General features: G+C 50.2%; 2 protein-coding genes and 1 long non-coding RNA gene across 22 annotated transcripts in view; 1 reads left to right on the top strand and 2 right to left on the bottom strand.

Annotated features, from left to right (window-relative positions):
- The first annotated feature begins 306 nt into the window (after positions 1-306).
- On the top strand, positions 307-77,155 carry KANSL3 (KAT8 regulatory NSL complex subunit 3). Of its 13 annotated transcripts, XR_013635058.1 has the most exons (24): positions 307-409; positions 1,425-1,707; positions 7,185-7,355; positions 9,847-9,937; positions 10,254-10,439; positions 13,823-13,954; positions 14,700-14,816; positions 15,420-15,521; positions 15,639-15,710; positions 17,521-17,595; positions 18,657-18,814; positions 20,702-20,765; positions 21,949-22,149; positions 25,540-25,696; positions 28,698-28,775; positions 36,083-36,274; positions 38,218-38,302; positions 39,322-39,476; positions 40,450-40,562; positions 41,337-41,559; positions 42,569-42,702; positions 53,138-53,300; positions 72,467-72,544; positions 75,852-77,155. XR_013635058.1 is itself a non-coding variant. In XM_073325077.2 (23 exons), exons 2-23 carry the CDS (start codon positions 1,493-1,495, stop codon positions 72,481-72,483), a joined length of 2,901 nt encoding a protein of 966 aa, XP_073181178.1. In that variant the 5' UTR covers positions 307-409; positions 1,425-1,492; the 3' UTR covers positions 72,484-72,939. The 13 variants fall into 13 exon arrangements, 12 of the variants coding, with proteins under 12 accessions (XP_073181178.1, XP_073181171.1, XP_073181172.1 ...); XM_073325077.2 differs by lacking the exon at positions 75,852-77,155 and having other exon boundaries at positions 72,467-72,939; XM_073325070.2 differs by lacking the exons at positions 72,467-72,544; positions 75,852-77,155 and adding an exon at positions 57,551-58,253.
- Positions 71,167-89,771, bottom strand: LOC140903575 (uncharacterized). 6 transcript variants are annotated; one of them, XR_013635061.1, is made up of 4 exons: positions 87,658-89,771; positions 84,901-86,695; positions 75,612-76,332; positions 71,167-75,202 (listed from the first exon to the last, which is right to left on the bottom strand). It is a non-coding gene; the product is annotated as an uncharacterized LOC140903575 (long non-coding RNA). The 6 variants fall into 6 exon arrangements; XR_013635060.1 differs by having other exon boundaries at positions 71,167-76,332; positions 84,901-85,217; positions 85,319-86,695; XR_013635063.1 differs by having other exon boundaries at positions 71,167-76,332; positions 84,901-85,745; positions 86,374-86,695.
- An 18,924-nt stretch (positions 89,772-108,695) lies between these two features.
- Positions 108,696-121,896, bottom strand: part of ARID5A (AT-rich interaction domain 5A) — a 15,899-nt gene continuing 2,698 nt past the window's right edge. The window contains exons 2-7 of one of the 3 annotated variants that reach the window (XM_073325382.2): positions 119,661-119,797; positions 115,703-115,892; positions 114,650-114,702; positions 112,674-112,771; positions 111,634-111,799; positions 108,696-111,097 (exon numbers count right to left, since the gene is read on the bottom strand). In XM_073325382.2, coding sequence (XP_073181483.1) covers positions 109,529-111,097; positions 111,634-111,799; positions 112,674-112,771; positions 114,650-114,702; positions 115,703-115,892; positions 119,661-119,797 — 2,213 coding nt within the window. In that variant the 3' untranslated portion in view covers positions 108,696-109,528. The other 2 variants (XM_078850676.1, XM_073325383.2) reach the window with 2 other exon arrangements.

The following is a 121,896-nucleotide window of genomic DNA, read 5'->3' as shown; positions in this document are numbered from 1 at the left end:
CATGGGGGGGCCCTGTATCTGGGCAATGGGCGCCATGGCTCGGGGGGGCACCATGGCTCGTTGGGGGGCAGTATGGCTCGGGGGGGGCAGTATCTGGGCAATGGGCGCCATGGCTCGGGGGGGCCACCCCGGCGCGGGTGTCTCCGGCCTGCTGCCCCCGCCCGCGGCTCCCCAAGCGCTGCCCCCGGGCCCCCCCCGCCGTGCCTGGCGGCGAGCCGGCCAGCTCCGCTCCGGGCGGGTCAGGGGCCACCCGCCGGGTTGTCTCAGCGCCGCCGGCTCCGCTCCGGAATCCCGGCAGCCGGGTCTTGTGGGAGCGGAGCGGAGCATGCGCAGTGCGCCGGGGCGGCCGGGGCTGCGGCGAGGCCTAGTGCAAACGCCGAGCGCCAGAGGCGCGGATCCGCCCCGCGCGGTGAGTCTCGCCCCGCCCCCCCACTGCCCCCAGCCCCCCCCGCCCCGCCCCCCATTGCCCCACCTAGTCCCCCCCGCTACCCGCCATTGCCCCCCAGCGCCCCGCCCTGCCCCCCCGACCTCCCACTGCCCCCCCCGCACCCCCCCGTGCCCCCCCGCGCCCCCCATTGCCCCCAGCGTCCCACCTAGTCCCCCCCAGCTCCCCGCCCTGCTCCCAGACCTCCCACTGCCCCCCCGCCCCCCAGCGCCCCGCCCCCCCGCGCCTCCCATTGCCCCCCACTGCCCCCAGCCCCCACCTAGTCCCCCCCCGCTACCCGCCATTGCCCCCCAGCTCCCTGCCCTGCCCCCCGCACCCCCACCGTGCCCCCCAGCGCCGCGCCCCCCATTGCCCCCCACTGCCCCCAGCGTCCCACCTAGTCACCCCCAGCTCCCCGCCATTGCCCCCCAGGCCTCCCACTGCCTCCTGGACCCCCGACACTGCCCCCCAGCCCCCACCTAGTTCCCCCCAGCTCCGCGCCCTGCACCCCCCGCCCTTCCCCCAGCGCCCTGCCCCACCTAATTCCCCCCACTGACCCCGCTACACCCCCTCACTGCTCCCCCTCCCCGCCCTGCCCCCAGCGCCCCACCTAGTTCCCCCCGCTACCTGCCATTGCCCCCCCCCCGTGACCCCCAGTTCCCCGCCCAGCCCCCAGGGAAGCTGGCTGGCTGGGTGGGTGTTGCAGCAGGAGGTCAGGCTGTGGGGGGCATTAAGGGGGATTTGGGAGGGGGCGGTGCCAGATGCTCTGCCAGCGGGAATCTGAAGGGCAGAGGGCACTGGGTTGTTTGGCTGGGGGTGTTATGGGGCTGGAGCTGGGTGCCGTAAGGTGCCACAGAGGTGTCTGTCTCCCGGGGTCTGGTGGGGGGAGGCTGCTCTGCTTGGGCTCTGCTTTGTCATCTGTGTTGGGGACGGGGCAATACAGCAAGGGCCATTTCCCCACAGTGTGTTTACCTCCTTCTCCCATGTTGCCCCAGCGCAGGGTGGACAGGATGAGGAGCCGTAAGAAGCATTTACATAGGCGCTAGGAGCGGGGGCGCCCCAGAAGACATGTCGTACCGAGGCAGCGAGCGGGACTTCCAGACTTCAGCCAGGAGGATGGGAACCTCGTTGCTCTTCCAGCTCTCTGTCCATGAGAGAGAGCTGGACCTGGTCTTCCTGGACCACAGCTATGCCAAGCCATGGAGTGCCCACCCCGATGCTAGCAGTGCCCGGCCTACTCGGATGCTCTTTGTCACCCCCAGGAGGCACCAAGACAGCACCATGTGAGCATAGCCTTTTCTGGTGCTACTGAGTTGATGGGCTTTGGGTTCTCGCGTACCTTGTGTATTCCTTTCCTGTGCTTTGATGGTTCACTCGTTGCTTTCTGTGTCTGTTTACAAGGTGCTTTTTATCACATTAGGTAACACATGTTGAAACCCCAGTCTAAGAACATAAGAATGGCCAGACTGGGTCAAACCAAAGGTCCATTTAGCACAGTATCCTGTCTTCCAGCAAAAAGAAAAGGAGGACTTGTGGCACCTTAGAGACTAACCAATTTATTAGAGCATAAGCTTTCGTGAGCTACAGCTCACTTCCTCAGATGCATATCGTGGAAACTGCAGCAGGCTTTATATATACACAGAGAATATGAAACAATACCTATTCCCACCCCACTGTCCTGCTGGTAATAGCTATTACCAGCAGGAGAGTGAGTTTGTGTGTGTATGGGGGTGGGGGGGATGTGAGAAAACCTGGATTTGTGCAGGAAATAGCCCAGCTTGATTGTCATGCACATTGTGTAAAGAGTTGTCACTTTGGATGGGCTATCACCAGCAGGAGAGTGAATTTGTGTGGGGGGGTGGAGGGTGAGAAAACCTGGATTTGTGCTGGAAATGGCCCACCTGATGATCACTTTAGATAAGCTATTACCAGCAGGACAGTGGGGTGGGAATAGGTATTGTTTCATATTCTCTGTGTATATATAAAGCCTGCTGCAGTTTCCACGATATGCATCTGAGGAAGTGAGCTGTAGCTCACGAAAGCTTATGCTCTAATAAATTGGTTAGTCTCTAAGGTGCCACAAGTCCTCCTTTTCTTTTTGCGAATACAGACTAACACGGCTGTTACTCTGAAACCTGTCTTCCAGCAGTGGCCAGTGCCATGTGCCCCAGAGGGAATGAACAGAACAGGGAATCATCAAGTGATCCATCCCCTGTCGCCCATTCCCAGCTTCTGGCAAACAGAGGCTAGGGACACCATCCCTGGCTGACCAGATCTACGTGCAGTATTCCAGATGTGGGTGTAGCATGGATTTATATAGAGGCAATATGACATTTTCTGTTTTATTATCTATCCCTTTCTTAAAGATTCCCAACAGTCTGTTCGCTTTTTTGACTGCCACTTCACATTATTCCAAGATCTCTTTCTTAAGTCGTAAGAGCTAATTTAGACCCCATCATTTGATATGTAGAGTTGGGATTATGCTTTCCAATGCGCATTACTTTGCATTTATCAACATTGAATTTCATCTGACAATTGTCTAGACAGGACAATTTGTATTTGAACATGTTAGCTGTAGAAGGTCTCCCCTAGAGGGCAACCTGTGCTGTATAGTGTAGATTTTTTAAAACATTAACGCATGCTAACTGAGCTGGGTGGGAGGTTTTCAATTAAATGTTTGTCAGAAAATGCTGATTTTTCTAAACTGAAGCTGTTGCAGTTGAATTTCCCCTTTTGAAAAATGTTTGAAAAAAATGTTTTGGAATGATCAGCCTGTTCCCTTTTGACTTTTTTAAAAAATGAAATATTCAGTTTTTCAGTTCAAAACAAAAAGTCACTTTGGAATTTAATTCAGTAAAAAAAAACAAACTAAAAAAACTAAAAAGGTTGAAATAGAAATGAAACAGTTCAAAATTATGCATATATTCTGAGGCCAGACAGATCATTACGGTCATCTGGTTTAACCTTCTGTATAACAGAGGACAGAGAACTTTCTCAAAGTAATTCCTGGAGTTGATATTTTAAAAAAACATCCAATCTTGATTTTAATATAGCTGGTGGTGGAGAATCCACCACGATCTTTGGCAAATTGTTCTATGGTCAATTACTCTTGTTTTTGTGTGTGTGTTTGTGAATAATGTCTTATTTTCAGTCCAAAATTATCTAGTTTCAGCTTCTAGCCATCGGATTGTGTTGGACCTTTCTCTGCTAGATCAGTGATTTTCAATCTTTTTTCATTTGTGGGCCCCTAAAAAATTTTGAATGAAGATGTGGACCCATTTGGAAATCTTAGACATAGTCTGCGGGCCCCCAGGTGTCTGTGGACACAGGTTTAAAACAGTTCAGTGGTAACAACCTTTTGCAGACCTCTTAAACATATTCTGCGACCCCTCAGGGGTCCGCGGAACACAGGTTGAAAACAACTGTGCTACACTGATGAACCCATTATCAAATATTTATTCCCCATGTAGGTACTTTTAGACCAGTGGTTCTCAAGTTTTTGTACTGGTGACCCCTTTCACACAGCAAGTCTCTGAGTGCGACCCCCCCACCCCCTATAAATTAAAAACACATTTTTTATATTTAATACTGTTATAAATGCTGGAGGTAAAGCGGGGTTTGGGGGTGGAGGCTGACAGCTCACAACCCCCACATAATAACCTTGTGACCCCCTGAGAGGTCATGACCCCCAGTTTGAGAACCCGGTTATAGACTGTAATTAAGTCACCCTTTAATCTTCTCTTTGTTATACTAAACAGGTTGAGCTCCTTGATGTCTCACTGTAAGGCAGGTTTTTTAACCCTTTAATCATTCTCATGACGCTTCTCTGAACCCTCTCCAATTTATCAACACCCTTCTTGAATTGTGGGTGGCAGAACTTGTCAAAGTATTCCGGCAGTGGTCGCACCAGTGCCAAATTGAAGTGAAATTACCTCTCTACTTTTTCTCCAGATACTGAAATTAAATGTTTCAATTGACTTGAGCTGAAACTTTTTTGCATTTTCAAGTCGTGTAAATTTTCAAGATTTTGACTTTTCACCTTTTCAGGGAGTGGGGAGGTTGGATGGGGGTGGGGTCCCGGGGGGGGGGCGGTTAGGAGCAGGGGGTGCTGGGAGGGGGCGGTCAGGGGACAAGGAGGAGGGGGGGTTGGATGGGTTGGAGGCAGTCAGGGGCGGATAGGGGGTGGGGGCCAGGCTGTTTGGGGAGGCACAGCCTTCCCTACCCGGCCCTCTGTACAGTTTCGCAACCCCAGTGTGGCCCTCGGGCCAAAAAGTTTGCCCACCCCTGTGCTAAAGGAGCACTCAAGAAAGACAAGGTCATTGCAAACACATTAAATGAATTCTTTGCATCGGTCTTCACTGCAGAGGATGTGAGGGAGATTCCCACACTGGAGCAATTCTTTTTAGGTGACAAATTTGAGGAACTGTCCCAGATTGAGCTGTCAGTAGAACAAACTGATGAATTAAATAGTAAGAAGTCACCAGGACCAGATGCTATTCACCCAAGAATTCTGAAGGCACTCAGATATGAAATTGCCGAACTATTTTTTGAATGTAACCTCACGCTTAAATCAGCCCCTGTACCAGATGACTGGAGGATAGCTACTGTAATCCCGATTATTAAAAGAGGCCCCAGACACAATCCTGGCAGTTACAGGCCGGAAAGCCTAACTTCAACAGCAGGCAAACTGGTTGAAACTTTAGTAAAGAACGGAATTATCAGACATGTTCATTTAAACAGTATGTTGGGGAAAAGTCAACACGGCTTTTGAAAAGGGAGATCATGCATCACTGATCTTTGAATACTTTGTGGGGGTCAGCAGGCATACGGACAAGCGTGATTCACCTGATATGGTATACTTCGATTTTCAGAAAGCTGTTAGCAAGGTCCCACACCAAAGGCTCTTAAGCAATGTAAGCAGTCAAGGAGTAAAAGGGAAGGTCCTTTTCTGGATCAGTAACTGGCTAAAAGATAGGGAAACAAAGAGTAGGAATAAATGGTCACTTTTCATAATGGAGAGTGGTAAATAGCAGTGTCCCCCAAGGATCTGTACTGGGACAAGTGCTGTGCAGCATATTCATAAATGATCTGAAAAAAGGGTTAAACAGTGATGTGGCAAAGATTGCAGACAATACAAAATTATCCAATATCGTTAAGTCCAAAACTGACTGTGAAGAGTTACAAAGGGATCTCACAAAACTTGGTGACTGAGCTACAAAATGGCAGATGAAATGCAGTGTTGATAAGGGCAAAGTAATGCACACTGGAAAAATAATCCCAACTGTATCTAAAAAATGATGGGGTCTAAATTAGCTGTTACCACTCAAAAGAGAGATCTTGGGGTCATTGTGGATAGTTCTCTGAAACCATCCAGTCAATGTGCATCGGCAGTCAAAAAAGCTAACAATGTTTGGAACCATTAGGAAAGGTAGAGATAATAAGACAGAAAATATCATGCCACTAGAGAAATCCATTGTACGTCCACACCTTGAAAACTGGGTGGAGTTCTGGTTGCCCCATCTCAAAGAAGATAGATTAGTATTGGCAAAAGTACAGAAAAGGGGAACAAAAATGATTAGGGGTATGGAACGGCTTCCATATGAGGAGAGATTCAAAAGACTGGGATGGTTCATCTTAGAAAAGAGATGATAAAGGGGAGAGGGGATACAATAGAGGTCTATAAAATCAAGAATGGTGTGGAGAAAGTGAATAGAGAAGTGTTTATACTTTCTCGTAACACAAAAACTAGAGGTCATCTAATGAAATCAATAGGCAAGAGGTTTAAAACAAACAAAAGGAAGTACTTCTTCCCCCAACGCACAGTTCACCTGCGGAACTCATTGTCAGGGGATTCTGTGAAAGCCAAAAATGTATCTGAATCCGAAAAAGAATTAGATTAGTTTGTGAAGGTTAGGTCCATTAATGACTATTAGCCAAGATAGTCAGGAATGCAATCCTATGCTCTGGGTGTCCCTAAACTCCTGACTGCCAGAAGCTGGGAATGGACGACAGGGGATGGATCCTTCGATAAATTGCCCTTTCTGTTCATTCTCTTTGAACCATTTGGCACTGGATGCCATTGGAAGACAGGATATTGGGTTAAGGGGACCTTTGGTCTGATCCAGTATACCTGTACTTATGTTCTTAAACTATATTTGACCCATGTTACCAAACTGCTACCACCTTGAACCATTGAAGGCCCCATGGGGCTAGGAAATCTCCAAGCATGGACCACTGCGTGTATGGCGTCCTGCTGAGTTCACTGGAACGTCATGCAGACGCACAGGCGTGTGCTACAGGATCTGTGCCTATGACTGGAGTGGGTTGGGAGACATGGTTAAAACCTGATTCAGGGCTCATCGGCACTACAGGCTGCAAGTAACCTTGTCAGGAGACAACCATGTTGTTAGATGACATTTCATTTTGTAGCGTAGCCTGGCCCCAAGACAGTGTGGTGCAGAACACTGTTACAAATACAATGAAAAACAGCGCGATTCCACCTTCTGCTCCAGTGACAGCAGCTTCAAAGGCTGTCTCTTAGTCATGGTCCGATATCTGAGGATGAAATAAGCTTGAAGGAGCCTTGTGCTTTCAGACAGGTGGGCACAGGTGTGCTGTCTCGGTTCCATCTTGCCAGGCAGGTACCTGTAACCCGCTGCAGTGTGTTTCCAGTTCCTGTTTTGTGTTGAGAAACCAGCTGCTCTGAGTCTGCTGTGATACGGCAGGATCCTGTTCTCTGAAATCCCAGCTCTCCTTTCAGTGAGGTGGATGTCCCCATCGACGTGGAGACTGTCACACCCACGCCTGTCCCCCTCTACGACAACCAGAAAGCGCGCAGTGTGATGAACGAGTGTGAGCGCCACGTCATCTTTGCCCGTACGGATGCCGATGCTCCTCCTCCGCCCGATGACTGGGAGGAACACATGAACAGGTAGCGTGGCTGGGATGCTGTGGGGGGTTTCTGTGCGGCAGTGCTTACTGAGAGGCTGTTAGCTGGGAAGAGGAACAAAATAAGCAACTTGGAAATGGTAGTATGTAGAGGCAGGGATCTAGTGGTCCCAGCGGAAGTTTGGGATTCAGGAATCCTCTTGTTGGTTGTATTATGCTAGCGTAGAGAGCCTGAGCCGAGATTGGGACTCCATAGTGCCAGGCACTGTGCATACAGATAAGAAAGGGTCCCTACCCAGAGGAGTCTGCAGTCAATACAAAGGGTGGGAGGGGAAACTGAGGCAGAGGTGAAATGACTTTGCCCAGGTTCCCATAGCAGGTCAGTGGCAGAGCTAGGAAGAGTCTCCTGACTCTGTCCATGCCCTAGCTACTGGTCCATGCTGTCTCTGGGTTCTGTGTTTGCCTGGGAGAATTAATGTTTGTAGAGTGTTTTGAAGTCCTGATGCAAAAAAAAGCTATAAAAGGACAAAGCGTTATTAATTTGTCGACATTAAGCTGACTTGCATTCTCATGTAAAACCAATCACTGATCTGTAATGTTGTCTTGTGCGATACAAAATGGGTAGATCATAAACCTAGGGTTAGTTTATTCTGTAATGTGCATTGGACAGCAGACCTTTTCTCGTTTTTGCATTGGGATTGTATGTATGCAGTGTTTGGCAGTGAGTGTTTTGCAGGATGAGGGCCTTGGTTTGGTTTTGTTATTTGTTTTAATGTGTCTAGACATGCACTGTTCCACTTTAGGTGACTTTTCACATCCTTCTGGGCTTTATTTTTTCTTTAGTATTCTTATGTTCAGATTTCTAGAAATATATTTGCCAGAATTCCCAGTAATTTGAGACTTAAGTGAAAGTTCCACAGTTTATAAAGGAACTAATTTCATTGCACAGGTATTCAAAGGAATGTGTTATCCAGCTGTTAATTTTACAATGACATATGAGCCTCTGAAGTCAACATCTGAAGATAGGCTGCAGTTGCTCATAGTCTAGCCACTTCCTGAGACTCTAGTTACCAGTCTAAATAAATGGATTTTCTGTCCTTTTCCCCCACTATGAGCCCTGTTAATTCTTGTGGCTTTCTAAATGTAATGTATCATGTTTGCCCTGAATTTTGCACACAAGTACAACTGGATCAGATGCTGCTTGTTTTTCACTTGCATGAGAGTTCACATTGGTCCCTTCCCTTTTTTCCTCAGTCAGTCTTCAATCAAGCAAAATATTCCTAGGAAGAGCTTTCAGTTGCCTCTCTATATGTGCTAGCCATCAGTCTCCTTTACAGAGGCCTTTCTCTTCAGAACTTATGAAGACTGTCTGTAGTCTGAAGCAGACACTCTTCTGTTCTGTGTAAGATACTGTACATCAGTTTTGCATCTGCATGTGTAATTTGAATTGCAGCCTGGAGCTAGTAACTGTGTTTCTTCTTAAAACATTGTTTGAAAATGCTTTTTCTGCCTGAGTGCTTTGTTTATTAGGAAGGAAAGGTGATTTTTTTGTCTAAGGAATGGGGTTAGAAATCGTCTAGAATGCAGGTCACCCATCTATCTGTGGGCTTTTGTCCCCTGTTGTGTAATGTCTGAGTGCCTCTTGTGAGACAGAGGAGCAACAAGGAGCTGAGGCACCGCATGTGTGTTGGCCAAGATCACACAGGAAATCTGTGACAGAGCTGAGAATTGAATTCAGGTCTTCTGAGTCCCAGGTCTGTGTTGGTTAGTGGTGTGAAAAAACAAACTCACTAGTGACACAGCTGTGCCAACAAAACCCCAGTGGAAATGCAGCTATGCCAATGACAGAGGGCTTCCGTTACCATCGCTAATGTCATTTGGGGAGGTGGTGTTCCTGGGCCAGCAGAAAACCTCTTTCTGTTGGTGTGTGCTGTGTATGCCCTTGGGGCGATGCTGATGTAGGCTGTGTAGTGTAGACATAGCCCTAGCCTGTTCCTGGCTTACCACTGACTCGCTGGGTGAACTTTATATTCATTATAATCTTAAATTTTAGAAACAAAATTCTGGTAAATGTAAACTAACCTCCCAGAGTCACAGAAAAATCCCCACAGCACTGAGTGAGATCCTCATTGCAAACCCAGGGAAATCTGCCTGTAAAGACAAAGATGACACTTGCAGCTCCTGATCATCCACGAGACTTGAGCGTGACTATCTGGACATCCTCTGATGATAGATGCGTGGGTGGCTTTCATGTAAGGTGGTTGGTATTTTCTCAGTCTGCATTGCCCAGATCATATATGTAGCCAAAGCCATAAGACAGTGTAGAGACGATAATTATTGATCGTGAGGCATGGGATCTGAGCGCAGGAGTGGGAGCCATTAACTCCTGGGTGCTACACGCTGATAGATCAGCTGCACGGTCTTACCTACCTGCACCCTCACTGCTTCGTTTTAAGAGTTAGGAGTGAAAAAACGTAATGTTGAACTAAACTCTTTATATCCTATCTAAACTACCCTCTTGGATTTCCTTTCAGGTCGGGTTGGACGATGGCCCAGAACAAGCTATTTAATAAAATCCTTAAAGCCCTGCAGTCTGACAGGCTGGCCCGCTTGGCCAATGAAGGGGTAAGATCTTTCTTCCCCCATTCCCTCTCCTTCAAGCTGCAGCAGCTTTGTTGCCTCCTTATGCACCCAATCCTTCCTGGCAGCGGCCATGAAACGTAGCACATTCTGGATCCTCAGCTCTTGTAACCTCCACTGTGAGCACGTTTATGGCTTTGGTATGGATTAGAATGTGGTCTTCAGTGAGAGAAGGATTGGCCCATGCTCACTTGCCAGAGGAACAGAGGCTGTAGCAGCGAATTTTGCCCTGGTGGATTCTGTATGGTCCTGGCACACTCACTTTCCTTACGCCCATGTGGTCTGCCCCCCTTGTTTTTAGGCTTGCAATGAGCCAGTGCTGAGGAGGATAGCAGTGGACAAGTGCGCCCGGCGGGTCCGCCAAGCTCTGGCCAGTGTGAACTGGGACACCAAGCTGATCCAGTGGCTTCACACCACGCTGGTGGAGACTCTCAGTTTACCTATGTTGGCTGCTTACCTGGATGCTCTGCAGACACTTAAGGGAAAGGTGATAAACACAATGAGTTCTGGAATGTACTTTGCTTTCACTTAATACCACTTTCTCTTCAAACGGTTTGTTTGGGGGAAGCTGAGGGGACATTGATCTCCTTTCTGGGTGACTGGGGGAAAAGTAGCTTCTTTGCTCCGTTCTCCGTCCCTTTTCCCCACTGTGCTATCCTGGGGAGCTTTTGCCTTGAGGATTAGGAGGGAGGACTCCTAGTTTTTCTGTGGCAGTACTAGGTGATCTTCAGCATGTCACTTTGCCTCTCTCTGCCTTGGTTGTCCTATCAAGAGAGTGAGGAAAGGAGAGGCCACTAGCCTGGGACTTGGGAGAGGCTGGGTCAGCTCTTTGCTCTGCCACAGGCTTCCTGTGTGACCCAGGCAAATCCCTTATTTTCTGTGTGCCTCAGTTCCCGTCTGTACAATGGGGATAGCAGCTCTGCCCTGCCACAGAAGGGGCTGGGAGAATAAATACAGCATAGCATGAGGGGTGCTCGGTTATCGTAGATAGATAGATTTTGTAAAAGAGGAATAATACTTTACAGGCAGGTTGTAAACAATTAAGTTTGTAAAGCCCCTGGAGCTCCTGGGATGAGAGTTATTGTAACATGAGTTTCTAAACTTTTATGGAAGTGATTCAGAGAAATACAGGGGACTTAGGAGGTGCTGTGCTAGGAACCAGGGGACCTGGGCTGTTTCCCTTGCTCTGCCACTGGTCTGTTGGATATCTTTGGCCAAGTCTCCTCACACCTCTGTGCCCCAGTTTCCCCATACATAAAATGGGAGTAATGATACTAAGCTAGTTTGGAAAGTGCTTGAGATCTATGGATTGAAAATCATGAGAGCAGAGCAAGGTGGGGGTGATCGTGTTTGTAGCAGTAATATTCAGTACCTTCTTTTATGCTTTGTATGCAAGAGGCATGTGCCGCGTTAAGTGTTCTCGGCAAACAGAGAAGACTTTGAGGAAAGGTGCTACAGGAATGTTGTGTTTTACTAAAACTTCATTAATTGATCTTTTTCTCTCAATTCAAGTAGAATTGTGTGTTTTATTTGTTTGGATAAGCACTTTCAGTACAACGTTCCCATCCTATGAAGGCAGGGTGAATTGGTACAATACAGCTGTACTTTTGCATAGCATCCGTCGTACAAACTAACTCCCCAAATGGTTAAATACGATAAATATTAGAGGTGCAAAAGGATGAGCAGGTTTGAAAAAGCCATTTACAGCAGAGAGATCAGCTAAGATTAGGGCCGTCAAACAATTTAAAAGCACAGTTGCGATTAATCGCAGTTTTAATCGCATTGTTAAGCAGTAATAGAATATCACTTATTGAAATATTTTTGGTGTTGTGAGGGAAGTGTGTGTTGGGGGAGCAATGGAGCAGGGTGGCAGTAGGGGGGCACCCCTGCCCCGAGGCACGCACTGACGCCCCCCCGAGGATGGCCCAGGTGTGCAGTTAACATTTGTTTAAAAAAAAAAAAGCGTTAATTTGTTTTGAGTTAATCGTATGCGTTAACTGCAATTGATTGACAGCCCTAATTATTATTTTTTATTACAAATATTTGCACTGTAAAAAAGAGGGTGCAATCTACAAGTCGAAGCATGAAGGGGCATACAAATGCTTAGCACAGCGGTTCTCAAACTGGGTCGGGACCCTAAAGTGGGTTGCGACCCCTTTTTAATGGGGTCACCAGGGCTGGCTTAGACTTACTGAGTCCTGGAGCCAAAGCCCAAGGGCTTCAGCTCTGGCAACAGGGCTCAGGTTATAGGCCCCCTGCCAGGGGCTGAAGCCCTTGGGCTTTGGCCCCCCGGTATTCAGGCTTTGGCCCCCCACCCGAGGCCTCCCTCCTGGAGTCGTGTAGTAATTTTTGTTGTCAGAAGGGGGTCGCAGTGCAATGAAGTTTGAGAACCCTGGGTTAGCATATCTGGCACGTAAATACCTTGCAACCCCAGCTACAACAGTGCCATACAAACGCCTGTTCTCACCTTCAGGTGATGTAAATAAGAAGCAGGAAGCATTATCTCCTGCAAATGTAAACAAAGTCGTTTGTCTTAGCGATTGGCTGAATAAGAAGTAGGACTGAGTGGACTTGTAGGCTCTAAAGTTTTACATTGTTTTATTTTTGAGAGCAGTTATGTTAAAAAAAAATTCTACATGTGCAAGTTGCATTTTCACGATAGAGATTGCACTACAGTACTTGTATGGGGTGAACCGAACACTACTATTTTTCTTACCGTTTTTACAGTGCAAATATTTTTAATCAAACAAAATATAAAGTGAGCACTTTGCATTGTGTGTTGTAACTGAAATCAATATACTTGAAAATTCAGAAAAACACCCAAGATAGTTGTAATAAATTTCAGTTGGTATTTTATTAGTGTTTCAGTGCGAATAAAACTGTGATTAATGATGACTGATTTTTTTAAGCTAATTAATTTGTTTTACATTAATTGCTTGGGTTAACTGCGATTAATCGACAGCCCTTGCTAAAACGGAGAGTCTGTGAAGTAGAGGGAGATTGTTCCACCGGATGGCAGGAGGCGCAAAGGAGAAGGCTTTCGTGGCAGCGGCGATGCGGTGCTGTGAAGGGACTAAAGGAGAGCTCAGTGCTAGTTGAGTGGAGGGAGCAGAGAGGGCAGAAATCGGCCAAGGTCTGGTCAGGAGGCTGGAGAAATGCATGCAGTGTTTTAACTACAAAGAGGTCATTTATTTAACTGGATCCTGCAATGAAGGAGAGCCAGTGGAGCTGTTTGGGGGTGAAGGTTGCACGCTGAGACAAAAGCGTGCAGATATATCAAATACAGACTCTCCCTTCTGGTGGGTTGACACTTCTTCGTGCTCATGCAGTATCTGCGGAATGAGTCTCTGCTAACAAAAGGTGTTGGAATCAGTAGTGACACCTCTGTTCACTGATGTGTTGTCCTTACCTAGTGCCCTGAGGAGGGAACATTTACTGGTCAATTTCTGTGCTCTAAAGGTCTCATTTTCTCCAACTAAATTCCAGTGTCCTGAGTCAGCAAGTTCCTTGATGTGCAAAAATGCAAAGTCTGTAGTCCATCAGTAATGGTCTGCGAGCAAATATTCCCCAAAGGGTAACTTGGCTGGACCTGTGTCTGAAGACAGCTCCTGCTGAGCTGTGGCCTGTGCACTCCCAGCTGTGCTGCTCTGGGCCTCCACAGCAGTGAAAAACCCAAGTACTAGCCCCTGGACTCGTACCCCATAGTGTGTGTGGCAGGGGAGTGCCAGGTGTGCATTCTCCCGTTGCTGGGGAAAAGCTAACTGAATTTCCCATGCTCTGGTATAGACATTGACCTGCCCAGTGAAATCATAGGATATCAGGTGTGTGGTTAATTAGTTTCTTCAGCCATGGTCTGGCCTTTGGTTTCAGATCCCCACCCTGATTGACAGGATGCTGCTCTCGTCCACCACAAAGACAGGGGCAGCAGGGGCTGAGGCTCTCTCCCTCCTCCTGAAGAGACCATGGGACCCAGCTGTGGGTGTCTTGTCACATAATAAACCTGTGAGTACATCCCTGGGCTTGCAAGGAGGGAGGGGCTCAGCTCAGTGTCTGATTGGTGCCCGAATCTGTTCGCTCTCCCCAGTCCTCTCTCTGTGCTTCTCCGTCCAGGTCTCTCTTGTATGCTCAGCATCATGGTCTCTGTCATGGTGTCTCTACCCCGACACCATCTCTACGTCCTGTCTTCAAAGTGCACTCTTTCTTCTCCTTCAGACCCAGTCCTTGGAGAAATCCATACTGCCTTTTCTCTCTGAGATGAGCAAGGCAGGGGGTCTAGTTTTCCCTTCAGTCTGTGCCTTGGGGATGCTGTTTGGCCCCTGTTCTAGGAGGCCTGGGCTGGGCTTGTCCTTTGTCTATCATCCCTAGCTGTGTTTGGTTGTTTAGCAAGGGTTGCTCCGAGATCATCACTGGTACTCCTAAGTACTGCTGGCCATGTCCTGTTCTCGGCACCTGTGACTCGAGTGCATGGTTGGGCTCTGTAGCAGCTCTGGTTCAAATGATCTGCCATCTTAACTTGCACACGGCTTTTCAGTAGCTCAGCCTGACAAACCCCTCTGTGTGTCCTGTGCTGGTGCAGATGTCCGAGTCCTTTGCTCAGAGCAGCGTGGGGGGAGGTGTGGCTTGACTGGTACGCTTCGCAGGCTTGTCCTGGGACCATGCCTGGGCCTGTCAAGGATGCGGGGGAGCGGGCAGGTCTCGGGGAAAGGAAGCGGTTTGTCTTATCTTTCTATTGCGTTGAATTTTGTAGAGCAAGTTGCCTGGTTCTCCTCTCATCCTGATTGCGTCTTCCGGACCCTCCAGTTCTATGTTCCCCACCTCTCGCCGGCACCGGTTCTGGCAGTCGCAGCTCTCCTGCCTGGGAAAGGTTTGTAACTCGGCATGTTTTTGAAGGGAGGAGGGGCTGAGGTTCGTACTAGCAGCTCTTCAGGGGCATTTAGGGGCAGTGTAACTGCTGTTCAGCTGGCTTCTGTGATCCTGCAACTGCTGTCAAACACCCAACAGCTAGGTCCTCCCCTGGAGCAGCTCCCCTCAGACGCGCACTGCTTGGTCTTCCAGGCAGGGCTCTCCACACCTCTGCGGCCATGGGCCATAGCAGGAGACCTACTGTCCTAGCACATGATTCTGCTTCAGGGATTGCCCAATTGAGTGGATTGAAGACCGTGTGGTTGGGATTCTCCAGTATAAACAGGTCAGGGGAAAGGGGTTATTTGGTGTCTGGTAGCCTGTCTTCTGCCTGGGTGAAGTGCTGCTCGAAGCCTTCCTTGTGCATTGACTGCATGAGCACTCTAGGAGAAAAGCCAGAAGCAAGTGGGGTGGGTTGGTAGGGGAATGACCGTAAACCCCTGAGTCCTGACTCTGTGTGTTCACCCCCTGTCAGTGCATCCATATGAATGGTCATCAGGACATATTGCTTCACAGTGGAACTGCTGTGATTTATACGGTGCTCTCTTTGCGGCTTGTGTTCCAGGTGATCCCTGTTGCCACCCACCTGCTGAATAATGGTAGCGGGGTGGGAGTGTTGCAGTGTCTTGAACACATGATTGGTGCAGTCAGAGGCAAAGTGCTGGAGGTAAGTGTATGGGCAGCCTAGGTGGGCCTGTAACGTATGCCTCTAACACCCATGACCGTCACCATGCCTGCACTGTACTGTTGCCTTTCCTCTCACTTCCTCTTCTGTCTCGGCCAGATTCACAACCATTTCACCCACAAGCCGATCATCCTGATTGGATGGAACACAGGAGCCTTGGTGGCCTGTCACGTAAGTAACTTCTTGTCTTGCATCCTATCAGAGGCCACTTTACACTGTACCTCTTGAATAAAGGTCACCTGGATTGGCTCTGATTCGCAAGTGCCCTCCCAGCGCTCGGCCCCATGCTGGATTGGGCACAGGTGGTAACTGAACAGTGTGGCCCTAAGGTGTGTCCAAGCTACTTATAAAACAGCGAGGAACCCTGATATTCCCTGGCTCTTGTATTACCAGACCAAAGGCACTTGTGTGGCCGATCACCTGCCTCACCACTCCTTGTTACTGAATGTTCAAGTGGTGATGAGCAAGTTAAGTTGATTAGTGGCAGTTGAGGTGGATGTGGCCGGTGGGGAACTGGATAAGGCAAACTAGGGCAATGGGTAGGAGTGGAGTTGGAGATGCCAGTGTAGGGGTTTGATACATGGTTGCAGCCCAGTGAGTATATCGGACTGGTCCAGATATGTCACTCTGTCAGGGTATTGGAGTTAAAGGACCCACTTTTCTTCGAGAACATGAAGCACTCAATGAGACAGATGGCCTGATTCTGCCCTGTTGTACCGCCCCTTGGAGTTCAGTTTGCACTTACATCCAGGCAAAAGTGAGCTATGGGAATCAGGCGCGGTATCTTCAAGGGAGGTTCTGTATTCCAGGAGCACAGGCAAAGGAGAAGAGGGTCCTCCCAGAGTGAATAACTGTGCTTTCCGTTCCTCTTGTGATCTCCGCATGAGCACTAGAATACCAAGAAGGGGGTGGGGTAAAGTACAGGAGAACCTCAGAGTCATGAACTGACCGGTCAACCACGCACTTCGTTTGGAACCGGAGGTACACAATCAGGCAGCAGCACAGACACAAAAACGCCGGAACAGTGCTGTGTTAGAAATGTAAACTGAAAAAATAAAGGGAACATTTTTTTAAAAACAAAAGATTTGATAAAGAAAGTATTAATATAGTTCCAGGGCGTGGAACCTGAGGGTGGCATGATGGGTTCCAAGCTGCTTGGAGATCCAGGTCGTAGGGAGGGAGAGGCAGCTCAGGAAGAATCTAACTTCAGGGTGATAGAAAGAAGCTTGCTATTTGGCAATCACACCAAGTAAAGCCTTGTATTAGTTGGTTCCCCAGCTTCGTGTGAGCTGATGTTTGGCGTTATCTAGGATTATGTGTGACTCAATGATTAAAAGTCTGTCCTTTACTGGTGGTCTGCCTGTTGTCAATACACAGCCCCAGTATTCCCTTATTTTTTACGTCCATGTGCGGAATGAATTTTATGTGCACCAATATGGAGGTGATGTGCGACACCACATCAGGGTTGGGGATGAGAGGTTTGGGGTGTGGGCTCTGGGGTGGGGCCAGGGATGAGGGGTTTAGGGGTGCAGGCTGCCCCGTGGCTGCTGTGGGGAGAGAGGACTCCCCCCAGCCTTCTTGCCGCAGCAGCTCGGGGCAGGGGGAGAGGTGCCTCTCCCAGGCTGTGGCAGCTCCGGCGGGCCTGGGCCGGGCCAAGGGAGGGGCCCCTCTCCCCCGGCCATGGCAAGTCTGGGGCAGGTCTGTGCTGGGTCCGGTGGGGAGGGGTCGCCTCTCTCCGCCACAGCCCTGAGCGGGCTTCTCTCCTTTCCCTCCAATTCTGAGGTCCTGTGTTGCAGTCTCCATCTTTTTGGGCACAGGCAAATGAGGAGTTTGAGATCTTTGTTAGAGGGAGGTATTGTCAAAGCCAGGTGTGTGCAATGGCGGGAGCCCAGCAGCCAGGGCTCTGCGAACTATGTTGACGCTGAGCGGGATTGTTCTGGGAGGGCTCTGGGTAATGATGCTGTCTTGCTGGTCTCTCTAGGTCTCAGTGGTGGAGTACGTCACCGCAGTTGTGTGCCTTGGATTCCCTCTGCTCACAGTGGATGGGCCCAGAGGGGTAAGCCCAAAGCAGTGGTCAGAGTTCAAAAGACGGGATTGGTTAGTTAACCAGGCCACTGGATCTGTGAACTTGTTTTAAAGTCCAACCAGAAGAGCAAGGGTCTGAAGTTTGATTTTCACCTGCAAGTATTTTCAAGTGTGTCTGAGCCCATCTAGCGTTTGGGGTGATGGAGAGCCATGTCCCAACAATCCGGGCTCTGGGCAGTGAATTATGGTGGGGCAGTCTGGTAGGGAAGGAGCTTAAGGGTTTGACTGCATCCTTGGTGTGACAGCAGAGTTGTGTGCCTGTGACAGGCCCCACTCCAGAAACAGTTGCAGATCTCACCTTGCTTTGCACCCAGCAACAAGAATGCCAATTTAGGCAGACTTATCTGGTGACCTGATGTGCTCCTTTGTTAGCTGGCCTGTCTGAGACTGATTCAGGAGTGACCTTGGGACCCTGGTGCCACTCAGCTGACTAGCTTTGGGGGCTGTGTGATAAGAGTAGGCCCTGGCACTGTATTGCCTCCATATAGAAGGCAGTGAGTTCCATACAGGGGACAGTTCTGTACCAAAGCCTTGTTCAGGGCCACATTTTCCCACTGGGAATATCCCCTTTGGGGCATAACCTGGAAAGTCATGAGACTGAATGGTACAGGCCTGCAACTTACTCTTGCAGGTTAGGTGTCAGAGTAGCAGCCGTGTTCGTCTGTATTCCCAAAAAGAACAGGAGGACTTGTGGCACCTTAGAGACTAACCAATTTATTTGAGCCTGAGCTTTCGTGACTTACAGCTCACTTCATCATGTTAGTCGATCTAGCATGGCATTTGGGTAGCTACTGCAGTGATGGGGGGAAATGCAGCGAGAGTGGCTGTCCTGATAGTGGCTCAGTGTCAGCTGGTGTAAGTCAGTGGAATGACACCGATTTAGATCAGTTGAGTTTCTGGCTCAGTGCCTCTAGTATAAATGTATTAACTTGCCCCATAAAGGTTGTTAGGTCCCGGGCCTTCATATTCTATCGCCCAATGGCCCCTCTGTCCTTCAATTTTAGCTTGTCTCGTTGTCCCATGCTTCTGCAGGATGTGGATGACCCCCTGCTGGACATGAAGACGCCAGTTCTCTTTGTGGTTGGTCAGAATTCTTTGCAGTGCAATGCTGAAGCTATGGAAGATTTCAGAGAGAAAATCCGAGCTGATAACAGCCTGGTGGTGGTGGGAGGAGCTGATGACAATCTGAGGTATGGCTCTGCGACATAGTTCCATGCTGTTGGGATGCCGTCTCCCAGAAGCGTTGAGCGATGTCTGGTCAGGCCCATGGGCCACGCATGAGGATTCTAGGACTTCATTCTGAAATTAGATGGGGACTGGATGGCTAACCGGATAAAGAGCCTTTTATTTCTGGGTAGTCACGTTAAATCAGGCCCAGGCTGGGGGGAGGAGAAACTTATTGCCATCAAACCAGCTGTGTGGAATGAGTTGGTAAGACGTGGCCCAGCTCTTAGTGGTCACGTGTCCATGTCACAGGTGGCACACACTGTAGCAGTCACAGCTTGAGTTGGCCATAGAGAATGGACTGTCCCCTTTGGAGCCAAAAGTCGTCCTTTTCCAGATCAAGGTGGAGGCAGGCGGGCAGGGCAGGGTGTGCGGGAAACTTGTGCTGTTCCTGCCATCCAGGCTCTGTCTGTTCCATGGGCAAATGGCAAACTCAGTTCTCCAGGGCTGACAGGCTTTGCCTTTTGCTAACACGAGCATTTGTCATGCGAGGCTGATGGGTGCGTGTGGGGTGATGGACTGCAGCCGACTGACAGCATTCCTTTCCGCTGACAAGTTGAAAGTCCTGGGTGCAGCGATTATCCCCTTTGTGTAAGGCCAGAGAGCCTGAGTTTTATAGACTTTCCTTTTCCAAATCATTCTCGGCTCTGCTCTTGGAGGTAGATTTTGGCTGTTTGCAATATCCTAAAGGGCACTCCTTTGGGAGGTGGTCAGCAGGAGAAAGGGTGCTATGGGACTGGCAGGAAGCCATGGGCCACCTGCTCCAATCACACTGGTGTAAATCTTGAGTAACCCCATTGAAATCAATGGAGCTGTACTGCTATAAAATGAACGTGAGCGGAGAATCAGGCCTGGTGGCCAAATTATGCAGGTGCTGTCATGCCAGTTACATGTAACTACGAGCATATAATAGGAGTGATCAGAAACCTGGGGAGGGGAGTGAAATGCAAAATTAGTGACTAGCAGCGTTGAAAATGCAGCTCAAAGGGAGAAGGCGCATGTAGCCCTTCTGACGAAGCTTTGGGCCTGAGTTTCAGAGCTGCCAAGACATTTCCCTTCGAAGCCAATGGGATTACCAGGTGCTCAGCATTAGAGCTGGGTGAATAATGGAGTTTTTAGTTCACTGGCAAATCCAAAACATTGGAAAAAGAAATTCATTTTGGGTGGAAGCAAAACCAGTTTTTTGTTTGGAAATTTTCATTGAATTAAAAAGTTGAAAAATTTTCATGTCAAAGCTACATGTTTTGCTTCAATCCAACTTTTTTGATTTCAGGCATTTTGATAAAAGCCAAGGAGGACTAGATTCACAGACTGGGGGAGGAAGGGCAGCTGATCCCTTATAACCTTGAACCCAGTGGTTACGGTCCTCCTGGGGTGTGTGTGTCCCATGGGGAGAAGGGGTTTGAACTTGGGTCTCCCACATTGCAGAAGAGCACCTTAGCCACTGGGCTATTGGATAGGCTGGTGTAGGGTTTTCTCAATCTCTCCTGGTTGAAGCTGTTCCACTTGTTATAAATAGTTAAATAGTCATTGGAGCAGGGATATGAACTTGAGTCTCGCACCTCCCAGGTGTGTGCCCTTCCCACCAGGCGATAGTCTCATTCCTTTTCTAGTCACTGTCATCTGAATTTCACCCAGCGCTACTTGGCATATCATGTCCAGCAGATGGAGCCCTTGAATTAAGCACACTTTGAGCTGATTAGTTCCTGCTTCCTATTGGTGGAATCTCAGTAACACAGCAAACCTCATTTGATTATCGGCTTTCAAGCTAAGAATGTTGTCCACAGCTCGGTGGGGGCAGGGGAAAGGGGGGAGGAATGAACATCTATTGACTCGCCCACCTTTTTAAATAGGATAAGCAAAGCCAAAAAGAAGGCGGAAGGCCTGACCCAGAGCATGGTGGACAGATGCATCCAGGTAACGAGCAAAAAGATCTTTCAGCGCCGTTTCCCCTCCATAGCGTGACTTCCTGGTCATCTCCATGAGCACACGCTCCAGGGCTGCTGCCTAGATTGACTGGGCAGGGGTGGGTGGGCAAGGGAAGTCTTTGACAGCATAGCTGTCCAGTGCCCTCGAGGTGAACTTAGTAGTCCTGACATGTTAGCCCTTTTGGGTGCTATCAGGGCCATAGTCCTTCATTGCTTCCATAGTCCTTCATATTTCCCTCTTGGTTCATGTGTGTTCCAAGTCACAGGTTCCAACTTCCAGCAGAGGGGCTCAGATATCCTGGTGATGTCAGCGGCTGAATGGGTAGAAGGCAGAACAGCTCCATTTAGAGTCCTAGATTCACCAAGACTCATGCTCTTGTTGCGTTAAGTGCCTTGACTCCGCAGTGAGCAGCTCTCTGGGTTACCTGGTGCTAGAATTTCTCTTGTGGCAATTTAGCACAAGCCCAGCCTCCTGTGCTAGCCTATTTGCCCCCATCAGTGCCTAGTTCTGAGGTTGGCATCACACTAGCTCTTCCAGTCATGGGCTTCTCTGAAACACAACACCCTGCTGAAGCATGGACTGGTCTTATGCTTGTGGAGGAGGAAGCTGGGGGGAGGATAGAAACCTCTAGAACTAGTTCATGGCGTCCACATTCATTTCACTTGTGGCCCAGACAGCTTTGATGCTACTTTAGTGTCTCTGCTGACGGTACTATGCACACGAATCCCCCAGCAGCAGTTTTCAAGAGGCCCTGTCTGCTGGGGTGGCTGTTCCTAGATTATGGGCCATAAAGGAGATGTCCTGATGCAGATGTCTGGCCTGGGGAAGCAGGTGTTTCTGGTTCTTCCTTTTGTGCTACGGAGAGCAGCATACTCCCCTCCTGTTCCCAGAGAGCCACCGAGATCAAGCGTTAACACGATACCTACTAACATTAAAAATAGCTAAATTCTTCTTGTCTTGGGCAGTGTAGCTGGGTTACGACTCCTCGCTGGGAAGATCTGAGTGGAGTAGAATCCAGTGCAACCCTGGCTATTCTCTGTTTCTGGAATCGTAGTATTTATTTCTTTAGACTGTTAAGCTAAATTCCCTGCACCCTAGCAGGGCAGTAACTGGAAGCTGCTTCTAGGCAAACTGGAGGCTAGTTGTTAAGAGGAGTCTGACCCCTGTGTAGGATGAAATAGCTGACTTCCTGACCGGAGTCCTCACCCGCGCGGACAGCCATTCAGGCTCCGACCCCAGGGACCTCGATGCCGAGAAAAAGAAGAAACCACGTGACTTGACCAGGAGGGACCTGTCGTTCGACTTGCCAGAAAGAACCAGCAGTCCAACCTCCCCGGCAGCCAAAGTGCCGGCCTCACCTTCTGGCTCAGAGGTAGGGACTGGCCCTCTGGCATGTGGAGCTGGGGAAGGCCTGTGTTTGAATGACCATCCTGTGGGCTGTTTTTGCACTGATGAGCCAGGCTGTGAGAGCACAGGGATGATGTTTATATGGGGGGAGAGGTGTGCATATGAAGGTGTCAGCTGCTCACATGGTGGCAAATGGGTCTTCCAAAATAGATGAGTTGCATTTTAAGGTTTCCTGCAAAGCTTAAGAACATACGAACGGCCATAGTAGGTCAGACCAAAGGTCCATCTAGCCCATGTCCTGTCTTCCGACAGTGGCCAATGCCAGGTGCCCAAGAGGGAATGAACAGAACAGGTAATCATCAAGTGATCCATCCCCTGTCACCCGTTCCCAGCTTCTGGCAAACAGAGGCTAGGGACACCATCCCTGTCCATCCACGAGCTTATCCAGTTCCTTTTTTAACTCTGTTATAGTCTTGGCCTTCACAATATTCTCTGTCAAGGAGTTCCACAGGTTGACTGTGGGTTGTGTGAAGAAATACTTCTTTTTCTGTGTTTTAAACCTGCTGCCTATTAATTTCCTTTGGTGACCCTAGTTCTTGTGTTATGAGAAGGAGTAAATAACACTTCCCTATCTACTTTCTCCACACCCGTCATGATTTTATAGACCTCCATCATATCCCCCCTTAGTCGCCTCTTTTCCAAGATGAATAATCCCAGTCTTTTGAATCTCTCCTCATAACGGAAGCTGTTCCGTCCCCCTAATCATTTTTGTTGCCCTTTTCTTTATCTTTTCCAATTCCAGTATATCTTTTTTGAAAAGGGGGGATCAGATCTGCATGCAATATTCCAGATGCGGGCATACCATGGATTGAAAGAGAGGCAATATGATATTTTCTGTCTTGTTATCTATCCCTTTCTTAATGAATCCCAACATTCTGTTCGCTTTTTTAACGGCTGCTGCACATTGAGTGGATGTTTTCAGATAACTGTCCACAATGACTCCAAGATCTCTTTCTTGAGTGGTAACATCTAATTTAGACCCCATCATTTTATATGTATAATTGGGATTATGTTTTCTTTGTATTATCAACATTGAATTTCATCTGCCATTTTGTTGCCCAGTCACCCAGTTTTGTGAGATCCTTTTGCAGCTCTTCGCAGTCTGCCTGGGATTTAACTGTCTTGAGTAGTTTTGTATCATCTGCAAATTTTGCCACCTCACTGTTTACTCCTTTTTCCAGATAATTTATGAGTGTGTTGAATAGGACTGGTCCCAGTACAGATGCCTGGGGGAACCACTATTTACCTCTCTCCGTTCTGAAAACCGACCATTTATTCCTACCCTTTGTTTCCTATCTTTTAACCAATTACGAATCCATGAGAGGACCTTCCCTCTTATACCATGACAGCTCACTTTGCTTGAGAGCCTTTGGTGAGGGACCTTGTGAAAGGCTTTCTGAAAATCTAAGTACACTGTATTCACTGGATCCCCTTGGTCCACATGCTTGCTGATCCCCTTAAAGAACTCTAGTAGATTGGTGAGGCATGATTTCCCTTTACAAAAACCATATTGACTCTTCCCCAACAAATTGTGTTCATCTGTGTGTCCGATAATTCTTTTCTTTATTATAGTTTCAACCAATTTGCCCAATGCTGAAGTCAGACTTACCGGCCTGTAATTGCTGGGATCGTCTCTGGAGCCTTTTTTAAAAATGGTGTTACATTAACTACCCTCCGGTCATTTAGTACAGAAGTTGATTTAAATGATAGGTCGCATACCACAGTTAGTAGTTTTGCAATTTCACATTTGAGTTCCTTCCGAACTTTTGGGTGATACCATCTGGTCCTGGTGACTTATTACTGTTTAGTTTATCAGTTTATTCCAAAACCTCCTCTATTGACACCTCAGTCTGGGACAGTTCCTCAGATTTGTCACCTAAAAAGAATGGCTCAGGTTTGGGAATCTCCCTCACGTCCTCAGCCATGAAGACTGATGCAAAGAATTCATTTAGTTTTTCTGCAGTGGCCTTATTGTCCTTGAGTGCTCCTTTAGCATCTCGATCGTCCAGTGGCCCCACTGGTTGTTTAGCAGGCTTCCTGCTTCCGATGTACTTAAGAAATTTTTTTCTGTTGCTTTGAGTCTTTGATTAGCTGTTCTTCATATTCCTTTTTGGCCTTCCTCATTGTATTTTTACACTTCACTTGCCAGAGTTTATGCTCCTTTCTATTTTCTTCACTAGGATTTAACTTCCACATTTAAAGGATGCCTTTTTCCCTCTCACTGCTTCTTTTACTTTGTTGTTTAGCCACGGTGGCACTTTGTTGGTTCTCTTACCGTGTTTTTTAATTTGGGGTGTACATTTAAGTTGAGCCTCTATTATGGTGTCTTTAAAAAGTTTCCATGCAGCTTGCAGGGATTTCACTTTTTGCACTTTACCTTTTAATTTCTGTTTAACTAACTTCTTCATTTGAGTGTAGTTCCTCTTTTTTAAATTAAATGCTAACCGTGGTGGGCTGCTGTGGTGGGTTCCTTCCCCTCCTCCCCCCAACAGGGATGTTAAATTTTATTATGTTATGGTCACTATTACTAAGCAGTTCAGGTAGATCACCTTTTGGACCAGATCCTGTGCTCCACTTAGAACTAAATCAAGAATTGCCTCTCCTCTGGTGGGTTCCAGGACCAGCTGCTCCAAGAAGCAGCCATTTATCGTGTCTAGAAACTTCATCTGTGCATCCCGTCCTGAGGTGACGTGTACCTGGTCAGTATGGGGCTAGTTGAAATTCCTTGTTATTACTGAATTTTTGCTTTCTGTCACATACAGTGCCCCTCCCTCACCAGCACGACCTGTTCTGTTCTTCTGATAGATTTTGTACCTTGGTATTACTGTGTCCCACTGATTATCCTCATTCCACCAAGTTTCTGTGTTGCCTGTTACATCAATATCCTCGTTTAATAGGAGGCATTCTAGTTCACCTATCTTGTTATTTAGACTTCTAGCAGTGGTATATAAGCGTCGGAGTGCCTGGGCTAGGGGTCGGAGTGCGGGGGGGCGGGGGGGATTTGCCTGGGCTTGGGTGGGGAGGGTTGCCTGGGCTGTGGATCGGAGTGTGGGGGGAGAGGGGCCTGGGCTGGGGGTTGGAGTGCAGGGCGGGGAGGCTGCAATTCCTGAATGCTAATCCTGGCTCGGATACTGACTCCTGGTGTGACTGGGGGCAGGTTACCTGTCCTCCATGCCCATCTGTAAAACAGGGATGGTGATATCAAGCTTGGTCATTGGGGGTTGTGAGGGTCAAGTGGGAACTACCGATCTGCGGAGATGTAAATTAATTGCTATACCAAGCATTATGATTAACCCATTGCTGCATCCTGCCATGGAAATCTGACTGCATGGGGCTTCTCTTCTTGTTTGGGCAGGATCTGTCCAGTGTCTCCAGTAGCCCCACCTCGAGTCCCAAAACCAAAATGGCTGCTGTATCATCTGTCCAGAAGTCCAGCCAGATGGGTGCCACCCAGCTGCTGAAGAGACATGTGCAGAGAACAGACGGGGTCCTGACACACAAGCAGGCACAAGGTAACGCCCCAGCAGCTCGCTCCACTCGCTTCCTCCTCATTACCCCGGTACAGCCCCTTGCGGGTGTCACTGTCCAGCTATACTCTTACTTTGCCCTGCAGGATTATTCTAAGTCTGCAACCTTCCTTTGGTCATGTGACATTCAGATGGGGCGGTGTCCCCACAGCTCAGACCCCATGCACTGTCACTCCTAAGTAGTGGCATATGGGAGCTGACTCTGGGCAGGAAATGGTAGCCTCTCTGGCATAGGAGGGTGAGTCACTTACAGGCCTTTGCTTTGCTATTGCCCAGACTGGGAAGGGTCTTTGCCTGTCTTGGTGGCCAAATCATCGTGCAGTTGTAGAATGTCGGCCCAGTGGGTGTGGGCACATCCGTTTTGGGGCACCTGATGGGCTGGTGGTTTGTATCAGTGAAGATTTTCTAGGGAGTAAAGGGTGGTCGGGGTGGGTAAGGCCACTGAGCCGGGATGAAGATGAGGGTCTAGCGCAGGGGTAGTCAATAGGTGGATTGTGGCCAAATCCAGACCGCCAGATGCTTTTGAATGGACCCCCAAATCTCTTTATTTACTTCTTATCATTGTTGTTTTTCTGGCATCTGGACCGTTCCTGTACCTTGACAAAAAATAATTTGACTACCCCTGGTCTAGAATGCAGGGGAGGGCCAGCCACCAAGAAGGAAAGGCTAACCGGAGCTGTGTTTTTTGTCCTGTGGGATGCTGATTAGATCTTGGGATGAACCTTCAGTCGTGCGGGGAAAGGTCTGACAGGCAGGGCTCTGTCTGGTGCAGGCAGGGTTGTGGTAGCCATGTTGATCCCAGGATATTAGAAGGACCAGGTGAGTGAGATAATATCTGTTATTGAATGGCTTCTGTTGGTGCGAGAGACGAGCTTTCGAGCTACACAGAACAAGAGCGCCGTATAAGTTTGAAAGCTCGTCTCTGTCACCAACAGACGTCAGTCCAGTAAAAGACATTACCTCCCCCGCATTGTCTCTCCGTGGAGCAGGAGGTATGTTTTCCTCTGGAACCTGTGGATAATACTTTGTCATGGATGGGCCATAGAAAACCCCTCCTGGCAAACACTATTGATTTAGTTGGGGTTGGTCCTGCTTTGAGCAGGGGATTGGACTAGGTGACCTCCTGAGGTCTCTTCCAATCCGAATCTGCTATGATTCTATGATAATTAGGAAGTAGTTCTCCCGTCTCCAATCTTTCTTGCTTCCTTTGCTCAGGACAGATCTGAACAGGCCTGCCAGTTCCCCGTGAGCATTGCCCTGTGCTCCAGCTAGTTCTTTCTCTGATTCACAGTAGGTTGCAGACTGGAACTTGAGCCCAGGTCTTGCGCATAGTAGAGCAATGCAAGAACCGTTGAAGTCTGCTCTGGCCTATGTTTTATCTATAGGAGCAAGTTCCTGGCGAGTATATGAAGGGAACTGAGCAGGAGAAGGCTCTGTGGTTAGTATCATTGCAGACACTTCTGCAGTGTAAAGACAGTCCAGAGGGAGGGTTCACGGAAGCGTTGTGGCAATGAATGTTTGTATGTACTAGTTACTGCTTTCCAGTCATTGCCAGCATTTCAGCACAGAGATGGCCAGTGTGACTAGGTCTAGGGTGTCTGTGTGGACAGCTCCAATATCAGACATGGGGCGGAGCCCAGCATCACAAGCCTGCTCGTGCTCCCTGGAGGCGGTCATCAGGGGACAGTTAGGGGGCTGTGGGAAGGATGCTGTGTAGTTTGGTAGTGCTCTGGGAGGGGGAGGGAGAGGGATGTCTCCAGACCTGTTGCCCCTTCTCAGGCGGGTGTGATGCATTGCAGTTTGGGGGATGAGTCAGGGGTGTCTCCAAATGCCATGAGGTTGCATCACGGAGCTGTACTTCCATCTGTCAGAGTGAGTGGTGTCTGCAGAGCTCCCCGCTGCCCAGCTGGTCCCAGGGGAGTGAGTGGTGTCTGCAGAGCTCCCCGCTGGCTGGCTGTGGGTCCCAGGGAGTGAGTGGTGTCTGCAGAGCTCCCCGCTGCCCAGCTGTGGGTCCAGAGGAGTGAGTGGTGTCGGCAGAGCTCCCCGCTGCCCAGCTGTGGGTCCAGAGGAGTGAGTGGTGTCGGCAGAGCTCCCTGCTGGCCAGCTGTGGGTCCCAGGGGAGTGAGTGGTGTCGGCAGAGCTCCCTGCTGCCCAGCTGTGGGTCCCAGGGGAGTGAGTGGTGTCGGCAGAGCTCCCTGCTGCCCAGCTGTGGGTCCCAGGGGAGTGAGTGGTGTCTGCAGAGCTCCCCGCTGCCCAGCTGGTCCCAGGGGAGTGAGTGGTGTCTGCAGAGCTCCCCGCTGGCCTGTTGTGGGTCCCGGGGAGTAAGTTGTGTGTGCAGAGCTCCCCGCTGGCCGGCTGTGGGTCCTAGGGAGTGAGTGGTGTCTGCACAGCTCCCTGCTGGCTAGCTGTGGGTCCTAGGGGGTGAATGGTGTCGGCAGAGCTCCCTGCTGTCCAGCTGTGGGTCCAGGGGAGTGAGTGGTGTCTGCAGAGCTCCCCGCTGGCCGGCTGTGGGTCCTAGGGGGTGAGTGTCTGCAGAGCTCCCCGCTGGCCGGCTGTGGGTCCTAGGGGGTGAGTGGTGTTTGCAGAGCTCCCCGCTGGCCGGCTGTGGGTCCTAGGGGGTGAGTGGTGTCTGCAGAGCTCCCCGCTGGCCGGCTGTGGGTCCTAGGGGGTGAGTGGTGTTTGCAGAGCTCCCCGCTGGCCGGCTGTGGGTCCTAGGGGGTGAGTGGTGTCTGCAGAGCTCCCCGCTGGCCGGCTGTGGGTCCTAGGGGGTGAGTGGTGTCTGCAGAGCTCCCCGCTGGCCAGCTGTGGGTCCTAGGGGATGAGTGGTGTCTTCAGAGCTGCCTGCCCCCACCGGTGAAAGTCAGCTGTGGGTCCAGGGAGTGAGTGGTGGCTGCAGAGCTGCCTGCCCCCTGCCTGTTGTCTGTCTCTCCCCCCACCCCCCGTGAAAGCCAGCTGTGATACTGTAATTCTCTCTGATTCATTTCAGCTCAGTTTGCTGCTTTTCTGAAACAAAACATGCTGGTGAGGAAAGCTCTTCCTCCTGGCACCTCTTCATGTCTCTTTGGTGAGTATCTCCTCACTTCCTCTCTCTCTCCGCTTCCTTCCTCCTCCTCTGGCTTTCCTCCATCACCTTCCTCTCCTCCTCGCACTGGTTTGGGGGGCATTCTAGCGTGTGGTCCCCCTCTCTCTGCTCTTTGCTTTCTCATTGCTGTCGTGGGAGCTGAAGCAAAACAGCCACACCCCTCCCCTGGCTTTCCCTCTTTCTGGCCGGTAAATGTTCCCTGGGAGTGACATGATTTTGCAGTGGTTTGCTCTGATGGACTGTGGCATCATGTGAGTGTCCTGGCAGCTTCCTGTGGTCAGGAGCGTAACTCTTTTGTGTGCTGGGTCTGGTTGGCTGAGATGCAGACCACAGCATGGGGAGTTGTGCTTTTGACATGGAAGGCGCTTCGTTGATGCATGGTACAGGAAAGTGCTTTGGACAGCCTGTCGTGGGTGCAGAGACGGGGCTGCTTAGTGGCTCAAGGAGGCCGGCTGGAGCATCTTTCCAAACCCATGGAGAGTTGGAGGAGGAACAGCAGAGGAGTGGGTAGGGAGGGCGAGGGATTCCTTGGGAAAGCAGGAAGGCAGTGCTGAATTGGATCCTGAAATGGATAGGAAGCCACTGTTGATGGTGGGAGAATGGGACTGGAGGAAGAAACTCTGGCTACTGTATGTCAGAGCCTCTGAGACCTAGAGATGGGGGGCCAGATTCATAGCTGAGCTAAATGGATTCAACTTCTTTGCCTCCAATTGCATTGGCTGCCACTGTGGAGTCAAGCTGAAGGATTTGAGGTTAGAAGAGGTTGGTGATAAAGGTCTGGAGGAGGATTTTAGCAGGGTTAGGCTGGTAAGAGGGTTGGGAGGCATTTCAGTTGCTGTAATAGCTGGATCTATCTCTAATGCGAGTTGCTTTGTCATGACATGACCTGTCAGTGCCAGAGCGGGTGGCCCTCGGCTGTGGGGAGTGTGATGGAGGAACACCTCTCTGTAAAGCATGGTGTTTCATGGCATAGTGCTGGTGGCTTCTTGTCTGGACGAATGAAGCTCTGGATAATTAGTTGGAGACCAGCGGGACTGTGAGGTGCTGTAGCTGGGTACTGTGAGATACCAGGAGGTCCCCATCCCTCTCTCTGCCTAACACACAACTGGGTTATTGTCCAAACACTCCCTTCTTGGGGTTTGGCTGTGTCCAGAAGTGACATAACAAAGCCCGAGGCAGGACTGTATAGACAAGCAGGTCCTAGCCTAGGCTGGCTACTTATTGAGTTCTCCTTCCCTCAAGCTCTGCCTCTGAGAACTTTGGTTTTTCTACTACGGCGTTGGAGGTAATGAGATCCACCTGGTCAGGCTGCCTGGGTGACTCAGCGGAGTAGCTCTGCACTTCTCCGTGGGGTCTGAACACCCAGCAGCAGCTCACAGGCACAAAAAGGATTAATTGCCTAACTGGGGTGATTCCTGCTCGCATGCTGTCCGGATGGGAAGAGATTTTTCCCTGGGACACATTGGCAGCAGCCCCACCCTGTTTCTGGAGCATTGAGCAGGCGGCATCAGTAGGATCCAGGTGTGCAGTGTTCCACACCATCAAAGGAGCACTTCAGTCCCTGCCATCCAGCACTTTAAGGGAAAATGCCTTCATGCGGTTACATTGGATTTGCCCGCTGGCAGCTCTGACAGTAGCTAGTGCGAAGCCAGGGCTGGTCACACTGTCCTCCAGCCCTGCTGTTTCTGCGTCGGTGGGGCTGAGGAGAGGGATGCTGCCTCCCTGCAGGAGAACAGCGTGGTGGGAAGCCATGGTGAAGTGGGAGCAATAGGTTTGTCTAACTAGAGCTCAGAGCGCTGGTGCCTGGGGCTTCAGCCTGAGCGCACAGGGAGCTCTTCCCATCTGTTGTGAGAACAAGAGGCTGTGTGTGCCACAGTGATTGTGTAATGAAGGAGGCTTTGATCATGTGGAATGCAAGAGGGTGTGTTTGATCACTGGCTGTCATGGGTGCTCTGAGGAGTACTAGCATCGCTCCCCCTGCAGCTGCCGTTTCATGGTGCTGCCCAGCTGATGGCGCCGGGTGGTGTGCTTGATGCTCGGGCGGTCTCAAGGGCTTTTGCAGCGGAACTGATGCCTGTAATCTCTTCGCATAGGTGATCAAAACTCTCTGGGTAGTTCCATTCACTCTGCATGTTCACAGTTCTGGGGAAGGTGTGTAAGCTTTGCGCATCTGTTATCAGCCAGCACCCCACCTTGCTGCCCTCAAAGCAGGACCCTGGGTGCAGGTGCTAAGATAATACGCATTGATGCTCGCGTTGGGGTAGAGCAATGCCAACAAATAAATGCCTAGCAGTAATGTGGTTCAGCTGCACTCTCCCCCAGCAGTAGGTCGGGGACCTGCTCCTGCAAAGTGGGGTCATTGATCTCCAGGAGGATGAAGGCTGTTCAGTAAAGAACTTGGACCCCAAGGACTATTTCTTCTACACACACGCGCCTCCTCCCCGACCCCCATAGGAGAAGGAATTAACTACCTCAGTGACTTTTTTCAGGCTTTATATATTCTTGTTTCCCCTACGGCCCTCCCCAGCTTGAGGGTAAGTATTTAGGGCAGGTCTTCACTACCCGCCGGATCGGCCGGTAGTGATCGATCTATCACATCTCGTCTAGAAGGGATAAATCGCTCCCCGAACGCGCTCCCCATCGACTCCGGAACTCCAGCTCGCGAGAGGCGGAAGCGGAGTTGACGGGGAAGTGGCAGCGGTCGACTCACGGCCAGGTAAGTCGACCTAAGATACGCCGACTTAGCTGCATATCTTAGGTCGGCACCTCCCCCCAGCGTAGACCAGGGCTTAGAATTGAGAAATGGAGGCTGGAAGGGACCTTGACAGGTCATCTCGTCCAGACCCCTGTGCTGAGGCAGGGCCAAGTAAACCTAGACCAAACCTGACAGGTGTTTGCCCACCTGTTCTTCAAAACCTCCAGTGATGGGGATTCCACAACCTCCTTTGGAAGCCTGTTCCAGAGCTTAACTCCCCTCAGATTTAGAAAGTTTTTCCTAATCTTTAACCTAAATCTTGCTTGCTGCAGATTAAGCCTGTTACTACTTGTTCTGCCTTCAGTGAACATGGAGAACAATTGATCAGTGTCATCTTTATAACAGCCCTTAATCTATTTGAGACTGTTCTCAGGTCCCTCCTCAGTCTTTCTTTCTCAAGGCTAACTCAATGTCTCCAGTTTTTTAACATTTCCTCACAGGTCAGGTTTCTTACATCTTTTATCGTTTCTGTTGCTCTCCTGTGGACTCTCTCCAGTTTATGCACATCGTTCTTCAAGTGTGGCGCCCAGAACTGGTCACAGTACTCCAGCTGAGGCCACCCCAGTGCTGAGCGAAGTGGGACACAATTACCTCCCATGTCTTACTTACCACATTCCTGCTAATACACCCCAGAATGATAGTAGCCTTTTTTGCCACTGCATCACATGGTTGGCTCATATTCAGTTTGTGATCCACAATGACTCCCAGATTCTTTTGAGCGGTACTATGATCTAGCCAGTTATTCTCCATTTTCTACTTGTGCGTTTGATTTTTCCTTCCTAAGTGCAGTACTTTGCTCTTGTCTTTATTGAGTTTCATCTTGTTGATTTCAGACCATTTTTCTAATTTGTCCAGGTCGTTTTGAGTTCTAATGCTGTCCTCCAAAGTGCTTGCAAAGGGTTGGTGTCATGTGCCTTACTTCTATTGCCCCTTAGTCCAGAGTGGACTGAGACCAGGTGTGGTGGGAACTCCCTTTCTGAGCACTGTAGCTTTACACCTTTGACATTGGAAGGCCGGCCTTCATTTCAGCACCTCCGCTGCAGAATGTGCCGGGGCTGGGTGGTGTGCTAAAGCTTACTTCTCCAGTGAAGAGATGGACAGCAGGGTGCAAGCCATGAACTCCCGGGTTCTAAATTGAGATCATGCCGTTACATATCAGCAGTGGAATACAAATGGGCAAGATGCGGTACTGAGGAAGGATGGTCTTGTGGTTAATAATCACTTCTGTTCCCCTAGTGCCCAGAGTCCCAGTCATGTAGAGGGTTCCATTTTGCTGGGAGCTGTGGTGTGTGTGCCAGAACATTGACACAGTAGGCCTCAGGACAGAACAGATGTGCTCGGGCAGGGTGGGTTGGGAGGCTGAGGTACAAAGGAACTGTTGAGCAGAAAAATGGAAGTCTCGGCTTGCCTATGTGAGGCCAGACAGGTTAGGATATCGGACAGAGATCCTCAATCCTGAAATCAATGGGATTTAGGCACCTATATACCTTGAATGATCTGGGCCTTAGTCTTTGTGGATCTCAGTTCCTCATCTGTACCTTGGGGATAACAGTGCCTTGCAGGGGTGTTGCGAGGGAACATACAGGGATGATTGAGCTGTGCAGGTGTGGTGGTGGTGAGCGCCAAGGAAACACGATAAAGAACTGACTCTTGCAGAGTAATGAATGGTGGAGTCCAGCAATATGCGCTGCAGTGCAGGGATGGCTGGAGCAGAGCACGGGGTCAGCAGCTGAGGTCTAATCCCAGCTTTGATGGGGTCATATGTGCATTTGGGCAAGTCACTTTACCTCTCTCTGGGCCTCAAGTTTCCCCATTGGTAAAGTGGGGATACGTGATGATGGGCTGGCATTTGTACTGTGTTTTGGAAATGAAAAACACTTCTGTAAGGGGCATTATTACTGCAGCGGTTCATAAAGTGATAAGCCTGCACTGTTTTTCAGTGCAGAAAAAGACAGGATCCTTAGACTGTGCTGCCTTAGAATATGAAGAGCTCATTCTAAATACAGCAATTTGTGATGCACAAGGAAATCAATTTAGAGACGTGAGTGGTAAGGAGAGAGAGGACTCTCCAGCAGTTGGTGATGGGACACTAGATGGGGAGGGCTCTGAGTTACTACAGAGAATTCTTCCCCAGGTGTCTGGCTGCTGGGTCTTGCCCAACTGCGCAGGATCTAATTGATCACCATATTTGGGGTCAAGAAGGAATTTTCCACCATGTACTGACAAGCTGAGGTTGTTTCCTCAGCAAACGTCATTCCTGCCTGAAGAAGAGGAGTTGTTGTGGCACCTTAGAGACTAACCAATTTATTTGAGCATAAGCTTTCGTGAGCTACAGCTCACTTCATCGGATGCATAGTGTGGAAAATACAGAAGATGTTTTTATACACACAAACCATGAAAAAATGGGTGTTTATCACTACAAAAGGTTTTCTCTCCCCCACCCTTCTCTCCTGCTGGTAATAGCTTATCTAAAGTGATCACTCTCCTTACAATGTGTATGATAATCAAGGTGGGCCATTTCCAGGACAAATCCAGGTTTTCTCCCTCCCCCCCCACCCCGCAAACCCACTCTCCTGTGGGTAATAGCTGATTCCTGCCGGAGTCTGCAGGCTGCGTCCTGGCGGATGTGTCCTAGGTGCCAGGCCTCCCTGGTATGGTTGAAAACGGGGGGCAGAAAGCACTGGTGAAGGGAGCTGGGGGAAATTCAACACAGGGCATTTTGGAAACATGCTAATAGAGTCCGTCCCCTTCTGCCATGTCACTTTCCCGGGGGACTCTGCAGAAAAGTCTGCGTGTTTAGGATCCAGGGTTGTTCCATGGGCTGGCTCAGGAAATGCTGCACTGGGACAGATGCAGCGCTGCAGCCGGGCTGCTGCCGCCGTGTTCACACTTCCTAGAGTGACAGAAGCGGGTCTTCCAGTGCCGTACTAAACCCACCTCTTCTGCCGACCTAGTGGTGTCCACACCGGGGCTTGGGGCGGCTTCATTACACTGCACAGGATGCAAAATTCTGTAATTTTGTAGTTCAGGCAACGTAACGCTGTAGTGTAGACCAGCCCTTAGTAACCAACTTTGATTTCCCTGGGCCTTGCTGGGCCCTCCCCCAAAATCTCCCCAGGAAGCAGCCTGAGTTTGAAACATTGAGATTTGATACTGCAAATACTGCGTCCACCTCAATGTCTGTGCAGCACCTGGCACAACAGGGCCTTCCACCGTAATTTAAGGGTTAGAATAAGGAAAATAATATAAAACAGAGGCAACAAATCAACCCAATACAGAAGCCTTGGCATGCTGCTAATCCCCTTGCTCAGCCCAGACAGTGACAGCCTCTGTAATACTGCAGTAAATATGTCCCTTTCCAGTGCAGGTAAATAATGTGCACTATTTTCAAACAGCTCTTTGGCAGACCTTTAATCAAATACCAGTTTGTTATGAAGGATCTTTGCAGGAGCCCACGCCAGTGACCTGTAATTCAGAGGGGTGTCTTCCCACATGTTCCTGTGTTCAATGGTAGTTTTCAGGAGCTACCTCAACAGCTGAAGTTAAACTCAGCCCTGACTCTTCCACAGATGCCTTGTAAAAATGTTAACAACGTCACTTGTGTCTCTCTTGGCTTTCAGAGAGATCTGAAATCTCGCCCAAGATTTCTCTCCAGTCTTTTGCTGCTTTTTCCCAAATTCTTGAGGTGGTTCCCAACAGGCTTGAGGGCTCTTGGTGTCCCTTTTTGACCTCTAGAAGCAACACATTCACACACACGGGAACTTGGACTGTCTTGCTCTTTTATATGGCAGGTGCCCAGTAGATAATTGGTTTCGAAGAGTCTGAGTAATACCCAAACCTCAGCTAGACAGGCCTCGGAAGTCTCACGGGGATCACGGTGCAGGCCCCCTCTTTGCCAGTCACACCTTCTTCACCCTGCAGTTTCCCTATGTCAAAAGACAAAACGGAGAGGCAGACCCAGGTTGCTCTAGCCCTGACACAGGCCTTCAGCACCAGCACCCTGCGATGCAGCATCTGACGGGGGCAGCTGAGCCAGTCAGGAGGGGCTCACACGGAGCACAGCACAATCCGTTAAGATTCTCACTTGGCTCCTGCACTTCCTCAGTTTGCAGAGCAGGGCCTAAAGGACAGGCGTGGCTGTCACCGAGTCAGCCCTGGGGCTCAAGTGGGAGCAACTTGTGCTGTGGTGCTGAAGGCCTTAGGGTTCCGGTGCAGCGTGGGGCTCGGGTCACTTGCAGGTTTAAACTAGCATAAATGGTGGTTCTCTGTAACTTGACCTCTTTAAACCATGGTTTGAGGCCGTCAGTGACTCAGCCGGAGTCTGTATAGATGATCATGATGGTCCTCTCTGACATTAGAGTCTGAGTCCTGGTGCATGGAAGGCAGGAGGGGGCCGCATGAAGGAAGCTGTAGAGAATATGCATGGGCTTGTGTTCCCTCTCTGGGTATATATCGCATTATCATCCGTGCTGGAGTTATGCTATCCTCAGGGCAGCAGGTATTGGTTTCAAATATACACTTCTGTGTCTTCTAGTTCCAGTCTCCTCAGAGCAGCCAGAAGCGACTGAGAAAGAAGATGTGCGAATGCAGCTGAAGAGACATCAAACCCCCAGCCCGACCCATTGCAGCAAATCCTCCAAGCGAGCCAAAATCAAGGTGACCATTGTCTCCCACGGGGAAGCTGCTGGCACGGGGAATGGAGCACCCCTCGTTGCACAGCCAGAAAGTGAGTCCCAGTTCCAGAACTGCTCTTTAAACCGGAGATATTTACATTCAGTGATATTTACATGGAGATCGGGTAGTTGGTGTGTCTCAGGCCAGCTCTGGGTATGAGGATATGTCTGCTGACAAAGATGGAGCCAAAGGGGAGGAACCTTCTTCTTTAACAACATAGACATGGCGGGCAGCCTAAGCGGTTCCAGATGCCAGCGACTGGGTGCTCAGTGATGCTTGGGGAAGGGTGGGGATTGAAGTCCCATAATAGATAGTGTACAGCAGAGCATATGGCAGAAGCTTCGATTCAAGGGAGTCGTTCAAATTGTATGTGCCAGGGTGAAAGGCTGATTGTGTGTGCGGGGGGAAGGGTTTTCCCTTTGTATATGACTTAGCACAATCTACTGAGTTGTGAGGGACATGGTCTTTTCACTTTCCTCTGAAGCTTCAGGCCACTGCTGGACGCAGGATACTGGTCTTGAGGGACACTCAGTCTCGTTCAGTTTTGTAAGTCTGTGGCTTGCTTAAGTGTCTGTCCCTCGAACCCTGATGCTGTAGAAGTGACAACAAAGGACTCCCAAACAGGTTGGAATCTCTCTGCAAAGATCTCATCTGGGACCCGCTCCTGCCATACAAGGAGGACCATGTTGGGATTTGATGTGGTCTCCCATGGAAGAATCTCTGTGTATTCTCGGTATAGAATAGTTTCCTGCTCTGCTGATCCCCTTTGGGCATTGCAACGGTCTGAAGTCTGTCAAATACACCTTTTATATATACATTTGCAAAACCCAACTCTTCTCCCGTCTTCTCCTGGGTTAAGAAAACCCTGCTGTGATGTGAGTTGCACCTTGGTGAGCTGCAGTCCAGAGAGAGCTGTAGTGTGTTCAGCTTTGTTTCCCTCCAGCACTGGAGAGGAGGCCAGGAATTTTGTTTGCTTATTGTAACCACTGTACATTAAGGAAACTGTCCGTTGTGGTAGGCCAGATTGATGCATAGTAGGACTTCTGCTTGGAGCACCAAAAAAGAATTCTTAAACGTAATTGCAAGTGAGTGGAATTAGTGTGCAGCGTAGGACTGAAAGGGTCAGCACGCCATTCCAAAGCCCTGGGAAATCAGAGATTTTTCAAAGCTGTAAAGTAAATTGATCCATTTTGCACCATTTCTTGGTTAATTTAACAGTTGGTTTTACTGTGAAAATTAACTAATGAATATATTGTGGCTTACCTTCAGCAGCTTTGGAAGTCTCTGATTTCCTGGATTTTTTTTTTTAATTTTCAAAACTTTATTTCTTTTCACAGAAAAAAAATGAAATGCAGAAGTAAACATGAACCAAACAAGAATTCCCTCTTACCGTGCGTGAGCAGGAGGAATACACAGGACAAACGCATTTGTATCCCAAACACCGCAATAAACAAATATTGTAACTCACCGGCCTTTCTGTGTATTTTGTAAAGTGTCTCAATAGAATGCTTACAAAATCAACCACTAGAAAACCGGCATGTGCTCAATGATCCATCGAGGCAGTAGAATTGTATAATAATAATAATCTGGCAAGGAGGAAGTGGGGGTGTGAGTGAAGTAGAAGCAGATTAGTGGAATTCACCAGAGATGCTTACATCCCTGTGCTGAGCACCTGGTATCCAGTGCTTTCAAATGTCGAAGCTGATTCCCTCAGTCCTATTGTGCATCATAAGATTGTCGCAATGGCAACTTCCTGGTTTTATTAGTGATTCTATTTGGTTTGATGTTTCTGGAAGGACTCGCTTTCCTAGAACGTGCTAGAAAATATTTGGGATTGTGCTGGAGCTTTCCTTTAAAAAGTGCTTTGGGCAGCAGGATGAGCTCTGTTCCCCCAGCATTGCTCTGTGTCACTGGGCCGTGCGTGATGGCAGGGGCTCCCCAAAGGCTGGAGTAGGGCAGAGCTTTACGTCTCGTGTTTTTCTTTGTTTCCCACAGGTGTGCCAGGAAAGCCCCCCACCATGACCGTAGGCCAGTCTGGGTCAGGCGTAAAGGAGTTCTCGGGACTACTTACCACCACCAAGTGAGTGTATCATTTTATTTTTAATCTGTGGATCTCTGAGAGAGCTGAGCCGACGCCAGGCTCCAGAGAGCAGTGATTCCAGTGTCTGCCACTTCCTCGGACCTTGAGTGTGAAAGGATATGTCAGAGGTCCAGCTCTATGTCTGAATCCTGAGATATAGGAGATATCCAGTCCCCTGGAGCCTACCCCTCGTTGGTGTTGACTTGTTGCAGGGCAGTCCTGAGATGTGTTGGCAGAGCGAGGGGAGTAGTGGGGAGGGCATCCTGGTGATAGGAATATCTCTCTCTTTCTATGGGGGAGACAAAGATTGAAATGATAGATTCAAACCTCCTGATCTTTGTGATTCTGGCACTGCTTTCTCTCTCCCTGCATCTTCTGCCTTAACCTGGGCTCCAGTTCCTGTCCTTAAAGCATCTTCCCTGCCCAACCCTTGTCTCTGCCACTGCGGCCTCCCTGCCTGCTGCCAGACTCGCCCCCCAGCGCTGGAGGAGTATTTAAAGTAATTCTCCTTTGAAATGCCCCCCCCCCCCCCCCCCCGGGAGTTTCTTGCTGTACATTTAATGCTGTCTCAGTCTTCTCATCTCCCATCGTGCTGCTCTGGTTTCCTGTATGCCTCAGAGCGGCAGCCCCTGCCTTTAACCTGGAACAGGAGGCAGGATCTGGAAAATAAAAACGGTTTTAAATTGAGACGTCCCTTTAACTCCCAAGGTGGAATCTGTCTGTGTATAACACCTAGTCGGCGTGGCATGGGGACAGAGGGCTTCCAGTCACCCCACATTTCAGAAATAGACATCCTACTCCATTTGTGCGTGCTTCTATCTCCTGTCATGGAGGCGCAGCCGCTGCGGCAGTTTTGAGTTCACCACAGTAAAGTTTTCAGTCTCACCCAGCCCTTCCAGAAGGAGAGTGGCTCTGGGCTGTGTTTGACCCCTTGGCTGCAATCTTTGTCCTGGAAATACATCCCCTTGGAGTTTGTTGGTTACTGGAGTGCATTTGCCGAGTTTCTCTGTTTTTTCCAGGCTGAATTCTGCAGCGGAAACCGCCACCCTCAGCTCTACCCCCTCGGTCATGATCCCTAGCAGCACAGCTCCCAGCGCCTTCCATTCCTTGCAGAGCAGGCTGGTGGCCAGCAGTGCCCACTGCAGGCAGGCCCAGCCTAGCAACGCGCTCCAAGGTACATGTCTCTTTCTTCATGCCTGGCTTGGGAGTCTGCAAAGCAAACCTGGCCTGCGAGACGGATCTGTTGGAATCAGTCGTGTGTTTCCCTGCCTGCACCTTTGCTCTAACCCGGGAGTGGCTGAGAACCTTCCCAGCGTTTGGCTATCCCGGGGGCCTGATGAGGCCAGTGGCTTACTCAGGAGCTGGAAAGTGAGCCTGGTGGAGGATGGAACACTGGGCCAGGCCCTGTTTCCATTGCGGTCAAGGGCAGCTAGACTGGGTGACATTGTTTCAGCGAATAATACATCTGCAGAAAAGTCCATTTTGGGGGATACTTTCAGGTCAAATTTAGCGAATAGTATCAACCTAGAAATGAGGGGGGGGGATTCCAAAGTGGTTTATTTTGGTCCATTTTTAAATGGAACATTTCAGCTTTTTTGTTTTGAAACGGTGTTTTGTTTAATAATTTAGCTAGTATTAAAAAAGGGTGAAAGACACCCCAAAGTGACCTGGAGCAAAACAGAAAAACTTGAAGAACAAACAAACCGACCCCCAGATGTATTTTGTTTTGATAAGAAAAACCGTCAAAATTCAATTTCAGTTTGAACCGAACCACGTTTTTGTCAGATTTTTTGGTTCAGCTTCTGAAATAAGAAATCAATGATGCTCTCAGCTCTAATGGCAACATCTCCACCGATTTCGGTTGTATGGGAGCAGGAAGTGGCTCGCTATCTGGTGTTCTAGACACGACTGGCCCTGCCTACACTGGGCGCACATCCTGTGTGCAGTCATGCGAGTTGATAGGTGTTGGGTCGTGTTCTAGAATGGTGTTTTCCTCCTGGAGACATAGCTCATAGGGAGGACCGAGGGGCTCCCACAGGTCAAGAGGTAGCGTGACTCAGGGGACAGCCTCCTGCTGAAGCTAGTCCACCAAAGGTGAGAAACTGGCTCTTCATGGCAGATTATTCCTCAGCCTTGTTTGCTTTCAGGAGCAGCGTCTGCTAGCAGCCTCCTGCAGGGACTGAGCTTCAGCCTGCAGGACATCGGCACCAAGTCACCAGCCCTTCCAGCGAGCGTAGCATCCGTGGGGCCATCCATACAGGTAGGCAGCCCTAGCGACATGGAGGGTTTCAGATAGGCACAGGCTCTCCTGGAGAGCGGGAAACTGGATCTAGAGAGCTTGGGAGGACAGCATCCTTGTCATCCTGGAAGTAGAGCTCTGCTGCGGTAAGGAGCTCTCTTGAGGCTCTTGCTCTTGTGTTTGGCGCTTGTACCCTCAGGAGGAGGGTACTTGAGGAGCAAGGGTGATGGATGCCTTCTCTACAAGGACCACTGCTGTCTGCAGCCTGCCCTCCCATCTGGAGGCTGGGTGCAGTGATAGCATGAGGTGCATGGCAAGTGGGAGTTCTGGCACAGGAGACATTGAAATCTAAACTTGACAAAACACTAGACAATGCAATGTAGGGAATGGTCCTGCACGAGCCCCGGGGAGTGGGTGAGACGAGCCCGCTGGGCCTTTCCCACTCCTGCTTCTCACAGTGGAGTTGATTGCAGCCCCATCAGCTCTAGCAGGGGCAGCCTGCAATGCTCCACCTCTATCTGAGCAGCCTCCACGCAGATTAAGGTGGTTTATTCATGCTAGGGCCAGTAGTCTCCATGGGCTGCCCCTTCATCTTAAAATCAGGGTGTCCATTGTGAAAGGGCCAAACTTCATCCACCCTTGGGCTGAGATGCACTGGCTGCCTACTGGGATGAAGGGTGGGAAGACTCTGCCAGACCTCGGAGACCTCGAACTTCCCTTGAGAGTGAGGGGGAGCAGGGAAAGACATCCTGCCCCTTCCTCCCTGGTGCTCACCGCACTTGCCTTGCCTTGCAGACCTCAGCTGGGAAGACACCAGCACCTATCCAGAGTCTGAGTGCCATAACCACGGGCACCGGGACAATCGTCCGCACCATTCCAGTCGCCACATCCTTGTCGTCTCTTGGAGCCTCGGGGAGCGGGAAGCCCACAGCTATTCACCAGTTGCTGACCAATGGCGGGCTGGCCAAGCTGGCCAGCAGCCTTCCTGGCTTGGCTCAGATCTCCAATCAAGCGGCAGGTAAGGGGCTAGTGCTGGTGGGGGGTTTGGAGACGGAGATGCAGGCCCCCTCCCATCTCCTTTCAGACTGTAGTTTGCATTTACAAAGCTTGTTTGAAGTTCAGAGTGATCTGTGTATGCCGACTTACCCTCCTGAAGCCGCTGCAAGGAGGGAACTATTGCCGCCCCCCGTGGAGACACTGAGGCACAGAGAGAGGAGGCGATTTGCCCAAGGTGTCACAGTGAGTCAGTGGCGGATCTGGGATTGGAATTTGTGAGTCCAGCGAGAGAATTTACATCCCTCGCAGGGTGAAGGGGGGATCCGCCACCATAGACAGTGAACATCCATTTCCTCCCCAGTAGGAGTCCATCTTCATCATGCACATGATTGAAGGCCCCTTTGTATGTTCCTTAATACCAGGCAGAATTATACCTCGCATGGTTTAGGATGGCTTGTAAACAGGGCCAGGTGGCTGTCTCTGAACAGTGAGTCCCCTAATTCAGAGCATTCCAGGCGCCATAGAGCCAAGATCCAGCTACGGATGCGGGCTGTGTGTTCCTTAGAGATGCCAGCCAAGGTCAGACTTGTGCCCTGTCTGCTCATCCGAGCTAGTGACCGCCATTCCAGCCGTCAGCTCCATGCTCTGGAACTCGCATTACTGCCTTGGGTCGTGCTGACATCCTTGTTACACAGCACATGGTCTGGTAATAGGAAAAGTGCAGGGGGTCTGGGTGCAGGTCTCCGAATATTACTGCCAGAGACTGTGCCTGGAGAGCTAGTGTTGGGCTTTCCCAGAGGTGGATTTGCTGAGCTGTATGTTGTGTTGGGGACTGTGATCCTTGCCACACTCCATGTTTGGTCTGTCCTATAGCTGAGCTCCATTTGCTGGCAGTTAGGGAGCAGCTGCCTGGCAGCTGGCAGGGCGGGGTTGTGTCTGTTTGATCTGATTCTCCTGTAAAAGCCTGGGGCGAAGTGTGTGCTCGGAGATCGGCTGGTCGCAGTGACTTGCCTCGCTCCTGTGTCTTCCAGGCTTGAAGGCTCCGACCACCATTACAGTGACCCTACGGGGGCAGCCTAACCGTGTCACTACCCTGAGCCAAGCGGCTGTGGGGACTATCCATCCTCAGCTGGAGGAGCAGCAGCTGCAAACTCAGACACCTCAGGTAATTCTGGGTCTCTGGTCTTAGGCGAAGAGAAGCCGTTGGGCGTATGTTATGCTTCCATCACCAGTGTTTGCTGACCCACATGTTTTGTGCAGAAGCATCTCTCCTGGGGGGAGTGTTCTGCAATATGGCCCAGCAACCCTCATTGGGATTTTCTCAGTAGGGTTTTGCCAATGCTGAAGCCAGGGTGTTGACTCCCTTATGAGCTGTTGTGCCCCTGTGCTGTGATTTGAGCGGAGACTGAAGTGGACAGGAATGAGCGCTTGTGAGGGAGAGCAGTGTGCGCTTTCTGGGCAGAAAGGGGCGTAGTAGGACAGTGGTTGGAGATAGATCCGTCCTCTCCTGCCACAAACGCAGAGGCCTCCACCCAAACAGTGTATCTGATGTTACCTCACAGCTGCACTTAATCAACTGGAAATGCCAAACCACAGCAGTTACTTTGGATCCAAACACCTGGAGTTGGTGTCAGCCTGGGAGCCCCTGTTTAATGTCCCTCTGACACTTGGGGCTTTCTGGAGAGGTGTTTGTAGACCCTGCTCTGTGACGAGGAAGGCAGAAAGGGGCTCCCTCCAGAGCTGAGGTCGGTTTGGGCCCAATTTGACCCGAACCTGACTAGACCACAGACAATCCAAACCCGGCCTGTGGTTGTTTTCATACCCGACCCTGGCGCTTGTAGCTAGTCCCAGGGGTTGCAAGGGTGTAGCTGCCAGCCCAGACGCCGTTTTCCGTACTTTGTTTCCTCCTTCAAGCCGCAGGGCTAATTATCCTCCAGCCCTGCTCTCCCTCCGGAAGCTTGTAGTCAGGTCTGCTGGGGTCAAGTCAGATTACAGGACTCTACTCCAGAGCCTCTTGCTGCATCTCTTTCAACAAAGGGTCAAACAAGAGTGAGGTCGGGGCGGCGGGGCGGCACAGCACCCCATCCTGTGCCTGGAGCTTGGTGCCTCAAGCCTTCAGATCCCTGAACTGAGACCAGGCACCCGGATGGCTAATGACTGGCAGGTGTCTGTGGGTAACACCAGTGTCTCCATACTGTCATCTCCTCCACAGGTCCCAACACTTCCCCATGCAGGTGGCAGGACCCAGTGAGGTGGGACTGTTCAGCATTTATCATGTTCTCTAGGGCAGTGTTCGTCAGCGACCGGTCTGTAGGCTGGTGCTGGTCCCGAGAGCTCCCTGACATGGTTTAGGAAGGTGGCAAGCCAGTCCCTGGTATCGAAAAGGTTGAAAAACACTGCCATAAAGTAACACTTTTTCATGACAAATCTCCCTTGGGATTTTTTCACTCACTGTGACAGGAGTGAGCCCTGCTGCTGTTGGAAGAAGGTTGCAGACTCTTGACTTGTCAAGTTCCCTCCCTGGGAAAGAGACTCAGGGCACCGTCCTCCCAGCCCCCAGCTGTGTCTTGTCCTGGGGCTGAACTCAGAACACAAGCTGCCAGGTTAGAGGCAGATTTGTTTAGTGAAGAAGCAGTTAACGGTGTCAGATGTTCCAGGCTTGTGATCTCAGATCTGCAGTGGCAAATTTCAGCCCAAGTCCGAGTTCAGAAAGGAAACGAGCAGTTAGAACATGTTAAGAAGAAGATGAAATCTCCAGGGCAGACGTCAGTTTGCAGTTGAGACGTAGATTTGCAGATGTCAAAGCCAGAAAGGACCATTTTGCGCATTCCAGCCTGAGCTGCCTAACCCAGGCCAGAGACCCTCACCCACTGGGCACCATCAGCAAAGTTGCAAGCCTCATAGACTGTAAGGTCAGAAAGGACTATTCGGATCATCTACTCTGACCGCCTGCACATCACAGGGCACAGAACCTCGCCCACCCACCCCGTAACAGCCCCTGAACCTCTGGATGAGTTGCTGATGTCCTCAAACCATGGTTTAAAGAGGTCAAGTTACAGAGAACCACCATTTACGCTAGTTTAAACCTGCAAGTGACCCGAGCCCCACGCTGCACCGGAACCCTAAGGCCTTCAGCACCACAGCACAAGTTGCTCCCACTTGAGCCCCAGGGCTGACTCGGTGACAGCCACGCCTGTCCTTTAGGCCCTGCTCTGCAAACTGAGGAAGTGCAGGAGCCAAGTGAGAATCTTAACGGATTGTGCTGTGCTCCGTGTGAACCCCTCCTGACTGGCTCAGCTGCCCCCGTCAGATGCTGCATCGCAGGGTGTTGGTGCTGAAGGCCTGTGTCAGGGCTAGAGCAACCTGGGTCTGCCTCTCCGTTTTGTCTTTTGACATAGGGAAACTGCAGGGTAAGGAAGGTGTGACTGGCAAGGAGGGGGCCTGCACCGTGATCCCCGTGAGACTTCCGAGGCCTGTCTAGCTGAGGTTTGGGTATTACTCAGACTCTTCGAAACCAATTATCTACTGGGCACCTGCCATATAAAAGAGCAAGACAGTCCAAGTTCCCGTGTGTGTGAATGTGTTGCTTCTAGAGGTCAAAAAGGGACACCAAGAGCCCTCAAGCCTGTTGGGAACCACCTCAAGAATTTGGGAAAAAGCAGCAAAAGACTGGAGAGAAATCTTGGGCGAGATTTCAGATCTCTCTGAAAGCCAAGAGAGACACAAGTGACGTTGTTAACATTTTTACAAGGCATCTGTGGAAGAGTCAGGGCTGAGTTTAACTTCAGCTGTTGAGGTAGCTCCTGAAAACTACCATTGAACACAGGAACATGTGGGAAGACACCCCTCTGAATTACAGGTCACTGGCGTGGGCTCCTGCAAAGATCCTTCATAACAAACTGGTATTTGATTAAAGGTCTGCCAAAGAGCTGTTTGAAAATAGTGCACATTATTTACCTGCACCGGAAAGGGACATATTTACTGCAGTATTACAGAGGCTGTCACTGTCTGGGCTGAGCAAGGGGATTAGCAGCATGCCAAGGCTTCTGTATTGGGTTGATTTGTTTCCTCTGTTTTATATTATTTTCCTTATTCTAACCCTTAAATTACGGTGGAAGGCCCTGTTGTGCCAGGTGCTGCACAGACATTGAGGTGGACGCAGTATTTGCAGTATCAAATCTCAATGTTTCAAACTCAGGCTGCTTCCTGGGGAGATTTTGGGGGAGGGCCCAGCAAGGCCCAGGGAAATCGAAGTTGGTTACTAAGGGCTGGTCTACACTACAGCGTTACGTTGCCTGAACTACAAAATTACAGAATTTTGCATCCTGTGCAGTGTAATGAAGCCGCCCCAAGCCCCGGTGTGGACACCACTAGGTCGGCAGAAGAGGTGGGTTTAGTACAGCACTGGAAGACCCACTTCTGTCACTCTAGGAAGTGTGAACACGGCGGCAGCAGCCCGGCTGCAGCGCTGCATCTGTCCCAGTGCAGCATTTCCTGAGCCAGCCCATGGAACAACCCAGGATCCTAAACACGCAGACTTTTCTGCAGAGTCCCCCGGGAAAGTGACATGGCAGAAGGGGACGGACTCTATTAGCATGTTTCCAAAATGCCCTGTGTTGAATTTCCCCCAGCTCCCTTCACCAGTGCTTTCTGCCCCCCGTTTTCAACCATACCAGGGAGGCCTGGCACCTAGGATACAGGCCCCCAGGACGCAGCCTGCAGACTCCGGCAGGAATGATGTTTGCTGACGAGACAACCTCAGCTTGTCAGTACTTAGTGCGTAATGGAAACAGAGATCTATTCGGACCACGCTGGCACCAAAGGCTGATGCCAGTTGCTCTCCTTGCATCCAGAAGATGGAGGATGAGGATCCCAGGGAAAAATGTTTCTCCTGACTGTGAGGGGGTCTTCCTTATCGCACAGTTGAGTTCCCTGTTTTCGGTGTCACTAATGCAAGTTCCGTGCAGATGGCCCTGCCATAGGGGATGCAGGAAAGCAGACTGTGACTGGGGACTTTGAGCGGTCCAGTTTGAAGCCCGCTCCTCTCAGAACAGTTGCTGTGACCCATGGCTGCCTCCAGCTGGGAGCCCCATGGAGGTGGGGGCAGAGAAATTGCTTTGGCTTTGCACTGCTCCTTCATCATGGGATTTCAGAGAGAAGGAACTTCTGAGCCACTTGAGGCCCACAGATGTGGGCGAGGGTGTCGCTGGAAGCTGCCCTCAGGCTCTGTCAGTGGAAGTGGTACATTAAGCGTTTGTAAGTCCTGGGCCTGTTTCTGGTTACATAAGGATCTGCACTGTACTTTTTTATCAGTAATTTCCACACACAGACATTCCTCCAATGTGCCTTGTAAATGCTTGGTGGCTGTTCTCCAGCTTGCCAGGCGGTGGGAGCACCTGGTCCCTTCACCTCTCTATTCAGTGTCAGTTTGCTGGCATGAGGTGGCCTGTAAGTGTCTCCGGAGTTAGTATCTCTGTGTCAACGCTGAATCTCGTGAAGGGAATGTGGAGATGGTGATGATAGCTCCTCGTGTGACATTGTGTGCACTCACCATAAATCCTCTTCCAGTGTTGAAGATCAGTCTGTCTGAGTCGCATCCAGTTCTGTTGCCCTGTAGGTCAAAATCTCCTTGTGTAAGCCTGAGTCAGTCTCTGGTTTTCCAAGGCTGGTTGAAGAAGTGATCAGAAATAGCATGTTTTCCTTTCTACTTCGTTACCTGCATTGGGGCACCCTAAACAAACATGGCAGAACAATAACTAGATTATTAGTCTGACAAACCCATGACATTTTCAGGCATAGATTAACTCCATGCGTTGTTGCAAGGTGGGACTTGAGGCTTAATTCTAAGCTGTGAGTTTGACTTACATTGTTGGGTTTGTGTGTTTAAGGCAGTGCTTCATTGTGTTAATGTCCATGGAGAATTCTTTTAATGTCATGAGTTATGTATTTCAGCAACTGCTCTAATTATATCCATTAATGTAATTGACTTACATTTGCCATTAGAATGTGTAATTCTGTTTGACAGCACCTCTTCTTGATAAAAGACTAAGGGAAATAACCACAAAGAACAAAGGCCGTTTTTCCAATACAGCTGGGTGGTCTAAGGGAGTTGAAAGTCATTAGGAGTTGGACTCTTGGTCCCCTTTGAGAAGTGCAGCCTTCCGCTCTAAACCTGTATCTGTAATAGGGCTAAAGCTTTGGATTGCCTAAGGTTTCACCTAATTACTGGGGCTTGGCTAGTTCTTCTTCAACCTCTATGGAAATAAGATGTAAAGTTTTAACAACGAGAGTAATTAAGTATTGGAACAGCTTACCGAGGGTTTTGATGGAGATTGACAGTGGACGTTTTCTAACAGATCTGCTCTAGGGATTATTGTGGGGCAGGTGTCTGGCCTGTGCTCTACAAGGGGTCAGGCTAAATGATCACAATGGTCCCTTCTGGCCTTGGAATCTATGAAAGTTTTGCTCGGAAGGCAGTTCTGTTGGGCCAGTGTCCCCTGTCCAGGTTACAGCTGGAATCTAGATGGGATGCAGGTTTTCAGGATTCAGTACTGGTTAAATAATAGGAAATGCAGTCCAAGTGGCACATGATTAATGCTGGCATCACGGGGGTTGACAGTGGAGACCAGTGCTGTTGGAAGATGAAGGGGATCGTGACTTGTTGGTGTTTGCTTATGACACTGGCTTTGTTTCAGTTGCAAAAGCCATAAAGGAGTATGAGGCGCTCTATTGGCTTTAGGTTTCAGAGTGGGAGCCGTGTCAGTCTGTATCAGCAAAAACAACAAGGAGTCCTTGTGGCATCTTAGAGACTAACACATTTATTTGGGCATAAGCCTTTGTGGGCTAGAACCCACTTCATCAGATGCATGGAGTGAAAATACAGGAGCAGGTATAAATACATTAAAGAGGGGGGATTGCTTTACCAAATGTGAGGTCAGTCTAATGAGATAAAGCAATTAACAGCAGGATACCAAGGGAGGAAAAATAACTTCTGAAGTGGTAAGAGAGTGGTCAGACAGTTGACAAGAAGGTGCGAGTAACAGTAGGGAGAAATTAGTATTGGGGAAATTAAGTTTAGGTTTTGTAGTGACCCAACCACTCCCAGTCTCTATTCAGGCCTAATCTGATGGTATCCACTTTGCAAATTAATTCCAGTTCTGCAGTTTCACGTTGGAGTCTGTTTCTGAAGTTTTTTTTGTTGAATAATTGCCACTTTTAGGTCTATTACTGAGTGACCAGAGAGATTGAAGTGTTCTACTGGTTTTTGAATGTTCTGATTCCTGATGTCAGATTTGTGTCCATTTATTCTTTTGCGTAGAGACTGTCCGGTTTGGCCAATGTACACTGCAGAGGGGCATTGCTGGCACATGGTGGCATATATCACATTGGTAGATGTGCAGGTGAATGAGCCCCTGATGGTGTGGCTGATGTGGTTAGGTCCTATGATGGTGTCCTTTGAATAGATATGTGGACAGAGCTGGCACTGGGGTTTTTTGCAGGGTTTGGTTCCTGGGTTGGTGTTTTTGGTGTGTGGTTGCTGGTGAGTATTTGCTTCAGGTTGGGGGGCTGTCTGTAAGCAAGGACTGGCCTGTCCCGCAAGGTCTGTGAGAGTGAGGGATTGTCCTTCAGAATAGGTTGTAGATCCTTGATGATGCGCTGGAGAGGTGAGACCTGACCAGGAATACTGTGTGCAGTTCTGGTCTCCCATGTTTAAGAAGGATGAATTCAGACTGGAACAGGTACAGAGAAGGGTTGCTAGGATGATCCGAGGCATGGAAAACTTGTCTTATGAAAGGAGACTCAAGGAGCTTGGCTTGTTTAGCCTAACTAAAAGAAGGTTGAGGGGAGATATGCTTGCTCTCTATAAATATATCAGAGGGATAAATACTGGAGAGGGAGAGGAATTATTTAAGCTCAGTACCAATGTGGACACAAGAACAAATGGATATAAACTGGTCATTGGGAAGTTTAGACTTGAAATTAGACGAAGTTTTCTAACCATCAGAGGAGTGAAGTTCTGGAACACCCTTCCACGGAAAGCAGTGGGGGCAAAAGATCTATCTGGCTTTAAGATTAAACTCAATAAGTTTATGGAGGAGATGGTATGATGGGATAACATGGTTTTGGTAATTAAATATTCATGGTAAATAGGCCCAATGGCCTGTGATGGGATATTAGGTGGGGTGGGATCTGAGTTACCCAGGAAAGAATTTTCTGTAATATCTGGCTGGTGAATCTTGCCCATATGCTCAGGGTTTAGCTGATGGCCATATTTGGGGTCAAGAAGGAATTTTCCTCCAGGACAGATTGGAAGAGGCCCTGGAGGTTTTTCACCTTCCTCTGTAGCATGGGGCACGGGTCACTTGCTGGAGGATTCTCTGCTCCTTGAAGTCTTTAAACCACGAGTTGAGGACTTCAATAGCTCAGACATAGGTGAGAGGTTTTTTGCAGGAGTGGGTGGGTGAAATTCTGTGGCCTGCATTGTGCAGGAGGTCAGACTAGATGATCATAATGGTCCCTTCTGACCTTTGTATCTATGAATCTAAGGCCCTTCAGAGTCTGCTCCAGCTTGCCTAAAATGGAGCAGATTGCAGCCCCTCTTCTCTTTAATGTGCAGTTGTCAGTGCTCAAGACACCAAGATTCGTCTTGCCTTTACCTGTTCTCTGATAACCTCCTCTGCAAGAGGAGCTGCTATATAAATGGGAGGTATCTAGATGGTATCTGCTTCCTTCAGAGCCCATCAGTGCGTGGGGTTATGGATTTGAGCCTCTACCTCCAGAGCAGTCTAGACCCTCCTGACCAAAGGAATTGGACCTGGATTTCTGGCAAAGCAATAAACTGTTCGGCCACTGGGTCTTGCAATTTGCAAGACTTTTAAAGCAACATTTTGTCTCAGTTTGGATAAAGCCATTTAAATTAATAGTGTGAAAATCAGCTTGGGTACCACTAAGCAGAGACTCTTAGGTCTGCAGAATGTCCTGCAAGTCAGGCACTGCCTGGGCTACTTCAGAAAACTGCTTCACGTTGGAAAATCACCTTAGTAATCAGGGAGAATTAGCCTGGCAGCAGGGAGAGAGCTCAGTCTGTCGGGGTGGGCGCTAAGCTCTTCTTAGTGAGAGATGCTTCCTCGTTTTCTCATCAGACATGATAGATTCGGGATGCTACTAGCAGGCTCGCTGTGCTTGGGTGTGATCTGCAGTGCACAGGGTGTGCGCTCCTTAACGGAATGGGCCAGCTCGTTAAAGTGCAAATCTCCTGGGTTCCGTTCCTGGCTCGGCAGCTGACCTGCTGAGACACCTGGACCAAGTTTCTCTGTGTCTCTGTTTCCCTCTCTGCAGAACAGGGCTGCGAAGGGTCACATGCCTGCGGGGAGCTGTAGAACGGCCTCCTGGGTGTCTTTGGGACCCCCTACGAGGAGGGGGTAGTGTGCTGTTGTGTAAGTGGGAGCTTCCAGCCTCAGTGGCTTGCAGTTGCCAAGCCCCCGGGGAAGGTTTGGTCTGACAGACCTGACAGAGTTGCCGGTGGCGTGGGTTAGTGTGGGGCTGCTTGGAGGAAGCAAGCCCACTCTGAGATGGGACCGAGGGGCAGACCCCTCCCCCACTCGCTGAGGGTTTGTCTGCACAGGGGGGTAACTCGAGTCATCCAACACGTTTGTACACGTTCGCTTGGACTCAGCTCATGGCAGCAGATTTCCATACAGCGTGTACCAACCTGTTTGCTAACTGGCAGCCAGTTAGTTCCAGTCTCGACAGCCCCTTGAAGCGAATGCAAGTGGGTGACTCTGGATGTGGATGGCACAGTGCATCTGTGAGCCGAATACCTAATAGACCCTTTAGGAATCCCCGAATTGGTTAGTTACTGGCATGCGCTGGGAAGGTTAGACGTCTGACCAGAGGTCTCCCACTGAATGGGCTCTGCACAGACATCAGGCTGAATGTCCAAGGGAACTTGTGCATCTTTCACGGCCCAGCAGAGAGCTCTTCTGATGCAGAAGCGAACGTGAGCATGCTGCTTCCAGTCGTGTTGCACTGCTGGCAGCATCCTGATGTTAGGAGGCTTATTCCTTCACCCACTTACTTCCCTGGTCCTTCTTGCATGAACAGAGAGCAACAATACCCGAAGTCCAAAGGTGCAAACAATTCGATGTTTATTGGGGTGAACTTCCAGCAAGCATGATTCCAGTTTCTTTCCTCAGTGTCCCCCTTCCCAGCTCTGACACCACAGAGCCTTACACCTGTGTCCCTGTTCCCATTCCTGCCCTTAGCAAAACATTATTCCAATTTCCTTACCCCTATTCCCTGTTCCCATTTCCCCTCTTTAGCAAAACATGATTCCAATTTCTCCACCCCCATTCCCTGTTCCCATCTCTCCCACCCACACACCCACCCCCTCACTTTCTAATTGACTGCAGACTATATAGTAAAACTTGAGTTCTGCTTAGCTATACCTTAACCAATCATTTTCCTGAAATTTAACTAACCAGTCCTAACTTATTGTAACATGATTATGTAACCAATTATATCCCACCACCTTAATTAGTTTACACCCAGCAAAATTAATTATACAGCAGACAGGAACAATCACAGAACCAGACAGAGATTATACAGACAAACAAAAGCAAAGTGGGAACTATAATGACAAAACAATACAGAAGTGAGGATTTCACATCCCAGTATTGAAAAGTGAGTTCTTGCCAGACAGGATGCTATCAAACTAAGTTTCCTTTTACATTTTCTAGGCACTTCCCTTTCTCTGGAGGTGATAGGCACTATCAGGACAGGATTGTTTTCCTAACAGCCCAATAGCACCTTATTTCAATGTGACTAGTTTGGAATGTGAGGATGTCACCGGTCGCTTCCTAGCTTATGGCTGCCTCTGCTGCTTAGCCAAAGGCCTTAGCCTAAGAACAGGGCCTCAGACTGTGACAGTAAGAGAAGGCCCTTACACCAGCAGACAGTGATTTTGATTCTTTCTTTTATACCTCTAGAACTAGCCAAGTGATAAGAATACACCTAAATTCTTAAAGTACAGGCCTTTGCAGACAGGCATGAATATCTATATCCTAACAGCTGACAGTAACCGCGCATCGTTGCTTTCAACAGAGGATCCCTGAGTGCTCAGAATCTCTTGTTAAGCCTCACAAGTCCCCAGGGACATGGGTCAGTATTAGCTGCATTTTACAACCGAGGCACAGAGTGGGAAAATGACTTGCCCAAGGTCATCCATCGAGTCATTGTCGAGGTGGGGATAAGGCCTTAGGTAAGACACAGTCACCTCTGCTGAACTCGCCCTCCCAAAGGTTGATGGGGATATTGCTGAATTTATTTAAGGAAGGTCTTTGCAGAGCTCTGTCTTGTTCCACAGAGTCCTCCTCCAGCTGACAAGTAACTGGTCAGAGGGAGGGAAAAGAGGCATAGAGGAAAGGTTAAAACGTAGAGAAGTGGATTTGAATTTCCAGCTGCTGAGAGAGGTTACAGGCAATGGAAAGAGAGCCCCGCTAGCGAAGGGCTGGTCGGCGTCCCCGCTCTGCATCACACTCCCAGCTCCTGTGAGTGCTGTGAGTTTTTCCGTTGGGTCTCAATTACTTTAACCCTTTCAGGCTCCAGGTGGTGCAGTTGGGAACTTGAGCACCCCAGCTTCCAGTGCCGCCCCTCCTGGCAAGCTGCTGTCTCAGATGGAACTCAGCAAGGCTCAGGCTGGCATAGAGATGGCTCCTGCTGACCCCGCGTCCCACCTGACCTCTGCAGCAACGCCACCTGTAGGTGAGGCTCATGGCAGTTCTGGGGCACACGCAGCCAGGCCTTGGGGTCAGTGTGGAGGAAGGGCTGGAGCCATGCCTGCCTGGTGACTCGCAGGGTTGCTGTGGTGGCGTGGCTGGATTGCCAGGACGCCCAACGATCTTGTTGGTTTTTTTAAAGTCACAATCCCCCTCTTAACTGGTTTCTTTGAGTACGTGTGTGCACTTTATTGGGCATGACAGAGCAAGGGAAGGCTGTAGAGCAGTGTAGCTGAGACGATTAACCCCAACACCTAGGTAGTTATTTTAAGTTCAGCTCCATGGCCTAAAGTTACAAACTCCTCAGGTTCTGCATTTGTGCTGGCTGTGATCAGCTGTCCTGCAGCTTGTGCGAAGCGTGCGCTTTCAACGCTTTCAACGCTTTCTCCCTGCTGTGCGTTATTGTTGATCTAGACTAGGGAGAAGGGATCCAACCCCCTGCAGCTCAGTGAGTGTGTCGGTTGCAGCTGCCCAGGGAGACTCCAAACCCACATAACCAAGCTGCCCTCTATTGTATCCTTGAAATGCTTTGGTAAGATAAGCTGCATCGCGGCTGGTTTGATTCTTTCTTTCCTGTTGGTTTCAAAGTGAAGAGAAAAGCTCTCGAGGCAGATGGATGATAAGCGTTCTGGGCGAAATGAGGAGCCAGGACAAAGCCCCACTTGAAAACAATGGAGCTGTGTCTGCCAGATTCCTCAAAGTGCCAGGGTCTAAACAAACGGCTCTGGAGCGCTTGGGAATCTCTGCTGTTGTACAGAGGCTGGTACCTGGTACTCGAATGATCTCCCAGTCCCTGCAGGGCTAGAATCACTGCATACCGCAAACCCCAGCAGTTCTCCCACTGAGAGCAATAGGGCAGTGGGAAAACGCTGCTTTCTTTTTCTCTCCTAGCTTGAAGTGTTTCCCTTTGCTATTTGTACTTTAGCTAGTGGGCGACCGTGGTTGTTTTCAGAAAGCTTTCTTGGGTCACTCATGGCCCTGGATGACTGTTAACCCAGTAGCAGAGTTAGTGTATTCTTGGTTGCTTGTTTAGTGGCCAGAACCGCAGTAGGTGCTCCAGAGAAACACACAGCAGATACAGCCACTGTCCTTCAGAGCTTACAGTCGAAATAAACCCCTGCCCAACTGGGAAATACAAGCAAAACAAAGGGCGAGGCAGGGGATGAGAGATGGAAGGACAGGGGAGTGCTTTTCAACAGTGCAGTCTAGGATTTTCCATACCAGCTTAGATCTCTGGGTTCAACTTCACTGGTACCCTGCCTCCAATGGTGGCCCCAAATTGAGACTTTAGAGAAAGGAGAGCGCTACTCACACAGTGAATTTGGTGAGTTGTGTGATGTGTTTGTGATGGCAGGGAGGGGGAAACGTTGCTCCTGATCCTTGGGATGGCTGGTGGCATGCAACCTTACCCTGAGCAGGGGACTAGGAATCAAGGCAAGTCGAACTCCAACTTTCTCTGTGTCAGGACCTTGTGCTCCCAGATAAGCCTGTAAGTGCCCTTCTCTTAGGGACATCCCAGCATGCCAGGGGTGGTGAGCTGGGCACTATTCAGTGAGACAGGAGTCAGGTAGGGTCCTGTCTTTGTGGCATGAGACTATTCCTGCGTTAAGGCAATGGCTGAGGGAACCTGCAGTCAGGATGCCTAGCCCGGGCTTGAGCACGTGCAGGAAGCTTCCTCGCTCAACAGCATTCATATTGTTCACTCCACCAGATCCTGCCTCCTGGCCTCAAAGAGATCAGAGCCTCTGGGCGGAGGTGAGGTGGTGGGGGAAGAGGGCTCATCTTGTCCCAGATAATTGCCACTGTAGCACTTTCTGCTCCCTGTGAATCTGACCCCAGTGCTGGTGCCCAACCTGGCCGGCTGCTGTAAAGCTTTCGTTGTGGTGAACAGGACCTCGGCTGATCGCTGTGGCCTTTCTAGCCCCGGTAGCGCTTTTCACAACGATAGAAATAGTTCTGGAGTCCTGGCCAAATGTAAATTTGGTCATTTCATTTGAATGTCCCCTCCCTGCTATTTTAGTTGGCTGTGGTCATCTTGTTCTCTCTCTGACCTAAACAGCTGCTATAGTCCCACTCAGGTGGCTATATTTGGAGTGATGGTGAAATCATCTGCCTATATTCTACTCTGCATTTCTACAGCAGATTTCCATCCAGTGGTCTCAGAGTACTTCACAAACACTAGTTAAGTCTCTCAACCATTTCTGTGTAGTACAGACAGGGAAGCTGAGCCCCAGGAGTTGAGTGACTTGCCAAAGGTCAGGCATGCCACCTTGAGCAGGGATTAAAACCCAGGTCTCCTGTCTTGAAGTTCTGTCCCTTAACCAGAAGACTATCCCTGCCCTGCTAATCAGCTTGGAAGGTGCTTTGACATCACTGGCTGGAAGATGGAGCACGTTTGCTGGACATGATCAGTGCTGAAGAACAGTGGTGTTGTGCTCCAGCCCTGGAGCTGTTCCCTGTGTGTGCAGCCACTTTGCTGCCAAGGGTTTGAAGGACAGTGGATCCACAGCAAGGGCTTTTCCTGAACCTGCATGTGAAAGGGGACCCGGGGGTGGGCAAATCCATGCTGTTTGGGCCCCCAAAGGGCATGGCTTGCCAAAGCACCAGAGGAGTGTGCTGTGCAGTGGGATAGGTCAGGGCCACTGCATAGTAATGGGGGCATGAATCTGACCCTTCCACTCTGCAGCTGACCTCAGTTTCAGTGTACTTGCCTGGCCTAACCTCCTTTGAGTGCCCTGCTCCCTCTGGTCTGTGCAAGAGCTCCTGTCTTCCTCCAGCATTTGAGTTGCTGTACGTTTGCACTTCTGCTGTTCCCTTGAAGAACTCCAAGTAGACCTCCTTCCTTACTCTGGCAATCTCAGCTGCCTCTCGGCTCCCTCCTGGGGTTTGCATGTGGCTAGAAAGTGGGCAGCCTCCGTGTCAGCTTCTCCTTCTTCCTCACACCACTGCTGCTCAAGGCGGAGCTGAAGGCACGGTGACCTGTGCTAACAGGACTTTTGCTTAGAGCTCAGCTAACGCAAGCCAGTATAGGCTCAGTGTTCAGGCCAGTGAGTGAGATGAACCAGTCACTGCTGGCCATGGGTTCTATGCAATACATGTAGCTTCGGCAAAATCGCTGGGGGAAAGGCCTTGACATCTTCCCACAAGCCTACCATGGTTTCCCTGTCCCCCGCAGGAGACCAGCAGTGATCATGCATCTCCCTGCCAGAGAAAGTTGTGAAGGCCAAGACTATACCAGGGTTCAAAAAAGAACTAGATAAGCTCATGGATGAGAGGTTCATCAGTGGCTACTAGCCAGGATGGGCAGGGATGGTGTCCCGAGCCTCTTTTTGCCAGAAGCTGGGAATGGGCGACAGGGGATGGATCACTTGATGATTACCCATTCTGTTCATTCTCTCTGGGGCACCTGGCACTGGCCACTGTCGGAAGACAGGACAGTGGGCTAGAAGGACCTTTGGTCTGACCCAGTCTGGCCGCTCTTATCTGATCAGCCTGCCAGAAAGACACAGTGCAGGACAAGCTGTGAGTTAAGAATGAGAGCTGTTGTCGTGGTGGCAATTCTGACTCTGGAGCGCTACCCCCCTCAGAGAAACAGCACCATCACACCAGGGCAAGGCAGGCGAACGTTCATGCCAGTGCTGGGTCTCGGTCACAGCTGTTGTCCTCTAGCATTGGGATTTCCATCCTCTGGATGGAGGGCTGTGCACTGGTACCCCCGGTTGCATAGTGCATGTTGCTTTGGGGGTTCCCCGGAGCTCAGGGAGCAGCGCAACCACCAGGAGAGCACGGATTTCATGGCTGGAGCTTAGCCTGGCCCAGACAAGAGGTGCTGTATGTGGGCTGGAAGGCGCTAGTGTGGGCCAGGAGTGTTCCTGCCCCCTTTATTGCGGGAGACCTATCCTCCTCTTATCCAAGAGGGTTTCAATTTGAGGATTACTTTGGATCCTTGGCTGCTTCTGGGTTTGCAGCTGGCATAGGTGGTCCCTGGTCTGGCACTCAGGACGTAATATTCATGTGCTGTGCCAAGCGCCTGTCCCAGGGGGCCACAACACGCCAGGGCGCTTGCTGGCTCTGGGGTTGACCTGGGCACATACCGTGGTTTACAAAGTAACTTGCCCGCAGCAATGCACAGCTTACACCCTGGTTACTCTGCCCCAGCTGCTGTGGGCTTGGCCTGTAGAGACGGTGGAAAGCAGAGGGGAACACTAAGCTGTCTTTGTCCCTCTGTCTCCGCAGTGACCACCACCAGCCCCATGAAAACCCTGTATGTCATGTCAGACGCCAAGCTGTCTGCGCTCACCAAATCTGTGATGGCTGAGGCTGTCTGCGCCCCCCTGAAACCTGTGGGGATCCAGACGCCCTCGTCTGCCTGCTCGTCATCCTCCTCCAGCTCACCCCCCGTTGCCGTGACCTTCACCTCTGCGATGCCGGCTAGCCCCCACTGCAGCCTGGTGCATTCCAAAGTGGGGCCCGTCCTGCAGAACGCTACCAAGACTGTCATCCTGACCTCCACGCTGGCAGCAAAGGGCGACGGGCCCCCGGGGCGCAGGGCAGAGAAGTTCGGCCACACCCTTGGGGCAGTGGAGACCCTGGGGAAGGTGCCCTCTGTGGTGGACAATGGGAGCACCATCATCCACACCAGGGAGACTCTGGCTAATAGACATTTGCTGCCACAGGGCATGGTGCCAGCTGGGGTTGGCACCACGCTTATAACGCTGGGCAGCAGCCTGGCCAGCCCCTCCATCCTCGCAACAGCGGGGCCCACGATCAGCCAGAAGCCATAGCGAATTGAGCACCGCTTTGCCACAAATTTGAGTTTGGCCTTCAGTATGAACTAGCGCCATTGGCTGCGGGAGTGCAGCGCCCATGCTGGGCCCAAATGGACATTTCTTTTGGTTTGGGGTTTTCTCTTGCTGTTTAATAAAACTATTTTTTTTCAGTCGTGTGATCTCTTCATTGTAGCGTTTCTCCTTTGATCACTGCCTGCACTGTAGCCCGAAGAGGAGGAGGAGGGATGTAGATTCTCAGCATGGAATGGAAATCAAAATGCAATTATGCTTTGTGTCTTTATAGTATCTTTCAGTGAAGGATTTCAGAGCTTTGCAAACAAATGAGCCCCCCTGCACCTTATGAGTGAAGGAAATGCTATCCCCTTCTTCTTTGGGGAGCTGCAGCTGTGTTCCACACAGGCATGTGTGCACATTGGAGAATTTTGCCTAGCAGTACCTGTTGGGCCTGTGCTTGTGCCTTGGGGCTGTACCCCGTCCCCTGGCTATTTGAGGCAGTCCTGCCCAGCCCCCCCTCAGTTCCTTCTCACCATGCATGGCTGGAGTCAGAGCCCTGTGTGGCTATCATCTCTGCTTCTCTGTCTGTTTTCCTCTTTGTGTGTGTAGCTTTTAGATAGCTAGCCTTACCCTAGATAGTGTTAGTTAAGCTCGGTAGTTGGGATACTTATTGCCCTGTGTGATGTCCTCACCACGGTTCAAGCACTGCTGTTGAGAGCGCGGAGCGATTGCTAATAGTGATCCTTGCATGAGGTGCAGGCTGTGTTTAGGCAAGGAGTGTTCTGGTACTCCTGTATACTTTCCTTCTGATTCCGATCATCCCTTAGGTCATCCTCAGACTGAAATTGTACTGTGCCAAGGTCATCGTCCTTGCTTAGCCATGGCATAGGCTATGTTGCTTCTCCGACCTTCTTGTGTTTTCAGCCTCCAATGTCCCGTCCTCTTCATCTTGACCTTCTGACTCAGCATCATGGTCAGATTTTGCATCCCATGATCAGCTCTCTGCATCTCGCTGCATGGCTGCTCTGTGGTTAAATGAGGAGGAAGAGCGATGTTCAGAGGCAGGTTCTACTCAACAGCAGGAAAACTTGTTTGGCCAATGGAAGCATTTTTTTATATGGTTCTTGGTCCACAGAGTTCCACCAAAGCTGGCTGATATCCAGGACATCTTGATGTACCTGTTACATCTTCAGTCGTCAGATCTGGTACTTAGGTTGTTGAGGGTGCATCTGGTGTCGATTTTGGCACTTCATGCACCCATCCGTGGAGGTCAGTATTTTCCAAACCATGGTAACAAGGTTCTTCAAAAGAGTCCGTCGCCACGCACCATAGAATCATAGAATATCAGGGTTGGAAGGGACCTCAGGAGGTCATCTAGTCCAACCCCCTGCTCAAAGCAGGACCAATTCCCAGTTAAATCATCCCAGCCAGGGCTTTGTCAAGCCTGACCTTAAAAACTTCTAAGGAAGGAGATTCTACCACCTCCCTAAGTAACGCATTCCAGTGTTTCACCACCCTCCTAGTGAAAAAGTTTTTCCTAATATCCAACCTAAATCTCCCCCACTGCAACTTGAGACCATTACTCCTTGTTCTGTCCTCTTCTATCACTGAGAATAGTCTAGAACCATCCTCTCTGAAACCACCTCTCAGGTAGTTGAAAGCAGCTATCAAATCCCCCCTCATTCTTCTCTTCTGCAGACTAAACAATCCCAGTTCCCTCAGCCTCTCCTCATAAGTCATGTGTTCCAGACCCCTAATAATTTTTGTTGCCCTTCGCTGGACTCTCTCCAATTTATCCACATCCTTCTTGTAGTGTGGGGCCCAAAATTGGACACAGTACTCCAGATGAGGCCTCACCAATGTCGAATAGTGGGGGACGATCACGTCCCTCGATCTGCTCGCTATGCCCCTACTTATACATCCCAAAATGCCATTGGCCTTCTTGGCAACAGGGGCACACTGTTGACTCATATCCAGCTTCTCGTCCACTGTCACCCCCAGGTCCTTTTCCGCAGAACTGCTGCCTAGCCATTCGGTCCCTAGTCTGTAGCTGTGCTTTGGGTTCTTCCGTCCTAAGTGCAGGACCCTGCACTTATCCTTATTGAACCTATCAGATTTCTTTTGGCCTAATCCTCCAATTTGTCTAGGGCCCTCTGTATCCTATCCCTGCCCTCCAGCGTATCTACCACTCCTCCCAGTTTAGTATCATCCGCAAATTTGCTGAGAGTGCAATCCACACCATCCTCCAGATCGTTTATGAAGATATTGAACAAAACCGGCCCCAGGACCGACCCCTGGGGCACTCCACTTGATACCGGCTGCCAACTAGACATGGAGCCATTGATCACTACCCGTTGAGCCCGACAATCTAGCCAACTTTCTACCCACCTTATAGTGCATTCATCCAGCCCATACTTCTTTAACTTGCTGACAAGAATACTGTGGGAGACCATGTCAAAAGCTTTGCTAAAGTCAAGAAACAATACATCCACTGCTTTCCCTTCATCCACAGAACCAGTAATCTCATCATAGAAGACGATTAGATTAGTCAGGCATGACCTTTCCTTGGTGAATCCATGCTGACTGTTCCTGATCACTTTCCTCTCATGCAAGTGCTTCAGGATTGATTCTTTGAGGACCTGCTCCATGATTTTTCCGGGGACTGAGGTGAGGCTGACTGGCCTGTAGTTCCCAGGATCCTCCTTCTTCCCTTTTTTAAAGATTGGCACTACATTAGCCTTTTTCCAGTCATCCGGGACTTCCCCGGTTCGCCACGAGTTTTCAAAGATAATGGCCAATGGCTCTGCAATCACATCCGCCAATTCCTTTAGCACTCTCGGATGCAACTCGTCCGGCCCCATGGACGTGTGCACGTCCAGGTTTTCTAAATGGTCCCTAACCACCTCTTTCTCCACAGAGGGCTGGCCATCTATTCCCCATGTTGTGATGCCCAGCGCAGCAGTCTGGGAGCTGACCTTGTTCTTGAAGACGGAGGCAAAAAAAGCATCGAGTACATTAGCTTTTTCCACATCCTCTGTCACTAGGTTGCCTCCCTCATTCAGTAAGGGGCCCACACTTTCCTTGGCTTTCTTCTTGTTGCCAACATACCTGAAGAACCCCTTCTTGTTACTCTTGACATCTCTTGCTAGCTGCAGCTCCAGGTGCGATTTGGCCCTCCTGATATCATTCCTACATGCCCGAGCAATATTTTTATACTCTTCCCTGGTCATATGTCCAACCTTCTACTTCTTGTAAGCTTCTTTTTTATGCTTAAGATCTGCTAGGATTTCACCGTTAAGCCAGCTGGTCGCCTGCCATATTTACTATTCTTTCGACACATCGGGATGGCTTGTCCCTGTAACCTCAACAGGGATTCCTTGAAATACAGCCAGCTCTCCTGGACTCCTTTCCCCTTCATGTTAGTCCCCAAGGGGATCCTACCCATCTGTTCCCTGAAGGAGTCTGCTTTCCTGAAGTCCAGGGTCCGTATCCTGCTGCTTACTTTTCTTCCCTGTGGCAGGATCCTGAACTCAACCAACTCATGGTCACTGCCTCCCAGATTCCCATCCACTTTTGCTTCCCCCAGTAATTCTTCCCGGTTTGTGAGCAGCAGGTCAAGAAAAGCTCCCCCCCAGTTGGCTCCTCTAGCACTTGCACCAGGAAATTGTCCCCTACGCTTTCCAAAAACTTCCTGGTTTGTCTATGCACCGCTGTATTGCTCTCCCAGCAGATATCAGGAAAATTAAAGTCACCCATGAGAACCAGGGCGTGCGATCTAGTAGCTTCTGCGAGCTGCCGAAAGAAAGCCTCATCCACCTCATCCCCCTGGTCCGGTGGTCTATAGCAGACTCCCACCACTACATCACTCTTGTTGCTCACACTTCTAAACTTAATCCAGAGACACTCAGGTTTTTCTGCAGTTTCGTACTGGAGCTCTGAGCAGTCATACTGCTCCCTTACATACAGTGCAACTCCCCCACCTTTTCTGCCCTGCCTGTCCTTCCTGAACAGCTTATATCCATCCACGACAGTACTCCAGTCATGTGAGTTATCCCACCAAGTCTCTGTTATTCCAATCACATCATAATTCCTTGACTGTGCCAGGACTTCCAGTTCTTCCTGCTTGTTTCCAAGGCTTTGTGCATTCATATATAAGCACTTGAGATAACCTGCTGATCGCCCCTCATTCTCAGTATGAGGCAGGAGCCCTCCCCTCACAGACATTCCTGCCTGTGCTTCCTCCCGGTATCCCGCTTTCCCACTTACCTCAGGGCTTTGGTCTCCTTCCCCCGGTGAACCTAGTTTAAAGCCCTCCTCACTAGGTTAGCCAGCCTGCTGGCAAAGATGCTCTTCCCTCTCTTCGTAAGATGGAGCCCATCTCTGCCCAGCACTCCTCCTTCATGGAACACCATCCCATGGTCAAAGAATCCAAAGCCTTCTCTCCGACACCACCTGCGTAGCCATTCGTTGACTTCCACGATTCGACGGTCCCTACCCAGGCCTTTTCCTTCCACGGGGAGGATGGACGAGAATACCACTTGCGCCTCATACTCCTTTATCCTTCTTCCCAGAGCCACGTAGTCCGCAGTGATCCGCTCAAGGTCATTCTTGGCAGTATCATTGGTGCCCACGTGGAGAAGCAGGAAGGGGTAGCAATCCGAGGGCTTGATGAGTCTCGGCAGTCTCTCCGTCACATCGCGAATCTTAGCCCCCGGCAAGCAGCAGACTTCTCAGTTTTCCCGGTCAGGGCGGCAGATAGATGACTCAGTCCCCCAGAGGAGAGAGTCCCTGACCACCACAACCCGCCTCCTTCTCTTGGGAGTGGTGGTCGTGGAACCCCCCATCTCAGGACAGTGCATCTCATGCCTTCCAACCAGCGGAGTCTCCTTCTGCTTTCTCCCCCCAGACATATCATCTGGTCCACTCTCCGCAATGGTACCTGTGGAGAGAACATGAAAGCGGTTAGTTACCTGTGTCCGCGTTGCTGGAACCCGGACATTCCCCCTTCTTCTTCGGGAGGTCACATGTTGCCAGGCTTCTTCACTGGCCTCTTAGCTCCGCTGTGCAACCTGCTCTAAATCTTTAGAGCTTTGTGCCCGTGGAAGCATATCCTGACTTTTGTCCAGAAAATCCTTTGTTTCTCGTATGCAACGCAGGATCGTTATCTGTTGCTCCAGACCGTCAATCTTCTCTTCCAATATGGAGACCAGCTTGCACTTTGTACAGACAAAGTCGCTTCTGTCCTGTGGAAAAAAGACAAACATGGCACATCCAGTGCAGGTCACAACAGCTGAACCCCCCCCCTTCCATATCACCTTCCTACTATGAGTTTCCTCAGAGAAGTTGGCAAGATGTAAGCCTCACTGGGCTCACTCCAGGTGAACACCAGTGCGAGAACCAGTTCCTTTCTGGCCTTAGCGGCTTCGCCTCATCTGGCACCTCCGTTCAACCCTTGGGCATCCTTGTCTTTCTTTTTTGTGTCAAAAAGCAATCACGGTGGCAGTCACGTCTGCAAGGTGTGCGAATTGCAGGCTCTGATGGCAGATCCTTCTTAAGCGCAGTTCTCCAAATCCAGTGACTGCGGCTGCATGCGAAGCTTTTATCGAAGCGGTCTTTCCATTTCACTTGAGCCAGGCGATGTACATCCCTGTGTTCTTTCTTTAAGCGACATTCAGCCCTGAGGCAATAATATCTTCACACGGGAGGCGATGTCTGCCCTTTAACCTGGACAGAACTCGATCGTTTTGTGCTTCGCCTCATCTGTGCCTTACACAGCCCAATGAAGGGACAAGCAATCTCTTCACAGACTCTCCCTGGGGGGGATAGCTTCCTGTATCAAGACAGCTTACGAAATAGTTCTGTCCCCACAAAGGGTTTGAGCTCATTCTGCAAGAGCCGCAGGCTACGTCAAAGGTGTTTAAGTGACGTTTCAATGTTGGATGTTTGCAGGGCTGCCCCTTGGTTGTCTGTACATACTTTTCTGAACCATTATGGCATTACCATAGCATCCAGAGCAGAGGCAGACTTTGGGAAGGTGGGCCTGCCATCCTGGTTTGAATAGACTCTGAGCCCCACCTCCTGCGAGTGCTGCTTGAAAATCACCTACGTGAATACATGGCTGCATCCACTCGAAGAAGAAAAATGGGTTACCTGCCTGTCTTGTCACTGTTGTTCTTCAAGATGTGATACAGACATGTTTCCACAATCACTTTCCATCCCCTCTGCCCTGGAGTTGGGGCAGTGCTGCCGCGTATAGCCAGGGAGGGGGCTATGGCCATGAGGCGCGAACACCGCCCCTCTGCGGGTACGGCAAAGCAAAATTCTCCGGCTCCGGTGCACTGGGTGCGTGCACATGTATGTGGAATCCACGACTGCATTGCATCTCGAAGAACAACCGTTACAATTCCGGTAAGTAAGTGGTTTTTTCAGATGGGGAAACTGAGGCTTGAGTCAGGGCAATCAGCAGCACCTCACTTACCTGTAGATTAGATAGTTTGCTTGGTAGTAGACTTAGTTTTATCATTATTACCAAGTCATATCGCCAAGTCCGTCTCGGTACCGATGGCACCAAGCTCGTCAGGGAAGCTCCAGTACAGTGAGTTCCCAGAGAGCAGAAGACCCGAAGCAGGCAGGCTCGAAGAGAGCCCCACAGGGCAAAGTGAAACCTGTTACTTCGGTACCCACGGAGCTGAAGCACCTGTGCAGCACAGCACAAGACCCTCGGCACCGGCTGCTGTTACTCACTCTCCTGCGCCACCAGGGACACCGACATTGATATCGATGCTCCCGGTACCGCACCAGTTCCTGAGACCTCCTAATCTCATCAACACCGAACTCTCCGCTCCTCGGTACGGGTGGCACTCCGTCCTGATCGATACCGAGCTGACTGACTCCACCCAGGCCGGCTCCCCTCCTCTCTGGTGAGGATGACAACAAGGATGAAGGGGTGATATATACAACCCATCACTCCTCACCCAAACCGGGACTATCCCATCAGAATACCACTCATCCATGGAGGCAGGTACCAGATATGGGCACCGCCCCCTATGTCATTCCCACCAAATTGGCCCTACTGGGATTCATGGGCACTATACAGGACGCAACATCGAAGGCTCCCTAGCCCACAAGATCAAGAGCACCACGGTCTTTATCATCATCTATCCCAGCAACCTCAGAAACATAAGAAGAGGTGACTGAGGAAACAGGAAATCTCCGATCAGGAAGTCTTATCACCAGTGAGCCTGTCATCTTCGTCTTCAGACAAAACTATAATGCCCCTACCCCCACCACAGGGGATGATTTCAAGCAATTCTAGGACCTTCAAAAGGGTGGTAGAGTCCTTGGACATATCACTAGAAGAGGTACCTGTATCACAACAAACTACTTGACATACTGCAGACATCTACATCGATGAAGATAGCATTCCCAAACTATGATGCTATTATGGAGCCTGCCAAAACCATCTAGCAGACACCAGCTAGTGCACCCCCATCTTGCAAAAGATCCGACAAATGTTCCATCAAAAGGAGTTGAGCTTTTATTTACACCCCCCCACACACACACACACCAAACTCACTTCAAGTGGAAGCTGTTAACAAGAGGAGAAAACAACAACCCCCCATGACAAAGAATGGAAGAGGCTAGACCTCTTCGGCCACAAGGTGTATTCATCCACAGCACTGCAGTTTCGTAGAGCCAATTATGAGGCCCTATTGTCCAAATACACACACATCATTCTCTCAAAAATGTCAGAATTTCTTGACAGTTTACCCAAAAAGAAAAAAAAAGAGCAGTTCAATGCTAATATCGCTGAAGGCCATCTCATCATCATGACAGCGCTACAGGCCTCATTGACTCTGCAGAGACAGCTTCACAATCTATCACAACGTCTGGGGTCATGCGCTATGCATCTTGGCTACTTCTCTCGGGGTTCCCCTGGGAGGTCCTGTCAACTGGTGAGGATCTGTCCTTCGAAGGCCCAAAGTTATTCGCTGCCAAAATGGATGAGTCTCTCCATACTCTTAGGGACTCAAGGGCAACCTTAAAATCCCTGGGCATCTGTAAGCTCTGCAAATAAAAAGAAACAGGGCAGGTATTATACCCAGAGATTCCGATCACCACCGTACTCACAATCGCACAGGCAATATGACCAACATCGCAAACAAAGACAAATCAGATATTGACAAAACCAAAATCAATCATCAACGTCATAGAATCATAGAATATCAGGGTTGGAAGGGACCCCTGAAGGTCATCTAGTCCAACCCCCTGCTCAAAGCAGGACCAATTCCCAGTTAAATCATCCCAGCCAGGGCTTTGTCAAGCCTGACCTTAAAAACCTCTAAGGAAGGAGATTCTACCACCTCCCTAAGTAACGCATTCCAGTGTTTCACCACCCTCTTAGTGAAAAAGTTTTTCCTAATATCCAATCTAAACCTCCCCCACTGCAACTTGAGACCATTACTCCTCGTTCTGTCATCTGCTACCATTGAGAACAGTCTAGAGCCATCCTCTTTGGAACCCCCTTTCAGGTAGTTGAAAGCAGCTATCAAATCCCCCCTCATTCTTCTCTTCTGCAGACTAAACAATCCCAGCTCCCTCAGCCTCTCCTCATAAGTCATGTGTTCTAGATCCCTAATCATTTTTGTTGCCCTTCGCTGGACTCTCTCCAATTTATCCACATCCTTCTTGTAGTGTGGGGCCCAAAACTGGACACAGTACTCCAGATGAGGCCTCACCAATGTCGAATAGAGGGGAATGATCACGTCCCTCGATCTGCTGGCAATGCCCCTACTTATAAATCCCAAAATGCCATTGGCCTTCTTGGCAACAAGGGCACACTGCTGACTCATATCCAGCTTCTCGTCCACTGTCACCCCTAGGTCCTTTTCCACAGAACTGCTGCCTAGCCATTCGGTCCCTAGTCTGAAGCGGTGCATTGGATTCTTCCATCCTAAGTGCAGGACCCTGCACTTATCCTTATTGAACCTCATCAGATTTCTTTTGGCCCAATCCTCCAATTTGTCTAGGTCCTTCTGTATCCTATCCCTACCCTCCAGCGTATCTACCACTCCTTCCAGTTTAGTATCATCCGCAAATTTGCTGAGAGCGCAATCCACACCATCCTCCAGATCATTTATGAAGATATTGAACAAAACCGGCCCCAGGACCGACCCCACTTGGGGCACTCCACTTGACACCGGCTGCCAACTCGACATGGAGCCATTGATCACTACCAGTTGAGCCCGACAATCTAGCCAGCTTTCTACCCACCTTATAGTGCATTCATCCAGCCCATACTTCTTTAACTTGCTGACAAGAATACTGTGGGAGACCGTATCAAAAGCTTTGCTAAAGTCAAGAAACAATACATCCACTGCTTTCCCTTCATCCACAGAACCAGTAATCTCATCATAAAAGGCGATTAGATTAGTCAGGCATGACCTTCCCTTGGTGAATCCATGCTGGCTGTTCCTGATCACCTTCCTCTCATGCAAGTGCTTCAGGATTGATTCTTTGAGGACCTGCTCCATGATTTTTCCGGGGACTGAGGTGAGGCTGACTGGCCTGTAGTTCCCAGGATCCTCCTTCTTCCCTTTTTTAAAGATTGGCACTACATTAGCCTTTTTCCAGTCATCCGGGACTTCCCCTGTTCGCCACGAGTTTTCAAAGATAATGGCCAATGGCTCTGCAATCACAGCCGCCAATTCCTTTAGCACTCTCGGATGCAACTCGTCCGGCCCCATGGACTTGTGCACGTCCAGCTTTTCTAAATAGTCCCTAACCACCTCTATCTCCACAGAGGGCTGGCCATCTCTTCCCCATTTTGTGATGCCCAGCGCAGCAGTCTGGGAGCTGACCACCTTCGTGAAGACAGAGGCAAAAAAACCATGGAGTACATTAGCTTTTTCCACATCCTCTGTCACTAGGTTGCCTCCCTCATTCAGTAAGGGGCCCACACTTTCCTTGGCTTTCTTCTTGTTGCCAACATACCTGAAGAAACCCTTCTTGTTACTCTTGACATCTCTTGCTAGCTGCAGCTCCAGGTGCGATTTGGCCCTCCTGATATCATTCCTACATGCCCGAGCAATATTTTTATACTCTTCCCTGGTCATATGTCCAACCTTCCACTTCTTGTAAGCTTCTTTTTTATGTTTAAGATCCGCTAGGATTTCACCATTAAGCCAAGCTGGTCGCCTGCCATATTTACTATTCTTTCGACTCATTGGGATGGTTTGTCCCTGTAACCTCAACAGGGATTCCTTGAAATACAGCCAGCTCTCCTGGACTCCTTTCCCCTTCAAGTTAGTCCCCCAGGGGATCCTGGCCATCCGTTCCCTGAGGGAGTTGAAGTCTGCTTTCCTGAAGTCCAGGGTCCGTATCCTGCTGCTTACCTTTCTTCCCTGCGTCAAGATCCTGAACTCAACCAACTCATGGTCACTGCCTCCCAGATTCCCATCCACTTTTGCTTCCCCCACTAATTCTACCCGGTTTGTGAGCAGCAGGTCAAGAAAAGCGCCCCCCCTAGTTGGCTCCTCTAGCACTTGCGCCAGGAAATTGTCCCCTACGCTTTCCAAAAACTTCCTGGTTTGTCTATGCACCGCTGTATTGCTCTCCCAGCAGATATCAGGAAAATTAAAGTCACCCATGAGAATCAGGGCGTGCGATCCAGTAGCTTCTGTGAGCTGCCGGAAGAAAGCCTCATCTACCTCATCCCCCTGGTCCTGTGGTCTATAGCAGACTCCCACCTCTACATCACACTTGTTGCACACACTTCTAAACTTAATCCAGAGACACTCAGGTTTTTCTGCAGTTTCGTACCAGAGCTCTGAGCAGTCATACTGCTCCCTTACATACAGTGCTAGTCCCCCATCTTTTCTGCCCTGCTTGTCCTTCCTGAACAGTTTATAACCATCCATGACAGTTCTCCAGTCATGTGAGTTATCCCACCAAGTCTCTGTTATTCCGATCACGTCATAGTTCCTTGACATCACCAGGACCTCCAGTTCTTCCTGCTTGTTTCCAAGGCTTTGTGCATTTGTATATAAGCACTTGAGATAACCTGTTGATCGCCCCTCATTCCCAGTATGAGGCAGGAGCCCTCCCCTCACAGACATTCCTGCCTGTGCTTCCTCCCGGTATCCCGCTTTCCCACTTACCTCAGGGCTTTAGTCTCCTTCCCCCGTTGAACCTAGTTTAAAGCCCTCCTCACTAGGTTAGCCAGCCTGCTTGCAAAGATGCACTTCCCTCTCTTCGTAAGGTGGAGCCCGTCTCTGCCCAGCACTCCTCCTTCATGGAACACCATCCCATGGTCAAAGAATCCAAAGCCTTCTCTCCATATGCAGGTTGGGTCACCACGAGATCCCAAAGCTCTTTTCAGCAGGCTTATGATCCCCATTTTAAAGATGGGGCAAGGGAGGCACCAGCTGGCAAAGTGACTTGCCCAAGGTCACAAAGTAAGTCAGTGGCAGAGCAGGGGACAGACCCCAGGAGTCCTGCTTGCCGGGCCCATTCTCAATGCACTAGGCCAAAGCCGGAGCTCTCAGAACATGGGGTCTAAGGCAGCAGCCCAGCGGGGAGGCAAAAAGGCATTAGTCTGGCCGCTAACTGCCTAAAAACAACAAGGAGTCTGGTGGCAGCTTAAAGACTAACAGATTTGTTTGGTCATAAGCTTTCATGGATAAATTACCCACTTCTTCAGATGCAACCCCCCTGAGACCTAGTTGCATACAATCTCAGGTGGGGAAAATCCACAAGCCAATCTGTACACAAAACATAACAAACTGGCACCCTGGGGCTGTCATTAGAGTAGTTATCTGTGGGAAGAAACGAAAATCTCGGCAGTTTCTGTTTGTTCAATAGCCACTAGCTTCACTGTCCCCCGCTACACACAAGAGATAGATACTCCCCCCAGGTTCCAGCCTCTTCCACGCAGAGCCTGGCCCGCTACATCACAGCATCCGATGACATGAGAGCCTGTAATGGTAGCGTGGTGAGATCTTGCGCCTTGCAGAGCTGCGCTCTCAGGGGGAGAGGTCCCTCAGCCAGGCACATGCAGCTTTGTTCTGGGCAGGTGTCTGCGGGCAGGAAAGCAACACGGTCCCTGAGAGGTCTGTGCAAACATGCACAATCTAGTCCTCAAGCAGCCCCCCGAAGCATGGGAGACAAGCCTGGTGCAGGGGCGGGGGGCTTGCTCTGCGAGACTCCGCTGCCCCTCACACTGTCTCAGCCATAATGACTCCTCGGACGTCGAAAGCGTTACGCCGAGGTCGAACTCACAGGAGATCAGACTCAGGCCTATTCCAGCCTGGCCCTTGCAGGCTGTGTGACCTTGGGCCAGGCATTCAGGCTGATATTTCAGGGGCTTAGAGAGTATGGGGAGGAGTGTGGGGTATAAAAACTGAGAGAGAGAGAAAGACAGCGAGCCTCCCTTGGCTGTGTTCCAAGACAAGGTGGGTTGAACAAAGCCCCTCTGTTGCCCGCTGTCCCCCCGACATTTAGAGGTGCTGGTTCCCAAGTCTCCCCCCATTTTCCTGGACATGCCAGTGGCCACATCAGCGGCATCTTTCCCCGTCGCTGCTTCAGACTCCGGACGAATTCTGCCCAAGCCTGGCAATCTCTCGGAGGCTGGAAGCCTGGGTTCCCAGTGTGTGCCCGTGGGCATTAGCCCAGCATACGAGGCTGTGCCACTCTGGCATATCCATTGGCTGGGACTGGGCTGCTGTTTGTCAATGCCGCCTGTTGGACCGAGTGGCCTGGGGAGGCAGCAGCTGCAGGATGTACCCAGGAAAGGGCCCGTGCAGCTATCACACCGCTGGGATCGGCGCCGTCAGGAGCTGCGCTGAGACCTGACCTGTTGTCAGCAGGCGCTTGGCTTTCAAATATGGAAAGTGGACTCAAAACCAAACGGCGATGTTACATCTAAACCAAACCGCGGCAGGGACGTAACAACGTACCAGGGAGGGACCAGTTAAAGGGACGCTGTCAGGTGGATCGATCCACTACTAAAGCAAAAAGAACAAATAAAGGAGAGCTGAAAAACTCAAACAAACAAACTCCTTGTTGTTTTTGTGGATACAGACTAACACGGCTACCCCTCTGATACCTGATAAACCCAGGGAGTCTGTGTTTCAGCCTGGCCTTAACTGGACCTCTGTTTTGCGTAGCGAATTTGTGATGTGGTATTTTGCATCGGCAGTGATGTGTGGGTGTGTTTTAGGTCATTCAGAGGTGGCTGTCCCTTGATTTGTGGGCAGAGTCTGAAATGGAGGACTTTGCCCTCAGCCACATTGGCACATGAAAGTTGTGGGTGCAAAAGCCAGGGCCAGTCTTTACAAACCTATCCCAACCGGGATCAAAATGTCACATTGTTTATTTTTATGTCAATGAAAACTTTTTTTACAAATCTAACCCGCACCCTGCAGTGTTGGAAACCCGACCATGTCCACTTCGTGCTACGTTCCTCCAGTTTCACAGGCCACTCTTTTATTAAATACATATTGTTCAAAAATCTGATTGCTTGACATTGTCCCATAATAATGCCTAGCTGTTCGGAGCAACATCCCATTGGTTCTGGCACTGTATTTCCTGGGTGTCATTTCTTGGTCAGATTAGGGACATTGATGTGTACAGAGAATGCCAGACTTCACTTGTATCCTATTCTATGCCCGCTGAGTGGGAGGTGTCAGTCATCGCCAAGTCTACTGTGCCTTTTCCCATGGATATGAAACCTGTGTTGTGCAGGTCAGACTAGACGATCAGAATGGTCCCTTCTGACCTTAAAGTCTATGAACTGGGCTTGTTTAGTCTGCAGAAGAGAAGAATGAGGGGGGATTTGATAGCTGCTTTCAACTACCTGAAGGGGGGTTCCAAAGAGGATGGAGCTCGGCTCTTCTCAGTGGTGGCAGATGACAGAACGAGGAGCAATGGTCTCAAGTTGCCATGGGGGAGGTCTAGGTTGGATATTAGGAAACACTATTTCACCAGGAGGGTGGTGAAGCACTGGAATGGGTTACCTAGGGAGGTGGTGGAATCTCCTTCCTTAGAGGTTTTTAAGGCCCTGGCTGGGATGATTTAGTTGGGGTTGGTCCTGCTTTGAGCAGGAGGTTGGACTAGATGACCTCCTGAGGTTTCTTCAACCCCTAATTTTCTGTGATTCTGTGATTCTAACGCAACCCAGAAGGGACTGGATTTCAGTGACAGGTGAAGGAGTATCTGTGCCTATCATCAGTGAAGCATTTGGGGTTGGGAATAGGGCTATAGAAATGTAACTCATCTGCTAACAAACATCTGCAGTTCCTGATATCTATACCCAGACCCAGCATTTCCTTCTCCATTCACAGCAGGTGAACATTGTGATTCCTTTTAGGCACTGCCTCATCCTGATATTTCATGAGAAGATCCTGTTCCGAGTTTGGCCCGTCCTTATCAGCAAACATCAGTGGAGGTAATGACATTTTGCCAGGTGCCCCAGGATCTCGGCACAAAATAAACATAAACTCAGGAGTAAAGGTTCTCCTTTTTTGAAAGACATTTGGGCACATTAGCTCCTCTAAAAGGGGCGGGAACAGTCAGGGTCCTCCGGCGTGACTATAAATCCAGGCAGCAGGTTTCTGACAGACCTCATAGGGAACTGTCTCACCCCTGGAGCCATTTCTTAGCGAACTCCAGCTCCGTCTGTAGGACACTGAAAAGCCAAGATGGTGAGTTGAACTTTCTGCTTTGTGTCATGCATCTCTCTCTCTCTTCTGTCAGGGCTTTCTTTACGATGGAGAAATAATGTTCAAGCCATCATCGGGTTACAGATGATCTAGCTGAACTTGTAGGAATCTAAAGACTTCTCTCCATGAGAATAGAGCCAAGCAAAGAACTGATTTTTCAGTTCAGTGGCGGGCCCGAAAAATAAAAACAAAAAAATTGTTTTGGGTCAAAGATTTGTTTTGAAATAAAAAGTCAAAAGGTTCCTTTTTGACATTTTTTAAATGAAGTGTTTCAGCTTTAAAATTTAATTTATTTTTGGCTGAAACTCTTCCCTGAATTCAACCTGAATTTGCCAATAGCTTCAGTCAATCCAAAACAGCATTTTTGTGTGTGAATAAACTATTCCCCCCCTGCAATTTGCTCTCCCCCCCCACAATTTGCCCAGCTCTACATTAGATCATAATCTCAAATGCAAATATTACATCTGCTGATGAAAACAAAGAACTTTATGGGGGTGGGGCTGGGGGAAGGGAGAATCAGTCTTTACAAAGGGTACATATGTGTAAGCGGGGGAATGGTCCGGCTATTGGGGAGAACTTTCCTGGCTCGCGAAAGGATCTGAGTCCTCGCTCCCGCCCCCTTTACCCAGAGCCCTGCCTGACCTCGAGGGCTCCCCTCCCACTCTCCCATGGGGCAGAGTCCGCGGAACCCCAACAAGGCTGGGCCCAGGATTCCTGGGGGCTTGACCCCCAACCTGGTCGTGGTCACTTAGGGCAAGGGCGAGGGTGTCCCTACGCCGGGGTGCTCTCTCTGCATTGATCGTTACACACAGTTCAAAGCAAATACGATTTACTAAACAGCAACCAATTAAAAAATAAGGGAAAAGGGGGAAAGGCTAAAGGAAAACCCGACACCCTGCTCTGTGGCCCGGGGATGTCACCACCAGCCTCTCTGGGATGTCAGGGCAGTTCAGTCTGTTCCTCACACGTCCCAGCCCCTGCCCAGGCCCTGGCTGAGCGGCAGGGAGGCTGTGGGTCAGACACTCGCTCTGGCGGTGGCCACACGCCCTCAGCTCTCGGTGGCAGGACTCTTCCTCCCAGCATCGCTCCCGCCCTGGCAGGGTTACGACCCCCTTCCAAGTCCAGCTGCAGGGCCTCTGGGCTGGGGGCGTCTCCCTGCGCTGGGCCGGCTGCCCAGGGTCCCCCCCTCGCTCTGTCCAGCTGCTCACCGCACCCGGCTCCGGATGGCTCCAGCCCCAGCCCCCGGGGCTGCCTTTTCTGGCCCCTCTGGGCGCTGCAGCTCTGCTCCCAGCACAGGTCTGCTCCCTGGGCTGCTTCTCTGGCTGGCCCAGCCCTGCTCCCCAGCTCAGCTTGGCCCCTGCTCTCTCCTTAGCTCGGCTCCCACTCTGTTCCAGGCCATTCCCGCTCACCCCCTGGCCTCCAGACTCCCACATCATTAGCCTCCCTGCCCTGTCAATCCGGCTGACCTGGAGCATTGGCCTCTGCCCATTGCCCCTGAGGACTGTCAGTCTCAGGGTCCTGATTTCCCATCCACCCTTCCCCTTTCTTTTGGTACTGGGAGCTAACCCCTCCATAAAGCATCCTTTGTCCTGAGTCACAGTCATGGATTGCAAGGTCAGGTTGCGATCATCTAGTATCAGTACCCTTGTCCTTAGTTTTGTCCAGAGCTGTAAGTGTTTAGACAGGTTTCTTGGGTTGTTTCTCATCTCATCCACCCTGTCCTGCACGAGGAGAAGAGCTCACACTCTGCTGTGGGGATGGAAATAGGAAGCGTTCGCCAGAGCCAGCACAGATCTCCCGGTCAATAGGTAGCTCGAGAGAGGGTGTGTGGAAAGGCAGACAGGTAGCAGCTCCACACTGAGAGGTTGCCCAGCGCTGTGAGTAGCGTGGCCCGTGGAATGCCCTCCCGGTAGCCCCCGTAGGGTTGCCTATGACATATTGGGCCTGGGTTTAAAGCCCCGATTCTAAGGTCCCTTCAAGTGGAAGTGTCGTAACCAAGCCCAAGCTGTAGCTGTTCAAACATCAGTCTGTCAGGGAAACCTCCAAAGGAGGGAGCGTCCAGGGCCCAAGAACTGAAGTCCAAGAGGGTATGTTTACACTGCAAAAAACGACCCGTGGCGGTGAGTGTCAGACCATGCTGGGATCCGGTGTCCAGTTCCAGTGCCCACAATTCAAGCAGGATGGTGACAAATTGGAGAGAGGTCAGAGAAGAGCCACGAGAATGATCAAAGGATTAGAAAACAAGGAGAAGGTCAAGGGGTGACTTGATCCCAGCCTATCAGTATCTACACGGGAAACAAAGATTTGATACTGGGCTCTTCAGTCGAGCTGAGGAAGGTCTCACACGATCCAATGGCTAGGAGTTGAAACTAGACAAATTCAGACTGGAAACAAGATGTAAATTTTTAGCAGTGAGAGTCATTAACAACTGGAACAACTCACCCAGGGTCCTGGTGGATTCTCCATCCCTGACATTGTTTAAATCAAGACTGGCGGGGGTTTTTAACAGATCTGCACCAGGAATTATTGTGGGGAAAGTTTCATGGCCTGTGTTGTTCAGCGGGTCAGACGAGATGAGCGCAATGGTCCCTTCTGGCCTTGGAAGCCATGAAAGTCAGAGTTAGTGCACACTGGCAGGGAGCGGGGCTGGAACCCTTTGTAGAGTGGGGGTGCTGAGAGCCACTGACCCAAACTGTAAACCCTGTGTATGATGGAACCCACTTCAAGCCCAGGAGTGGGGCAGCCCCCCTAGTTCCTGCACCTATGTTGGCAGGGCAGTGTGGGGAAACTCACATGGTCACTGTTTGTGCTGGACCTGCTCTGTGGTTTGCAGTCTGCCAGGGTTTGCTGGAGGGACACACCGAGAGGATAGCTCCTTGCTTTCTTTCATGAGAACGATGCCCGTTCTTGTATGGCTGCTGGTTAAGGCTGCGTGTTCTGAATGCAGCCGGGTGTTGGAGGGCGGGAACTCCAGGGTGGTTCTGTAGGGAGCCTGTGAAGCTGCTTCCATGAATTCTGTTGCATCTTTTGCAGAAGACCCTGCTCTGTCTGACCATGGTCTGTGCCAGCCTGGCTGTCTGCCATAGAGTCGGCTTTCTGATGAACAACGAGCAGATAAAAGAGGGTAAAGTTATAATTATTACTTCAGGCAAATGTTTATTTGGCACAAGTGGCAGACTCTGAGCTAGTCCCAGACTAGCTGTGGGCCTTGCAGGCCTGGAGAGACGTGCCTTGCTGGAGCTGGGGGTGAGGTGCTCAGTGAGATGGCAGGTCAGGACTCAGATGCAGCATTTGTTTGTGCCAAATGTCTGGCTCTAGCCAGTGTTATCAGTCCTTCACTGTCCTGTGTCTTTGTCTTTCCGTGCTCTTCCACGGACGCATGCCCACCTGTACACACTCACAGCCACTCTGCAGAGCAGGTCTCTGTTCTGAGCCACCCCTACGAGAAAGAGCCCAGGAACCAAGGAATTTCTTCTTTCACAAGTCCATTTACTATATAGTCCTCAGGTAGAGTCTGTATCAGACATTAAACGGATAAGAACAGATTTAAAAATTTTATTCAGATGATGCTAAAATAAAAAAAAACGGTACAGAGTTTAAGCATAGAAGTTTCTGGTTATCAAGGAATAAGGTACAGATTATCAAGGGGTGCGAAGTTCGATTTAGGATCGGGTGGCGTAAGGAATACATAATCTCCAATCTCCCTGATTTGGGGTAAAAGTTTAACCGGTCAAAGTACAGACATTGAGATATGGGGGTATGTTGTTCCTATAATGGCTATGTTCAGGTGTGGAGTATAATTACACTAGATCTTAGCCAAAAGGCCGAGGTGAACTTCGTTCTCCTCACAGCTGAGATCCGGCCATTACAGACTACAGGTGGCTCTCCATTACAAAGTAACCTTCAGAAATAAACCAAATCCAAATTATGAAACTCATTATCCTTCTCTTGAGGCCGCTCCTCCCAGCAAGTCCCTGGCAGCGTGTGCAGGGTGAGAAGACGGCACTTTGACAGCGCTGCTGCCAGGCTCATACAAAGGCATTTGATCAGCAATCTGCTGGGGCTTATTAAAGAGACTGTCAAAAGGCAGAAATGGATCATGGGCATGCGGCTTAAGAGCTGCTGCAGTTCTGGAAAGCCTTTGCAGGAAGGTGAAGCCACACTCCTGAGCATTTCACTGAGCAAAGCATGTTAATTAGCGAAGTAATTATGTTACAGGACCCTGTACCAAATAGGCTTGGCATTTACCCCCCTGCCAAATGTACAGCATAGACCTTAAGCAGACCTGCGCAAATAATGGATTTCTCAGTTTCTGGCAGTGCAGAAAATTTTTTTAAAACATCGTTTCAGGTCAAATAAAAAATGAAATGTTTGATTAATTGAAAAGTTAAAGAATACAAAAACAAAAACCCAACTCAGTTTTGGGTTGAACAAAATGTTTCGTTTCTGTTTTGAATGTTTTTTAAAGTTTGACTTTTTTAGAATTATTTTTCTTTGTTTTATTCATCATGATACAATTCGGTGAAACCGACATGAACACATGACATGTTTTGGTGCCACCTCGTCCGCCTTTTTCACCTGGTGCTCATCCTAATGCACCAAGGGTGGGTAATTACGATGGGTGGGTGAAATGGGTTAGTTAAAAACGCAAGACACTTGAGTAGTAAGTAGCACTTGGCTCATTCCCAGCACCTTCCATATGAGGCTCTAACTCACCCTGCAAAGAAGGCCAGCACGAGACCTGTGAGCCATCTAAGGGTCAGACTGAATTTCAAAGGAGCCTGCAGGAGGTAGCCACTCAAGTCCCATTGAATTTCAGTCCAGCCTAGGTCTTTCAGGACTTACTTGGGGTCGGTGGTGCACAGACCTGGTGCTAGCTCTCCACGTAGGAGTGAGTTTCACTCCTTAATGAGTTAAGACTCAACAGCATCCCAGTGAGGGAGGAACCTTTCCCGAAAACTGAATCGAAACTTTAGGTTGGGGGTGAAAATACCTGGTGAACTTTGAGTTTGTTCACTCGTTTTCCGGCCTCATCCCACCTGCCCAAACTGCTGAAACACTGCCCGAAGCGCCAGAGCAGGGAGCTCTGAAATTCCCCAGAGCTTGGTCTGGAGATCCTGCCTGATCTCCAACCAAATAGGGCTTCATGGCGTGCAGGTCCCCATCAGCACGTCTGGATCCTGTTCCAACCTGAGTGGAGCTAGTTCACCTCAGTCTGGGACAGTTCCTCAGATTTGTCACCCCAAAAGAATGGCTCAGCTTTGGGAATCTCCCCCACATCCTCTGCAGTGAAGACCGATGCAAAGAATTTACGCTTCTCTGCAATGGCCGTATCTTTCTTGAGTGTGCCTTTAGGACCTCAATCAACCATGGCCCCACGGATTGTTTGTCAGGCTTCCTACTTCTAATGTTCTTACATTGTTTTGAGATTCTTTTTTGCGTGCTTCGTTTAGTGGGGCTGATGTAATTGCTCAAACGCCTTGCTTGGGATGATTTTCAATCTTCTTACCCCACTGGCTACAATTAGAGGTGTCAACGTGCTGGTTAAAGGCTTCTGCTGATTGTCCTCAGTTTCAGAGACTTGTATTTATAACCTTAATTGATGCTTAAATAAATGGATGCTTTTAAATGGAACAGCCACTTAATCAAGCCAAATATGAATCCATTGCAGAATCCTGACTAAGAAGTTTCTACTCTGGACACAAAGCCTCTGACTGTACAAAGACTTGGTTTGAGATCTATCTCTGTGCTGCCCTTTTCATCCCAGCCATACCCTTGGGTTGGGAAGTGTGGACGCACAGGGGATTCTTGGGGTCTCAAGAGCTCCTGAGCTGTATCCAGGCAGTTGAATATTTCAAGTGGATTTGCAATGTTAATAATTGCTTTGTTCAATGACTGTTCTTTGGCTAAAGCATTTCTTCCAGCAAGGTAACTAGGTCCAAGTTGAAGACATCAAGATATAGCTTTGCATTTGGCTGCATTAAAACGTATTTTGGTTACCAAGCAAGTGACCTGTTCTCATCGTTTACCACTCTGCCAATTTTTGTGCCACTCACACATTTATCAGCTGTGATTTACATTCACTTCCAGATCTTTGATGAAAATGGTGAATAGCATCAGGCCTAGAACCAATCACTGTGGATCCCACTAGAAACACCCCCAGTCAATGATGAGTCCCAGCTGACAGTAACTTCTTGAGATCTTAAAGAAACAAGATGGGTGAGGTAATGTCTTTTATTGGACCAACTTCTGTTGGTGAGAGAACCAAGCTTTGGAGCTAAAAGATACGACCTTCACCACCTTGTCTCTCTAATATGCTGGGACCGAGACCACTACAACAACACTGCAAACACACTGAAAGATTGTTGAGATCTGTCACTTAGCCAGTATTTCTTCATTCAGTTAATGAGTGCTCTCTCGTGGAGCTAATTTTTTATGAGACCGTCATGCGGTACTAAGTCAAATGCCTTGCAAAAGGCTCAGTAGTATTACATCTATGCAGTTACCTTTATCAGCCAAACTTGTGAGCTTATCGATGAATGAAATCAGTCTGTTTATGTTAACCTGAATTTGATGGGCTAGTTGTTATGGCTTGCCACTGATCGCATCCCACCAGAAAATTTATAGGTCCTTGTCCAATTCAGACTACAGGGTCAGAGAACTCAGAGAGTTCTATATAGGGAGAGGACTTTTGGGGTGCCTTGGCAAAAACACTGAGGACAAAACCAAATTGATAAAAACGTCATTGAGAGTAACAAAAGAATAATAAATGCTATGAAACTTACGACTGCAAAACAGTAGAAGAATTCCAAAACTCCTGGTGGTAACGTTCCTGTTATAAGTACCTTAACCTAACATACTCGCACCCTTCCTTGAGGAGCCGGTAATAGGAGGTGAAGGACCAGCCTCACTCCTGGCATGCCCGATAACAGGATGGTGCTGGCTTCCCCAGTAGTTAGGAATGTCGAGTAGTTATACTATACTGCACAAGCTGAGCTGACAGCGTGATAGAAGTTAGAGTGATAGGTAGATAAAAAAGATAATCTGCAGAATATAGGAGAACAAAGAAAAGAAAGAGCTAAAGACTAAAAGAAGGCTAAAAGAGAGCTCATAAAAAGAAGCTCCAGACTTCTTCCGTACATGGTATTTTATAGGATCCTGACACTATGTAATTCAGGCCTAACCTACTGTACCCAAATCTTATTTCTGTACCCTAAGAAATGTAGGGGTCCCCTTCTCCGATAGGTTAGTGGATTATGACACTTACTCTCTATATATTAATAAGGATTATCTCCCTCCAAAAACTGCCAACCTAGGCTCTCTTGGCGACTTCCATGTCATGGTGTACCCTGTGGTTACTAACCGGTTGTAGACGCTGGATAAACTTTTTCAGTGATGTATGTCATTCCTCCCTTTGGTTCCCCAAAGTTCAGGGACCATTCTTATCTGTGCCAAAGGCTACCAGCTTTTCTGCTGACTTACTCTTAACTGATTATACTTTTAGCTATATAGCATATCTTACCGGGTACAGGCTGGTAGGCTTCTTGCATTTCAGCAAAACTTATTCTCTGTATAATTATTAGGAAATACATATCATATGCCTCAGCACATCCTAAATTCAAAGGAATTAATACTGATAAAATATAAGAATGAAATGGATTAATTCAGAAAGAGAAACATATTATTTGATACGGCTGGCTGGATTAGTAGGATATAATAGCCAGCAAAATAATCCTATGGGCTACATTTAACAAGACCTAGTTTCCATAAAAATTATGTTGACTGCTATTAATATATTCCCAGCCTTGAATTCTGTATCAGCTGAGTCATGAGATGGATCTCTCTCTCTCTCTCTAACCCCAGGCCGTGCCTGATGTCATTCACCAGCTTTGATCACATTCAGGGGAGTATCACGATGAAAGATTTTCAGTGGTGTAGCATTTAAAGCGAGTAGTTGCTTTTCCTTGGCATCTTATAAATTGCCCGGAAGCAGCTAAATGTCTGATTCAGTTTGGGGTAGTGCTTGTCTTCTGTTTATAACATGAGGTTCCTTACTCATGTGGGGGAGATTTAGGTTAGATATTAGGAAAAACTTTTTCACTACAAGGGTGGTGAAACACTGGAATGTGTTACCTAGGGAGGTGGTGGAATCTCCTTCCCTAGAAGTTTTTAAGGTCAGGCTTGACAAAGCCCTGGCTGGGATGATTTAGTTGGGGATCAGTCCTGCTTTGAGCAGGGGGTTGGACTAGATGACCTCCTGAGGTCCCTTCCAACCCTGATATTCTATGATTCTATGATCACAGCATTGACCCATTTTACCTGGGGCTGCGCACCAAATCTTAAATGCTTCTCAGAAAAAAACAACAACCCCTGTACTTGGAAAGTTACAAATGAGGCCGCTTTTCTGAATACACCAGATGAACAGAATGGTTCTACTTCACCGTTGTTCCACTTTGGGAACCTCTGCAGGGTAGTTTGGCTGTAGGTAGTTATTACATAAAACCCCCGAACAATGGCTCCTCTGTGCATATGATAATGACACACACGCAGGGGCGGCAGGTTTGTATAATTTTTGGTGGTGCCCAGACTGGGTCTAGTCCCCCCGCTGCCCTGTAAGCTGATATATATTTTATTAAATAATGTAAAAATGGACTGGAAACTGTAAGCGTTTAACAGTTTCCCTTTATTGCACAATATCACTGTCGTAAGAAAAAAATTATTTAACCAAGAATGTCAACGTTATTAATACTCTTTTGAATACGGAAACAACCAACGCACTCTTTGATCAACAACCCCCAAAAGCAAATACTTTCTAAAATTAAAACAAATATAGGGTTCGGGTTCGGGTTGCTGGTTGTTAGTGGTCCTACAAATCAAGAATTCGTTGCTGGGATAAAATGAAGCTACAACGCGCCGGCGCCAGAAGATTTCAAGGGTCAATTAAAAGTGGGAAGTCAGACGCAGCACTTGCCTGCTTCAATATATTATATTTTGTTGTGTATCTGCTGTGACGAAGTGGGAATGTTCTTCCTGTTTTCTCTGAATACTGTGTGGGTGCCTCAGTTTCCCCTAGGCATTTCTTCAGGACCTAGGTGGTGGGATAAGGGGGTGTGATTGTTGGAGAGCCCTAGAGAGCCAGTGTGATGCTGTCCGCCACACTGTGCACCTCCTGCAGCGTGTCCGCCCGGGCGGGGCTCCTGGGGAAGCCAGAGGGCCCTGCCCCCCAACTCCACTGTCAGACGTGACTCTCGGCCAGCCAGTAAAACAAAAGGAACGCAGTATAAAACAGAGCTTGTTGTAGGTACAGAAAACAGGACCCCTCAGTCTGTTCCAACTTGGGGGGTGGGGAGCCCAGACCCAAGTTCTGGGCCTCTCCCCGTTTCCCCAGCCAGCTCCAAACATACACTGTCTCCTGCCCCTCCTCTGGCCTTTGTCTCTTTCCCCGGGCCAGGAGGCCACCTGATCTCTTTGTTCTCCAACACTTTCAGTTGGCACCTTGCAGAGGAGGGGCCCAGGCCATCAGTTGCCAGGAGACAGGGTGTCGGCCATCCTCTGTGCAGACAGCATCACACTGGCCCTCTAGGGCTCTGCAACAATCACACCCCCTTATCCCACCACCTAGAGACTTAAGAAATGCCTAGGGGAAACTGAGGCACCCACACAGTATTCAGAGAAAACATTAAGAACGTTCCTGTTTCGTCACACCTGTATACGACCAATTATATACTTTAAAGGGTGTAATATAATCAAGTATTGTGCTAAACACGATCATACCCCAGACTGATGGCCAAAATTTAAGTTGCGTGTTTTTCCCCTCAGGTGAGGGCTCTGGGATGGGGCTGGGGATGAGGGGTTCACACTGAGGAGGGGGCTCAGAGCTGGGACTCAGGGTTGGGGTGCTGGGGGCACAGGCTCTGGGGTGGGGCAGGGCCGGGGAGCTTAGGCTGCCTACAGGCTGCCCCAGGGCTAGGGTCAGAGAGGAGTCTTCCCCGCCCCTCCCCGCCGGCAACACCGAGCTCCGGGTGGGGGACCCCTCCTCTTCCCCCCCGACCCCCTAGCACACTCACTCTGCACGTGCTCCTAGGGCCCCACTCAGGTCCAGGAAGCCCCCTCGCCTCCCCTACGGTGGGTACTGGGTGGGGGCTGCCGTCATGTGTGGCCTCCCATGCTGCTGCCCCTGACCATAGCCTCACTGGGGGTGGGGGGTGGGGCTGCCCCTTGCCCAGTGTGGGGCAGGAGGGGTGGCTGTGCGCGCAGGCAGGCAAGCTTTCCTTCCGGCGGCAGGGGCGCTCCAGGGAGGGGCGCCGGGCGCTCCGGGGGGGGTCGCATGGGGGGGCCCGCTCCAGGCAGGGTTGTGGGAGAGAGGGGGTACTGGGACAGTTCGAAGGAGGGTAGAGGCCAGATGTCAGCCTGTGGCTGCATCCTATCTAAAGCCATGCACGGAGCACATGGTAGCAGGAAGAGAGCTGAACAGCACACGGCCTCACGTTTTCCCCCCCTGGTTTTGGTGTTATCCGTGTTCCTAGTGTTACTCTGCCAGGGGACGCAGAGGCTCGTGAAGGTGCTGAATAGGGCATCATTAATACTCTGTGGTCCCCAAACTGTGGGGCATGCCCGCCTAGGGGGTGCGGAGGAACATTGGATGGGTGCAGCAAGGCATCACCCAGCCCCGTTCCGCCCCAGCTCTGCTTCGGCCCGGCCCCCGTGCCCCGGCTGCAGCTCTCCTCCTGGCCCCCGCCCCAGCCCTGGTTCCCTGTGGGAGGGGGTGTCGACAGGGATGGGGGGGGTCGCAACTGTGAAAAGTTTGGGTTCCACTATTCTAGCCCTTGGTATCCTTAATCAGTCAGAAAGAAAAGGAGGACTTGTGGCACCTTAGAGACTCACCAATTTATTGGAGCGTGAGCTTTCGTGAGCTACAACTCACTTCATTGGATGCATCCGATGAAGTGAGCTGTAGCTCACGAAAGCTCATGCTCCAATAAATTGGTTAGTCTCTCAGGTGCCACAAGCACTCCTTTTCTTTTTGCGAATACAGACTGACACGGCTGCTACTCTGAAACCTGTTAATCAGTCAGCAAATTCCTCTGTCTCAGGCTGCTGATGCTTCCACACAGTTAAGAAACTGGGCGTTGATAGACCCTGAGGACCTTAAGGGAAATAGGTGTTAAGCTCTGTGCACTCTCCGAGCCTTTCGCCAGGCCTTTGGGTGGATTGGAGCTTTGGTTTGCCACAACCGTTTATCGTGCCCTGGTTCATAGCATCTCCCTCCATTCTGGCTTGATGCAAAGAAATCCTTGAAGAGGCTCCGGACAGTATCGGGGTGGAAACACAACAGTTCCTGAAGCCTCTGGAGCACAGATACGAGTGTGAACGTTGCCATCTAGTGTTCAAGTAAGCACTGGCTTTCTGTCTCCGACTGTTCTTCATGGGGCATGATAAAGTGTGTAACACAAAGTGGGCGTGTCTACGCTGCCAGGTAAGCCCGGGCTCAGACTCAGGCTCAAATCCTAATCCCCCTTCTGTCTACACATGAATCTCTCTGACTTGGGCTTGGACCCAGGCTCCTAGGACCCCATGGGAGTGGAGGGGCAAACCCTGAGTCCAGCTGAGTTCCAGGGTTCAAGCCCTATTGTTCTGAAGCATGGACCTGGCCACACCAGACTCAGACCAATGCTATCCCACAATCCCATGGGCTGAAATTCTTTGTCCTCTTTATCCCAGGAGTCACCAATCAACTCCCAGGAAAGAGTCAACCTCCTTTTTTCAAGCACAGTTTGGCGTTTAACAAGCCGTCCATTTTATTCTGTCTGCTCCCTGAGCTGCAAACACAGCGAACCTGCTCCTGTCTTTGCAGCGCCCACTGGCCAGAAAAGGTCCTTTGCCAGGCACGCTGCTTCCTGGTCACGGGAGCATGGCCAGATTTTGGTGAATCTCCGGGGTGAGGCGAGCAAAGCATCAGGTTTAGTCAGAGCTCTGGGAATGATTACGCCTACCCGCAAAGAGGAGAGAAGGTGGCAGCACTGGAAATTTATTAGACGGTGACCAGAGCAGGGGGTGGCTTAAGCAACTCAAGACCACTTACCGCAAAGCCAGGGACCAGAACGCAGCATCCGGTTGATTCCCCCATGAATTTTGACACAATCCCAGGTGCTGTAGCTGCAAACTTAGCCCATAGCAGGAATGCCAGATAGGGAGCCACATTTCAGGGAAAGGCCTGTTTTCAGGGCCTCCTCAGTAGCTGTCCGGCCCTCTCTATTCATAGATGAGCTGTGCACTCGCCATTCATTTCAATCCGTCGGTGGCACACGTGGCTGGCTTCCACCGGCAGCTTGGGATAAAACCTCTCTTTGCCGCTTGGGAACCACAAGAACTGGCATGTCTTCCAACAGGTGGAAACACCTGAAAGGACAGAGGAGGTTTCTATAGAATGCTGTGGGAACCAGCCTCCGCCCAAGTCCAAAAGGGTCTGCAATTTTCAGAAAAAGTGATCTCTGACTTACCGTTCTCTGTCACATCTTTCACGGCTGTTTAACCCACCGCTATCCAGGGAGCTTCTGTGGGCTGGCACATCCCGCTAACAATATATTGAAGGAGTGTTTTGCAAAGTAACTTTTTATGTCCCTGAAATTCCAAAAGGCGTTTTTCTTGCTCATGGTCTGAGACACAACACCCACCTTGTGTGTCCTGGCTGCTTTCAGGCCCACTGACCTCTATAGACCGGAGTACCTTGACAGCTCGCCTGCAAGCGAGGAGGAGCCTGGGTCACCGTACAGTCACGGACCAGTCCGAGAGGAAACATTTCTGTGATGGACTTTTGGCTGGCATTCTGGACAGGGCCAACAGCAAAGAGAGGGGGACTTACAGCAAGTGGCTGTGCAGCCTGGGGGCAGGATTTCTGCACAGGAGCAGACATCTGTTCCCCAGGTCCTGGGAGAGGAGTGGCAGTTAAGGGAGGAAGACAGAGCACAGCAAAAGAATCGTTTGAGCAGCCGCTTTCACTAATGGCTGCCAGACCGCAGGTTCCTGCGGCACCTGCCCACTGGCCTGAGTTCCCTCCCTGGGACGATGGACCAGGAACAGTGGGTGGGCCATGCAACTGGGCCCTATCAGCGGATGGATAGGCCAAATGTGCTCCAGACCGAACAACCCCTCCCCCATGGACACCTCCTGCCCCGGTGCCAATGCGTGTCAAACGTGCAACGAAGGGAAAGGAGAACGGGGGCCCGGGACGTGCTACACTATGGGTGTTTTGGTGTGCTAGAGGCCGGTGGTCTGCCTGGCGAGGGTTAATATTGAGCCTTTCTAAGAAGTGTTCAAAAAGAAAGGTTTTTATTTTATTAAGAAATCGTACTACCCTTATTGCATCACATCACAGAACATGTGTTTCAAATAATAAACACACGATAAGTGGCCACTTTGAAGTTGTATGCAAACAGGATGTATTTGTCAGTCCAGATACCTTAATCTGAAGTTTTACCCTCCTTCCCTTATTTCATAAGTGGTCAAGTTATTCAGAAGAACAATGCATGGCACTCAACTCCCTGCCCCCACTTACCTAATGTACGGCAAACACTGCACGAGCATATTCATAAAGGTACTATTCTCCCTCCTCCATTGGTCCATGCAAGTCGATGATGTGGGCGCACGGAGCAGCCCTGCTCTCTGTTGCCCTGGTGCAGCCAGCCCCAGCTGAGTGCACGGGCTCAGCGGGCCCCTGCTGTCATGGGTGACCTTGGGCTTCACAAAGACTGTGAAGAGCACAGCAAGCCACAGTAATGCAGGCGGCGTTGATGACACTGGCATCCCAATGGGTCTCTAGGCATTGCCAGCAGGATTTCAATCTGTCAAACGCACATTCAGTCACCATTCTACACCTGCTGAGAGAGAAATTAAACCGTCCTTTTCCAGGGCCTCTGAGATCAGGATAAACCAAGGTGAAAGAGGGTACACAGAGTCCCCCAGACTAATCGTGGGGACAGTAACTCCATTTATGACAATGTCATTTGGTGGGAATAGTGTCCCAGCCTGTCCTTGAAAACCCTGGCATCAGGAACTTGTCCAGTAAAACCCACAAGGATATTCATAAACCACCCTCTGTGGTCCATGACCCTTTGTGGTTTATGTACTCATGTGCTCCTTGAGAGGGGCAAACTATGGGCCCATGAGTCCCATCAGAGGCCCTGGCTCAGTTTGGAAACTGCATTTGCTCAAACCCAGCAATTATTTCAGTAATATCTCTAATGCCTGGCACCGGGGGTAAGCCACATGTCTGATAGCCTCAGAAACCTCTGCCACCAAATACAGTCTACTTTCCATCCCCAAACTGGTTGGCAATGTTGTAGAAGCAGCAGTGATCTGAATGCTATGTGTAACCTGTATGCTCAAAAGGTCTGTTACACCTTCCCGCCCCCCCCGCCCCCCGCTTTTGTCGCCTCTTCCTCTTTGAATACCTGTGAAGTGGCTTTCCCTCTCCCCCTCCCTCCTGGAATGCTTGTGGGATGAATGGTTGAACAGCTGGAAGATCAGAAGAGCTCCCAGGTAGACAAGGTGTCGGGGACTCTAATTAGGCAGCGATCACATGCTCAATGCATGGACACTGCCCGAGGTGGAATGTGACCAACCAGACGCAGCCAAGACACCTCTAGTCGCAGGCCATGAGGAGCAGGTCCTTAAAAGGGGAAGGGGTCATGTGCTCAGGAGGGCATTCACAAGGTTGTATCTCCTGTGAAGGCCCTTCGCCCGGACCACCTGGCCAGTGGTTCGCCACGTTGCATTCCATCGTGCCTCGGAAAGACTGACCTTCATCGCCCCATCCATCGCTGCGCTGTGGGACACTTACCTCGAGGGTCCTGACATCTCCATTGCCGGGCCTGTCCTGGGCGCGTGAGTATGCGAGTGTGAGTGTGACATCCCCCCACCTCTTCTTTTGAGCTTAGCTATCAGTATAATAAACATGCTGCTTTCTGCCAAACTCTGGTGGGTCATTAGTCCTCCCTAAGGTTACTAGGCGGCCCAATTTCGGGTAACAGGCAATGGACCGGTAGCAGTCTGGGGTCGCCAGCTCCCAGACAGTTATAGCAGCCCTCTTCTGGACCTCCTGTGTGTGTCTTGATGCTGGAGGGTTGGGAAAAATGTCTCACAAAGCCCGAAGTGTAGCTTTCTGCGTGCAAAAGTTCTGGGCCTGCCGCTGCTCACCCCAGCTCTGCGTGATGGGATGAGTCCACCATTCTGGTTCTGGCACTGCTTCTGAAGCACTGGTCCACGTCAGAGGCGCCCGTAGCTATACCGAATGCCATGAGCAGCATCAGGCAGTTTGCGTTGGAGTCTGCCGTGCCCTCCGGCATTAGTGGTGGGTCAGGAAATGCTGCTGGAACATCTACCAGCAGCTCACGGAAGTGCTGTCTGTTTCCTCAAACGAAAGTGAAAGCACAAGCTAGAGAAGTTCTTCAAATAGCAACGCCTCCATGGTGCTGGCTCTGGTCCCTGGGAGCGCCTGGCTTGTCAGGATGTGCTGACAGGCCGCCCAACTTCCAGTGACATGCAGGGGTGGGTACTCAAGTGTTTCCCACGGGGCAAGCGCAAATGGCTAGAGCTACCAGATTTTGGAAGGGTGCTAGGAAGTCTGGGATATGGTTGTGTAAGCAGAGTCTGAATGAGCTCTCCCCTGACATCTAGTGGTGAGCTGTGGAAGAGGACTTCAGGAGCTGATCTCGTTTGCTTGGGCACACCCACCGTGCTCAGGTGCTCTGCATGATGGGATTGCTGGCCCAAATGATCACTTTTGGCTGGTGTTGGATCCCCAGTCTTCTTGTTATTGGGGCAGGAGTAATAAAGGGCTGTCATTCTTGTTGTGTGAATCAAGGGCAGCAGAACTGTGCTTGGCATAGCCTGATGGAGGGACTCGCCCTCAACTAAAAGACACTTGCTAGACAGTGGGGACAGTGTCTCTCAGCAGTAAGGTTCCCCCACTAACAGCTGAAATTACTGAGAGCTGTGTTAAGAGGAGGGACCTGAAGACATCTCAGCACTTATCTGGCAAGGTGGCTGCTGGAGAGGACTGGAGGGGAGCCCTGCAGAGTGGGACAGCAGTCAGCCAGCAGGGTGGCTGGCAGAGAGGTGCAGCAAGCGAGTGCCCAAGCAGTGGAGCAAGTCAGGTGCCTTCCTACCCTCTCCGCCGAGAGCGGGAGGTGAACTCTGCAGACGCACCTCTGAACTCTGGGCCTGCACTGACCAAGGACAACAACTGTGAGTGGGGTGAAGAGAAGGGACAGACACACTAAAGGGACTTTTGGTTGCTGGACTTAAGAATCCGAAGGGAAAGGACACTGCCCAACTTACTTGGGGGTGGGTCTTCTGCTCATGGTTCATGTATATGAACCCTGTTTGTGGTGTTTTTCCAAATTAATGCCGTTACTTCCCTCCTTTTATTGAAAGTTTCATTGCTACACTCAGACTCTGTGCTGGCGAGAGGCACCTCAGGGGTGGTGTGTAATTGTCCCAGGTCAGTGGGTGGGGGCTCGAGCTGGTTCTGTGTTGTATTGTTGGAAGAAGAACCCCTAGATACAGAACCCAGCCCTTGCTGCCAACTCTGACTGGCAGAGGGGTTACAGTTGGTTGGACTCAGGCCTGCATGCTGTGGTGTGGATGCTGGAGCCCTGGGTTGGGGGTTTGAGTTAAAAAATTCTCAACCTCGGGTCAGAAGGCCATGTATCTGCTTGAGCCCTGGGTTCCCAAACCCAAGGTTCGCTGACTTGAGCTCTGCTAACATGAGGCTTGCATGGCAATGAGGACACACTTAGTGAGAGCTGCACAAACGCACATGTTAGGCGCATAGGCAGCCAAAAGCCATTTTAGATACCATGGGGTTTGTTGAGACTGCAATAAAAGACCTGCAGCACGACCATGGCTGGCCAGAGTCGGCTGACGTGAGTTTGGAGGGCTATAAAATCACGGTGTAGATGTTCGGGCTTGGGCTGGAGCCCGGGCTCTGAGACCCCACGACAGGGGAGGGTCTCAAAACCCAGGCTCCAGCCCAACTCCGAATGTCTACACTGCAGTTTTTAGCCCCCCAGCCTAAACCCCACAGGCTCACGTCAACTGACCCGGGCTCTGACCCATGATGTGGCAGGTTTTTTATTGCAGTGTCTAAAAACCCATAAAGGCTGAGACACAAAACCAGGAAATTCAGAGTTCAGGCTCCATCACTCACATCGTAAGAACAACACGAGAGCGGCCAGACTGGGTCAGACCAAAGGTCCGTCTAGCCCAGGGTCCTGTCTGCCGACAGTGGCCAATGCCAGGTGCCCCAGAGGGAATGAACAAATCAGGGAATCATCAAATCATCATTCCCAGCTTCGGACAAACAGAGGCTAGGGACACCATTCCTGTCCATCCTGGCTAATAGCCATTGATAGACTTATACTCCATGAACTAATCTAGTTCTTTTTTGAACCCTGTTATAGTCTTGGCCTTCACAACATCCTCTGGCAAGGAGTTCCACAGGTTGACTGTGAGTTGTGTGAAGAAATACTTCCTTTTCTTTGTTTTAAACTGCTCCCTATTAATTTCCTTTGGTGACCCCTAGTTCTTGTGTTATGAGAAGGATCAAATAACACTTCCTTATTTACTTTCTCCACACCAGTCATGATTTTATAGACCTCTATCATATCCTCCCTTAGTCGTCTCTTTCCCAAGCTGAAAAGTCCCAGTCTTATTAATTGCTCCTCATACGCAAGCTGTCATTTTAAAAAGATGAGATACGGGCAGCGTGTGCCAGAAGGAGTGCTGCCCTGGGTATGTTTGGCTCTCTCACAACCTGAGTGTGCTGTAATTTTAGATATTTTTTAATTAAGTTAATTGCAGTTAATTAACGCAATTAACTCAAAAAAAATAATAGTAATTTAAAAAATTAATAGCGATTAATTGTAGTTTTAATAGCACTGTTAATAGCTTACCAATTGAAATTTATTAAATATTTTGGATGTTTTTCTACATTTTCTTATATCTTGTATTCTGTGTTCTAATTGAAATCAAAGTATATATTTTGTATTGTAAATATTTGCACTGTAAAAATGATAAACAAAAGCGATAGTATCAGAGGGGTAGCCGGGTTAGTCTGGATCTGTAAAAGTGGCAAAGAGTCTGGTGGCACCTTATAGACTAACAGATGTAGTGGAGCAGGAGCTTTCGTGGGTGAATACCCACTTCATCAGGTGCACGTAGTGGAAATTTCCAGAGGCAGGTATAAATATGCAGGCAAGAATCAGGTGAGGGATAACGAGGTTAGTTCAGTCAGGGAGGATGAGGCCCTCTTCTAGTAGTTGAGGTGTGAACACCAAGGGAGGAGAAACGGTTTTTGTAGTTGGCGAGCCCGTCATAGTCTTTGTTTAATCCTGAGCTGATGGCTACCTTTAAATCTGCTATTGTGTGTCCAGCGAGGTTGAAGTGTTCTACAGGTTTTTGTCTATTGCCATTCCTAATATCTGATTTGTGTCCATTTATCCTTTTACGTAGGGACTGTCCAGTTTGGCTGATGTGCATAGCAGAGGGGCATTGCTGGCACATGACGCCATATGTTACATTGGTGGACGTGCAGGCGAATGAACCGGTGACGGTGTGGCTGATCTGGTTAGGTCCTGTGATGGTGTCGCTGGTGTGGATATGTGAGCAGAGTTGGCATCGAGGTTTGTTGCATGGATTGGTTCCCGAGTTAGAGTTACTGTGGTGCGGTGTGTAGTTGCTGGTGAGAATATGCTTCAGGTTGGCAGGTTGTCTGTGGGCGAGGACTGGCCTGCCTCCCAAGGCCTGTGAAAGTGAAATCGTATTTTTCAATTCACGTCACACAAGAACTGTCGTGCAATCTCTTTGCCATGAAAGTGCAACTTACAAATGTAGATTTTTTTTTGTTACATAACTGCACTCAAAAACAAAATGATCTAAAACTTCAGAGTCTACAAGTCCACTCAGTCCTACTTCTTGTTCAGCTAATTGCAAAGACAAATAAGTTTGTTTACATTTACAGGAGATAATGGTGCCTGCTTCTTATTTACAATGTCACCAGAAAGTGAGAACAGGCGTTCTCATGTCACTTTTGTAGCCGGCATTGCAAGGTATTTACGTGCCAGATATGGTAAACATTCATATGTCTCTTCATGCTTCGGCCACCATTCCAGAGGACACTCTTCCATGCTGATGACGCTTGTTAAAAAAAAAAATACGTTAATTAAATTTGTGACTGAACTCCTTGTAGGAGAATTGTATGTCTCCTGCTCTGTTATACCCACATTCTGCCATATATATCATGTTATAGCAGTCTCAGGTGATGACCCAGCACATGGTGTTCCTTTTAAGAACACTTTCACTACAGATTTGACAAAATGCAAAGAAAGTACCAATGTGAGATTTCTAAAGATAGCTACAGCACTCGACACAAGGTTTAAGAATCTGAAGTGCCTTCCAAAATCTGAGAGGGATGAGATGTGTAGCATGCTTTCAGAAGTCTTAAAAGAGCAACACTCCTATGCGGAAACTACAGAACCCAAACCACCAAAAAAGAAAATCAACCTTCTGCTGGTGGCATCTGACTCGGACAACAAAAATGAACATGCGTCGGTCCGCTCTGCTTTGGATTGTTATCGAGCAGAACCCGTCATCAGCACGGACATGTCCCCTGGAATGGTGGTTGAAGCATGAAGGGACATAGGAATCTTTAGCGCATCTGACACGTAAATATCTTGCGACACCGGCTACAACAGTGCCATGAGATCGCCTGTTCTCACTTCCAGGTGACACCGTAAACAAGCAGCAGGCAGCGTGGTCTCCTGCAAAGGTAAACAAACTTTTTTGTCTGAGCGATGGGACTTGCAGGCTCTAAAATTTTACATTGTTTTATTTTTGAATGCAGGTTTCTTTGTACATAATTCTACATTTGTAAGTTCAACTTTCACGATAAACAGTATTAGTAAGTACTGAATTGCAAAATACTATTTCTTTTGGTTTTTTTGCAGTGCAAATACTTGTAACCAAAAATAAATATGAAGTGAGCCCTGTACACTTTGTATGCTGGGTTGTAATTGAAAGCGATAGATTTGAAAATGTAGAAAACATCCAAAGAATATTTAAATAAATGGTACTGTATTATTGTTTAACTGTGCGATTAATTGTGATTAATTTTTTTAATCGCTTGGCGGCCCTACCATTTTTTTTACACGTGCAGTTGCTAAGCAGTAGTCGCTGGTAGCCATCTACTGGCTTTTCAGTGCACATGTAAAATGAGTAGATGGGTCTCAGTCCAATTCCCAGTGCAACAGTTATCCAGGACAGGCCGTGAGTACTGTCACGGGTCCCAGGCTCACGGTCTCTCTGACCCCTGGCTAGTCTCCTCGAGTGTGCCCCGCTCTCAAGCTGCACACCGCCCCTTTTCTCCTGGTGCAATCACACGACTCTCCCACTCTCAGACCAGGTACCTGGCCACTGTCCACATGCGGATCCTGGTAGGCCTAGCTGTCTTAGACCCCCCAAGGCCTCTAGGGATTGGGTAGTAGCCCGCTCCATTAGCTCAGAAACCAGTCCAATCCGCGTCTGCTGCTCCTCCGGAGACTCCTTTGGTCACCACGCCGTGGAACATCGCAGCTGGAGCCTGGAAGAATTCCGCTCTCTTGGAATGGAGGCCAGGGGGTTGCTTATCTAGAGGCATTGTGATAATTGCATGCTTGTTTTTCTAACAGCTGCCCATGAAGTCAGACAAATAGATTCACCCAGTGCAGCCCATACAGCAACGTGCCTCGCCGGCCAGGTCATGTTCAGTATTCACACAACTATCTGACAGCCACGTTCTGGGATGAGTACAGGCAGCTCCCCAGCCACCCCAGAGCCCATCCCCACAGCTGCTACTTGTTGGCCCCCCCCGTCCGTCCCCCCCGAGAGTTGTGGAGCCATTATTTACCTGTGACTTGTATGTTTGTAAAAACCCAATAGCGTGCAATAGCTCCTTGATGGTGGGTGATAGTTTTAAATGCCGATTCTTAATTTGCTAGTCAGCGCTCTGGATCGTTACCTGATAAATGCCAGTGCACAGCCACAGAGCATATGTGTGCACTGAAAACAGTGACGACCTCTTCAGCAAATTGCAATTAACCATGTGAAGGAAGTTGGCCTCTAAAACAGAATCACTTGCTGCATTACATTGTTCTCCAGCTAGCTTGTGCCGGGCGCCTGCACTAGAGAAGCAGAGTTGTCTGGGCAGAGTTTGAATGGGGCTGACGGGGAAGGTGGGAGTGCAAACACGTGGTGGCTCTCCATGTGACCATAGACATGGACTTCAGTGAAACTTGAAGCACCTCTGCCAATCAGACTCTTTCCCTCTGTCTGCTTCAGTGTCCCCATCTGTGCAATGGGACAATAACACCCACTAGTTTTGCCATTACACTGTGTTCACTGAGTGCAGGTTCGTGCCTCAGGCAATGGCCAAGGACTGATGCTTCAGAGAAAGGTACAAACCTCAGCCTGCATCTGGCCAACTGCATGTGAGGCCATCTCGCCCTGTAGGTGATTACATTACTTTTATCTTTGCATAAATGCATAACTGCAAATGTTATTAGCTGCTGTCAAATTATCCAATCCCTTACAAAAAATCCAGCTAAGTACTTAACTCTGTGACCCTCTGCTCCTGTGAAGTGTCCACGGTGCCTACACAGAATGGGACACTTTATTTCCAAGGAGTTTACAAAGAAAAAGGGGATGGGCTTTAAGGGAAGGCCTTGTTCTTTGGAAAGCCTTGTGCAAAACAGACCAGATTGTTCAAGGGGAGGGAAGTGTCTACTCCAGCACAGTAGACAGCACGACCTGCTTGCAAACTTGCATTGTCTCTTGTCGTGTGAATGGGCAGAAAGGCCTGGCCTGTCAATGTTGCTAGCGAGTGGATTTTCCTCTCCAGAAGGAAGCTCAGAATTATGAAACATCACATGCATCTGATGCATCTCAACCCTGGGTGCAAGCCTTACAAATGGACTTTAGAGGCCTGCCTGACGGTGAAGGCAAAGGGAAGGCCCCAGGAGTATGTTGGGGAGGGATAGCTCAGTGGTTGGAGCATTGGCCTGCTAAACCCAGGGTTGTGAGTTCAATGCTTGAGGGGGCCATTTAGGGATCTGGGGCAAAAATTGGGGATTGGCCCTGCTTAGAGCAGGGGGTTGGACTAGATGAGCTCCTGAGGTCCCTTCCAACCCTGAGATTCTATGAATGGCGCCTGGCTTGTTACCGGTGCCTGCCGGTGAGCTCTGTCCCTGCACTGGATCAGCTAAGTGGCAGTGTGGGATCATTAGGGATGTGTGGAACAGGCAGCTGTTGGTCACACCTCACTGATTACCAGGCACATTCTTCTACCTTTGCTCAGTCAGGTTAAAGCCTTTCCTCTTCCAGGTTGTAAAGCAACCCTCCCCCTCTATTCTGCGGGTCTCAGGTTTTTCTGAGACACCTGATAGCTCAAAGAACAGGTAACAGTATTGTGACAGTTTCATGGTAACTGCACCTCCTTACTGAGAAGAATGGACAGGCCTGTAACCAGACGTGTTCCAGAGAACAGAAGGGTGTGCTGTCTGCTGGGTGCTAAGATATGGGATGTGGATCTGAGGTTGAAGAGGATCCTAATGGGAGGGGGAAAGAATCCACTGATCGTCCTTCATGTGGGAACAAATGATACCAATAGATTCTCGCTGGAACGTATCACGGGAAACTATGCCGGGCTGGGGAAGACACTTAAGGAAATCGAGGCTCAGGTGATCTTCAGTGGGATTCTGCCTGTTCCTAGAGAAGGGCAACAAAGGTGTGACAAGATTATGATGCTCAACAGATAGCTTAGGCAGTTGTGCTATAAGGAGGGCTTTGGGATGTATGGCCACTGAGAGATATTCATGGACAGAGGACTGTTCTCTCGGGATGGACTTCACCTGAGTAGGGAAGGAAATAGACTTCTAGGATGGAGGATGGATTTTGAAGAAGAAAGTAGTTAAGAACATTGAGGTCAATGGTAAATGGGACAAAATACAACATGGTTTTACAAAAGATAGATCGTGCCAAACCAACCTGATCTCCTTCTTTGAGAAAGTAACAGATTTTTTTTAGACAAAGGAAATGCAGTGGATCTAATTTACCTAGATTTCAGTAAGGCGTTTGATACGGTGCCACATGGGGAATTCTTAGTTAAATTGGAAAAGATGGGGATCAATATGGAAATTGAAAGGTGGATAAGGAAATGGTTAACAGGGAGACTACAGCGGGTCATACTGAAAGGTGAACTGTCAGGCTGGAGGAAGGTTACCAGTGGAGTTCCTCAGGGATCGGTTTTGAGACCAATCTTATTTAATCTTTTTATTACTGAGCTCAGCACAAAAAGCGGGAATGTGCTAATAAAGTTTGTGGATGATACAAAGCTGAGAGGTATTGCCAATTTAGAGAGAGACTGGGATATCATACAGGAGGATCTGGATGACCTTGTAAACTGGAATAATAGTAATAGGATGAAATTTAATAGTGAGAAGTGTAAGGTCATGCATTTAGGGATTAATAACAAGAATTTTAGTTATAAGCTGGGGCCGCATCAATTAGAAGTAACGGAGGAGGAGAAGGACCTTGGAGTATTGGTTGATCATAGGATGACTATGAGCCACCAATGTGATATGGCCATGAAAAAAGCTAATGCGGTCTTGGGATGCATCAGGTGAGGTATTTCCAGTAGAGATAAGGAGGCGTTAGTACCATTATACAAGGCACTGGTGAGACAATAGAGTGCGCAGTTTAAGAAGGATGAACTCAAACTGGAACAGGTCCAGAGAAGGGCTACTAGGATGATCCGAGGCATGGAAAACTTGTCTTATGAAAGGAGACTCAAGGAGCTTGGCTTGTTTAGCCTAACTAAAAGAAGGTTGAGGGGAGATATGCTTGCTCTCTATAAATATATCAGAGGGATAAATACTGGAGAGGGAGAGGAATTATTTAAGCTCAGTACCAATGTGGACACAAGAACAAATGGATATAAACTGGTCATTGGGAAGTTTAGACTTGAAATTAGACGAGGGTTTCTAACCATCAGAGGAATGAAGTTCTGGAACAGCCTTCCAAGGGAAGCAGTGGGGTCAAAAGATCTTTCTGGCTTCAAGATTAAGCTCAATAAGTTTATGGAGGAGATAGTATGATGGGATAATTTTGGGAATTAATTGATCTTTAACTATTCATGGTAAATAGGCCCAATGGCCTGTGATGGGATGTTAGATGGGGTGGGATCTGAGTTACTACAGAGAATTCGTCCCTGGGTATCTGGCTGGTGAATCTTGCCCACATGCTCAGGGTTCAGCTGATCGCCATATTTGGGATCGGGAAGGAATTTTCCTCCAGGGCAATTGGAAGAGGCCCTGGGGGGTTTTTCGCCTTCCTCTGCAGCATGGGGCACGGGTCACTTGCTGGAGGATTCTCTGCACCTTGAAGTCTTTAAACCGTGATTTAAGGACTTCAATAGCTCAGACATAGGTGAGAGGTTTATCGCAGGAGTGGGTGGGTGAGATTCTGTGGCCTGCGTTGTGCAGGAGGTCAGACTAGATGATCATAATGGTCCCTTCTGACCTTAATGTCTATGAGTCTATAGCTCCACCTGTTCTCATCTGCTCCCCAGCCCAGAAATGGCTGTTTAGAAACACCCTTCAATTTCTCTCTTAAAGTTTTGTGACCACTCAAACAATAGGTTATGCTGGAGCTTGTCCGGGATGTCCTGGGCAGAGCTGGTAGCTGTTCAGAAGGGTTTTGCCAGGTGGAGCGAGTGGCAATGCTTTTCCTTTCTCCCCAGTCTTGCATTTTGGTCTCCAGAGGTGTACGGGCCCCGACCTGCCAGCAGTCTGTGCCAAAGCTTCCCTCAGGGCTCAGCAAGCCCTATGTGAATCCAGTGGCCGTTAGATGGGTCACTTGGCCCCCTGCCATCCCAAAGCCTTAGTATGAGGGAGAAGGGAATGAACAGTGATGGAGGCCTGGACTTACTCTCCGCTGAATGTCCGACAAGACAGTCTGAGAAGGAAAACTCCCTCCAGCTCTCCTATTGAAGTTGTTCCCTTTAATTGAATAATAAAATATTAATTGGGGCAAAGAAAGCCCCAGAATCTCTCTATAGCCTAGGGTTGCCAACTTTCTCATTGCACAAAACCAAACACCCTTGTCCCGCCCCTGCCCCGAGGCCCTGCTCCCACTCCGTCCAGCCCCACCCCCTCCATTGCTCGCTCTCCCGCACCCTCACTCACTTTCACTGGGCTGGGGCAAGTGGTTGCGGTGTGGGAGGGGGTGAGGGCTCTGGCTGGGGGTGCGGGCTCTGGGACTGGGCCAAGGATGAGGGGTTTAGAGTGCAGGAGGGGGCTCAGGGCTGGAGCAAGGGGTTGGGGTGTGAGGTGTGGGCTCCAGGAGGAAGTGTGGGTGCAGGAGGGAGCTCAGTGCTGGGTTATGGGGTTAAGGAGCACGCTCTGGGAGTTGGCTCAGGGCTGGGGTAGGGGGTTGGGGTGTGGGTGGATGTGCTGGATGCAAGGTCTGACAGGGAGTTAGGGTGCGGGAGTGGGTTACCACCTGGGGGAGGGGATTTGGGGTGTGGGCTCCGGCCGGGGGCGGGGCACTAACCTCAGGCGACTCCCGGTCGGCGGCGCCATGGGGCTAAGGCAGGCTCCCTGCCTGCCATGGCTCCGCGCTGCTCCTGGAAGTGGCCTGCATGCCCAGCCCCTAGGTGGAGGGGCCAGACAGCTCTGCCTGGTGCCCCCAGGCGCTGCCCCCATAGCTCCCATTGGCCGAACTGTGGCCAATGGGAGCTGCAGGGATGTTGCTCCAGGTGGGGGCAGCACGTGGAGCCTCTCTGGCCTCTCCGCTGCTTCTGGCAGTCACAGTACCTGCCCCCCATTCAGTTACGAGAATTCCAGGCTGCAACCCCAAGAGCTTCTCCAAATGGAAAGATGGCAATTGGGAGCAGCTTGTCCTCTAGGGAAGGCTAGCTTACACACAGACCAATGGCTGGCCTCCCTGGGGCGGGGGGGAAGGGGCTGGCTACTTCCTGCGGGAAGTGTCTGCTCCCCTGGCTCCCAGGCTTGGGGGAGGAGGAGAACCTGTAGAATTGATCAATGAAATTGTTTACTTTATTAATATCATAGAATATCAGGGTTGGAAGGGACCTCAGGAGGTCATCTAGTCCAACCCACTGCTCAAAGCAGGACTGATCCCCGACTAAATCATCCCAGCCAGGACTTTGTCAAGCCTGACCTTAAAAACTTCTAGGGAAGGAGATTCCACCACCTCCCTAAGTAACACATTCCAGTGTTTCACCACCCTCCTAGTGAAAAAGTTTTTTTCCTAATATCCAACCTAAATCTCCCCCACTGCAACTTGAGACCATTACTTCTTGTTCTGTCATCTGCTACCACTGAGAACAGTGTAGAGCCATCCTCTTTGGAACCCCCTTTCAGGTAGTTGAAAGCAGCTATCAAATCCCCCCTCATTCTTCTCTTCCGCAGACTAAACAATCCCAGTTCCCTCAGCCTCTCCTCATAAGTCATGTGTTCCAGTCCCCTAATCATTTTTGTTGCCCTCCGCTGGACTCTTTCCAATGTTTCCACATCCTTCTTGTAGTGTGGGGCCCAAAACTGGACACAGTACTCCAGATGAGGCTTCACCAATGTCGAATAGGGGGGAACGATCACGTCCCTCGATCTGCTGGCCATGCCCCTACATATACATCCCAAAATACCATTGGCCTTCTTGGCAACAAGGGCACACTGTTGACTCATATCCAACTTCTCGTCCACTGTAACCCCAGGTCCTTTTCTGCAGAACTGCTGCCGAGCCATTCGGTCCCTAGTCTGTAGCGGTGCATGGGATTCTTCCATCCTAAGTGCAGGACTCTGCACTTGTCCTTGTTGAACGTCATCAGATTTCTTTTGGCCCAATCCTCCAATTTGTTTAGGTCCCTCTGTATCCTATCCCTACCCTCCAGCCTATCTACCACCCCTCCCAGTTTAGTATCATCCGCAAATTTGCTGAGCGTGCAATCCACACCATCCTCCAGATCATTTATGAAGATATTGAACAAAACTGGCCTCAGGACCGACCCCTGGGGCACTCCACTTGATACCGGCTGCCAACTAGACATGGAGCCATTGATCACTACCTGTTGAGCCCGACAATCTAGCCAGCTTTCTATCCACCTTATAGTCTATTCATCCAGCCCATACTTCTTTAACTTGCTGGCAAGAATACTGTGGGAGACCGTGTCAAAAGCTTTGTTACAGTCAAGGAACAACACGTCCACTGCTTTCCCTTCATCCACAGAGCCAGTTATCTCATCATAGAAGGCAATTAGATTAGTCAGGCATACTTGTGAATCCATCCTTGTGAATCCATGCTGACTGTTCCTGATCACTTTCCTCTCCTCTAAGTGCTTCAGAATATAACTTCATTAGCAAAGTTTTATGAATGAAACAACATTCATTCATAAAACCGGTTACCCCAATAACTGGCTAATTGAGTTTCACTTTCAACCCAATTGCTGCTTAAATCGCTGAAACTTGCATGGCTTCAACATTGGAACTTCTGCTCCCTGTTTGTCGTTCCTTACACGTGTACATGGTGTAACTCAAACTCCATTTTATCTTGTCCCAAACTCCATTTTAAAATGCTCACTTCATTTTGTAAACCCTGCTGCAACCTTCATTTTGCAAAACCTGGCTGTAATCTGATTAGTGTAGTTTAGATGTGGGAATGAGGGATGGATGGATGATGGACTCAACATCCAGCCCCAGCCTGTCCTGATGAAATAAGTGTAAACACTAACGGCTGAAGATGCAGACAACAGCCCTGACAAAGCAAGAAGAGTCCACCCTCAAAAAAAAAGGACAAAAGTACAACTGAAGAAACATCAAAGCTGAAAGTCATGTCTGCAATTGACGGGTGATCAGTCACACCGACCCCAGAGGCAGCGTGACACAGCAAGACCTATAGACTTTGGATTCAAACTGAAGCCTACAAAAAGGATGGATGAGATGGAAGACTTTGGAGGGTAACATTCTGCTGCCAACATGGAAGGGCATCGGTGCACGCCCCACAGAGACCCAGCCCTTCCTTGTGCCCGGCTTTCCTGGCCAGGTAGCCACCACAAGCTACGAACCCAAGCCACGAACTCAAGCTACATTCAGGACTGGTAACTATACAGTGGCTGCAGAACATTTGGGGTGTGTGGGGGTGTGTATATACACATAGGTATTAGATATTAGTTATTGGTCATAAATCAAATTGTGTTATAATAAACGTGACGTCTCGTCTTGTCCCCTGAAACGATCCTGTGTAGTTTTGTCTGCATAACAATCCGACCCACAAAACTCGCTGGTGGTGCGGCTGGGAGCCAGGGAAATGGAGCAGGCTGGGGCCGGGCCGGGCCTGGCTACAATCTTCGGGGCTGGGGCAGAGCAGGGGCGGGGGCCTGGGGAAGAGCCGGGGTGGGGGCTGGAGCAGCACGCAGCTGCTCAGGGCACCAGGAAATTTGGTACCCCAAATTTCCTGGTGCCCTACGCAGCTGCGTGCTTTGTGTATGGGTAAGGACGGCCCTGGGCAAGCAGCAGCAGGAGGCTGAGCCGCAGCATAGAAGGTCAGCATTAAGGCTGAAGCACCTGTGTACCAAGCAACATACTCCGGAAGCTGGAAAATTCAAAATGGGGAACCAATCCAGCAACACTAAGAGCCACCCTCCTTGCACTTTGCTATTTGATGGCTGAATATGCATGGCCGGTGGGGGAAAGGTCGGTTCACACAAAGCAGCTGGCTCGTGTGCTGAATGGACAGCTGCCGGTCCATCCTAGGATGTCTAAAACCAACAGATGTGAGCAGCCTGTAGTGGCTTGCTGGAATTGCTCCACCAGACATTAGCAGAGTGGTCACTAGCAAGATGGAATGATTAGGACGAGTTGAAGATGCCAGACAACATGGCCACACTATGGCAGTTTGCCACCTGAAATAGCAAAAAGCTTCCTAGTTGCAATGAAACTGCTCAAAAAAAAAAAAAATCAGACAGGTGCATGGCTGGAAATGTGATGCCTACCGCTCAAAATACTCACCAAGGACATCAAAATGCACATGAACTTTACCTTCCCGCAGGTGCGGAGAAGCATTAGTTGACCTGGAGATGTTTAAATTGCCGCTGAACAAGAGTTAGCAGGCCAAAAGCCAATATCCGGCAGTGGGATTATTCCAACAACTCACACACTTGTGACTGTGGTGAAACACAGACCTTGGAACATCTGTTGGTCTGCTAGTTCCTGGAGGAACCGTACACCATGGGAGATCTCACTAGGGCTACAGACCAGGACGTATCATGTGCCCAACACTGGGATATCAGCCAGTGGTTTTACCTGCAATGGAATTGCCTCCCTCTGCAGTCTGCTCCCATCAGAAATAAGCTTGGCCATGTTTAGAAAGATGGATTGATACAGCTGTTTGCCTACCACTGCTTTGTGTGACTGGCAAGGTCTCTCTCCTTTCTCTGTATTTATAACTGCAGGGGAGCATCATGGTTTTGCTTCTCAAACTCAAATGTTAAATATCAAAATTTAAGCAATGCCATGAAATGTGGGTACATGATAACAGGCCCCTTAAAGGTATGCAATGGTCCACAATAAAATAAGCTTGGCAGAAGCATGAAGGAGAAATTGACTGTCAAATATTTTTGTTGGAAACCTGTGTTTCGAAATAATGCCCTGTCTGCCTTAGAGAACTGCTTCCTATTTATTTTTTAATACAAAAGTAATCTGTTCTCTTGTTTCCACCAAGAGCAGTTGCTATCCTACTGCCCCGCTTACTGGCCTCCAACTGCATCAGCACCACAGGGTCAGATTGCCAGTTAGTGTAAATCAGCGGACTTCAGCAGAACTATGGCAAGGTACAGCAGCTGGCCTGGTGCTCTCAGATGAGAAGGAAAAGAAAATAGTTCTGATTCTCTAGTGCCCTGCACCTTGGCCCCACTTTTCAGAAGGGCTTTCTCAGCACCCATTTATGCCCCTAAATTGGTAGCCAGATTTTCAAGCTCACTTGTTGAGCACTGAGCTCTTTTGAAAAAATCTGACCATGTGTGTCAAAATAGAGGTGCTAAATGCAGGCTCTTTTGAAGATCTGACCCCTTGCATGGTCATTACCACCCGTGAAAAAAGCAGAGATTCAGCTTTAGCAGCATTTTGCATCCACTCTGCACTTGTGTAAACGCCTGCACATGGGACGTGGCAACGGAGATTCAGGCTCAGTGACCTGGTGCCTAAACATTCCCTGGCATGTTTTTAGAAGACAGAGCAGCTCTCCCATCCCAAATTCCAACATGAGTAATATATCTTGCCCCTACACTCTATCATCCCAGCTGAAAGAAGTGCTTTCGGTTCCTATTCCAAACATGATGGGAGCTGTTACACATCTCCTGCGGTTTAGTGGTGCATGAAGTGATTACTGTATATAGCAGTTTGCAAAGAGCTTTGGTAAGGTAGTGTTAATTATTATACATAGACCAACAAAAACAACATTTCACAAATTGCAGTAAGACTTACACTTCATTATATGCATTCGCACTGCACTTCCCTGCTGCCAGGAGACTTCAGTAACACATTACAATTCATGCCTCATCACACCTGTTAGTGTTTCCTAAATGAGACCCTTAAGTAGATCTAAAGGAGCCAACGTGTTTGCCCATTTAGCCAACACAGAGACGATATTTAATAGATACTTTCTAAGGCTATAAACCTCTAGTCCAATGGAATAGGAAGCACCTTAGACAAATACATAGGAAGAAAGCACAACGTGTCCCCAGGTTCACATTTTTATTTTCACGTGATCCTCAGCCTCTCGATTTATACAGCACCAAGGGACATTTCATCACAGCACTGTGCACCTTTCCCTTGGTGGGCTCAGAGCGAGTGAATGACAGAGTAAAACAGCCTGCCTCCATGAGGCTAAGATTTCCAGGGGCTGACTGTTTACTTGCTAATGCCAGACTCTCAAAGCTGCCAGATTTTACCTGCTTCTCCACTGGACACTGATGGCAGCTAGTCTCTGCCAAGGAAATCCTGACATGCAGGTGGGTAAGGTTGCATGTCAGCGTGAAACTGGCATCTCCAGCGCTCCCCACCTCACTGAGCAAACACACAACTCCAACATCTTCGACAGGAACCAGCTCCTGATGCAATGGGTTTACCAGAACAATGGGCCAGGGCACGTGATTTGCCAACAGAGGTCAGGAAATGAAAAAAGGGGAAAGATTAGAAAAAGCGTTTGGAATGGAGGAATACCCACCTCACCCCACCACAGCTAACAAACACCACCACCAAGGATTATGACTGGTGTGACTTGGGTACTGGAGCAAAGGTTTGGAAGACCAGAGAGTAAAACCAAAGCTGTAAGTGAGAAAATTAACATTCTCACCTTGGATACAAGAGAACAAGCTGGGTCAGAGCTAGAGCACACATTCAGCAAACCAGTGAGCCCAAAACTGCAACAGAGAAATTAGATGATATGGATAATCAGACATACATAAGAACACCTCGATCTCCAAGTAGACAGACAGGGAAACTCCTGTACATCTCTTGCACAGTGGATGCTCAGAAACCAGAGAATGAGACAATTCAAACTGAAAGGACACACTGGCAAAAACAAGTGTGAGACTACATAACTCCCTCGACTAATAGCAGGTTCTGGTGCCACTGTTCCAGTCTCTGCCTGAATCCTCTTTCCATGCAGTATAGGTTATATATATATATATATATATATATTTGAGAAGGGATCCCAAGGAGAAGAGCAGAGCTTAGTATGCAATGCTTGCCTTCCTACACGACTCCTGTGAAGGCCACAGAGGAAGAAGCAAGAGCAGGATTTGTTGGCGCTGGAAACCAAGGCATGGCAGCAGCTGGAAAAGTAACTCCTGTCCTTTGATGGAGTCGTTAGGCTCTTGTAATGAATTTGCATACCAGGATGTGGCAGTAACATAATTCAGTAGTAAGCTTCAGAACAAGAAGTTGTTACTCCTGACTAGCCACTTGGGGGCGTTGAACACCTGCAGGTGTTTCAGAACACACCTGATGGGATTTTCATCTAGGCTGACCAGTGACCAGACAGCAAGTGTGAAAAATCGGGTCAGGAGGTGGGGGATAATAGGAGCTTATATAAGAAAAAGACCCAAAAATCGAGACTGTCCTTATAAAATCGGGACATCTGGTCACCTTAACCATAACATACTTGCAGAAGGTTTCTTTTTAACCCTGTTATGTCAGGATTCTGCCAGGAGAGAGACCCCATTACAAGTGGGATTCCTCAGGTTAGAGTAGTGGTTTGTAGTAACTCTGCCAAACTAAGCCCGTGCTAGATGACGTAGCATTCACCACCTCCCATTCATGTCACCTGAGGCTGTTCTGAGCCCCAGCTAAGACCCTCGGTAAATCGGAGCATGCATGTGTAGAGCTGGTGGCCAGAGAGAGACACTGACCTACTACATGAGGGTCACTGGTGTAGCACTTACAGCAGCAAAATCAGTGAGCATCCCTGCACTGATCTTCAGTGCTTAGCAAACTGGCCTCACGTTGTCCAGCTGCAGGGCTATTGGAAACCTAACCCTGAACTGCAGTTAAATACATTCATTCAAAATAATAGCTTGACAAGGAACCTTAAATACTGCACTGGGGGACTGAAAACAGACAAGTCATTTTCAAGTAACTTCTAAGAACAGCCTAAAAAACAAGTCTAAAGCCCTCTCAGGCAGTCACAAGTTCCTCAAAATAGCATGTTATTCTACAGTCTCTAACATCATGTTAACTCACAAGACAACTCTCACCTTTGTGCCCAATTTTCTCCACCTTCATAGCCCTCAGCAACTCCCATTAGCAGAGCACGTGAGTGAGCAGGAACGCTGGCCACAGGTCTGGGTGAAACTTGCCCAGGGCTCTGAACAGTAACCGCTGTATACTTTGACCCATACCTAATTATACAGTGGCCATAAATAGATCCAGTGCTGGAGCCTTCGAATTCCACCTGTCCTGCTGGGAGGGAGCTCTCTGGTTTGTTTTCACAGGGCCTCAGGGCTGCATGGGGAAGTTTAGAACTTGTAGTGCTGTAATGGGATGTCTATATGGAAATTTGTCTACAGCACCCTCTCAAGGAAAGCATCTTGAGCTACTTCAGTGCATCTACACTTCACCAGCGGGTGTGCTGGCACCCAACAGTTACAGTCAACTCTTCTGGAGCTAGAGCATGTGGGTCTGGCCATGAGAAGTTGTGGATCGGCTTGAGATTAGTCTGTTTTCCAACTTGTGTTCTTTTCAGCTCCAGAAGAGGTGTGTCAAACCCAGCAGAGAAAGCAGCACCGTGGAGCAGGAATTAGACCCAAGGACAGGAGAAAGCACATGAGAATGGAGCAGCTTTCTCTGAAACACATGGGGCTCACCTGAATAAGGCACTTGTTTAGGATGACCACAGGGCCCCTTAGGGTGGAGGCCACCAGGGCTCCTTGGACTCAGGGTGGGAAGCATGCCACTCAGCCAAAGGCTGCCCAGTCTATTCTCCCGGCACAGAGAAGGCTGATTTGCAATGAGGTGAAGGCCCCTGTTCAGTGGAATTAGCAGATAGCTCTAAATGGGTAAGAAAGTGGATAAAACAGTGACCATGCCCCCTTATGCAGCGAGAGCCAGCTTCCCCAAAGGTCAAGGGACATTTGGGTCCATATCTAGTTTAGACATGACCCCTTGAGTGCATGCAAGGCATAGTTCAGAGTCCTAGAAGCGCTGCGCCGTGCCTCAGGCAGCATGGTATTTGTGCAGAAATAAAGGAGGGGGCAATGCAGGCAGCATTCCTGCAGCAGGAATGCTTCACAGGAGACACTTGGGGGCCAACCAGGGGAGGGAATGCCTTTCATCTTTAGAGATTTAGGCCAGTCTGCTGGTAACACGATCCTGCAGAATCGGATGAGCCTGAGAAGGCTGAATACAAGGCCGAGTAAGAGACAAATAGAGCTTGTCTCTTTTGGGAATGCGTGGCTAGGTCACCTGTCCATCTGGACACAATTTCTCTATCCCTTACCTACAGCAGCATTTGTTAACACTCCCATCTCTACCCACTCCTGATCTGGAAGGCTCAGATCCCACAGAGACTGTGCTGCTAAAATAGTCACCAAAATTGCCAGTCCCATTCCCTGTTTCCTATCACAATATGCAACAATGACCTGCCTGCTTTGAGAACCCTGCAGTGAAAAGCTGCGCTCTTCTGTTACCACCCCAGGAACGGGCAGTGCTGGCATGGTCAGCGCGAGAGAAGCAGCCTGTAAGCCTGAGCTTAGCCCCTTCAGTCCCAACTCTAGTGGGGGAGAAAACAGAGCCTGAATTCAGATTTTTTTTTAAAATAAAAACCAAAAAGCAAAAAAAGCAATGGCTGCAGTCGAGAGAGGATGGAAGTTGGAATCCCTGGGCTTGATACTCCTCTTACAACAGTGACTAGTGTTACTAACCAACACAGGGGTAAGGTCCAAGTCTGGTTTAACTTGTACTCCCATAACAACTTGGTACATGTATCTACTGTCCCATCAAAGGACCGGAGAGAAGGGTGAAGTAAAATGGCAGGTGATTCTCTCTGCCACCTTTGTGTTGATGCTTTTCTTGCTTCCTTCCTTCCTTCCTCTTTTCTAGTCTCTGGCCACACGAGCCACAGCATCTTAGACTCAGGCCTGGCCTAGCCTAGGATTTAAAGGGGTGCTGTTAGCTAGATGGGAGCCAAGACCTAGGTCATGTGAAGGTACAACTTGCCTGGTCTTGATTAGGCTTTCAAAGATGCTGGTTAGTCCGAGCCAGCTGACACGATCTGATACTGCACCTTTAAATCCTGGTCTAGCTGAAGCCTTGTGGGGACAGATGCAGATGAGCTGCGTGAGGTGAGCTGTGTAAGTTACATGTTGGCAAGCGGCTGTTTGAACTAGTGCAACACACACAAATGGAACGGAAAGTATCAGTCACACCGCTTCAGACTCTTGGACACTCTCACCTCCAAAGTTGTCCCTGCACTCCCGAGAGCTCTGTGGGCTGCAAAATCCCCAAAGGCAGAAGTTAGGCAGCACAGGACACGAGCCAGAGTTCCGGGGGCGGGGAGGGGTGTCACTGAATTAGAGAAGAGGGTTTGTTCGAGGAAGCTGAACCAAGGATTAGAAGGAGAGTCCAGATATGCCCTTCACCAACACTACACAAGGGAAGGATGGCCAGAGGGGCAGGCAGAAATTCCCATTTCTAACATGCAGGAGGCATTGCAGTCGGAGCAGTAGTTTTGAACGCGGCAGCACTTGCAGAAGCTGAGCAACTCCCAAGATCCCACAGCTGAGGTGGCAAAAAGTCTTAGTTTCCTGCCAACTTTAAGATTCTGCATCTTTAACTCTTTCAAGGCCTTGAACTTGCTCCCACTGAAGTCAGTGGACAGGTTTGGCATTGAAACAGACAGGAGCAGGAGTCAGAATTCACATCTCCTAGTCCCACCAGTGTGATTAACCCCGCTGAAGTCAGTGGAGTTGTACCAGTGCTTACACCCTATGTGAGGACAGGCAGTACCGTTTGCTGCTCACTCCTGCAGCAGCATCCAACCACCTTCTTGCAAGGTGGTGCCAGCCTGTTCCCAAGAGAGCTATTCCTCACCAGCCCTGGACATAGTGCCGGGTCAGCAGGTCCCCATCACATGTGCTTCCTTAAGTGACAATGCAATCATCACAAAGCATACGCACCGCATACACTATTTGCTTAGTATTGACCACTCTTGATGGGCCTCTTCCTCCTCCCGCCACAGTCCCAGAGATCACACAGACCCCAAACACTCTACCCATTTTGCACCATCTTGGGCAGTTTTATTGTAGACCACCTAGATGCTTCCAATCAGACCAACGCAGCCTTTGGAGAGATCCACAGGAGCTTCCACAGACAGTGTCACGTTGGGATGGGAGTAGCTTGGGAACGTCTCAAAGCATTTCAGGGCTCTGCAAAACCAATGGGTGTTTTAACTCCCTTCCCCCAAGCCTCTGGAAATTTAAACCCATGATTCCTGTCCTTGAGGCGACTCAACTGAAATAAACTCGCACTGTTTTAGATCAGAAGAGCTAGTGCTCTGTAACATGGATCATAGAGCACCCCAAAAACTCAGCTGGCATAGTGGGATACCCTAGAAACAGTACTGGTTAGTTCATTTGAATTTTTCTTCTCTCCCTGTCTTTACACTCCTATTTTCAGTCCTGCTATTAAGGATCATGGACCGACAACATCCACGTTCGCGCTGCACTTTGGAACCTACTTGTCTGAGCGATTACAAGATGGATGGGGTCACCTCTGGCATTAAGAGAAATCTCCAGAACCTATTTTGCTCCCGTTTGTTTGTTTTTTTTAAAAACCCACAACACGTGTGTGTTGAAGTCCCCAGCGTACGATGTCAGTTACAAATAAAGCTCAAAGATCAAGAGTAAAAATGATGTGGTCCACACTGTCCGTATATTCTCTGATTGCTTTGCAATACAAGGCCACGGGACTGGGGCAGCTCCAAAGGCGAGATGCAGCACAGCTGCAGTGTTACTGAGTGTCCTACTCCTGCGCCATGGCTGGCTGGGACCCACTCCCATCAGTAGAAACCTCTCTCTCCACAAGTGACAGGGTCCATGCCAGTGGCTACAGCTTGTTGTTCCGGTGAAAGGTGGTCCCGTGAGGGGAGGCGTACGTTGGCTGATTGTGCCACGTCGACACAGGGTACAGCCTCTGGCGCAGCGAGCTGTCGTAAGACGTAGGGTAGTGCACTAGGCTGGCAGCCAGCGGCCGGCAGAGGTCTGAGGATTGAGTGGAGGCAGCTAATAAGTGGCCTGGAAACGCAGGGATGACAAATGGGCTGACAGAGAGCGAAGGAATCAGTGAAGAGGACTGGCCCTTTAAATGGTCCGCGGGGGTGCCAAAGTTCACCGGGAACCTCAGCATCGTCCCTTTGTAACTATCCTGCCTTGCAGCAGAGGGGAGCGGTGCTGGGAAGCTGGGGCTTGGCACCACGGCCTGGGGCTTGGCCAGGCCCTGCTGGAGGCTCGGCGACTCGCCGCGTTTGTCCTTTGGCTCCACTCCCTTGATGAGAGGCGAGACAGCCTTTAGCTTCTTCCCATGAACAAAGCCCTCCTCCTCCAGACTGCGCTTGCTCCTCGGCCCGGGGCCCAGGGCAGGGCTGCCCACCTGGTTCTGTGGGATGGGCTGGACGAGCCCGCCATTCTTGGGCAGCGGGGGACTGGCCTTGGCAAAGCTGGCCATGGGTGGGACCCAGCAGGCTTTCACACTGGCAAAGGGAGAACCTCTGCTCCCCGCAGAGCTGCCTTTATAGAAAGCAGAGGGTCCCTGGCTGTCTCTGCTCCAGGAGGGCGGGGCCTGGCTCGCTTTGCTGCGCAGATCTTCTGGCTGCTCCACACAACCCTCCGTACCCTCCCGCCTCTTCCGAGTGAGGTTGGCTGGCTGCAGGTCCTTGCCTGGCTGCTGATAGATGGAGAGAGACTCTGGGAAATCCTTGAAGCCCCGAAAATACTCCATCGGGCCTCGTAGGGGGTGGCAGCTCACGGGTTTCAGAACCTCACTTCTGTACGCATGGAAGTGGCCAGTGAAGATTGCAGGAGCAGGGGAGAGGTGGCGCCCTGAACTCCCGTCCTCTGTCCTCGGAAATATCTGGCTGCCTCTGGGGCTCAGAGATCCCTTTGGGCACGGTGCCCCCTCCCCTTTGTTAGGGGGGAGGCACGCTTGGGCTGGGTCATTGGCATCATCCCCCTCTGGAACAGGGCTCCTTCCCTCTTTGCTCTGATGAATGACTGATGGCCTGTTGGAGTCGAGCTCTGGGCTGGGGCAGGGGAGCCCTGCAGACCTGGATTTCTTGCCTTCTGGGCAATGGCTCAGATGTCTCTCATGACAGTGCAAGGATTCAGCCTTGCTCACTTGAGCCAGCAGCTTCTTCTTGGCCAAGGGAGACATGATGCCATGGTTCCCCTTGAAGTAAAAGCTGGAGAAGAGCCGTTTGTAGGCCTCCGAGCAGCCGTGGGCCCTGCAGTTGCTGTGGCAGCTCATGGATGGCTGGCTCTTGGCCAAGTCCTTGGTGTTCGAAAGGGGGAGCCCCTCAGCTCGGTCTCCTGGTCGGCTCTGCTCGGGGCCATCTGTCACAGTCTCCCTGCCTCGTTTTGGAATGGCAGAGGTATCCGGCTTCACCTTCTCAGGCAAAACCTGCAACCCAAGGGATGGGACCATGAGCGCTGGGAAAGGGCTGAGCACACTCCTGTGAGCAGAGCCAGGGTAGGGTCAGAGGGGGCACAGGACACAGCCCCCACTCATCTGCTAAATGCAGAGGGGCGCTCCCAGGCCAACCCCTGACCTGGGTGAGCAGCTCCCACTCCTCCTCAGCCACTATAGTAAGAGCTCCCCATTCTAACCTGAACTTCTAACTACAGCTGTCCAGATCCACCAACCTGTTGGAGTCCCCCCTGAAAGCCATGGGGGGCCAGCTCTCCAGCTCCCACACTTGCCCACTCCTTTGTTCTCTTCCCCCAGGCGTCCAGTCACAGCCTCCTCCTCCTCCCTGCTGCTCCACAGCCCATTGCAGTTCTGTTCTCTCAGAAGCTTTTCTCCCTGCCCAGTCCCTCGCCCCAGCATAGCCCCCAGTATCTCTCCTTGCAGCATGAGCACTGTCAGGAGCAATGGTCTGGAGACTGCTGTTGAGAGACCCTGAGGAGGGGTTGGCCCAGCTTGGCCCAGTCCTGCACCTGATCTCCGCTTTTCTCCTTCTTGACTCTCTTGCTCTTTTCAGCTGCGTCATCGCCCTGCTCCCCACGGGGCTCCCTGGAGACCTTGTACTGCTTCCGGGGCTTGGCAGGGGGCAGGGGCTTGTCATCCTCGCCCTTCAGGTGTCGCACATACGGGAGGACCAGCCTGCAGGACAGAGAGGCCAAGTGCATGAATCAGGGACAGTGGCCCAGAGGAGCCCAGTTCCACTGAGACAGGCAGGCCCTCCCCACCCTAACCATGACCCACTGCAGAGGACTTGGCTGGGCTCGGGCAGAGCACAGCAATGGCACTAGGCCTACGCAGCAGTACCTGTGTTCCTAGGAGGAAGCACCAGATTCCGGCACTGCTACACCCTAGCAGGTGCAACCAGCATCCTCAGGGACCTGTATGTCCGCCAACAATTGGGCTGCTCCCCCCACCCCACTCTTCTCTGGTCCCTTCCATCGGAGGATCCGCAAATACCTCAAACATGGTTGGGTGCATCCCTGCCACAACCTGCAGAGTAAGGGTGGTACCACACACCATTTTACAGATGGGGAAACTGAGGCACAGAGCAAAGGGGCAGGACTTGCCGGGGTACCCAGTTTACACATAGGGTGGGCACAAGGTGGGAAGCAGCAGATGTAGGGTGATGTTAACTGGAAGCTACTGATCTGGGGACCCAGGAGTGGAAGAGTGACCTCAGCAGGGGTCAGACCTGGGACCACTGGATTGAGGAGCAGGAGTTTCTGCTGCCTGCATGAGAGGCACAGTAACCAGCTCAAACCTCATGTGCCGCAGAGGGAGCAAGCCCCCTGCTGTGTTAGTGTGGGCTCAGCACCACAGACAGTGCCGGTCGCCAGGACAGACCTCACAGCCTGGCTGGCAGGGCGGACACTCAAACCGAGGCCTCAAGGGCAGCCGTCCGTGGCTGCTCCTGGTGACACTGGCAGCTAGCTGAGGTGAGGCACTCCAGGAGGGCTGGCTGCTCTTCCAGTTTGTGCCTCCAGGGCTGTGGCATAGGCAGGAGGGCCAGTACCTCTCGTAGTGCCTCCGGGTGCAGGTGGCCGCGCTGGTGCTTCCAGGGCTGCCCCCCAGCTCATCATACACGTTCTTCCAGAGGCGTCTTCCTGTGACCTGCAAAAGAAGGGGAGAATGAGACCTACTGGGGATGCTGTGTCCACAGCATCCAGGAGCACCTTGCACAGCCTGCCTTACCCCAGCGATGTGCCCTGCTGCAGAGCAGGGAGAGGCCCTGCCAGCACAGGAATCTGGGGTGCCTGGGCTGGGATGGCGACAGCAGCTCCCCTCCAAAGCTCAGGGTTGGGGAGCACCCAAGGAGCTGACCGCAGGTTCTGTGTTAGAGCTGGCATCCTTGGGCCTAGGTTCTTGGACCTGCTGATGGATGCTCCTTGCACTAACGCCTGAGACTACATCCAGCCCTCCATGGAGCCTCACGACAGGGCCATGGCTGAGGACAGGATACCAGCACACAGATCACGGGACACCTGTTGGGATCCAGCCTAAGGCTGTGACCGTCACGTTTTACAGCAGGGGAAACCAAGCCACAGAGCAACAACGGCACAGCTAGAACAGAACCCAGGCTTTCCAGTTCCAGCGCAGTACTGGTGTACAGAGGCACAACCTGTCAGCACCAGTGCAGGCCCTATTGCTTATGCTGGGACCTCCTGCTGTCCTGCTTTGACCCCCAAGCCATCCTTCCCCATAGCAGCAATCAGCACCGTGCTGCACTGGGAGCCAGGAAAGAGTTAAGTGATGGGCGCTAATTAGATCCATTCCCCTCACCCCAGGGTGGGTCATCTGCAGGTGGCAGGGCTTTTGGTCAACTTGCTGAAAACACCACATGCTCCATCCCACTGGTGTCTGGAGCTGGAGAGCCCCCTTGCGGGCTCCAGGCAGCCTCCCCTCCCCATGGCGCTCCACACAGGTGCTGGCGCCAGCAACTCTCATTGCTGCCGTTCGCAGGAACAGATGGGGCGATGGGGAGGAAATTAGCTGAGCCAAGCAAAGTGCCAACATGAAGGAAAACGTTCATTCTGCAGCAAAGTCCCCTCCCCCTTCTGCCCGTTAAATCCACCAGGGACAGGAAGAGGCAGCAGGAGATGCCAGCGCTCCTCTGCTCAGAGAGATAAATCACCAGGTGCCTGGTTAACTCTCTCATGCCCACCAGCCTCAGCAGGGCAGGGCCTTTAAAAGGTCAGCTCCAGGACTCTGCACACCGCTCTAGCTCTACGGGGCTGAGCAGGGTACCTTTCCCTTTCCCCCAAACTCTCTTGCCCTGGCTGCCAATGTCCCAGGGACTAGGTTCTCCACCCCTCTCCCTCCAGGTCCAGCACTGTGCTTTGCTTATTGCACTGCACTGTCTGTCCCAATCAGCAGCTGTGTGCGCTGTCCCTTGCTCCAGGACCTGAACCATGAACTTCACCAAGACGCCCCTGTCCCTCCCCCTCTAACGCAGTGGATTTGCTTGTTGCAGGGAAGCATGAATCAGCTGGGACACCCCAGCGATACCATCTTTGCAGTTCTGCTGCAGAAGAGCCCGAAGGGAAGTCTACACCAGCTTCTGAGCCCCTTCCCTTCGTTCCGAGTGGGGTCACTGGGGCCGAGATCAGCACTAACAGCACGGATTGGCCACCACAGCTTTGTGCACCAGGGACTACCTTCAGCCCTCCGGGCATGATTCTGGCTGGAAGCAATGGCAGTTCCACCTCAGCTGAGAGACTCTGGGAGGTCTCTTCCATGCCAAGAAGCCTTGCCCCAGCGCTGCAGCATTGCAGCCGAGACCTGTTTGAACAGGAGTTTGGCCACAGCCTAGGACAGTCCGCCATGATCCTCTAAACCCTGTCCTGCTCCCAGCTGCTGCACATAGCAACAGATTTAGGCTCCAGAGGAAGTTGTGTCCCACTTTGCTAAAGAGATGACCCTGCAACAGGGCAGCATAAGGGTGATGGCAGCGGGGTCCCTGCCCCAGTAATTCAGTTCCACGCTTCTTACCAGCTCATATGCTCCCAGCTTCTCCACAGCTTTGTAGATCTTCCACAGGTTAACTAGACAAAGACAAGGAATGGGCAAGGAGTGAGGACAGGTCAGTGGGCTAATGTTTCATGACACCTGTCCCAAGGCACTACTCACCCTTCATCACCAGCAGTCCTGTCAGTCAGACTCTTGGAGGTTGTGTGAGAGCAGCCTCCATTGACTTTAATGGGAGCTACAAGATGGGCCATTAGCAACATGACGCAGGGTCGTCAGCCAGGGCAGGGTTCCGTACACAGGATGTATAGGGAGCACCGCAGCGTGTCATGCCTGGAGACCAGCTGCTGTGCTGCCTTTTGGGGAGAGGTTAGTGCTGGGACACTGGGTGGCTTGGGCAGGGCACTGCCACAAGGAAGATTAGCAGACTGTTATGGTCCCAGAGAGCACAGAGGCACTGTCGCAAGGAAGCTGCCCACCTGGCCGGCATGGCCAAGGCACTGACAGAGATCAGAGCAGTAAGCTTCACCACATACGATGGCTTTCTCCTTTCGCTCTCTGCCATTAGCACCCCCTCACACCCTGCTCCAGAGGGCGCAGCATAGATAACACCCCCATCCATGCAGGGCCTGGGATGGGGAGTTCTGGTCACTCAAAAAGCCACCCTTGAATTGTTGTGAGCCACCTGCACAAGGATCTCACGAGCAGCAACAGTTTGCTTCCTTTGGGCCACTGAGTGGTGCTCATTGCTCGTGGTGCTGGCAGGTTACTCAGCCAACAGGCCTGGGCCTGCCAGTCGTGGAGGGGGAATCACTGGCACTTGTCCTGGGGTAGCCCCACTTCCTGCCCCCAGTCTATGGCTGGCTGTTACATGGATGTGTCAGCCTCTCATAGGCCGGCCCTGAAGAGGTGGCTGGCATGTCACTCCTAAACCCACTCCTGCAGTGCCACCTGGGCTGGGAACCAGCAAAGGATTCTGGAATTCTGCCCCCCCACCCCAAGACACAGTTATGAGAAGCTGAGCAGTAAGCTGTGACAGGAGAAATGAGTGGACGCGTGCAAGGTAAATGGACGCACTCTGCTTGAAGCCAAGATGAGGCACTCTCTCGATGGGCGTGTGACGGTCCTTCATGAACTTGTAGAGATTGACCAGGAAGGCCTGCTCCTCTTCCTTCTCCCTGCTCAATGCCTGTTCATCCCCCATCTCCTCCACCAGCCTCTTCTGCTCCTCTTCGGAGCTGCTGTCTGGCTTCAGCGCTGGAGAGTCCTGCAGAGAAACACAGCCAGGCAATCACCAAATGAGGTGGGGAAGCCAAAGGACAGAGAGGGAGGGGACCTGCCTCAGCTCACACAGAGAGTCCATGGCAGAGCCAGGAATAGAACCCGGGAGTCCTGGCTCCCAGCCCACACTCTACTCACTGGACCATGCTTCCTATCAGAGCCAGGAATTGTACCAGGAGTCCTGACTGCCAGGCCATTGCCACTAGGTCACCCAGCTTGCATGCATTTGCCACACAGAGCCGGCTAAAGCCATCCTGAATCCAGAGAAGACTGCATTTGTGTGTGTGTGTGGGGGGGGGGGGAACGGACGGGGGGACTGTATTAATTCCTTAACCCTCCTAGATATGCACAGCTGAGGAGCAGCAGCAGCTCCCACAACCTAGCTCATGTTTGCTTCAGAACAGCTGTGCAGGCTGGAGGGCCAGGATCCAGGACCAGTTGCCCCCAGAGTCCCTCAGCAAGGAGGGGAACAATGCAAGGCAACTTACAGAATGGCAGGGATGATAAGAGAGTTACTGAAGCTTCACATCTTCTTGCCTCTTTTCAACCTAATCTTGGACACCCCCAAACACATCTGCACGACTCTGCCTGCTGGATACACACTTGCAGCAGTGAACTGGGAGTCAGGACTCCTGGGTTCTATTCCCACCAGTGGGGTTTTCACCGAATGCCATGCTGCATTGTACACTGCTCTAAATACCATCGAGAGGTGTTTTGCGGTCGGAGGCATTTTATTAGCTCCGGAGAGTAACAGACTTGTGCAACTAAAGAGTGAGAGCCAGAGTTTATTATTCTCCCGGCTGGGAAGGCAGCCAAGTTGGTCAGAGCACTGGAGCTGTGTGAGAACACGAGGAACAGCTTCCAGGAAAACAGAAGGGCAGAAATACTCGCTCTCATCCTCTCTCTCTCTCTCTCTCGGCTAAAAATGTTTCTCGTTTGTTTGTTCTACATTTTCCAGAGTTATAAAACTTGTTGCTATTTTTGGGCAAAGCAGCTGCTCAGCTCCCAGCACTTTTTCTTCTTTCTATTCTTTTAACTGCTTGTGACAGTGGTGTTATTTTAGCTGCTGAGCTATTTCTGGGCCTCCTTTTCCTTTTTTAAACCGCAGTGAATTCAGTGCGGGGGACTGGTGCATGAGCGAGAGTCCTGGCAATTCAAGGCCTCTGCCACAGGGCAAGTTTCTCAAACCCACTCAGCACCACCACAACCCACTCAGGCCTGCCCTGATGGGACAGACCTCTCCTCTAGGGCACGAGACATGCTTTGTACACCATCTGGTCCTCGCCCGCTCTCCTAAGCCTACCCACTCAAGTTGGCTGTGGCAGTGGTTTCGGTGAAGCAGCCACCTGTCTGTTGGAAACCAGACTGAGTGAATGAACCACTTCACCAAACTCCTTTCACCAGAACAACTCTCAGCGAGGAACAATTTTTCCTAGATTGGATCAACACTGGTGGCCCACAGAGCGAGAGGCATGGTCTGCCATTATTGGTCACCTAAGACATCCAGTGCCATTTAATGGGAGCAGGGTTATGGTGTGTCCTGCCATGGCTGTCACAGCAGCTAGGCCCACGGCAGGGGATTGCTGGGGACACTTTGTCTCTAGTCCCATCTTTAGCAATCACACCAGCCACCCAGTGCTGAGGACTCACGCAGTCTACACCCCTCACTCTCAGCACCAAGGGGTAGGTCTCTTTCGTATCCATCCCATCTCTCTCCCCACCACGATGGAAGTGGCAGGTGCCCCTTAAATGTGTCCACAAAGGCACAAGGCATCATATGTGAGTTTCCATAGTGCTTGGGGAGATAATGGATTGACAAGAACCAGTGTAACCCAACACTCGACCCAGGGAGGCTGTACGACTTACACCCACCCCATGGCTGCAACCTAGGAGGACTTTAAATTGACAGCAGAAGTGGATGAGGAGGGACACATCAGTCTCACGCGACAGTCCTGTGGAAGGTTCTGTGGCCAGGAGCCATGGAACAGGCCCCGCAGGCAGGCAGATGCCTACAAGCAACAGGAGGAACAGAACTCACAACCTTCCACAATGGAGAAGCCACAGGCCTCTGGTAAAGTAAGGGGGCATCTCCCCCAAAAGAGAGAACGGACACGCTTCCTACGGCCCACATGATCCATGCAGTGACCTCCACTGGGCTGGGTGCACTCCCACAGGCCTTTCACAGAGCAGCATGGGGCCACGTGCACCCAGCAGCATACATAACTATGCAACATGCTCCATGCAGCAAGGGCAGCAATGCTCAGTGAGAGACAAAGGTGGACATGACTTTCCTGACTGCCCTTCACCCATTTCCCCCTCACTAGTTCCTTGGCCCTGTGGCTCCCCTCTCAGTTTCACGTGATGCAGACGGACAATCTGAGCATCTGCTTTCTCTTTTGGGTTGTCACCATTCCTGGAAATGGTCTCAATTCCATAACTGCACCGATTATTCCAGAGGCCTGTAATGTGCCTTGCCCCAAAACACTCTCAGTGTCTCAGTCACAGCCTGGCTTCCGACTCCCTGCTGCAGATGGTGCACACCTATGTGTGCACAAACTGAGCACCGGGCAGGTTTGCACACCTAGGAGTGCAGCAGAATCAGTAGTCTGTTGCACAACTGCTTCAGCAGCACAGGTTGCACTTGTCTGGAAGTTCAGGAGAACCCCTGAGTCTTATCTGCATCCAGCAGCCTCAATCGATCATCCCCTCATCGATCATCCCCTTCTATTTATAAAAACCAAGTTCTGGGTCTTCTCTATGGTAAGGGATACGCCTTTGCTGCATGTTGCAGGTGCAAATAAGGGACTGATGCAGGTGCAAGTCAGCCCTGCCCAGGCAAACAGGCCCCATGCAGAATTCCGTAGCCACTCTATGGAATGGCTCTGCATCCAAGGAGCCTGGCTTCAGGGGGAGCTGGCAACGGAGGCCAAGCTGAGGCAGCAGGTTATAAAAGCGATGCACACAGTCTCCCCCATAGTCCCTTCATCTCCATGTCACTTCACATCTGCCCCTCCAACCCTCTCCCCCTCATCCCTGTCCCTTTTCTTTCCCTTTAGCTGATCTTAAGAAAAAAAATCCTGGCACTAACTTGCCATTTGCTTGCATCCCATGGTTCACTCTGCTGGTGCGTTCTGCCCCTTTCCCCACCCTGTGTCTGCCCTGCCCAGGTAGACAACACTGTCTCATTGCTTCCTTGTGCTCTGCCTCTGCCTGTCAGCTCTCATCATGTACTTTGGTGCAGGTACCCTCTCTCTGTTCGGGGGCTGTACAGCACCCAGCCCAACAAGGTCCCAGGCCAGGACTGGGTCACCTACGATAATACAAATAAAACAACCCTCTCTTCCCTGGAGGCTTGACTTTATAATTTGTTGTTTTCCCTTCATCTAGAATAAGAGTGAGACCAACCCAAAGTCCAGGGCTGTCTTTTCATACAGACACCTATCGGGGTATGCTGGAACAGCGATGAAACAGCCTTTAACAACTGTTTGCCGCCAAGGGGAAGAAGAGAGATTCCCCCTGCGCTAGGCTGCACAGGAATTTCAGCTATTGTTCCCGGAGCATTGCGGTCAGTTGCTGCCTGTCGAACAGCAATGCAGCTATGGACACAGGTACCCAAATAACAAAATAACAGCATCCTTTACACACCTCCCTCAGAGGTTTCAAGCTCCCCATTCTCATTTCACGGAGAAGGCTGAGTGACTCAAGAAACTCCAATGGGAGACGAGGAGAGAACTTCATGCTGTTTCTCACTCACCACCTGGTCCAGTGGGTCCACAGTGCTCTGGCTCCCCTCGGGTCCAGGCTTCACAGCATCAGCCTCTTCCACAGGTCCTGGCCCAGCAGCCTCCATTGTGGAAGTCTTCTTCTTCCTCTTCCCTTTGAAGCTGAGTGCTGTGGCCAAAGAAGATGGAGAAACCACTGAGAAGCAAAAGGCCCAAACAACCATGCAAATCAAGGGGAGGTTCTCTCCATACTCTGTGCACACACACAGCAGAGTGAGACACCAGACAGATAGATACATGTACTAGGGAATACATGTGATCAGTCCCTCAAATGCTGCAGGGCCCCAGTTTCCAGCATCAGTAACCCAGGATCCAACCTTCCCTCCCCTCAAACGCAGGGTGCAGAGCTGGATCTGGATCCAGACTTCCCAGGACTCTCCAATGGATGGAGACCCAGATGCCCAGACCTGCACAGCCCTGAACTCAGGGAACAGTTGGGTCTCTCAGGATTTCATGCGTGGACCCATGGTTCATTGCTACACGCCACCCTTTCTGAGGGAGGTCCCAGCTCTGCACAGGGGGCCAGCCCCCAGCTGAACCCAGTCAGAACTCCAGAGAGGGACACTCTTCAGCCTCAGACATGCCAGAGGGACCCACTGCCCCGGACTTGGCCCCAGGACAGGCAGGCTTTCCAAGAACAGAGACCTCTGTGACGCAGGTATCTGCCTTGCATCCTGTTCAGAGATATACATGTTTGTCAACAGCTCCTGATGGTGGGCCGTCTGGCCACTGCTTTCGCTTTCAGGGTGGCTTCCTGGAGCCGTGGGAGCCAGTGCAGAGCTGTGAACGCTTCCCCACCTCAGCCACATCCGTTCCTGCCAGACGCTCGGCTAACTGCCTCTGGCAGGTGGCTCACTCTCCCTTCAGTTGCTGAGGAGGGATGGGAAACCACCCCCCAGCCCCAGCGGGCAAGTGGAGAGACCCTTCCACTTCCCCAGTCATTTCCTGAGACAACGCAAGACATGGAGACCTGTCTTAGGTCTCCTGCAGCCCCTAACCACTCCTGCTAGTTCTGCCCTATCAAACGTCCTAACCTTCACCCCTCAAGCTCTTCAACAAGAGCCCATAGACAGTGAGAGCGGAGTAGAGGCCACCTCCCTCTACCGCCCAGCAGTTAAATAATCCTCACCAGTTCCCACCTGGCTCATAGAAGAATCCCAACCCCTCCAAGTCAGTAGGGGGGTAGAGCTGGGCAGACTGCCCTGCAGTGTCCCCATTAGGCCTAAAGCAAGTATTTGGGTCTGTGCTGCTGCCAATGCAGCCCGAAAGTAACTGACAATTGAATAATTACAAAAAAGTATGCCCACCCCTGACCAGAGAACCAGCAGGAAACTCCTGCCCAAGGGCCAGACCAAGGGAAGCACAGCCGGGACACTGTAAGAGGTGTATTACTGTAGCGTCTAGAGGCCACACTGAGATCAGGGCCCCGCTGTGCTGGGTGCTACACAGACGCCTACCTGCCCTGAAGAGTTTACAATCTAAATTGAAAGAGGGGAAACTGAGGCACTGAGCAGAGCTGTGACTTGGCTAAGATCACATAGCAGGACAGTGGCAGAGCAAGGTTCCAGTGCCAAATTCCAGTCCTGAGGCCTCTCCTGAGGAGGGCCCCTGATTGCCATAGTGGGGAGCCACCGCCAGTCAGAACCTGGGACATAGCTTGTCTTTGGCTGTGGTCCAGCAAGCAACCTTGCTGAGCGACTCCCACACAACACAACGTTTCTGGAAATAAGGGGCTTGGAATGGTACATGATCTGCTGTGAATTCAGGGCAGAGGCCCCGCCCCATCCTTCTTCACTTGTGGGATTCATTCCATGTTGCATAACTGCTTAATATAGATTCTGTTTACACAACAAGGAAGGAAGAGAAACAAACAAAAAACCCCTCCTACTCTGCACTTTTGCTGGTGCCAGAGCCTGAGCGAGCAACATCTGCCGGGCTGAGGTCACCTACTACTCCAACAACCCCTGTTTCCAAGCTGAGGGGAGGGCAGATCGGAACCAGAGCCAGTGGATCAGAACCAGGCCACATCAGTCTCTCCTTCTGACGCTAGTGAAATATCCACCTCTCCTTCTGGAGCCCTTCGAACAACAAGCACTGATCTGTTCCCAAGGCTCGGACGCCCAGCCTACTCCAGTTCGTGTTTGCTGTGTCGTTCTCAGCCCCACAGGGTCAGCGAGCTCATAAAACGCTTTCACATACTGTACAAAG

The sequence above is a fragment of the Lepidochelys kempii genome, chromosome 26, assembly GCF_965140285.1.
Source record: "Lepidochelys kempii isolate rLepKem1 chromosome 26, rLepKem1.hap1, whole genome shotgun sequence".
NCBI lineage: Eukaryota > Metazoa > Chordata > Testudines > Cheloniidae > Lepidochelys > Lepidochelys kempii.
This window is presented reverse-complemented; position numbering and strand designations above follow the sequence as displayed.

Excerpts from the sequence above, each read along its gene's own strand:
- KANSL3 (XM_073325070.2), top strand. The coding sequence starts at position 1,493 with ATGTCGTACCGAGGCAGCGAGCGGGACTTCCAGACTTCAGCCAGGAGG. Across the intron at positions 20,766-21,948 it reads TGGTGGACAGATGCATCCAG|GATGAAATAGCTGACTTCCT; the intron begins GTAACGAGCAAA and ends ACCCCTGTGTAG. Across the intron at positions 40,563-41,336 it reads CCGTGGGGCCATCCATACAG|ACCTCAGCTGGGAAGACACC; the intron begins GTAGGCAGCCCT and ends CTTGCCTTGCAG.